General features: G+C 44.8%; 2 protein-coding genes across 2 annotated transcripts; both read right to left on the reverse strand.

The window, feature by feature from the left end:
• Positions 1–6779: 6779 nt before the first annotated feature.
• LOC115114315 (chromodomain-helicase-DNA-binding protein 7) lies at positions 6780–89523 on the reverse strand. The gene is given in 40 exon segments (XM_029642446.2): positions 6780–8908; positions 8911–9373; positions 9540–9644; positions 9789–9932; positions 10233–10448; positions 12878–13111; positions 14218–14385; positions 17401–17634; positions 22427–22578; positions 22978–23874; positions 24039–24247; positions 24581–24929; positions 25220–25338; positions 25668–25797; positions 27396–27499; positions 28152–28241; positions 30629–30791; positions 31432–31631; positions 33167–33375; positions 35265–35375; positions 35708–35887; positions 36106–36273; positions 36626–36821; positions 37086–37296; positions 37484–37670; positions 37846–38088; positions 38402–38578; positions 39481–39724; positions 41908–42029; positions 42191–42328; positions 42544–42627; positions 42862–42976; positions 43233–43288; positions 44372–44437; positions 44614–44742; positions 45637–45781; positions 51741–52228; positions 65673–66139; positions 66142–67678; positions 89275–89523. Coding segments are annotated over 39 exon segments (9633 nt in total). The 5' UTR covers positions 67502–67678; positions 89275–89523; the 3' UTR covers positions 6780–8348.
• Positions 89524–92671: 3148 nt separating this feature from the next.
• On the reverse strand, positions 92672–110813 carry LOC115114316 (ras-related protein Rab-2A-like). Its single transcript, XM_029642447.2, has 8 exons — positions 110627–110813; positions 103298–103369; positions 102683–102750; positions 98029–98111; positions 97481–97573; positions 96921–97032; positions 94466–94534; positions 92672–93283 (listed from the first exon to the last, which is right to left on the reverse strand). The coding sequence occupies exons 1-8, from the start codon at positions 110670–110672 to the stop codon at positions 93188–93190; spliced, it is 639 nt and encodes a 212-aa protein (XP_029498307.1). The 5' UTR covers positions 110673–110813; the 3' UTR covers positions 92672–93187.
• Between the last annotated feature and the right edge of the window lie 7541 nt (positions 110814–118354).

A 118354-nucleotide genomic window follows, 5' to 3' on the forward strand; every position in this document is an offset into this window, starting at 1 on the left:
TCGTGGCATATCTTAAACCATAGCTTCGATTAGACAGCAGTAGTAAATTGTGTTGTTGTCGGGGATTGTATCAAATCCCGAAGTGGGTTTGTACCCCTTGTGTATGATACTTTACCTAAACCTTCCCATAATGCTAGCTACATGAATGACACAGGAGAAGTCAAAGAGGGGTTTTCTATTGTGGTGTGAATACAGTATAGGAAAATATATACAGAGCATTCGGAAAGTATTCAGACCCCTTCACTTTTTCCAGATTTTGTTATTTTACAGCCTCATTTATAACGACAGAGCGTTATTTACATAACTATTCAGACCCTTTGCAATGAGACTCGAAACTGTGCTTAGGTGCATCCTGTTTCCATTGATCATCCTTGAGATGTTTCTACAACTTGATTGGAGTCCACCTGTGGTATATTCAATTGATTGGACATGATTTGGAAAGGCATACACCTGTCTATATAAGGTCCCACATTTCACAGTGCATGTCAGAGCAAAAACCAAGCCATGAGGTCGAAGAAATTGTCTGTAGAGCTCTGAGACAGGATTGTTTCGAGGCTCTGGGGAAGGGTACCAAAAACATGTCTGCAGGAATGAAGGTCCCCAAGAACACAGTGGCCTCCATCATTCTAACTGGAAGAAGTTTGGAACCACCAAGACACTTCCTAGAGCTGGTCTCCCGGCCAAACTGAGCAATCGGGGGAGAAGGGCCTTGGTCAGGGAGGTGACCAAGAACCCGATGGTCACTCTGACAGAGCTCCAGAGTTCCTCTGTGGAAATGGGAGAAACTTTCAGAAGGACAACCATCTCTGTAGCACTCCACCAATCAGGCCTTTATGGTAGAGTGGTCAGACAGAAGCCACTCCTCAGTAAAAGGCACATGACAGCATGCTTGGAGTTTGCCAAAAGGCACCGAAAGGACTCAGACAATGAGAAACAAGATTCTCTGGTCTGATGAAACCAAGATTGAACTCTTTGGCCTGAATGCCAAGCGTCACATCTGGGGGAAACCTGGCACCATCCCTACAGTGAAGCATGGGGTGGCAGCATCATGCTGTGGGAATGTTTTTCAGCAGCAAGGACTGGGAAACTAGTCAAGATCGAGGAAAACATGAATGGAGCAAAGTACAGAGAGATCCTTGATGAGAACCTGCTCCAGAGTGCTCAGGACCTCAGACTGGCGCGAAGGTTCACCTTCCAACAGGACAACGACCCTAAGCACACAACCAAGACAACGCAGGAACGGCTTCGGGACAAGTCTCTGAATGTCCTTGAGTGGCCCAGCCAGAGGCCAGACTTGAACCCGTTCTAACATCTCTGGAGACCTAAAAATAGCTGTACAGCAACACTCCCCATCCAACCTGAGAAACTCCCCAGATACAGGTTTTCCAAGCTTACTGTAGCATACCCAAGAAGACTCAAGGTTGTAATCGCTGCCAAAAGTGCTTCAACCAAGTACTGAGTAAAGGGTCTGAATACTTAGGTAAATGTGCTATTTCAACTGTTTATTTTTTCTACATTTGCAAGTAAAAAAAAACGTGTTTTTGCTTTGTGATTAAGGGTTTTGTTTGTAAATTGATGAGGGGGGAAAAACAATGTAATCCATTTTAGAATAAGGCTGTAAAATAACAAAATGTGGGAAAAGTCAAGAGGTCTGAATACTTTCTGAATGCACTGTAATGGTGGCTGTTGTGCTGTTGCTCTCTCAGCAGGACCCATATAGAGCAGCCAGGTCCTGATGGTTGGTTCTCTGAGTGAGAGAGAGTGTGTGTATTATTGTTAATGTGTAAGTGTAGGGGTGGTCTTATGTGTGTGAGTGTTTAACTGCACACAAGTGGTGTGTGTGTTTGCACATCAGTGGGTTTATGAATGTATGTGTGTGGTGTGAGTTTAAATTAGTCTATGTGTGTGTATCACTGCGTCTGAGTGTTAGTCCCAGAGTGTGTGTGCGAGTGTGTGTATTAGTGTGTCGCTGTGTGTGTGTGTGTGTGTGTGTGTGTGTGTGTGTGTGTGTGTGTGTGTGTGTGCAGTGACAGGAGCAGGGCTCTCTCTGTGACACTCATCATGCAGCCCGCGATTGATGCTCTGCCTCTCGCCCTCAATGTCACGCGCCACACATCCGTCTCCCGGGGAACCGGGTGGTGTGAGAGCATGTGACACTTTTAAATCCCCTCAGGTGGAGAGAAGGACATCTGCCCCCCCTCCATTCCCCTCCTCTTTTCTCTCCTTCCCCCCTACCAACCGGTGTCTCCAGCACAGGTTACCGCGATCAATCACACTGCCGTGACGGTCAGGCTCTGGGTCGTCACGGCGACCGCAGATGGCTCTTTATCTGCAAGGAGCAGAGCCCCCGCCACCATGGAGACCAAAGCAGGAAGTGACACATCCAGTGGGCTGAATGAGGGTTCATCCGGCAGGTCTGCACTGTCAACAAACAGCCGTCTGGACTGATTGGGACTGCAGCCTGCAGCAGTGTCTGGTGAGAGGTGGGCCTCTGGGCAGCTCTAGGCCTCGAATAGCTATTTAGCCTGCCAAAAGACTGGACTGAACAGATCAGTGTTGGGTAGTAGTGAACTACATGTATTTTAACTAGTGCTTTAACTACATTTTGAAGTAGCTTGGTGCTAGTTGAACTCAATTCAAATATTGGTAGTGTTTTCAGTAGTTAATTACTTGTTTGCCAAGTAGTGATGTAGCTAACTACTGGAATTAATGGAACACACTACTTTTTTGCTAAAATTAAGTATGGGTGAAGTAGGCAATAATTTATTTTTCACCATCCGACCTGCCTAATTCTCACTGCCTTTTTCTCACCCATTCTGACTCCAGAGTGATCTGTACTTGCAATTTTCCACAAAGTAGTTTTGATGTAGTGAATTACTTTTTCAAAGTAACTTTAGTTTAGTAAACTATATATTTTTAAAGTGTAGCTTAACTTCTTCCAGTGTGAAGTAATTGGTAGCTTGGTAAACTATATATTCAGAGTAGCTTCCCCAACAGTGGCAGATCTAGTCCTGGAGTATCTATTTTATTTTGTCTAGATGGGCTGGCTGGATCTAGTCCTGGAATGTCTACAGGTCTATCAGGCAGAAAGGTATATACAGTGTCTTCATGAAGTACATTTTGTTGTGTTACAGGTTGAATTTAAAATGGATAAAATTACATTGTGTGCCACTGATCTACATACAATTCCATACAATGTAAAAGTGGAATAATTGTTTTAGAAATGTTTACAAATGAATACAAACCAAAAAGTTGAAATGTCTTGAGTTTAAGTATTCAACCCTTTTGTTATGACCTAAATACGTTCAGGAGTGTAAATGTGCAAGTCACATAAAGTTGTATGGACTCACTCTGTGTACAATAATAGTGTTTAAAATTATTTATAAATGACTACCTCATCTCTGTACCCCACACATACAATTAACTGTAAGGTTCCTCAGTCAAGCAGTGCATTTCAAGCACAGATTCAACCACAAAGACCAGGGAGGTTTCCCAATGGTTCGCAAAGGGATGCAGCTGGGTAAAAATTAAAGAACCAGACATTGAATATCCCTTTGAGCGTGGTGCAGTTATTAATAACATTTTGGATGGTGTATCAATTCACCTAGTCACTAGAAAAATACAGGTGCCCTTCCTAACTCAGTTGTGGGAGAGGAAGGAAACCACTCAGGGATTTCACCATGAGGTCAATGGTGATTTTAAAGCAGTTACAGAGTTTCATGGCTGCGATAGGAGATACACTGTGTACAAAACATTAAGCACACCTTCCTAATATTGAGTTGCACCCTCCCCTTTTCCCCCAGAACAGCCTCAATTCATCGGGGCATGTACTCTACAAGGTGTCAAAAGTGTTCCACAGGGATGCTGGCCCATGTTGACTCCAACGCTTCCCACAGTTGTGTCAAGCTGGCTGGAGGTCCTTTGGGTGGTGGACCATTCTTGATACACACAGGAAATTGTTGAGCATGAAGAAGTTCTTGACACAAACCGGTGTGCTTACTACCATACCCTGTTCAAAGGCATTTACATCTTTTCTCTTGCCCATTCACCCTCTGACTGGCGCACACACACAATCCATGTCTCAATTGTTTCAATGCTTGAAAATCCTACTTTATTTAATTTTTTACCTCGTTTTCTCCACAATTTCGTGATATCCAATTGGTAGTTAGTCTTGTCCCATCACTGCAATGATGGGACAACTCCAAAACACAACCCTGCCAAGCCGCACTTCTTCTTGACACACTGCTCACTAAACCTGGAAGCCAGCCGCACAATTGTGTCGGAGGAAACAACATACAACTTGCAACCAAAGCCAGCTTGCAGGTGCCTGGCCCGCCACAAGGAGTCGCTAGAGGGTGATGGGACAAGGAAATCCCGGCCGACCAAACCCTCTCCTAACATGGGCGACGCTGGGCTAATTGTGCGCCGCCTTATGGGTCTCCCTGTCCGGCTGTGACACAGCCTGGGCTGTAGTGACGCCTCAAGCACTGCGGTGCAGTGCCTTAGACCACTGCACCACTCGGGAGGCTAAAAAGCCTACTTTAACCTGTCTTCTCCCCTTCATCTACACTGATTGAAGCGAATTTAACAAGAGACATCAATACGGGATCATAGCTTTCACCTGGTCAGTCTATCATGGAAAGAGCAAGTATTCTTTGTATACTGAGTATATTTACTCCACAATACTAACATAAAGGACAGAGTGAAAATAAGGAATTCTGCACAGAATAAAAAATATTCCAAAACATGCATCCTGTTTGCAATAAGGCAATAAGTAATACTGCATAAAATGTGACAAAAAAAAAACTTTTTGTCCTGCATAAAAAGCGTTATGTTTGGGGCAAATCCAACACATCACTGAGTACCACTCTTCATACACTGCTCAAAAAAATAAGGGAACACTAAAATAACACATCCTAGATCTGAATGAATGAAATATTCTTATTAAGAACAGCAAAAACTGGCTCTAACCAGAATAGAAAGAGCGGGAAGCCCAGATGCACAACTGAGCAAGAGGACAAGTCCATTAGTGTCTAGATTGAGAAACAGACACCTCACAAATCCTCAACTGGCAGCTTCATTAAATAGTACCTGCAAAACACCAGTCTCAACGTCAACAGTGAAGAGGTGACTCCGGGATGCTGGCCTTCTAAGCAGTGTTCCTCTGTCCAGTGTCTGTGTTTTTTGCCCATCTTCATCTTTTATTTTTATTGGTCAGTCTGAGATTTGGATTTGTTCTTAACTGACTTGCGTAGTTAAATTAAAAAAATGGAGGGTAATATTGAATAATATGAGAAGTACTGTATATACAGCTGTTATGAAATCAATCTCAATATCAAATAATTTCCAGGTAACAATTAGGTACCTTACTGTAATAGTTTTCCATAAAAAAGGACAAAAGTAACAAAAATGGCTTTTTAGCAAAATACTATCTCTCTCTGGGAGTGGTCTGAGTGGGATGGTAAGGGCACCAAAGCGATGGAGGGGCTAATGGGAAGGATATGTATTCTTACAACTAGCTGTTATTATTATTGGAACTCTTAGTTATTGGTCTATTAACATATCGCTTGGTGATGTCACCAGGCAAGCCAAAACTCCATACATCCGAAACCTGTTGAGGTCCTGTGTAGTTTGTATTTTCAACCAGCAACTATCAGGAAATAACCCTGATCACATTTTTTCACCCTTCTACAGTGCTAGTTTCATCAGCTGTAGTACAATATATTAAATACAGAGGAAACTTAATTTTGACAGCACTGGGCCTTAAAATGAAATAACATTAGATTTGATTTTACAACACTACCTGCACTAATTAATCTGTCATTATTTCTCAATATCTTTATATGAAAACATATAAGTACTGAATAATTACAATTTTTTTCCTGGTCAAGTGTCCCTGTCTAACACTGAATGCTTCCCCGACACAATACATGCTGGGAAATCACGGGAGACCTATGGATTTCACGACCCACTTCATCGAGAGCGCACGATTATGAGAGACGTCTATCAGGGGAAAACCAGTCACCCATCCATCCGCTTGAGTAAACACACAGGATCTCCAACTCCCCACCATACAGGCTGCTCTCCGCCACACACACACAGCTAGTCTTCCACAGCCACACACACACACACACACACACACACAGTCTGCCCCTCCTGTCAGTTTGGGTCACATCAGCAGGTCCATTGGGAGAGCTGCCATTTATGACTGCCCGAGTTAGCAGACCGACAGCCCCCAGTCTCTGGAAGCGCTGTAGTGTCTCCCACTAGCCCTACCCCTCTCTCCTGTGCCTCCACCCCACCAGCCCTAGACCCCACCAGCCAACATATGCTTCCAATGGCCCAGTTGGTTGGGGTAGTGTTTTGTGCACAAATCATAGATTTGATTCCTGCATGAACCACACATACGGAATAAATAGGTTGAAAGCATCATCGGAACGACCATTTTATATAAGGCATGAGTTCGAACACTCCAGTAAGAATCCAAGTTGGTTACCCTTAGGACTCTCAATGACTGGTCAAATTCTCAAATGGCCTAACCACATTCGTTGGCTTCTTCACGGCCATAAAGATACGCCTAATTAGGGTTGTATCAGATTGCTTTCACCTATAAATACCTTTCTGATCACAGTCAGAGGTGAGCTGGCATGCAGCCAAGGTAGACATCTCAGCAGGGGCCCCTCTTCTTCCCTCCAGTAGGGTAGGTTGATGGTGTGATTGCTCTAGTGTTCAGCCAAATTATTATGCTTATTGCGCAATGAAATATTTCTAAAATGTGATTAATTGTAGTGGATTTTATTGAATTGTTAGTAGATATCACATTTGGCAAAAATATGTCCATCTGCACTTAAAAAGCCTTTATTTTCCTATTCTGGGGGTAATAACTTCACCACCATGAATCAACCAAGGTCATTTAACACTCAAAATAGACATGTACATTTAACATCCAATAAAAAAAAACAAAAAAAAATTAAAAAAAACTGGTCAACAAGCACTCCGGGTTTGGTTTCCTAGGCGAATATCATGATTCACTTTTATTAAAAGCATCATAACTACAGTTCATCATACATGATGTAAAAAAGGAAAAAAAAAAAGAAACAAAAAAATGACAAAAAAGAAAACATTTACAACTTATGTCTGTAAACTTCAAGGCTAGTTAGAATTGAGGTAATGCATTTCAGCTTGGTGGCTAAAAGTAACAAAAAGCCCATTCAATAGTTCTAATAAAGGTACCTGATTATTTTACTCTTACACCAGTGCATCAACAGGGATAGTGTGAGACAAATTGATTGCAGTACTTTTTCATGTCATCGTTTATATGCGATTTCGTTTCTCTTTTTCACCGACACTTGTGGTTGTGTTTTAATGGGAGAGCGATGTTTGAGACATTCAAAAGCTGCCTTAGGTTATTGCTGTCTCCTTCCGCGTTGTGGAAGAGAGGTCTCTCCCCTGCTTGGCTTTGTCAGTGTGTCAGACTAAAAACAGTCAGGAGAGTCAGGGCCATCAGTGTGTGAGACTGGAAAACAGTTTCTATAACGAGTGTGACTTGGAAGAGTCAGACAATATGGGTGTTAGTAGTAGTAGTAGTACTAGGCGGCAGAAAACTGGAACTGGGAAGAATTTGACTGAGAAGGGTAACGGGGTCGTTTCATAGACTGGGAGAGGAACGGTGGGTGAGGGTAAGACCGTCCGATTGAGACGGGGAAGAGTCAGAGATTGGATTGTTAGTGAGTAAGATTACAGGAAGAAACAGTCAGGTGTGTGTAGACTTGTGTGGGAGATCATCAGTGTGAGAGACTGGGAACAGTCAGATTATTAGGCCATCTGATATGTGAGGACTTCATCCTGCTCTTCAAGGCAGAACAGTAAAACAGCAAAAAAAACAAGATCCTTTTCATCAGCAGCATATAGACGCTTAATGCCGTTAAATTGTACGCCAATGGAGAGTTACGAGATGCTACTTAATTTCACAATATCAAGAGAGTAAAAAAAAATAAAAAAAATACAGAAACAGAAAAGCAGCATAGCACTATTGGAACGATTCATTCCTATAATAATATTTCGGAGGAAATGTTCCATCTCATCTAGTATGCACTGTTCAGAGAGCACAAAGACCAAAAATAACACCCTTTTGACATCTGCAAAACTCTAGTTCAGTTTGCTTTTTCCCTGACTACGCTATTAACGCTACAGTGAGAGCCTTTTAGTTACGTATACTCTCCCTGATTTTTTTTTTTTACCTGTAAAAGAAACAAAGACAAATAAAACAAAAACTAATTTGGATATCAAGTTGGTGTGTAAACGTGTCATGAGAGCACTAGGGGGGGGGGTCAAAGGCCAGTTTAGTTTCAGTCACTCTTCTCAGGGGCATCCTCTCCTTCCTCCTCATCCTCAGCCGCTAGGTCTTGCGGCGAGTCAGCTTCCTCAGCCAATGCGGAGGCCTCGTCTTCTAGGGCAGACGACTCGGCAGTCTTCTCCAGGCTCTCTGCTGAGTCACTGTCGTCGGCTGTCTCTGGGTCTGCGGTAGATGCGGCAGGGCGGTCCGGGGCGGGGCCAGCCTGGCTGGGCTCCTTCTCCTGGCCCTGAGCTCCAGAAGCAGCCCCCATGGCTCCAGCCATGGCACTCTGCAGGTCAGCCAGGGTGGTGGGGGGAAAGCAAGGCATAGTGAGACCTCCCAGGCCAGGGGGCAGGAACATGTAGGGGGAAAAGAGCCCAGGGGCCATGGTGGACAGCAGGAAGGGGTTGAAGGCAAGGGAGCTGGCCGACATGCCGGAGGCGGCCATTGCGGCAGCGGCTGCGTTCAGAGCCGCGGCGTCCCTGTTAGCCTCACTCGACTCCGCCTCCAATCCAGTGTCCTTCTCCTTGTCCTCATCCCCCTCTTCTCCGCCCTCCCCGTCATCTCTCTTGACGTCTCGTCCGAATCACCCTCGTCATTGTTGCCGTTGGAGGCTGTAGCGGGCGTGGCAGCAGCCGAGGCAGCTGCGGCGGCCAGGTTATTTCCGAACAGGCCTCCCAGGCCAAACATGTTTGGCAGGCCGCCCATACCAGCCATACCAGGAAGCATGAGAGGCAGCATGGCTGAGGCGTGTTTAGAGTCAGCCCCCCCCATGCCGGGGAAGCCCATGAGCTGCAGCTGAAGACTCTGGAAGCTCTGTAGGCCCTGCAGGCTGGTGAGGTCCATGCCTCCAAACAGGCCATTCATCAGCAGAGGGTTTAGGCCCCCGGATGATGCAGCCTGGGCCTGAGCTGCCGCAGCAGCCGCTGTCGCTTTGGCGATCTCCGATTTGGGGCGTCTCCCCCGACGACGGACGCCCTCCTCGCGCACCACGGGCCCAGTCAGGAGACGGTCGAACATGGCCTCAGGGAGGAAGCCCTGTGGAATAGGGGAAGAGACCGTGGTTAGTTAGTCAAATGACAATTTTGCAATTTGGCATTCATTTCTCCTCAAACATCAGTTTCCAACCGATAAGGTTCAAATCTAAAACAAGTGCCGATTGGAATCATTTGAGGGCTAACCGGGAGAATGACAAGAGACTCACCGATTGCTTGACAATGTCGGTCCAGTCAGGAGCGATGGCAAACTCTGGGTTCTCCAGGAGCCATCGGGGCAGTTCCTTCATGGGCGGCGCCATGGCTCCACCCATCTGGAAAAAAAGAGGAACAAATTGTTTGACAAGATAGCAATACATTCAGTTTTGCTATGAAAGGCCAAATTGAAACTGTTGCCAAATGGCGACCAATGCATTTGTGACAAAGCTAATTTGTACTGTACTGAAAATAACCCATACCTTTCTGCCGTTTCTCCGGTTGACCACGGGAACCCTCTCTTCTCCGGTGAGAGTGTTGATGTCGATCTTGTTGGGGTTTCGGCAGCGGTGCCGCTTCTGCTTGGGTTTGGGGAACTGGGAGGAGAGGAGCAATTCCTCACTCTTCTACAGAGAGACAGACAGTAGTGTGGACAGGGATTAGGAATCACGACAGGACCAGACATGAAATTCTTGAATGCTTCACGACAGACACTATAACCGTTACGAATTAGAATAGCTAAATGTTATATTTTGTAAACATATTTTAAAATCACTGAAAGGGATGGTGTAAGATCTGATTTAGGAAAGGGAACAGGGGGTTGAAGGTAGGGGATATGCTCATATTCCACACTGATGGGATAGTTCTACTGTATAGGGACATCTGGTAAACAACTAGACTGTATTCCAGTTTATTGAAGTACATACTGGTGTGTATGCAGTAGGCATGTCCATTGTGTACGTGGGGTGCTGTCTGAGCCAGTCCCTCAGGTCCTTGTCAGAGGGGGTACCTGGGTCCCCGTCCTCCATAGCGCTGACAGAGGGGACGCGGGCGGAGGCGCTGGGACTGGGAATGTTGTGGCGGTAGGAACGCGGGGGCATCTGCACCCCCTCCGCTGACGCTTTGGTCCCCTCGGAATCCTCCTATAGAGGGGGACGGGGGGGATGAAGACCGGGAAAGGTTAACTCTTCATTCATTACCATGTAATGTTGAGCTACTCAAAATGTTTGATTTTGTATGAAATTTGATCAAAGTCCTGTCAAACTTGTACTTAAATGTACGTTAGTCTAATTGAGATATCCCAGGCATACCCGTGTTCATTTGACAATTTCTAAAACCAAAGTCAGACTTTTTCCTGTTGAACCTGTTTTCTATCAGGTTCTTTATAACCATTTATTAAAAGGTCCAATGCGGTCCGAAACATGATTTCCTGTGTTTTATATACATTTTCGCACTAAGGTTGGAATAATACTGAAATTGTTGAAAATTATAATAAGTGTAAGACAACATTTTCCAAACGTGGTCCTGGGGACCACAAAGGGTGCACATTTTGGTTTTTGCTCTAGCACTACACAACAGATTCAAAAGAATCAAAGCTTGATGATTAGTCGAGTCAGCTGTGTAGTTCTAGAAAAAAGGATCCCGAGAACAGAGTTTGGGAAGCTCGGTAAGAGCTGCTTGAGTGGAGCTGAAGGGAGGGACTAAAAATAAAATCACTAACATAAAATATACTGTGTATGTAAAATGTATAGAGGTTCAGAACGTTTGTGAAACAGTTGAAAATGTTTTGGCAAATAGAAATCAAAACTGGATGGTCTTCAGATAGATGGGAGGGGTTGAGGGTAACTGAAGGTGGTACTAAAAACAAACAAAAAGATGACCATTGTAAAATGTATATAAGCTGGAAGTAGAAGCCTAAGTGTTGCTGTCCATTAGTTTACTGCAATTAACACATATGGAATCATGCATTAACCAAAAACATGTTAAACAAATCAAACATTATATTTGAGATTCCTCTAAGTAAACCACCCTTTGACTTGATGACAGCTTTGCACACACTTGGCATTCTCTCAACCAGCTTCATGAGGTCGTCACCTGGAACACATTTCAATTAACAGGTGTGCCTTGTTAAAAGTTCATGTGGAATTTTTCCTTAATGCCTTGAGATAATCAGTTGTGTCGTGACAAGGTACGGGTGGTATACAGAAGATAACCCTATTTGGTAAAAGACCAATTCCATATTATGGCAAGAACAGCTCAAACAAGGAAACAGTCCATTACTTTAAGACATGACGGTCAGCCAATCAGGAATTTTTCAAGAACGATGAAAGTTTCTTCAAGTGAAGTCTCAAAAACCATCAAGTGCTATGATGAAACTGGCTCGCATGAGTACCGCCATAGGAAAGGAAGCCCCAGAGTAAACTGAGGAAATCAGCAATTAACTGCACTTCAGATAACTGCTTCACAGAGTTCAAGTAACAGACATTTCAACATCAAATTGGTCAAATTGCTGCAAAGAAACCACTAAAGGACACCAATAAGAAGACTTGCTTGGGCCAAGAAACACAAGCAATGGACATTAGACCGGTGGACATCTGTAATTTGGTCCAAATTTGAGATTATTGGTTCCAAACTCTGTGTCTTTGAGACCGTAGTTGAACAGATGATCATGTGTGGTTCCGACTTAAGCATGAGGTGGTGTGATGGTGCTTTGCTGGTGACACTTATTTAGAATTCAAGGCACACTTAACCAGCAAGGCTACCACAGCATTCTGCAGCAATATGCCATCTTATCTGGTTTGCACTATCATTTGTTTTTCAACAGGACAATGAACCAACAACGCCAGGCTGGGTAAGAGCTATTTGACCAAGAAGGAGAGTGATTGAGTGCTGCATCAGATGACCTGGCCTCCACAATCACCCAACCTCAAGCCAATTGAGATGGTTTGGGATGATTTGGACTGCAAAGTGAAGGAAAAGCAGCCAACAAGTGCTCAGCATACGTGGGAACTCCAAGACTGTTGGAAAAGCATTCCAGATGAAGCTGGTTGAGAGAATGCCAAGAGTGTGAAAAGCTGTCAAGGCAAAGGGTGACTACTTTAAAGAATCTCAAATATAATATACATTTTGATTTGTTTAACACTTTCTTGGTTACTACATGATTCTATGTGTTATTTTATAGTTTTGACATCTTCACTATTATTCCACAATGTAGAAATAGTCAAAATAAAGAAAAACCCTTGAATGAGTACTGCATATATACATACACATCTCCATTTAAAAAAAAGAGCTGTTTTGGCGGGTAAATTAGTAAGACCAATAACAGTTCAAAACCGCTCTGCCAATAAGAGCTAGTTTTCAGTTCCCCCTTCCAACTCAGAACTCTCTCAGACAGGTCTAGCAAAATTGCTCTTTGCTAAGAAGCGGTTTGTTTCTTTTTGACCATTTTAATTTAACACAATCACAGTAACTTAATTGTTACCCAGAACCCATTTGATATTGCAATTTTTAAATGCTGCATGGACCTTTAATAAATTAATAAAATGTGACTGTTAGTGACCATGCTGTGTACCGTGGCTCCTCTCTTGTTGTTGATAAACAGCAGCTCTAGCCCCTCCACATTTTTCCTGCGGCCTCGTCTCCTCCGGGTGGGCAGGTCAGCATCGGCCAATGAGCCATTGGCCCTATGTCTGGAAGGCGTGGCCGCCTGTAGCAGCTCCATCTGAGCCTTGAGGGTAGCAGAAGGCACCATGCTGCTGCTGGAGTAGCCCGCCAGGGACGACGCTGCCTTGTGGTGATGCATGCCCTGGAGCAGAATAAGTCCCAATGATAAGCAATATGAAAACTTAAAGTCAATGTATAGACTAAAATGCGATGCCTGTAACAAAGAGGTTAATTTACATGGCAACTAATATGACCATAGTGCTTTACATACTTGATTCCTTTATATAAATAGATGTGATAAATATTAAAATGCTTTATTTCAGTGGGATCAATTTTACTCATACATATCAGGGAGACCAGAGGGGTATTCTGCAAGCTAGATCTACGCAGGGTTTTCTAAAGCGAACCAGCTTCAGTTCCCTTCACATTCCAGCTCAGGCTTCATCCGTACTACAATGGTGGGTATTGCTTGTCCGCCTGCCGATAATTCGAGCAGTCTCGTAACTGTGACGCATTTAGAAATCATAATCAAGGAAAAGTTATCTTACGAATTCAGCAGGGTATGGTATGATGAGAAATAGGCTTTTTGAAATGACGCCTTTATTTTATTACGTATCATTAACACCCCTAACACCCTAACCCTAATTATCATTAATGCGCTTATCAATGAATGAGCAACCCCCACCACCCACTGCTATCAATAAAATAAGTTTACCAAAATAACACTTGTCATATAAAAGTTACTGTCCCTGTAAAATACCAAATTCCTTTTGTCATTACTAAATAATGTGATAAATACTTAATTTTTTTATTACATTTAATACCAACTAAACATTTGATAATTTAAAAAAAAAAAAATCAGTCTTCTTCCTCAAACGAAGAGGATGGCACAATCTTTGTGAGAGGGAGGGAATCCGTATTTAATTGGTCCTCAACTCACTGCTCAGACACTTCATTCAGGATAAATGAGTTAGTCATGAGTTACCCAGCCCTGGAATAGGTTAGTTCTGTAGGATTCATTGCCATAGAAATTTACCTGACTGAAAGGTGAGCCACATACATTGGTACGACTGGTTATCCTGAGTTGAACTCAAGAGTTGACCAGTGTTACCTCGCTAACTCGTCAAACCTGATTCATAGGACACCACTCTGACCAAAAAGTATAGTTTAAAAAAATACAATGCAGTTGTAAAAAGTGATAGATAATTCTAAATTTAGAATTAATTCATAAAATTCTAAAGACCCTACCTTGGTGAGGTCCATGGCCTGGCTCTGGGACTCAGGTTGGTGAGACTCTCTGAGCTGAGCCACCATATCCATCAGGTTCCTTCGTTTGGCGGCACGCTCCGCCTCAATCTCCACCTTCCTCCGCCTGCGGCGACGCTGCTTTGGCAACGACATGCTCAGAGCATCCTCCTTTACAGAGCGAGAGGGAAATACAGGGTCGAGAATTCAAGGTTTTACTGCTATCCTACAAAGCATCACATGGGTTTGCACCTTCCCATCTCTCCGATTTGGTCTTGCCGTACATACCTACACATACGGTCACAAAACGCAGGCCTCCTAATTGTCCCTAGAATTTCTAAGCAAACAGCAGGAGGCAGGGCTTTCTCCTATAGCGCTCCATTTTTATGGAATGGTCTGCCTATCCATGTGAGAGACGCAGACTCGGTCTCAACCTTTAAGTCTTTACTGAAGACTCATCTCTTCAGTAGGTCCTATGATTGAGTGTAGTCTGGCCCAGGGGTGACCAGGTGAAAGACAAGGCATTGGAGCGACGAACCGCCCTTGATGTCTCTACCTGACCGGCTTCCCCTCCACTGGGATTCTCTGCTTCAAACCCTATTACAGGGGCTGAGTCACTGGCTTACTAGTGCTCTTCCATGCCGTCCCTAGGAGGGGTGCGGCACTTGAGTGGGTTGAGTCACAGACGTGATTTTCCTGTCCGGTTTTGCGCCCCCTCGGGCTTATGTGGAGGAGATCTTTGTGGTTTATACTCAGCCTTGTCTCAGTGTAGTAAATGGGTAGTCTGTTGATATCCCTCTAGTGGTGTGGGGGCTGTGCTTTGGCAAAGTGGGTGGGGTTATATCTTGCCTGGTTGGCCCCGTCTCAGTCACCAGTAGCTATGCTGCATTAGTCTATGTGCCCGGCGGGGGGGCTAGGGTCAGTTTTATATCCGATGTAATTCTCCTGTCTTATCTGGTGTCCTGTGTTAATTTAAGTAGGGTCCCTCTAATTCTCTCTATCCCCTCCCGGAGAACCTGAGTCCTAAGATCATGCCTCCAGACAACCTTGTCTGATGACTCTTTGCTGTCCCCAGTCCACTTGGTCGTGCTGCTGCAACAGTTTCAACTGTTCTGCTGCGGCTAGGACCCCTGACCTGTTCACCGGCTATGAAAAGCCAACTGACATTTACTCCTGAGGTACTGACCTGTTGCACCCTCTACACCCACTGATTATTATTTGACCCCGCAGGTCATCTATGAACATCTTGAAGAACAACCTGGCCTTAATGGCCATGTACTCTTATAAATCTCCACCTGGCACAGCCAGAAGAGAAGAGGACTGGCCACCCCTTGGAACCTGGTTCATCTAGGTTCCTTCCTAGGGAGTTATTCCTAGCCACTGTGCTTCTACATCTGCATTGCTTGCTGTTTGGGGTTTTAGGCTGGGTTTCTGTTTAGCACTTTACATCTTCTGATGTAAAAAGGGCTTTATAAATACACTGCTCAAAAAAATAAAGGGAACACTTAAACAACACAATGTAACTCCAAGTCAATCACACTTCTGTGAAATCAAACTGTCCACTTAGGAAGCAGCACTGATTGACAATACATTTCACAGGTGGTGACCACAGACCACTTCTCAGTTCCTATGCTTCCTGGCTGATGTTTGTCACTTTTGAATGCCGGCGGTGCTTTCACTCTAGTGGTAGCATGAGACGGAGTCTACAACCCACACAAGTGGCTCAGGTACTGCAGCTCATCCAGGATGGCACATCAATGCGAGCTGTGGCAAGAAGGTTTGCGGTGTCTGTCAGCGTAGTGTCCAGAGCATGGAGGCGCTACCAGGAGACAGGCCAGTACATCAGGAGACGTGGAGGAGGCTGTAGGAGGGCAACAACCCAGCAGCAGGACCGCTACCTCCGCCTTTGTGCAATGAGGAGCACTGCCAGAGCCCTGCAAAATGACCTCCAGCAGGCCACAAATGTGCATGTGTCTGCTCAAACGGTCAGAAACAGACTCCATGAGGGTGGTATGAGGGCCCGACGTCCACAGGTGGGGGTTGTGCTTACAGCCCAGGACGTTTGGCATTTGCCAGAGAACACCAAGATTAGCAAATTCGCCACTGGCGCCCTGTGCTCTTCACAGATGAAAGCAGGTTCACACTGAGCACATGTGACAGACGTGACAGAGTCTGGAGACGCTGTGGAGAACGTTCTGCTGCCTGCAACATCCTCAAGCATGACCGGTTTGGCTGTGGGTCAGTCATGGTGTGGAGTGGCATTTCTTTGGGGGGGCTGCACAGCCCTCCATGTGCTCGCCAGAGGTAGCCTGACTGCCATTAGGTACCGATATGAGATCCTCAGACCCCTTGTGAGACCATATGCTGGTGTGGTTGGCCCTGGGTTCCTCCTACTGCAAGACAATGCTAGACCTCATGTGGCTGGAGTGTGTCAGCAGTTCCTGCAAGAGGAAGGCATTGATGCTATGGACTGGCCCACCCGTTCCCCAGACCTGAATACAATTGAGCACATCTGGGACATGTCTCGCTCCATCCACCAACGCCACGTTGCACCACAAACTGTCCAGGAGTTGGCGAATGCTTTAGTTCAGGTCTGGGAGGAGATCCCTCAGGAGATCCCTCAGGAGACCATCCGCCACCTCATCAGGAGCATGCCCAGGCGTTGTAGGGAGGTCATACAGGCACGTGGAGGCCACACACACTACTGAGCCTCATTTTGACTTGTTTTAAGGACATTACATCAAAGTTGGATCAGCCTGTAGTGTGGTTTTCCACTTTAATTTTGAGTGTGACTCCAAATCCAGATAAATTTGATTTCCATTGATAATTTGTGTGATTTTGTTGTCAGCACATTCAACTATGTAAAGAAAAAAGTATTTAATAAGAATATTTCATTCATTCAGATCTAGGATGTTTTATTTTAGTTCCCTTTATTTTTTTGAGCAGTGTACATTAGATTGAAAATCAATGTAGAAAATTGGGACACCGGTTTGAAAGTAAAATTAAGTTATTGAAGTAAATTATGTAGTAATAAGGGAATATTCATTTTCAGACCTCACCCTGTATGAATACATTTAATTTTCCAAGACCAATCATCTGAGATGCATGTTATGTTAACCGGTATGTACAAACTAAATCTGTTGAGTGGGCGCTTGATTTTTTAAATATTTTTGTTTTACTACTTACGTTAACCTGTGGCGAGAGGGTGAGGTCCTCGCTGCCGCTGAAGCTCGTCTGAGCAGCCGCCACCATTGACAGCTCGGCCAGGCCCCGCCTCTGCAGGGGGCTTTCTGACGCCACGGGGCCAGGGTATCCAGGCAACAGGCCCGGGATGTCGAAGAACTGACGACGGTTTGCGGGCCACTTGCCCTTGATGACCGCCTCGCAGATGTTGTCCATGCGGTTGATCATTACGCGATCCTGGAAAGTAAAAATGGCGCACAGAGGAATGGATTAATACAACTTAGAGAAGTACTTTGATGATAGAGTGGGGTCCAACTTGAACAGGGCTTATCGCTCCAGTTCTCCATTTTATTTCTTTACGTAAACTGATGTGTTATTTCTTTAATACTGAACTGTTCAAGTACCTTTTGTTTATAGTATGTGCCTAGCAAAAGTATTCACCCCACTCTGCGTTTTTCATATTTTGTTGCAACCTGTAATTTAAATGTATTTTCATGTAATGGACACACAAAATAGTCCAATTTGGTGAAGTGGAAAAAAATAACTTGTTTAAAAATATAAAATAAAAAAACAGAAAAGTGGTGCATACATATGTAATTCACCCCCTTTGCTATGAAGCCCCTAAATAAGATATGGTGCAACCAATTACCTTCAGAAGTCCCATAATTTGTTAAATATAGTCCACGTGTGCACATGATCTGAGTATGTATGTATGTATGCATGCGTGTATGTATGTATATACACACACACGTTCTGAAAGGCCCCAGAGTCTGCAACACCACTAAGCGAGGGGCACCACCAAGCAAGTGGCACCATGAAGACCAAGGAGCTCTCCAAACAAATCAGGGACAAAGTTGTGGAGAAGTACAGATCAGAGTTGGGTCATAGAAAAATATCTGAAACTGAACATCCCACAGAGCACTATTAAATCCATTATTTAAAAAATGGAAGGAATATGGCACCACAACAAACCTGCCAAAGGAGGGCCACCCACCAAAACTCACAGATCAGGCAAGGAGGGCATTAATCAGATGCCCCACAGATAACACTGAAAGAGCTGCAAAACTCCAGAGGAGATAGGAGTATCTGACCATAGGACCACTAAGCCGTACACTCCACAGAGCTGGGCTTTATGGAAGAGTGGTCAGAAAAAAGCTGTCTGGCACACAGCCAACACCTCACCCCAAGAGCACCATCCACACAGTGAAGCATGGTGGTGGCAGCATCATGCTGTGGGGATAATTTTCATCAGCAGGGACTGGGAAACTGCAGGAATGATGGATAGTGCTAAATACTTAGAAATTCTTAAAGGGTTAAACTATTTTAGTCTTCCAGAGATTTTAGACTGGGACAGAGGTTCACCTTTCAGCAAGGCAATGACCCTAAGCATACTGCTAAAGCAACACTTGAGTGGTTTAAGGTGAAACATTTAAATGTCTTGGAATGGCCTAGTCAAAGCCCAGACCTCAATCCAATTGAGAATCTGTGGTATGACTTAAAGATTATTGTACACCAGCAGAACCTATCCAACTTGAAGGAGCTGGAGCAGTTTTGCCCTGAAGAATGGGCAAAAATACCAGTGGCAAGATGTGCCAAGCTTATAGCGACATACCCCAAGAGACTCACAGCTGTAATTTCTGCATTTCTTATTTGTTTCACAATAAAAATATTTTGCATCTTCAAAGTGGTAGGCATGTTGTGTAAATCAAATGATTTAAACCCCCCCCCAAAAAAATCAATTTTAATTCCAGGGTGTAAGGCAATAAAATAGGAAAAATTCCAAGGGGGGGTGAATACTCACACAAACCACTGTATAGTGTGTGCCTATTATGGGGTATTGTGTGTCGATTGCGGAGAAAAAATATTTATTTAATCAATTTTAGAATAAGGCTGTAACGTAACAAAATGTGGAAAAAGGGGTCATTTTCAACATTTGAATGAAATAAGTTTTGTTTTCCTTATCTTCATAATTCTAATGTTATCCTTGAATAATATATGACTAGATTCAGAAGGCTTTCAATTCTCTTCGAAGATTGAATGTTACGGGTCTGAATAAAAGCAACAAAAAAAAGTCAAGCAAGTTATTCTAGATGAGCTTTTCCTGGGATTCCAAGAGCTAAGGAGTGTTTTTTTAAGTAGAGGCCAGTGGCGCACAGGTGCTTGCGTGTTGCGCAAGAAGATTCTTATGCATAACCCGACATTAATTAGCTAAGGCTAATACGGCATTGAATTTATTACCTGAAAGAGGTTGGCTACGACATCTAGATTGATATATAGCACAAATTTATATTTTGGATGCAATTTGAATGGAGTCAAAGCAACAATATTCGAGTGATAAACCGTTTTAACTGTTAAAATAAAATACAAAGTAATCTTTGCAATTAAAAAACAAGCCAGATGGAGATGGGTAACTTCGACGCACATTCAGTCTTTATATTACTGTGGCATAGGTCACAAGAAAAAAAGTTACCATGAGATGAAAGGTCTACATGCATTGTGAACTGCCGCTCCATACTGAGATGAGTCATCATGCAGAGGCTGTAGAGATGCCAGATTTGGACCACACAATTTAACAGTTCCAATTAATGCCATGCTGTTCATATAAATCATTTATTACAATTGACCAGTTTCACAGTTATTTATACCAGTGAAAGGGAGTGGTAACCTTGGTAACCGGTTCTTGTCATTCAACCCTAATCAGGCGTGACCGCCTGATGCAGAGCGGCATCTCCTTCGCATAGATAGAGTTGACCACTTCTCTTCAATGGCTGTGCGAAGCTGAATATTGGCGGGAAATGGAACAAGCTGTCGTACACTTTCATCCAGAGCATCCCATCCCAAACAGCTCAATGGGAGACATGTCTGGTGAGCATATGCAGGCCGTGACAGAAGTGGGACATTTTCAGCCTCCAGGAATTGTGTACAGATCCTTTTGTCATACATTACCATGCTGAAACATGAGGTGATGTGGCGGATGAATAGCACGACAACAGGGCCTCAAGATCTCATTAAGGTAAATCTGTGCATTCAAATTGCCATCGATAATATATTGTGTTCATTGTACGTAGCTTATGCCTGCCCATACCAAACCCCACCACCACCATTTGTTATTTACCCCTTATTTTTTGAAATTTTATTTAACTAGGCAAGTCAGTTAACACATTCTTATTTACAATTACAGCCTAACCTGGCCAAACCCAAACGACGCTGGGCCAATTGTGCGCCGCCCTATGGGACTCCCAATCACGGCTGGTTGTGAAACAGCCTGGAATTGAACCATGGTCTGTAGTGATGCCTCTAGGTTTTTTTATATTTTTTTATTTTACCTTTATTTAACTAGCCAAGTCAGTAAAGAACAAATTCTTATTTTCAATGACGGCCTAGGAACAGTGGGTTAACTGCCTGTTCCGGGGCAGAACGACAGATTTGTACCTTGTCAGCTCGGGGATTTGAACTTGCAACCTTTCTGTTACTAGTCCAACACTCTAACCACTAGGCTACCCTGCCGCCCCTGAGCAGCATCTGGTCTCCCATCCAGGGACCAACCCTGCTTTAACTTAAGTGGTAACTCAGCAGTGGGATGCTGGATGGTAAGAAGCAGGCTTCATGGGACACACTGTTCACAAAGTTGACATCAGCAAACCGCTAGCCCACACAACACCAAACTCAATGTCTGCCATCTGCCTGGCACAGTTCAAACGAGGATTAATATGTGAAGAGCACACCTTCCCAAGTTCTCTCACGTCACCCCGCTCCTCCGCTCTCTCCACTGGCTTCCAGTTGAAGCTCGCATCCGCTACAAGACCATGGTGCTTGCCTACGGAGCTGTGAGGGGAACGGCACCTCAGTACCTCCAGGCTCTGATCAGGCCCTACACCCAAACAAGGGCACTGCGTTCATCCACCTCTGGCCTGCTCGCCTCCCTACCACTGAGGAAGTACAGTTCCCGCTCAGCCCAGTCAAAACTGTTCGCTGCTCTGGCCCCCCAATGGTGGAACAAACTCCCTCACGACGCCAGGACAGCGGAGTCAATCACCACCTTCCGGAGACACCTGAAACCCCACCTCTTTAAGGAATACCTAGGATAGGATAAAGTAATCCTTCTCACCCCCCCCCTTAAAAGATTTAGATGCACTATTGTAAAGTGGCAGTTCCACTGGATGTCATAAGGTGAACGCACCAATTTGTAAGTCGCTCTGGATAAGAGCGTCTGCTAAATGACTTAAATGTAAATGTAATGTAAATGTACTAGCGTCCATCGAAGGTGAGAATTTGCCCACTGAATTAAGTTATGACGCCGAACTGGAGTCAAGTCAAGACACTGGTGAGGATGACAAGAACACAGATGAGATTCCCCGAGACTGTTTGACAGTTTGTGCAGAAATTCTTTGGTTGAGCAAACCCAGTTTCATCAGCTGTCAGGGTGGCTTGTCTCAGACGATCCCGCAAGTGAAGAAGCCGGATGTGGAAGTCCTGGGCTGGCATGGTTACACATGGTCTTGGGTTGAGAGGTCAGGTGTACGTACTGCCAAATTCTCTAAAATGACGTTGGAGGCAGCTTATGGTAATGAACATTAATTTCTCTGGCAACAGTGCTGGTTGAGATTCCTGCAGCCAGCAGGACAATTACACACTCCCTCAAAACTTGCGACATCTGTGACAGTGTGTTTTGTTACAAAACTGCACATTTTATAGTGGCCTTTTGTCCCCAGCACAAAGTGCACCTGTGAATTGATCATGCTGTTTAATCAGCTTTTTGATATGCTACACCTGTCAGGTGGATGGATTATCTTAGCAAAGGAGAAAATGATCACTAACAGGAATGTAAACAAATTTGTGCACAACATTTTAGAGGAATAAGCTTTTTGTGAGTATGGAACATTTCTGGGATATTTTATTTCAGCTCTTGAAACATGGGACCAACACTTTACATGTTGCATTTATATAATTATTTGTTCAGTATATATTTCACCACTAAATGAATATGAGCATGTATCTGTGAATTAATGTACATCTTTGTTCTACAAACCTTCGGCCAGAAAGAGAAGGAGAAGGTTCTCTGGATGGCTGAGGGTTCTCCATCCTCGGGGCAGAACCCATCGCGAGTCTCGTCTCTGGCCGTGGTGCTCAGTGAGGCATTGCTCTCCTCGTCAAAGTTCTTCTGCTCAGAGGTGGCACCAACTGAAAAATGACGACAACGCTTGGTCAATTGCAGCCACAAGAGAATCTAGAAATGGCTTCATGTAGTGCTTTCTCAAAATTAGCAACAGCAGTATACGAGAAGGGTCATACAGTGAATCTTCAATTCAACACTAAGCAGCAAGCTTAAATAGACTACATACAGACATATGGTAGTTTCTAAATGCCAGCTAAAGCAGACCAACTACACACAGCCACTTACTGTGTTGGGGCTGGCTTCAACAGAGTAGTTGAGTCATGCACTTGCATGACCCAACGGTCTATAGTATAGACCTCTACACAGACCCACGGTTGATAGTTTGCATGAATTCACACCCTAAAATTGAATTTATCCTTGAGAAAAGCTATATTTTTAGCAATGGAGTTGGGAGTAAGACATACCTTCAGCTTGAGACGACTTCTCAGACTTGTCGTCTTCATCCATCTTCTCCTCATCCTCCTCTTCGAGGCCTTTCTCAGCCACTGGATTGGGAGATTTGGGAGACTTGGCTGGACTCCCTTCTTTCTCCTTCTTGATTTCCTGGTCTTCCGATGCTTTGGAAGACTCCGTTTTCCCCTGGAATTCTGGATTCTTGTCCTGGTCCCCGACGTCCTCATTGGGAGTGTCTTCTTTCTCAGGTCCGGCCTCCTTGGAAGACTCTCCGTCAGAATCACCGTTGACCTCCATTTTCTCCTCCTTCAGTTCTTGGTCTTCCTCGTCTTTTAGGTCATCTCCCTCCTCCTTAGCTTTCTCGTCCTTCAACTCCTTCTTGGGAGACGCAGCCTTCTCTTCCTTCTCTCCCTCCATCTCGTCTTCCTTGCCTTCCTGCTCGTCTGGTTTCTCAGCTTTAGTACATGGAAGGTCGTTGTCACCTTCCTCTTTCACCTCCTTGCCTTCCACATCCTCCTCTTTGACATGAGAGGGTTTCTCAGCAACAGCATGCTCAGAGGCAGTAGAGGGAGCTCCATCGCGGGGCGGCTGAGGCGCCCCAGCCGATCCCCCCTTGGTGAACTTCCTGTGGGCCTCAAGGAAGCCCAAGGCTGGGTCGTTGAGGATGTGGTAGTCGGTGCGGCTCACGCCGTGCTTGGAGGCACCCAGGAGGAGGTCGCGGTCGTGCCTGCCGCAGTCCCACCACTCCGGCAGGTCAGAGCTGGGCTGGCAGAGGCGCAAGCGCTCGCCCAGCAGGGGGTGGGGCAACACCTGCTCGCGGATGCGGCGCAGCAGCTCGATGCGGTAAAGGGTGCGTGATGCCCGCTCCTCCGTGATGGGGTCAATGATCAGGGTGGGGTCTGGGAGCTCTGCCAGAGAGACAGAGGGAGGGGGGGGTGAGGAGAGAGGAAAATAGTTGTTAATCTAGTCAGTCTTTCTAGGGAATGATCCTTTGCTTTAGCTTAAGTAAATGTAGGTATGGCTGAAGTTGTGTTCAAGAGCTCTCTGTAATTAAATGTGTAAGGGCATTTACCTGTGTCGGTCTTGACCTGCATGCGACACACCCGTTTGCACATGGCCACGAAGGAGAAGTAGTATTTCTCTAGGCTCTCGTCAGTCTTCTTGTCCAGACGCGCGAAGGCCCTGAACTGGGTCCAGTCAAAGCGCTGACGAGCCGTGTCATAGATCACGCCAAACGTGGACACCACGCGGTAAAAGTCCGCTTCCTCACGCCTGGTCCACCTGACGACGAGACACGGAAGGGTTAATCCAACAATCAATGGGACGGAAAGCAATGTATGAGTAGTGTATTGATTAGGAGACTGGAGCATTATGGGTACTGTAGTACATGCATCATGTTACAAGTAGCACTTCTCAAACAAGCACCAAAGAATAATAAGTTGATCGAACTTCAAGAAACTCTTGACTGTACTGCCTTCCATACAGCCGGGTAACAAATTGAAATGTTTATTATATACATATTGTTTATGGTGTATAACATATCCTAAGAAATCTGAACGGAAGTGTGCCTCGAAAACATCTAATTAATCAATAAAACTATTCATGTTTCTATACCTTTGACGCCTCTCTTTGAAGAAGGCCCCTCCTTCCGCCAGGAGAGCCGTTGCCTCGGGAATGAACGCTCCGCCCTTGGCCATATAAGGACTGCCCTCTGCCATGAAGGCTCCGCCCTCATGCACGTAGGCCCCTCCACCATCTGTGACCATGGAGAGTAGCTGTTCTCGGGGCCGCCGGCGGCGGCGGCCGTCGGGCCGGGCCATGGCCTCCTGGCGGAGCTGCTCACGTTTGTGCGTCCGCTGGTAGGCAGTGATGAGGCGGCGGAGTCTAGCGGTGAGGGCCGAAGCTGCCGGCCAGTACAGACGACCCGCCCCTCTGCTGCCTGCTCCATTCTCACCTGGTTTAGCTGTGAGGGGGAGGAGAAAAGGGTGGAATATTAGGACTAGGACAAATACATTTGACTGCATACTGTTGAGATGGTTCTGAAAAGCAACTTTGGTTTCTTTGGGTGCCTACATTGGTGGTTTGACATAAAAATAAATATATATTTTGAACTAAGGATTGATGGATGGTGAATCATCGTCAGACAGACTGCTAGTAAATAACACACTGTCAAGCTTTTTATTGAATTTATCCTAAAATTGTGGTCAACATAGTGCTACATCATGTGAAAGCAGAGATGGCCACTCCACTTACATTCACCACTCTCAACGTCCATAGCTTCCTCTTTGTCATCAAGGGGAGAGTTAGTGAAGTCATCCATCTCATCTTTAAAGGGCATGCGGAGAGGCTTGTACTCTGGGTCCTCATCCTCTCTGAACACACAAAGAACCAGGGATGGAGGGATGAAGAGAGAGAAGAGAAATTAGTTTTAAACTTAAACAGAATCAAACAAAGGAGCAAGGGAAAAAGTGGGAGACAGCCAGGAAGAGAATATTGAGGGAAATTGGAGATGGGAGGTCAGGGAGGGAAAGGAAGATCGAGTGGAGAGAGGGAGACCAAGACAGGTCAAAAAACAAACAAATAGGAGGGAGAGACAGGAAGGAAGATGAGTTGGAGGGTGACGGGGACAGGAGGTTGATAAGAAAAAGAGGAGGAGGAAGAAGGGAAAGAGGTGGTGGTGAATTTTGGCTGAGTGTCTTACCCCTCCGGACCATCTGCCATCATGTCCGCCCCCCTCTGCTCTGCAGCGATGGCCTTGGCGTCAGGCATGCCCACCCGCTCCAAGAAACACAGTGCAGGGTCGGCGCGCACAGAGTTATACTTCTCATAGCCTGGGATGGAGAGAGGGAGCGCGATTGAGAAAGAAGGAGAGAGAGGTTGAATTACAGAGTTCTACTTTCCACATCCGGTGAAGAGAGAGGGAGTGGGTGAGAGATGATTGCATTGTGACTGGGAAACGACACGCACCAGGCCTAGAAAAAAGCAGACGTTGACTGACAATTTACAGTGGAAATACATATACACCTAGGCATTAATCATGATACAAAGTGGCATCAATCCTGAAAGACTGAACAAAAAGCAAGAGAAGCCAAATTGAGTTTAAAACAAAACCCATCATGAAGTTCAGAATCACATCCTAAAAACGAACTGCCATCCATATATAGAGATGCGAAAAACAAAAACAGAAGGACAGACCCCAGGGTCCAGATGCAGACAGGGGGCAGTGCCTGTTGGAGCTTGTGTGAGCGCACGTCTGACTGTGTGTGTTAATGTGTATAAGAAAATCTGTGTGTCTAAGTGTGTGTGTGCCTATGTCAGTATGTGTGTGTATTTGCCCAAGTGTGTGTAGCAGAGAGAGAAAAGTGCCCGTTGGAGCTTTCCAAGCAGAACAGATTAGAGCCTGCAGATCCCACTGAGCACGGCGGGTGGGAGGAGGGGGAGACAGAGGGGGGCGGGGGGGAAGAGGCACAGGCTGGAGCCCCCTCAACCGTGCCAGTTTGCAGACCAGACTATCCCCCCTTCTCCTCCACCCCTCAGCCTGCCCCCCCCACTCCCCAAAGCCCCCACCAGAACATCACATTTCAATTAGGATTTATGCGGTGACACATTGTTCCTAACCGCTGTTGCGCCCCGAGCCAAGCGCTAATCATGAGGGGGTTTATAGGCCATCACTCTTCCTTCTCACAGCCCTGGAGAGTGTGTGTGCCTGTAGTGTGTACAGTGTGTGTACGGTGTGTGTACCAGACATGTGTGATGGGTTTGGTGTGTGTGCGCATGCATGTGTGTGTGTGTGTGACAGAGGCAGAGAGTAGCTTCCTCCCCCGGCCTCCCAAGTGAATGAGGATTATGATAAACTATAGGCTAGCTCTATTGTTTCCATGTGTGTTTGAGAGAGCACCCGTGTGTGAGAGTGTGTGTGTGTGCGTGCGTGCGCGTCAGGGCTGAGGCACAGCTCGGATCCATAATTGAATCAGAGAGGGTGGCAATTATGGAGAATAATGACAATTATCCCAAATTAATATGAATATTTATCACCATCAATACAATTGACACTTAAAATCGTTACAATTCTGGCTTGTTACCTTGTTTTGCACTGTAACACTATAAAAAAAGGTGGTTAAATCTAAACCAGCTAGCCCATAGATAAAAAGAGAACTAACCTCATGATAAAGTGCATCAACCAACTGTGGTTGATAGAACACTGGATAACCAGGGACTAGATGGAAGCTGCAACAAGTCTGTGCTCACACACACGTACCTACACAGCCCATCTTCTCGGGCTGCTGGACATAGCCATCAATCAATCTCCTGACGTCTCACTGAGCCAGCTGTGCTCCGCGGTCGCTATGGGAACACCAATCAAGCCGAAGCAGCCAGAACTCGGGCGGTGTGCGTATGTGTGTGCGAGTACCGGACGGGTGGGGCTTACCGTGTTTGAAGACGCCGATGAGGAGCGATTTGTCCGACTCGCTGTCCCACCAATCGGCAGGGACCTCGGCGTGGAAAGGCTGAGGGATCCAGATATCCATTTCACTGTGGGCCCAGACCAAGGGGAGAGGAAGAGAGAACGAGGGGAAAATGAATTAACAGGGTCTAGAAATCAGCGCGTGTCCGTATTAGGCCCCATCTCCAGGCATCTGGGAGGAAATATGGTCATTAGCCACGCTGCTGGAACATCTCCACTGTGGCCCAAATGGAACCGTATTTCCTACATCGTGCCTCGACCAGAGCCAAAAGTAGTGCACTATATAGGAAATAGGGTGCCATTTAGAAAGCAGCCCTCATCACTAAGGAGACCTAGGCAGAGCAGGCCTAACCTTATCACCACTAGCAGCCTGCACTGATGCCTGCAACGCTATCACCACTAGCAGCCTGCCTGGCCTAATCCAATACAGGCACACACACAGGCAAGCTGGCACTTATACACAGGCACACACATACACAATAACTGGCACATATATGCACACACACACAATAACAGCATTGTAGCTATTCAGCGAAGAGCCTCAGACGCCATTGACATGGTGTGCACGTTTTCGGCATTATATATGCATGCACATCTGGGTGATGGGGTGAAACGAGGGGAGAGGGAGGGAGTGTGAAGATAAAGCAGGCAGGGGCTTGGGAGTGTTGGAGTGAGAGATAAAGGGATGGAGGGAGGAGACGGAAGGGAGTGGATGCCAACCTTGAGTCTGTTCCCTCTAGGATCCGGTCGGCTTGGTCACCGATGACTTCCTGTCGCAGATAGTAGAGCATACGGACCCTCAGGAGAACTCTGTGTGTGGAGGGAGACAGAAATAGGAAAGAAAGAAAAGGGAAGAGAGGGGGAGGGTAATAAAAGTGAAACTCTGGTCCCGTGCGCCAGCAGCAGTAGCTGGCTAGAGCGGCTAGCTGCGGCGGCGGATCTTTGGCACTGGCCGTTACCCATCCATCACGCTGCCAGGCCTGATTAGCCACGCCGCGCGCCAGCCCCTGCGCCTGACAGATGGCACCACATAATCGCCCCTGTGTGTGCCGCCTTTCACCCGCTTCCAACAGGTCTGCCTGGCACCTGGCCTGGCGCGGCGCCAGCCTCAACCCCAAAAAACCTGGCCGCCACAAAATCTCCCCGACAACAACAGAGTAGAAAGAAGAGTTGCGGCCAAGGAAGGAGGAGGGAAAGTAAATAGGACACTGGCTAGAACTAGACAAAAGGAGTGTGTGTGTGTGGGGCTAGTTGGAGTGGAGCTATGGAACTCATGTGAAATAGGATTACCAGGGACTAATGGGTGTTCGATTTTTGGGAATTATAAAGAAACCACCAACTATCAACGGTGTGTTATGACAATATGGTGGTGTGTGAGTAGGGGTTGTGTTTCCATTAGGGGTTAAAGGTCAGAGGTTAGGGTAGACCAGTGTGTTTGAGACCACGTGAAGTGAGACCGGTTCAAGACCGGAGCAAATCGAGTCCAAGTCAAGACCAAGACCGGAGGGGGGCAAGAGAGTCAAAACCAGTAAAATATGAGTCCAATTTAAGACCGTGACAAAAAAAATATATCTAAAAATTCAAGTATTTCTGTGCTCATATTAGAGAAGAACTAGGCAAGTCAGTTAAGAACAATTTTTTATTTACAATGACTGCCTACCCCGGCCAACGCTTGGCCAATTGTGTGCCGCCCTATGGAACTCCCAATCATAGCCAGATGTGATACAGCCTGGAATTGAACCAGGGACTGTTGCGACGCCTCTTGCACTGAGATGCAGCGTCTTAGACCGCAGCGCCACTCGGGAGCCTTCAGAAATTGAGACTGGTGAAAAATGCATGCCGAGGGAAAATAGTCACTCTACAAGTTGTTACTAACCCAAACACAGTAGGGAACAATGACAGCCTTCAGAGAATTTGTAAAATAATAAATGTTCTGATTTTATCTCTTCAGTTGTTGGAAAGGAAAGCATTAACACTGAAGATGAGAAAAAGATCCAATAAGGATTTTTCTTTGGTGGTTTTTGGGGAGATATATCTAGCTGGCTAAACTATTAGGGAATCATTTTGGAGTGACAGTGGACATTCAACCAATCACATGTTGATTTTTAATGGGTTGGACGTTTAACCAAAACTTACGGAAACGACTTCCTTCAAAGCTCGCAGCCATTTCTTTGAAAATAACTTCAGCGTGAAACGTTGTTGCATCTAAACTTAAGTTCACCGGTCACTTTGTTTGCTGTTTGTGAAAAAGTACATTTGCAACGGGAAGTAATAGTTAACGCTTAATGGTTGTGTGTTTGTATTCTTATGATTGGGACCTACTGGCGTATTATGTCAGTGAATGTGCGCCATATGTCCTTTAACATCATGCTGTGTGTGACTGCTGTCTATCGGCCCTATGTGTTTAACATAAACTGCACTCTCCTACATAGTGCGCTCTGGTATTACAGTCGCTGTCCATCCGGCATCACGAGCGTGTCTCGCACATCCTTTGACGTGTCACTGTTCTTGCTTTTGATGATGTGTGATCGTGATGGCGTAAGGCTAGGTTGTTTAAGCAGTGTGGTTGTGGGTAGCATTATCCGTGTGGGTGCTATCTGTGTGAGTGGCAGCCAGAAGCTCGACTCAGTTCTGCTTTATTCAGTTGGGTGCATTAAGTGATGGTATGATTTTTGAGTTCAGTACATGTTGGAAGTTGCCACATTTCACCACTGAGCAAACATGTCTATAATAGATATTAAGACTGTTACAATTCCTCCCCATCACTAATAGTGAGTGCGCAACTTGCAAATAATTTCCCTAACTCTTCCCTACTAGTGAATCAAGGAAATTCTGACGAGCGCAACAAGGTTTGAGGATATTTGTCAATGAAAGTAAAGAACAGTAATGTTATGGAGGCCCAGGTTTTAATAGGTGATAAGATCATTTAATGAAAGGTGGGTATGTATATTTCACCTGGCGAAGCAGTTTAACGCGCCGACTAAAAGGAAGCTGATAACTACTGAGTTTCTTACGCCACTAGTCTCGGGAAGAAATGACGAGTCCTCACTGTCCGACACAGTCAAAATGTATCAGACAAACATGGGTTCTCGAGACCGGACTCAAGCACAATGACACCGAGCGTGATCAATGGCTAATTTGTTATTTTGGTGTTTGAAAAATGACAGCGTTGAGGTTAGGATTTCGGGGTGACTTACTTATTACAGTGGTGTTTGAGGTGTCTTTTGTAGCTGTCCTCCTGCAGTAGCAGGTCAGGGTTACAGCTGGCCAGCCACTCTGCCCTGGGGAGCTGGGGAGGGGCAGGCGGGGCTGGTTTCCCTTTCTTGCCCTTACGACCCCGTGGTACTGGAGTAGACAGACCTGCAGGAGAGAGGGGGGATCACAACAACAGTCAGAGACATTACAATTTAGGGTAATAGATTCATTAGTTCTCATTGAGATCCCTTTATAAAGAGAGACCTGGGTTTGACAAGTCTAGTACCAGCAAGGATTTTGATCAATTATGACAATTATTTATTTCAAATGGCCATCTGCAAACTAATTGATAACATTGAAAACATTGAAATAGCAAGGAATTGGGCTAACTCTATGGTTTGTGTAACCAAATCAGATTCCAGTTTGCTTAGGCGAGAAACCAATGAGGATCAAGGTCAGATAAGTTATGTAAAGTCAGACTGAACCAGTTTGAGCCGGTCCTAGTCCAGCGCTAAACCAGACAGAGCATAAGGTTAAAGCAAGGTCATGTCAGGAGTTGTTGTGGAGGGAATAAGTGGGGGAGGGGTTGCGTGAGCGAGCGAGAGACGTTGGTGGTGGTACTGTGAAAAATCCTATGGAATTTAACGCATGTTTATTCACTACTCCTACTGGGGGCTATTGGGCAGGTCTTAAAGAGCAGCTGGTGAGGTTGCTATTGTGAGACAGTGGAAAGGTGGTGGTGTGTTCGTTACGTTTTTGGTTAAGCTACGGTAATGCTGCAGTAAGGGTGCGTAGGGATGCGTACCGGAATGGTTAGTGAGCGTGCGGCTCTGTCCGTCCTCGGTGGGCGTGATGAGGTCCCAGATGAAGCTCTTGATGTTCTCGTCGCCACGGTAGTGCAGCAGGCAGTAGGCCAGCAGGGCGCGGCAGATGGTCTCCACATCTTGCTCCCGCAGGGGCCGCTTGAAACGCCCGTGGGACAGGATGTCTCCCCAGCGACCCCACCTAGCAGGGAGGGGGAGATCATCACAGAGAGAGGGGAAGAAAAAGGGAGGGGAGAGACGGAGGGATAGAAAGTGATAACGGAGAGGGGGGGAAAGAAAAAAGGAGAGCGGGAAAGAGAAAACAAGATGAAGGAAATGATAAGAAAAGAAGAATAGACGAACGAAGCAAGGAGAGAGAGAGGAGAAAGAGATGAGAATTATTTAGTCAGTGTCTCAAGTATTATCATTTATCCCGATGACTCACATTTACAATCTAGAGCTGGAAGGTTTTTTATTTCCATATTCCTCCCCCCACCCAAACTACTACAGTAAGGTTGAGGGGCGGGTATGAATGGGGCGGTGTTATGTCTGGCTCTCTGCCTTTCAACCAGGTTCCAATGTCACACCACGATCTGATTCCGTGACCCCGTTCGCTCATGACCGCACATGCAACCGACAGCACATCTCATTACCGCGGGTGACCCAGAGTAGATTTCTACTTGTGACAACCGAGCGAAGACTCTAGTCTCGCCCTAAAAAGTTTCTACATGGCAGTGAGATAACCCCACTGACACCCAGACGATAGGAGTGCGTTTGTGGGTCGAGGGAGGCTGGGGCTGGTCTATGGAGGGAGATAGAGAGGGAGGGAGTCAATGGCAGCAGCGTCAGTTGAAATGAGTCCTCTCAGACGTGATGGCTCTAATTTGCCCTACAGCCCTGGGGTCTAGACAGTACAGTTGACTCGGTCGCATGTGAAAAACAAACCCCACTGCTGGTCAGACGTGGTGAGTGCATGCAGCCAGCCGTGATCTCTCCCAGCGGAGGGCAGCCGGGCACGGCGACTAATGAGTGTGTGTGTTTATACGTAAGTGCTGGGTCATTGTGTGTGATGTAGGTGCTGGTTGGTTGGTTCACTGTGTGGTTGTGTGTTGGGTCATTATAGGAGTGCACGCAAGATCGATCTGGGCTCGTGTGTGTGTAAGTATACAGGCATGTTTAATGGCCCCTTGCGTGTGGGAGCCTCAGATGGCTAAGTGTTAAATTACTCTACATGGGAGTGTGCAAGCAATAGCGCTCCGTGGGCGTCATTTCCCCCCAGACCACCGCAGCATGACCAGACCAGTCGCTTGTGACTGGTGTTTAGGCAAGCACACATCCTCAACCTCCTGAGCCTACAAAGGAGGGAAAGGAAAGATGAGATCGGTACCCTGGAAGCCAGACAAGATATGACATCTCTCAGGAATCAGGTGGACTTCCTGACCGAGAAGATGTAGAGGTGAAAGGATTGGATGAGTGATAATTAAGGGCTGTGGTAATATCCCTCTGGTGTGTTTGATTAATTTCTTACATCCATCTAACAGTCTGTAGTGTAGTGTCTAGCTGTAGATATTGACCACTATGGTGAAAATCCTTCACAGAATTCCCCCCAGGAAAAAAAACTAAAACAGATGACATTCTTTCAAATCTATCAGGGTTAGCCTTCCAAAGGGACTTGGGGCTTGTAGAACAGTCATCCCTTCCCTAACAAATGTCTATGTCTTTCAGATGTCCACTCACCCATAAACCAGGAGGTTCTTCTCCACCCTAAAGCACTCGCTGCGGGGGTACCCTTGGGCTCGGTCCTGTGGCCGCCTGGGTTTAGTCAAGGGCTTCTCGTTCTCGCCGTCACTCTCCAGCTCGGAGAACTCTGCCAACTCGTCCTCCTTCATTGAGCTGTAGTGGCGTGTCTGCTTCCGTACCCTCGGCGTGTCAATCACCAGGGTGTTCTAAGAAAATTGTTATTTAAAATCACACAAAATTAAATTGTGTCAAACCCCCTAACCACATTTCCCTCCTTGTTAAAATGCTCAAAACAGGTAGCATGTTATTATTGACCTTATTACCAGTTTCCCTGCGGATAGAGATCGATATATTAGGTACAGTACACGTCAAAGGTTTGGACACCTACTCATTCAATGGGTTTTCCTTATTCTTACTATAATAACAGAATACATCAAAACTATGAAACACATGGAATCATGCATTATCCCCCATTTTTATTTTTTTTAAATTATTTTTTAAAAATCTAAATATATTTGAGATTCTTCATAGTAGCCACTCTTTGCCCTGACAGCTTTGAACACTCTTGGCATTCTCTCAACCAGCTTCACCTGGAATGCTTTTCCAACAGTCTTGAAGGAGTTTCCACATATGCTGAGCACTTGTTAGCTAAACTCCAAGCGGGCTGTCGTGCCTTTTACTGAGGAGTGGCTTCCGTCTGGACACACTACCATAAAGGCCTGATTGGTGGAGTGCTGCAGAGATGGTTGTCCTACTGGAAGGTTCTCCCATCTCCACAGAGGAACTCTGTCAAAGTGACCATCACCTCCCTGACCAAGGCCCATCTCCCCCGATTCCGCAGTTTGGCCGGGGGGCCAGCTCTAGAAAGAGTCTTGGTGGTTCCAAATTTCTTTATTTGAGAATAATGGAGGCCACTGTGTCTTGGGGACAGTTTCCCCGCCGCAGATTTGTGCCTCGACACAATCCTGTCTCGGAGCTCTACAGACAATTCCTTCGACCTCATGGCTTGGATTTTGCTCTGACATGATTGGATTTTGCTCTGACATGCCCGGTCAACTGTGGGACATTATAGACAGGTGTGCGCCTTTCCAAATCATGTCCAATTAATTGAATTTACCACAGGTGGACTCTAATCAATCATCTCACGGATGATACATGGAAATGGGATGCACCTGAGCTCCATTTGGAGTCTCATAGCAACGCATCTGAATACTTAAGTAAATAAGGTATGCTTGAATTTTTTTAAATAAATTTGCAACAATTTCTAAAAACCTGTTTTCGCTTTGTCATTATGGGGTATTGCGTGTAGATTGATGAGGATTTTTATTTATTTAATCCATTCAAGAACAAGGCTGTAATGTAACAACATTTGGAGTCAAGGGGTCTGAATAGTTTCCGAAAGCATTGTACACACACACACACACACGTATATAAAAACTCATCCAGGGTGACTTGCAGAGATGACACGTCTGTTTATGCGGCTGGATTAAGTGCTATACTCTAGGGCCCTTGAGAGGGAGAAAGCAAGAGCGGTGTGGGGTAGAGACGAAGAGGAGAGGAAAAGGACTTGCTCTCTAGACTGACTAAGTGATGTCTCTGTTCCCCTCCGGCAGCAGCATAAGCTGCTTACTGCCTCTGGGTCCACCGAAGAGGGGAATGCGGGGTAATTAAGGAATAGAAAGAGATTCCCACAGCCACCGTTTTAAATGAGCTAGACTTAGCCCAGTTATGACTGGGGTGCCACGCATGGCTAGCCTGGGGGTAATAAGCCATATTAATTAACGCTTTAGATTAGTGTATGTATGAGGGAGATAATACTATTGAGCGCCGATACTTTAGCATGGTGTCTAAAGGGAGGGGAAACGCTGGTGTGACCACCCCGGGCTGGGTTTCTCCCATTCCCATAGTAAATACTGCAACTGAGAATTCAGCCCCAGAAGCCAAACTGTCAACACAAATCGGTAGCCTCACTGTCCTCAAGTAGCCAGTTACTGTACAGTCCTTGAGACTGAAATACTGACCAAGCCAAGTCTCTGCCCTCCTAGGTCACCCCTGTCACACTACATTTCCCACAATTCAATGTCCTGAGGCTCACCCGTCCATTGATAGCATCCATGTCGAGCTCCGCCTTCTTGGCCCACTTCTGCCAGAAGTCTGGGTCCTCCAGGGAAATGTCCGTCCTGTTCCCAGCGGCCACGAAGCTCGCCTGGGGAGAAAGGGAGAAGGAGAAACGGTACCAACGGCGAATCTCCTGAATGCGTTTTCTCCACCTTCTTTTAATCAAATGACACTTTTGATCTCAAAGAAGTGCTGCTGGGTTAGCTCCCACTGACACTGCACAGCTTGGTTCTGAACGAGCCTGGCTCTCTAGTGTTAATGACCATAGAAATAGAATTACTAATAGAATGGGGCGATGGTCCACCCAGGCCCATAGACTTGAAAGGGTAAATCTGTTCTAGTAATTCAATTCCTATGGTAATGACTACTGGATTGAATGAGGGAGCTAAGAATACATAGGAAACAGCGTATTGAAGCTACCTTGGCGAAGGTGGAACCCTTGCCCTCAGACTCAATGGTGATGGTCTGGGTTCGTCTCTGGAGGATCTGGTCAATGTCTTCCTCGCAAAACTTCGAGCCCTCGTCCTCCTCGTCCATCAGAGCTCCGTAAGCTCCTTTGCGGAGGAGGTCCTCCACTTCCTTCTTAGACAGCTGCTGCACCTGAGGTGGTAGAGTACATTTAAGGGTTTAGATCACGGAGCTCGGCACATCAACAGAAGTTTACCTTTATTAAGGTAATGAAGTACGGTTGAGAAGACCATCTTTCCAAAAAGACATGAGCAACCTTCTATTGCTGCATATATAACTTGGACTATAACAAGATGTCCTCAAGCCTGGTCATGCTATTTGACTGTGTGAGAACTGTGTGTGTGTCGTACCCCGTTGGCTGCGTTCTCTCGGCCACTCATGGATTGCAGCACAGCCTTGTCAAGGCCCAGCTTGAGGCTGGCCTTGTCAAACATCTCCCTCTCATAGGAGTTCCTAGTGATCAGTCTGTAGATCTTCACCGCCTTGCTCTGGCCAATCCTGTGGCATCTGGCTTGGGCCTGAGAGAGGAAAAGAGAAAGAGGTATGAAAAAAAAAAACACGCTTAGATTCCAAAAAGAATAGATCAACTGATAATAAACGAAGTCATGGAGCTGTGTACCAGTGTGATAACATCTTGTCTGCCCTGTTTTGGAATGTTCACTCGTCTGTGCCCTGTGTTTTGTTTAATTTGCAAACCTGTGTACTGCATTTTGACTAGTGTCTGTCTACTGTATTTAACAGCACTGTATTGACCTGTGCAGTTATTTGAGTTGTGACCACAGTATTCTCAAAAAAAAAAAAAAAAAATGGCATCTTCAACTATCAAATTTACTAGTGAGACTATTTCCAAGTCCAGCCCAGTCTTCATACCTGTAAGTCATTCTGGGGGTTCCAGTCCGAGTCAAAGATGATGCAGGTGTCTGCAGCAGTCAGGTTGATGCCCAGGCCCCCGGCCCGGGTACACAGCAGGAAGACAAAGCGGTCGGAGTCCGGTCGAGAGAAGCGGTCGATCGCAGCCTGCCGGAGGTTACCCCTTACGCGGCCATCGATACGCTCGTACGGGTACCTAGTCGGATGGAGACGGTCATGGTCAGCATCAACAACAGTCATACTAAAACAACCCACGTTTCTGACTGTCATCGATGTGCTCCTACAGACTACTAGTAATGTGTGTGTACACAGCATGAATTATGTTGTTCAAATGCATCAACTATTCAAAGATAAAACACGGCCAACATTTAAAAAAAATAAAAGCGGGCTGCATCTGGCACATGGGTAACCAGTTTCAGACCCCTGGGTTAGGGGACTGAAGAGAACATCTAAAACGCACCGTTTCTGGATGAGGTAGTCCTCCAAGATGTCCAGGCAGCGCACCATCTGGGAGAAGACGAGGACCCTGTGTCCTCCGGCCTTCAGCTTGGGCAGCAGCTTGTCGATCAGCACCAGCTTGCCCGCCGCCTGGATCATGGCCTGCAGGTGGAACTGGGCCATCTCGGCGTGGTGGTTCTCGCGGAAGTCCTCCAGGATCTTCTCCTCTGCACCTAGAACATAAGAGGAATCAGAATCATTCAAAGCAGCATGACTAAACCCCGTCAGTTCACAAACAAACCCAAGCCAAGTAGGTGGGGCACAGGACACCAAATCAACATCCAGAGGGTCCAAAATAAACACATTCTAAGCTAAACGATTTTAGAATGAGTGTGATCTGCGTTAGTGTGTGTTCAGTACCATTGATGAGGTAGGGGTGGTTGCAGCACTTCCTCAGCTCCATCATGGTGTTGAGCAGGTTGGGGACCTGAGCCCCTCCGCCTCCCCATGCACCACCACCACCTCCCGGTCCTCCTTTAGACAGAAAGGAGAAGTTCTTCTCCAGGATGGCCCGGTAGTACTTTTTCTGGATGTTGGTCAGCTCCACCTGAGAACAGGGGATAGGAACGAAATCAGTCAGCAAGACCTCATAATACGGCAGTAGTAATCTAACAGAGAAGGTAAAATGGCTTGCACGTTGAAAGAATTGACGTTAAGATAATTCCATTCAAGTACAAGGAAATCTCACTATTTGACCATGAGAAAAACACTCAAACACACACCTCGATGATAGTCTCCTCCTTGGGGGCCAGGTTCTTCTCCACATCCTCCTTGAGACGTCGCAGCATCATGGGCTTCAGGATGGCCTGCAGCTTCTGGACCTGCTCCTCAGTCTTGAGGTCGCCAAACTCCTGCATGAAGGTGTTCTCTGAGGGGAAGCGTTCAGGCTCCAGGAAGTTGAGCAGACTGAAGAGCTCCTCCACAGTGTTCTGCAAGGGCGTTCCGGTCAGCAGCACCTTGTGCTCCTTCCCAGGGGGAGAGAGGGGGGAGGGGGGGGAGTATTTAGTCATTACTGTACTTAGTTCCTTCCAGTAGGTCTTTATATGTTTGTTTGTTTTATTACTCCTGTGATAGGAGAGGAGGAAAGCGGAAACATAGTCCCATTAATGTCCATGAAATATTAGCATTTCATCAATAAGTTGCTTATTTTCCAACAGGTCCAATGGCAAGTAGTCTTTGTATCCACATGTGGTTGTATTGTGCATTTATTATTACATTTTTTAAATTGTCAAATAAATCATACATCTCAACTAGACATTTCTCTCCGTTACAACTCACCATGTCCATCATCTTGAGTCCCTCGAGCAGTTTGCAGTTCCTGTTTTTGAGGCGGTGAGCTTCGTCGATGACCACACAGCGCCACGGGACGCTGCGCAGCTCCGGGCAGTCCGTCAGGATCATCTCAAACGTGGTGATGACTGCATGAAATTTGTACGCTCCCTTTATCACACGACCCTGAGGACGGAGGGAGAAGAGAGCGAGGGAGAGGAAGGAGTGTTATGGTGAACATTAGATTTTCCTGCCCACGCGACTCAATCAGGGAAAACGCAGGACCCTGGTTATAGGATTACATGGTCTGCTGAGGTACTGGTGGTCTGGAGGTACTGGTGGTCTGTGGCGGTACTGCAGATGGTCCGCAAATTGTATTATGATTTTCTTTTTTGTTGCCAAAAATGAAAGTTGGGAGTATTATTGGTAAAGTATTGTAATTAATTTTACATTACTTTTCACAATGCTAATTGTAATAATAATAATAGGCCTTTAATCTGTTACATTTACAGATAAAATTGACTCAATTTGGCCGGCAAGATATTTTGGTACAAATTCCATACCTCTGCGAACTTTCGACAGTGATGTGGTGTTCACCGGATCAGAAAAGACGGTGAACCGCTGGGTTAACACATTTAAAATAGTTATTGGAGTAGGTTACGGTCACATTTCGGTCACTGTAGTCTTTATTCGGTCTGGTAAGGTCAGTGTGGCTCTCTGGTTAATGAGGTTAAGTACCTGACCGTCTATCTAAAAGTGCTTACTGCGGGATTATTCTTAGATTAGGGTGAAGAACCTAGTGTACCGTACTATAGTCTCACTTAGGGCTAAGCGTGTTGTGAGGTCATGTTTGTTACGCAATGCTAAAGTTGTGATAGAATAAGGTCATGGTGTGCTTGGGATTATCGTTACATTAAGTTCTCGTTACCTGTGCGTCTGGCCTTGATGGTCATGTTACGGTCAGGTTAAATTAAGGTATGGTCACGCATATGCGCCGCAGGAGTTCATCTCGTAGGCCTGGATGGTCTTATAGTTGTTCTGTGGTTAGGTCATGGTTAAAGTACGGCCACGTTATGGTCAAAACGTACCTGCGCGTCACGGTAGTTCATCTCGTAGGCCTGGATGGTCTTGCGGCTGGCCTGGCTGCCATGGTAGACGATCACGTTTAGTTCGGTCCAGGTGCGGAACTCCCTCTCCCAGTTTGGAATGGTGGAGAGGGGGGCGATGACCAGGAAGGGCCCGTGGATCCCCTTCAGGTAGATCTCATAGAGGAATGTGATTGACTGGATGGTCTTGCCCAGGCCCATTTCATCTGCTAGGATGCAGTTCCGTCTGGGAGGGGGAGAAACATATTATGAACATGATGAAAGGGGGTCCTCAGTGACTATTAGCGGCCGTGAGTCCTCAGTGACTATTAGCGGCAGTGAGTCCTCAGTGACTATTAGCGGCAGTGAGTCCTCAGTGACTATTAGCGGCAGTGAGTCCTCAGTGACTATTAGCGGCAGTGAGTCCTCAGTGACTATTAGCGGCAGTGAGTCCTCAGTGACCATTAGCGGCAGTGAGTCCTCAGTGACCATTAGCGGCAGTGAGTCCTCAGTGACCATTAGCGGCAGTGAGTCCTCAGTGACTATTAGCGGTAGTGAGTTATCCAAATGTGCAGTTAGGAGGAAAGAAAGGAGAGAAAACAATGCAATGAATGAGATGTAACCGGGATAGCGTCTCAAATGACACGCTATTGACTATATAGTGCCTTGCCTTTGGCCAAGTAGTCCACTATATGGGCAATAGTGTGTCCTTCACTCTGTTCACTCCATTAGTGAGTAATCTAATGAACAGTTAAGCTAACCCGGTTATGGCAGATCAATGACATTCAAATTAAGAAGTGAGTGTGTGTGGAAGCTTTTCTATAGTGTTATACTGATATATTGGGGTAGGCAGGCTACACTGGTGACGGGTTTGTGTGTATGTGTGGTGAAGGGGTGTCAGTGTGTGCGTGCAGTAGTGTGTCGTGTGCAGCAGCGGTAGATCACACATTAATGATTAGTGTGAGAAAAGCACAGCTTGGGTACACACATGTCCCTATAACACATGGGTTGGAGGACACCCTATGGGGAATGGATGTGTTGATTGTATTCACGCATGTTCGGTGACATGTTTAAGTATTTTCCATGTGAATGTGTTGGATAAACATAGCATCTACACTACATGACCAAAAGTATGTGGACACCTGTTCATCGAAAATCTCATTCCAATATGGAGTTGATCCCCCCTTTGCTGCTATAACAGCCTTCACTCTTCTGGGAAGGCTTTCCACTAGATGTTGGAACATTGCTGTGGGGACTTGCTTCCATTCAGCCACAAGAGCATTAGTGAGGTCGGGCACTGATGTTGAGCACTGATGTTGAGCGATAAGGCCCTTGCACGCAGTCAGCATTTTAATTCATCCCAAAGGCATTTGATGGGGTTGAGGTCAGGGGTCTGTGCAGGCCAGTCAAGATCTTCCACACCGATTTTGACAAACTATTTCTGTATGGACCTTGCTTTGTGCACGGGGGCATTGTCATGCTGAAACAGGAAAGGGCCTTCCCCAAACTGTTGCCACAAAGTTGGAAGCATAGAATTGTCTAGAAACTCATTAAATGCTGTAGTGTAGAACTGCAACTAAGGGGCCTAGCCTGAACCATGAAAAACAGCCCCAGACCATTATACCACCTCCACCAAACTTTCCAGCTGGCACTATGCATTGCGGCAGGTAGTGTTCACCTGGCATCCACCAAACCCAGATTAATCCGTCGAATTGCCAAGATGGAGAAGCGTGATTCATCATTCCAGAGAATGCATGTCTGGTGCTCCAGAATCCAATGGCAGCGAGCTTTACACCACTCCAGCTGACGTTTGGCATTTCGCATGGTGATCTTAGGCTTGTGTGAGGCTGCTGAGCCATGGAAACTCTGTAGCGAGTTTTGCAACCAAGGACAGATAATTTTTACGTTCTACGCGCTTCAGCACTCGGCAGTTCCATTCTGTGAGCTTATGTGGCCTACCACTTCACGGCTGAGCCGATGTTGCTCCTAGATGTTTCCACTTCACAATAACAGCACTTACAGTTGACTGGGGCAGCTCTAGCAGGGCAGAAATTTGACGAACTGCATTGTTGTAAAAGTGGCATCCTATGACGATACCACATTGAAAGTCACTGAGCTCTTCAGTAAGGTAATTCTATTGCCAATGTTTATCTATGGAGATTGCATGGCTGCGTCCTCGATTTTATACACCTGTGAGCAACGGGTGTCGGTGAAATAGCAAAATCCACTAATTTGAAGGGATGTCCACATACTCAATTACATACAAAGTATTTGTTATTGAGTACCTGTGGGGTTTTTTAAATCACATTTTAGACTCGATATCATGTATATTATACTACTGTTAAATAATAAACGTTGTATAATAGGCAGTCATACAGATACATCGTACAGCTTAGCACACACAGAGAGCGTTATAGTACTTCTCCTTACGTATTGTACCAGTTGAAGAGCAGCCAGTTCACTCCCTCCAGCTGGTATTCCCTGAGTGCGTTGTCGTTTTTATAATCCCTGGAACTCTCGGATTTCTGCCAGCCGTCAGTGGGAGGTCGCTCCTGTTTCAAATAAAAGCCTGCCGTTAGTGGTTTCCGTGCGACTGCAGGAGCGTGGCCTTGCTGGCTCCGAGTTAAAGGGCCGGGACCATAAAAAAATGTAAGAAAAAGGTAGCAGGAGAGTCTGTAGAGTGGAAGTGTGTGTGGAGGTTTTTAATACTCACCACGCGCTTTGTCTCGGGCTGGCGGGCCGAGACGGCCTCGTACTCCTCGATCTTGGCCAGGTCGATGTCGGCCTTCAGCTCCCACGTGCTGTCCTCATAGGGCAGGGAGCACCACTTCACCAGGTACAGGTTGACAGGCTGGGGAAAGAGGAGAGTTAGAGAGAGAGTTAGTGTCTTTCTGTGACTCCAACATGAAAGGAAAGGGCAACCAACGTTTGGTCTGAACTTAAAAGGAATGTTCAGCCAATGAACTTCAAAACAAGGATAAGTCAAGGACATAACCAAACCTATCCAACTTTGGAGGCCATTTAAAGGCCATAGAGACAGATAGAAAAGAAAGAGAAGGAACAAACCTCGCCGTTCTCATCTGTGCTCTCCGACTCGTCCAGGACCCGGTCCACCTCAACATAGTCCGGGTTGAAAGGCTCGTCATCCATCTGCAGGAGGGAGGGAATGAGAGAAGGTTAGCTTCTGACCATTATGATGGCAGATGAAGATGGCAGGAAGAGTGAAGAGCAGAGAAAGTCTAACATTCACCCAACCAAATAACCGTATGTTATTGAATCCTCTGAAGTTGAAAGTAGGAGGAAAGAAACCGATTGTACAACGCGTGTTAAAACGGACACAAAATGGCAGCCAAACAGTGGGGAAGATAAAGGTGCGGGACTGACCTCTGTTACGAAGGTGGCGAGGGCCTGCTTGGCCCTGAACCGCTTGACCTTCTGGTGGATCCTTTTGTCCTTCTCCAGCTCCTCCAGATCTGCCCAGCGACAGTGCAGGTAGGAGCTACACAGAGAGGGAGAAATACACAGTTACACACATGCCATAAACCATGACACAAACACCATAACAGACATGCCATGATACACACACACTACCAAAAATGAGCTCAGTAGTCCTGTGGTTTACAGAGCGTGTATTAGATATGTTTTATTACGATGCCATTTATCCTCCATTTCCTCCCCCAAAAGCTTGAGGTAATCAAATGACACGGTGAACTAAGGCCCCTGTATCGTAGTGTGTCGGTACTTTGGTCACTCACAAACTCTTGAACTTCACATAGAATTCTTCCACTTCCATTTCCTCTGCCAATTCCACCTGTGAAAAAACAAACAAGACGTAAATATCTGTGTAAACTGTTGTGGATTACAGTAGGGAGATAAGAGTGTGAGTTTTGGGTTAAGATGCCATGTTTGTACTTGAGCGTGAATCGCTGATTTAAAAATAAAAAAAAATATCCAGGCCCCCATTTTCTCTAACATATTAGTAAAGTCAAACAATTGTATCTCGGTACAGAGTTCTCTGTACTGTAATGGAGAAGAGAACTGACAATAGCCCACCACCCCCATTAAAGACCAACCATTTCTACTGTGTGGTGCTGAAGATGACTCATGAATCACTTCTATGCACACACAGCCACGGTTCCATTCACAGAGAGCTGACCCGAGGCCTGGCTTCCTGCCAAAACCACAGCGCTACGACAGACGCCAAACTAGCATTTCCTCAGGCAGAGTGTGTGCGTGCTTGCAAGGTGGGGGGGTAACCCATTCGCAGCTGCCTTACTTCGAGTCCCAGCCGCCAGCCAGCCTGCACGAGTGTTCGTATTGTTTTTGGCAGAGGTGAACTAAGCTTTGTTTTGGAGCAGCTTTTGAAATGGAATGAAGAAACACACACCCCGAAGACAGAGACACACACAACTCCCTCACACACACACCCTGTCTGGAGTGTAATGTACCACATAAAACCAGCCGGTCTTGGGGGAACACAAAGCGCTAGACAGCCTTATACTTCAATTCCCTACACTGCCACTACTGCAGGAGTACAGCATAGCCCCTTCACTGCCAACAAGGGATAGTCACAATGGAAGTATCTAGACTTTAATGCAAAAGAGACAAGGCTCATGTCAACTCCAGGGTTGCGAACGTCTGGTCTAATCAAATTACTAGTCCAACCCACAAGTCCAGAGACCCAAGTCCACACAACTCTAACCGGCTTCATTCCACACCCCCGCTAGACTGGTCTATGAAGCGGCTGTCTAGGAGGGAGGATGAGCGCGAGTATAATCTGTTTAGAGCTGGTCGAGCAGCGGTTGTTAAGATGACGCCAGGGCAGGGGTGCCGGTACCCATTTTCTCTCCAGAGACGCAGCTGTGAGTGTTGTGTGCGCGCGCACGAGCCTCACCTCTTTCTTCCCCATGCGCATGGCCATGATCTTCTCCACCACAGGCCCCTCTGTCTCCACCACCTCCTACAGTCACACAGATGGAACAACATTAGCAGGCCTAAGTAATGGAGGGCAGGGAGCACAAATCTATCCACAGACGAAACAGAGAGATGATCTGACACACTTTGGCTCTCAGTCTGACAAGCTCCTTCTGACACACACGCCAGAGCACCTCGCTCTGCCTCTCCTTTGGTGCTGACCTGTTGTTCAGAGTTGTTGGAGGGGGACTTGGGAGCCGGGGAGTCTCCATCATGGTCCTCATCCGAGATCCTGAATTCGAGTTCCTCGGTGTAGCGCTTTCTCTTCACCTGACGACTGGAGCGCCGCTTCTATAGAGACGGGAGAGGACAGAGAGAAGGACGAGGGAGAGAGGAAGGTGATAAGTGAACAATTGTACTTTACAGTACCGCGCTAGCCCGTCAATCCCAAAAACAGAATAACCATAACAGAAACGAGATTGACAAAATAAAACCAGGGTGGAAATTGAGGTGAATGAGTGTTTTTTAAAAACATTTGCATTCTATTGCGGATATGATCAATCAAGTAAAAAAATATATTAAAAAAAATTCTAGCTTCCACAATCCGCAAGCCCAGTCGAACCGAGGTACCCAGCCACACTCTAGCGCAGGGCAGACCCTCTCTTCTGCGCTCCTAATGGGCTAAATCGTGCCTGCTGCAATCATGGTATTACATCTGTCAGGCCGTGCCTACTGTTTAAGAGTGGTGGAAATTGGACAATGCCTCAGTGTCAGACGGCTGGGTCACCTGGATGTTTGGGTTGGTGAAGTCCTTTGCAGCTAACAGCTCCCATTTGCCTGGCTCAGAGCAGGGTAGTGTGTTTGTATGTTTGAGTGAGCATCTCGCATTAAGATATTTTTTATTGTATTCACTCCTGAAAAACACCGGGACCAGATGAAGTTAATAATTTAACACCAGGGCCTGTGGCTGAACACCCGGTAGATCAGGGCCCATCTAGGAAATAGGGTCCCACTTGGGATGCATACATAAGACTTCATCTGGCCCCTTTAGTTCAGCCATCATCCATACGGCTGTATTATTAAATCCATATTAAGACCAGAATGAAGTCAATAAATTAGCATGGGGGTTATTTGGTAGCTTCTAGCAGGGTTGAAATTGTTGGAAAGTGTGCGTTTGTCTGTCTGTACTATACCACTGATGTTACTCTGTATGAACAACTGACATTACTGTGTGTGTGTGTGTACCTGGACACCGTCGTCATCCTCCTCATCAGAGGGAGGTGGGGGTGACTTCTCCACATCTGAGTTGACCGACACTGAGGGTTCTCTCTTCCTCTTGGTCTCCTTCACACTGCTGCCACAGCCCTCTGCTGCCTCCACCTTCTTAGTGCTGGAGGAAGAAGGGATGAAGAGGGATGAGGAGAAGGGTGAAAGAGAGCGACAGGAGAGGAAGGGGGGATAATGATGAGTGATGATAAATGAAGAGATGTGTGAGAGGAGATGGATAATAAAGAGAAAGATGAGTGAGTCTGAACACCATCTCCTATCACCACCACTGTGTATTGCACATAAAAATACATTGCCGCCAGCTTTCGGTCATCGGGGTCTCTGATAGTCTAAAGTCAACAATGGCAAAAGTATAATTACCTTCACAACATGAGGGACAACCTCTTATCATAATCTGCTCCCAATATCAAGGCTGTTACCATAGCATAAGAACATTAGGAGACCATTTTCATGACCGTTGGAACAATCAACAAATCACCCTGTACACAACGAGAACTCAGCAGATGAACCGGTGGTTTCAAAGTTGATGTACGATACACAAGAAGATGGATGTCATCTGGGATTTCTAGTAAGTAACCATCTTGGAGAGGCCATGTTTTGAATTAACAGTTTGAGGTCCTTTCCTCGAGGCTGGAGGACAGAGGGTTAAAAAATGAAAGAGAAGAGGGGGAGAGAAGGGAGGGAGGGAGAGAAGGGGTGTTGTCTCCTCTCTTTCCACTGTGTGTACTACACACACACACACAAACATACACACAGCTCCGCGGCTGCCACAGATTACACAAAGCCCAGGGGGTGGGCAGTCAACCCCCCTCTTGCCTTTCTCTCTCCCCCTCCCTCCCTCCCCTCTAGGGCCCCCCTCTCCTTTCATTTGCACGCCAAGAGCAATCACATCGCCCTGGTAACCGGCGGTCACATGACCCGCACCTGTTCCTTTGGCTGGACGCCACCGGCTGGAGCCATCTGCTCTACTCAGTCAGTCTCCTCTCTCTTCTCCTTTTCTTCTTTCCCTCGATCACGCCTCTCCTCTAAAGCTTCTCCTTGCTTTCTCTTCCCCTCCCGGCCTCTCCATCTCCTACCTTGGCCTCCCCTCCTCCGTGGCCTCCCCTCCCTTGCTTCTCCCCCTTTCTCTCATCTTGTTTAGAAGGGTAATTGTTTAGAAGGGTAATTATACTGAGACTCCAATTTTTCTATTTAAAATGTATGCCAAACAAAACCATTTGATTTCAAAGTTGAACAAACCATCCAACTCTATGACGAAATACAACTTAAGAATTTACACAGAAAATGTAGCAAGAACACATTTACTTGACCGGCACAGATGCAAAATTTGTTAACAGAATGCCGTCATTCTGTTACCAAATTTTGCATCTGCACTGTTCAAGTAAATGTGTTCCTGTGTAAATTGTTTAAGTAGTCCTTGTGCATAGAGTTGTATGCTTCGTTAAACTACATTTTAAAAGTGAAAAATCTGAGTGTCATATGTCCATAACTGTTGAATTGCCCATAAGCTTCCCCATCTCTTTCCCCCTCGTCCACAGATTTACTATATTTTCCCCCTGTCCATTCTCCACTCATTCTTCTGGGCCAGCTCCTCCAATGTCCATCATTTACCCTCAGACGCCATCTTCCTTTCTCATTCTACCGGGCCATCTTAGTGACCAGTTTCATCATCCCTTCTTTCAATCTCTTTTCCCCTTCCCTTCCCTCTCCTTCTCTTCTCCCTTTGGTCGGCCTTTCAATCTCTTCTCCGTCTTTCTACCCCTCTATCAAGTCTCCATTCCTTCCCTCACCACTCATCGTCTCATTCACTTAATTTTCAGGAACATCTCCCCATCTTCTTCACCCCCCCATCAGTCTCCTATGCCATCTCATCCTCCAGTCACAAGGTATTGTGGGCAGGGTTCAAGGAAGGGCTCTGGGGCTGTGTGTGTATGCACCCAGGGGAGGAGGGAGGTAGTGAGGCAGAAACACAGAGGGCTAACACCGCTAACCAACGCTGTTAAAGATACAGCACAAGGGCAACAAAACATGACGTTTCATAAGATGGCGTGTGTAGTACCAAAATACCAGTCGGCCATGATGGTGTTGTAACTGCATTAACAAGCAGGATTTGTTCCAACTGCACCACTGAAATGAATCTGGTCTCTGGGGTGTACTGAATGGCATTTAGGCATGTGGTCCTCCAGCAGTGGTGTGTGTGTGACTTTGCTCAGTGTGTGTGCGTGTGATGGTCCATGCTGACAGCGAGGAGACGGGAGGAGGAGAGGGAATAGAGTGAGGAGAAGGTCGGAGGAGGGAGGGAGAGTTATAGGACACCTGCCGTCCGCTGGTGAGATGAGTCATACACAGCTGGACCCCCTGACAATTTCTCCCCGGGCCCACACACACACTTGCAAAGGCCAATGAATGCACACAGGAGTACCCACACACACGGATTCAGCAGAGTGCCGGCAATAACTCTATGGAGACAATAAGGGAAGGTTCTCAGTCATGTGACTGGCTTGGAAGGGGAGGTGCCTCGATGCAGAGCGAGTAGGCAGCAGATTAAGATAAATGGTCCGGTGTGTTGAGAGTGAGGAAGGCCCTTCTGTCCTTTCAGTATGAAGGAGACGTTGTGGTATCACACATTTCGAGGGTTAACACAGTCTGTTTGTATTAAGGGAGAGCCACAAACACGCTCAATGTGATGTGCTGCACGTGTGCTTCCCTCTTCCTGACGGCTGTGTGTACAGCAAACAAATCTGCCAGCACACACCCCATGTTGCACACACACGGGTGTGGCAGCAAGAGGAGCAACGATGCAGGAGAGGGTGTAGCTATTAATAGCGCCACTCTCTCCCAGGATGACCGAGCACAGAAACACAAGGTCAAAAGACAGCCTTCTGCCTGCCAGCCACTGGCTCACTCTCTCCTGAAGCCCCTCACTCCATCCATGTCAGTGATGCTGGCTAGGGAAGCAGGGGACAGAAAATGAGCACATGGACTCGAGCCAAACTGAGTATCTCTACACAGTGCAAAAGGAGAGGTCTGCTCCGTTTCAGCTGTACTCATGACTTATTCAGATATGGCTTCCACCATATTGCTTTCGCCTATCCTATCATGAAAGGTACTTTAACCTAACCAGTGTATCAAAACACAGAAATTTTTAGGGTTTTTATCTAAAATCAAAAAGTGTAACAAAAGGAGACCGGGTTGAGAAAGCCACTTTAGACCAGAGAAATTCAGACACGGAGGTTCCCTCTGTGTGCTCAGAGAGCAACCCTCTGTGGACAGATGAAATGGCCATTGGCCAAGACCAAGTTAGACAGTGTAGGTCTGGGCAGGCAGATCTAGGATCAGTTCTATTGCTCCCACCTCATGGTTGAGGCCAGGGTTGGGGTGGAGGACGTCTAATCTCTGATCTGGACAGAGTAGAAAACTTCTGCCTGAAGACTGGGAGAATGTTTAGTCCACCATTACAGGGTGGAAGTTGAGTGAATGAGCTGCCACCATTATCATGCTAAATTAACCCATTGGCCTAGCCACCACAAAATGGAGGAAGGTTATGAAGAATGGTGCTCTCACAATACCAGACTGACTGATACAAGGTTTAGTATCAAGATGGTCAATAATAAATTGATAACACCAAAACCATACCACAGCAAAAAAAACTAATGAGTATTAGCTAAAGTTACTGAATAACCACTAGGCTTTATTTTATTTATTTTTTAACAATGTTGATAACTAGTATAACAAAAATAACAAAGAACATTTCTATTCTATTTTCAATAGAAACTTAACATACCATATGAGAATAATTGTACAATTACATCTAAAGTGTTTTAAAATGTCATTTGATACATCGCGGGGTTCATTTGCTCATCTATGACCATAATATTAGGTCAAATGACATTCATTACACTTAAGATAACATTATTTGTGACAGCTAAATCATTTAATGTATGTATTTCCAAAACGACAAACACTTAAGTTAATTTCTGAAGCATCTCTATTGTTGTAGTCTAGACGTCACACAAATACAATGGACTTTACATGGCACACTACGATTCCCAGGGTGTATTTCAACTCCCAGGGTGCAATGCCCCACCCAGTGCAGTTGGCTGTCTAATGGTAGAAAGCCCAGACAAACACGAAGTCGGACTAACGTTAACTATGACAGCAATATATGTAAGGTGTAAGTGCATTTCACATGACTTTTGGGATATAATCATTGTAATTTTTGTGTCGTTTTGCAACTAAACCTCCCTTTGCACTGCACTGCTTTTAACACCTTTCGCAGTTGTTTCGGGAGGCTTGCCCTCATCGGTTGTGTAAGCAAAGTATTCCCGTAGTTCACTTTTGGAGCCAGTTTTGTCAACAAGCTGCGGGTGTGGAGGTATGTTCGTTAGAAGCCAATGCGGTCGGCATTTGCCCTCTCCTCTCGTTTGCTTCTCAAAAGTGGCTTGCACTGTGTCGGCTGCATGCGCAAGTAGCCTGGCTAGCTTGCTACTAGCCCCGTGAGAAGTTCGACAAATTACTAGACATATGGCTTGAGTCTATGACGTGAGACATTTGAAAGTACTACCTTTGAAAGAACAAATTCTAGTACCAACCTGTTTTTCATGTTCTAGTATCGAAAACATCTGTACATTTAGGTATACCGTGCAACACTAGTGGAGAAGGGAGTTGGCCCCAATTGATTGGAGCTCATTTAGCTCCCAGAGACAAGAGCCTTTTTGCAGGGCTTCCTTCCGGTGCTGGAGTCAGGCTTGGTGGCTAAATGAGGCCGCATGGCCTTGATTACCATTAGCGGCCATTTTACGCCACAAGATTACCTCCTCCCCCTCCAGGCGCACACACACACACACAAACAGAAACACACTCACTTCCCTCTACCACACAGCCAGACATGAATCTTTTTTCCTTCCCCCCACCGCTCGCTTCCTCTCACACACACACCTCCCCCTCTGCTGACCCCTGCTCCGGTGCTGGGCCGCAGATGCGGGGGCTGACTGGCGTCTCTAGCCCCTCCCTCTTCCTCTGGATGAAAGGGGCCAAGCGGCAGGAGGAGTGACAGTACTGCGGAGTAGGGGAAGAGAGGGGGATGAGGGCAGCGGGATAGAGGAAGGAGGGGTGGGGGCTCTGCTGACACATTCCTCAGGCAGCTCATGTTACTACCTCCACAATGAAAAGGCCAGATCGCTCACTGGCTCTGCCCACCTGCTTTGCATTTCCACCCAAGGAGGCAGAGAGCGAGAGGAGAGAGAGAGGAGGTAGACCGAGACATGGGGTCTTTAGCATGCTAAGAGCTCCTGAAGCCGTGTGATAGACAGAGAAAAGAGAGGGAGAGAGAAGCCAACAGCGTCTGAGACATGGTGTTGAGATGGACAGACCAGGTAACATGAAGGAACTCCTCCATCCATCTCCAGCCCTAGATGAATCACTCAGGTTCACGCAATTTCTACCTCATAGGTTAAGTTGACTGGAGATTTTGTTAGGTCATGACTGAATGCTAAAGGCCAACCAACATGTTCCCACTAAAGCATGAGGATGGAAGGTTCCCATCGCTGTGTAAGCCAACGCTCCAAAGCTCTCAGCTTGGTTTGGCAGCAACTTGGTGTGCTACTACTGCTGCCGCTAACGTCAATAGATGGCTGCTTCACAATTCACAATGTACACTCACAAACCCATGGACACTCCACCACACCAGCGGCATAGCTAGTTCACCGAGTTGAATGATCACCTAACCAACCAGTGCCCCTGCCGACATGTGCCAAGACACGTCACTCCTCGTCCACCTGGGTGTTCACAAAGTCAGGGTCGTGACCTGTGTTTCCCACTGACTGGTCACGTGATTGAAGAGCAAGGTTTATCCAACTAAGTACTAAAATCATAAATACTGACCTGAACACAGACAAATCAGCAAGGCATTCAATAACAGTAGTTAGAGAGCAGCTTATGTAGAGGTATGTGCCTTGCCTAGATGTAGCCTATCATCTAAATGTAGTGCTGCTATTAATAGTTAAGCCTCTACTAGAGTGATGTAGCCTACATTCAGGTCAAGTAATGCAGATGTAACCTACCTGTGCTTCTTGGGCATCTTGGCCTTAGGGGTGGTGCTCCTGGCCTTCTTCTCCTTGGGCTCTTTGGGGGTCTTGGGCATTTTCGGTGTCTTGGGTGGCTTGGGTTCTTTAGGCTCCTTGTCCTTTGGTTTCTTCTTGGTCTTCTTATCCGGCGCCGGCGATTCCTCCAGGGCGCCTGTCAGAGGGTCAACCTCAGCCCCGCAGCTGTCCCCGACGTCTGGCTTCCTCTCCTCATCACCTTCCTCCATAACTCCTTTCTTCTTCTTCTTCTTCTTCTTCTGCTTCTTCTCCCCCTCTCCGCCCTTCTCCCCCTCTCCACCCTTCTCCCCACCCTTCTCAATCACATTGGCTTTCTTCTTCTTCTTCTTTTTTGGCTTCTGCTCTGTGTCCGTGGGCTGCTGGTCACGGTAGGCTGTCTGGAGGCTCGCCCCCGAGGCGGATGTCCTGTCGGAAGCTGTCGTCACGGATGATGGATCTGAAGGGGAATGCTGCCAGGAGAAGAGACGGAATAAGATCAGTAAATATTTTCAGCAGCAGCGGAAAACAAAAATGCTGATCACATAACGACTCTAGGGTTAAAACAGTTTTCGTAAAAGATGTGAACAAAAATATGTTTTCCACAAGTTGCCCCAACCATTACACCTGCCGTTCCCCACCGTAGTCATTATCTCTATTCCAGTACGGCTATTGCTAGCTTAATACTTTTCTTAAAGCTTCTACCCCCAAGCCATAAGACTGCTAAATAGTTAGCCCAACAGCTAGCTACCTCTTTGTATACTAACATATGCTGCTGCTACTATTTATTATTGTTTAGTCACTTGATCCCCACTAGTGCTGAGCGATTAGCTTTTTGAGGTTGGTTCAGTTAGATTATTTGGGTTGAATGCATTAACAGAATAAAACATGAATAAAAGTCTCATGATGCTAGTGACTGCTTACCAATTATTAATTCACATGACTTTAATAAAATATTCCAGTTGTGTATATTACATGTTTTATTTGATGACTATTATTTAATTCCAAGACAACTCATCGAGCTGCTGCCTATGTGGCCTGACAACATCACTACTTTCTAGTTCTTCAAAGGCAGGCAGGCATACTTTGACAGCGTAATACAAATCGATCGCAGTACCCTCATGATCATGCATTCTTCTCTCTTCCGTACAACAGACCGGACAAGTAGATGCGCAATGGATTATGGTCATTGTAGTTAATTACCACATTCAATGAACTAAACTAGGTAGAAAATTGGCTTGTTGGAAACTACGTCGCACAGTTCAGGCGGGATGCATCTCAAAAGAAATTGTGCAATGTGCACATTGAGATCATAGAAAATAAAAATATATATACTGAACAAAAATATAAATGCAACAATTTCAAGGATTTGACTGAGTTAGTTCATTTAAGGAAGCAGTCATTTGAAATAAGTTCATTAGGCCCTAATCAATGGATTTCATGACTGGGTATACAGATATACATCTGTTGGTCACCGATACTTAAAAAGGTAGTGCGACATCTGCATATAAGGCTGTTGATTGTGGACTGTTGAATGCTATCCCACCCATCTTCAATGGCGGTGCGAAGTTGTTGGATATTGGCAAGAACTGGAACACGCTGTCGTACATGTTGATCCAGAGCATACCAAACATGCACAATGGGCGACATTTCTGGTGAGTATTAAGGCTATGAAAACAATTGGGACAATTTCAGCTTCCTGGAACTGTACAGATCCATGCGACATGGGGCTGTGCATTATGCTGAAACATGAGGTGATGGCGACGGATGAATGGCATGACAATGGGCCTCAGGATCCCGTCACGGTATCTAAGTGCATTCAAATTGCCATTGATAAAACGCAATTGCATTTGTTCATAGTTTATGCCTGCCCATACCATAACCGCACCATGGGGCCCTCTCTTCACAACGTTGACATCAGCAAATCGCTCGTCCACACGACACCATACAAGTGGTCTGCGGGTGTGAGGCCGGTTGGACATACAGCCAAATTCCCTAAAATTACTTGAGGCAGCTTATGGAACATTCAATTCTCTGGCAACAGCTCTGGTGGACATTCCTGTAGTCAGAATGCCAATTGCACGCTCCCTCAAAACTTGAGACATCTGTGGCATTGTGTTGTATGACAAAACTGCACATGTTAGAGTGGCCTTTTATTGTCCACAGCACAAGGTGCACAAGGTGTATAATGATCATGCTGTTTAATCAGCTTCTTGATATAGGTGGATGGATTATCTTGGCAAAGGAGAAATGCTCATTAATTAACAGGGATGTGAACAAATTTGTCCACAACATTTGAAAGAAACAAGCTATTTGTGCTTATGGAACATTTCTGGGAACTTTTTTCCAGCAACACTTTACATGTTACGTTTATGCCTTTGTTCAGTGTAATTGAACCGACGTTGACCAATTAGTTTAATTTCGGCTAAATCGCTCAGCACTAACCCACACTATATGTACACATCTATTTCAATTACCTCAAACCCTAGCACATCAACTCCGTACTGGTACCCTGTGTATGTATATAGCCTAGTTATCGTTACTCATTGTGTAATTATTCTTTGTCTTATTTTCCCATTTTTACCCCTCTGCATTTTGGGAAGGGCCCGTAATAAAGAGTTGCACTGTTAGTTTACACCTGTTGCTTACGAACCATGTGACAAATACAAATTGTATTTATTCTTTAGTTCAGCATGGAGACAATCGGGGCGGCAGCGTAGCCTAGTGGTTAGAGCGTTGGACTAGTAACCGGAAGGTTGCGAGTTCAAACCCCCGAGCTGACATGGTACAAATCTGTCGTTCTGCCCCTGAACAGGCAGTTAACCCACTGTTCCCAGGCCGTCATTGAAAATAAGAATGTGGTCTTAACTGACTTGCCTGGTTAAATAAAAAGTTATTATTATATATTTTTTTAAATCGACTAAATCTAAACCTATAGGTCTATAGAGAAAGAGCGCACATCTACAACTTAGCCTTAGAGACAATATATGCAATTTATCCAGGCTGGTGGCTCTAATCTGAATTCTATTGCTAAAGAGTCTGGGGCTAGATCTAATCTAGCCTCTATTCCTAAAGAGAGAGGGACTTGGTAATTCTAGTCTAGCCTCTATTCCTGTAGAGACAGAAGTAGCTCTCCTCTCCCCTGCTCTCTATCCCCAGTAGAGCTGGGCTGACAGGAAACACGTTGGCAGCTGTTTGGGGCTTCCAGCTGCCCGCAGTCCCAGTAGCAGATGGGGCGAAGGCATTATGACACGAATAAATTATATCCATACTTCTAAAAAATGGGGGGGAAGAGTGCATTTATGGACATAAGCAAATTTACTGCAATATGCCACAGCTCTTGCCGAAGGAGTCTTCGAAAACATCCCCCTTGTCTGAGCTGGTTGGAGTGTGCGCAAGTATTTTCACTAAAGAGAGTAGAGAAAGAAAGAAGGAAATTCAGACGAATGAAAAGATGAGATGAGGTCCCATTTGTACCGTGCTCGTTTTATCTGGGAGGCCTGCAGATCGCTTAGAGACCAAAAAAAAAAAAAAAAAACTTTCGGAAACCACAACTGCGGCAGTCAAATGCAAATTTCCTGTAAACAAGCGAAGAGACAGATTGGGTGCATGGTGCATGCCAAACATCACCAAGGTCACAGAGAATGCGTTTATGCCCATCCCCAAACAGAGGTGTGCAGAAGACAGGCTGGCCATAGAAATAGAGAAAGGCGAGAGAGGGCTTGGACTGCTGCTTTAATGGATAAACGTCTCCTCTTGCCCAGCTTCCCCGATAATCAATCACATGAATGACAATGGGCCTGGTGCACGCACACACTCACTGCATTGCTAATGTGACAGCAGCAGTGCAGAATACGATACGGACGGTATTGGGTTTCATCTCTCGGAGGGGAAGAGTGATGTGCCGGTTATTCTGGCAGCCAAAGTGCTCGCTCTCTGAGCTAAATACTCCCTGAAGGAGCAGAGCAGAGGGCGGCCACTGCTGCCGAGTGGCTGTGGTCCTTCACCACAACACCTCCAGGGTGAACGACGCCATCGCGATGCTACAAATATGGTCCTTCATTTTTCATATTCAGTATTCTTTGAAGGAAGCATAAAATATGGACAACGATGGCATTAGAAACAGTCAACTGTATCGTCACAGGTGATGGAGAACCACTGGTTTGACCATCTGGGGTTTGTCAATTCCTTGCAACTAGCAGACCACTGCTCACAGGCTACGGTTAGAAACCCCTGGGACCACCTGTCTTTCAGCCCTGTGCAAATCAGTGTTAGGGTCAGTTTCATTTCAATCCAGAATATTTCTTTACCATGTCGGTTGTTCAATTCATTTTGCGGAATTGAAATTGTTCCCGACTGATGCCAATTTGACACTTAAAACAAAAATGGCAGACATGTGGCCTAAGGGTGTAAAAGACCCTAGATGCCAATCAACCAATGTTTTGTTGTGGTTTCGAGAGAGGGTGGGGGTAGATTGAGTCTTTTGGAGTTCAAGCACTTGAGGGACTGGATGGCTGGATATCCTAAAATGGGCCTTACCATCACTGGAGGATAAGTTGGTGATCCAACAGCCCCAAAGAATAAGGCCTTTGACTAAGTTATCATTATTTTTATTTTTTTACTGTTTGTTGATGCCAACCAAAAATAACATCCACTGTGTTAGCCAGGAGGTAACCAGGTGCAGAATTCCTACGACAGCTGAAATTGAAAAGGCAGAATGACTCCAAGGACACCTTTTCTTATTCAAAAGTACTTTTGAATTCGTCTTTCAGTCTATCCCCTTGAAAACAAAATGGACTAGAGGGAGCTGAAGTGAAGTGATAAACGTGCCAGCTCCAGCAGTCATGGGAGAAGCCCACATTTGTAAACATTAACTCTGTCAAATGGGTCCAGTTAGCTAGCATCTGCTGATTAAATCTATGGGCTTTTTAAACGTGTCCATTCTCCGAATGGGATCATAATGGACGAAATGCTACTGAAGAATTGAATCCATACTTGTAGCCTTCAACACGTGCAGGTGCAGCTTATGGCCTTCCTAATGCACTTTTATAACAAAATAAACATATCCGGCACCGCCAAAATGCAAAGCAATATTTTCCAACTCTGTAGGCACAAGGCAGGCAGATACATTCATAATATTCCAGGTAGCTTGGTATTCCAATGTTTCCCACATCATTGCTTTGGCAGATGGGGAAATGATGAATCAGAGTCGTCTACACAGACTTGCTCAGCTGCCTCCTTGACTGATGAAAAAAAAAAAAAAGGCATTGTGTCGTTCGGTTGGAAAAGTTGATGCCGCCTGCTCTGGATGTCGCTAGGAGCGGGAGACACAGAACACCGATACCGTCAGACCAAGCAGCAATAGTTTTTGCTCAGGCCTATAGTGATATTTACGTGGGTGACTCTTTCTTTAGAGCATGATTGGTTCTGCTTGCTATATAGAAGAAAGTTCATGGAGCCCGTATCCATGAGCTCAGCAACCGTAGTAGACTTAAAGAATTGGTAACCCGCGTGGACTAGACATGGATTGGGCCGATATACGATTAAATCAAATAGTGATATTTGACAGTGACAATATATTGTGCATGACTATCAATTTGAACTTTACAAATCCAAACTGCAGTTTTAGCAGTTAGGCTGTATCAATATGTTGAAAATGACTTTAAATTAATCAACTAATACCCTGACTACACCGCTCGCAACGTTGCGAGCGTCGCAAAATAAATGTAGGAATACATGTTATTCAATTATTGTACCCACGCTGCTGGCGCGCCCCAACGAGCATCTGAGATCGCGCTGGAAGTCCTGCCTCTCCCATCTCCTTGTTGGTTTACAGAAGCAGGTACCATCTCCTCATTGGTTATACCCAAATGGGTGATTGAAAGCCTAACTTTTGCCGGTTGTTGTGGCAATACTATGAAAGTGTAGATGCCAATCACCATATAAGTTCAAAGATGAAAAAGCCTGAGAGGAGAGATGACTAGAAACGAGTCGGTTGACATTTTTATGTGTGGATTAATTGTCGGAGTAGAGGACCTTGTGCATTTCAGATCAAATAACAACTCAATGTTTACATCCCAGGACAAATTAGCTAGCAACAGCAAGCTAGCTAAATTAGGACAAATTAGCTAGCAAGTGCAAGCTAACTAGCTAAATTGCCATACGGGTTTAATGCTTTGACCTGTCCCCAAATTATTATTATATATATATATATATTTTTTTTTTACCTTTATTTAACCAGGCAAGTCAGTTAAGAACAAATTCTTATTTTCAATGACGGCCTAGGAACAGTGGGTTAACTGCCTGTTCAGGGGCAGAACGACAGATTTGTACCTTGTCAGCTCAGGGGTTTGAACTTGTAACCTTCCGGTTACTAGTCCAACGCTCTAACCACTAGGCTACCCTGCCGCCCCATGTCATTGGTTCAGTTTGTTTTGATATTTTAAACCTGCGTATCATGATTGCGTTTGATGTAGGGGGACAAAATAAACTTATGCACGATAGCGCAGCCGGTTTGGGTTCCGTATAAGCCTTATTTTTTCAACATACTAAGATTTCATGAGAATGCAACTATTTTAAATTAGGACAGCAATTTTAGTCTGGAATTACCTAGTTATTAACAGTACAAAATAATTATCAGATTGAGGTCTCCCCAAATATCTCCCACCCCTACTAGTGACCCATAAAAGGGTTCTACACTAACTTTTTCCCACTGGTGTTTTGAGTTGAACAGGGAGAAAACAGCACAACAATCCCAACCCATTATTACTCCACCCACCAAGGCATCATACAGAGATATCACAGAAAAGTAGACAAAAAAAAATTAAAATGGAGAAGAAAAAAACCTGTATCACAATATGGCCACTAGATCAGACATGACTTTTGTAGGGCGCCCAAGCAAAGTGCACCAAACCTTTTCTAGCGGCAGAGATGACATCACCTCCTTAACCCACTGCATAAAGGAAGTTGGCATTTCAGACTACCAGAAAAAGACGACAAGGCAGAGAGCTAGCAGTGAGGCAACTGCTGTTGCATTTGCCTGATGCGTAGTAACATTCTGATCTAGGGGAAGTACTCCAAAATTAGTTGAACAGGTTGGGGTTAATAGTTACACATACAGTAGCAGTCAAACGTTTGGACACCTACACAAGGGTTTCTCCTTATTTTTACTATGTTGTAGAATAGTGAAGACATCAAAACCATGAAATAACCCATGGAATAACCAAAAAAGGGTTCAACAAATCAAAATATATTTTATATTTGAGATTCGAAGTAGCCACCCTTGGCCTTGATGGAAGCTTTGCACATTCTTGGCATTCTCTCAACCAGCTTTATGAGGAATACTTTTCCAACAGTCTTGAAGTTCCCACATATGCTGAGCACTGGTTGGCTGCTTTTCCCCCACATATGCTGAGCACTGGTTGGCTGCTTTTCCCCACATATGCTGAGCACTGGTTGGCTGCTTTTCCCCACATATGATGAGCACTGGTTGGCTTTTCCTTCACTCTGCGGTCCAAATCATCCCAAACCATCTTAACTCACTCTCCTTGGTCAAATAGCCCTTACACAGCATGGTGTATTTTGGTTCATTGTCTTGTTGAAAAACAAAATGATTGTCCAACTAAGCCCAAACCAGATGGGATGGCGTATCACTGCAGAATTCCGTGGTAACTATGCTGGTAAAGTGTGGCTTGAATTCTAAATCAATCAATCACAGACAGAGTCACCAGCAAAGCACCCCCACACTACCCCACCTCCTCCTCCATGCTTCATGGTGAGAACCACACATGAGATCATCCATTCACATACTCTGCATCTCACAAAAGACACGTTGGAACCCAAAATCGCAAATGTGGACTTCTACCGATCTCATGTCCATTGCTCATGTTTCTTGGACCAAGCAAGTGTCTTCTTAGTGTCCTTTAGTAGTGGTTTCTTTGCAGCAATTCGACCTGATTCACGCAGTCTCCTTTGACCAGTTGATGTTGAGATGTGTCTGTTACTTGAACTCTGAAGCATTTTTTGGGGCTGTAATTTCTGAGAAAGATAACGCTAATGAACATATCCTCTGCAGCAGAGGTAACTCTGGGTCTTCCATTCCTGTGGCGGTCCTCATGAGAGCCAGTTTCATCATAGCACTTGATGGTTTTTGCGACTGTACTTGAAGTTCTTGAAATTTTCCGTATTGACTGACCTTCATGTCTTAAAGTAATGGACTGTCGTTTCTCTTTGCTTATTTGAGTGGTTCTTGCCATAATATGGACTTGTGGTTTAACAAATAGGGCTACCTTCGGTATACCACCACTACCTTTTCACAACTGAATGCCTCAAACACTAAGGAAAGAAATTCCACAAATGAACAAGGCACACCTGTTAATTGAAATGCATTCCAGATGACTACCTCATTAAGCTGGTTGAGAGAATGCCAAGAGTGTGCAAACCTGTCATCAAGGCAAAGGGTGGCTATTTGAAGAAAATATAAAATATGTATTTTTAATTGTTTAACCTTTTTGGGATAGGGGGCAGCATTTTCACTTTTGGATGAATAGCGTGCCCAGAGTGAACTGCCTCCTACTCTGTCCCAGATGCTAATATATGCATATTATTATTAGTATTGGATAGAAAACACTGAAGTTTCTAAAACTGTTTGAATGATGTCTGTGCGTACAACAGAACTCATATGGCAGGCGAAACTCTGAGAAAAATCCAACCAGGAAGTGGGAAATCTGAGGTTTGCAGTTTTTCCAATTCAGCCCCCATTGAAGAAACAGGGTGATATTAGTTATGTTTCACTTCCCAAGGCTTCCACTAGATGTCAACAGCATTTAGAACCTGTTTTGAGGATTCTACTCTAAAGGAGGGGCTCATAAGAGCTCTTTGAGTGAGTGGTCTGGCACGCTCACGTGAAAGTTTGCTACTTTCCACTTCATTTGTACAGACAAAAGGAATTGTCTGTTTGGAACATTAATGAAGTTATGTTAAATAGATCCTAAAGATTGATTACATACTTAGGTTGGCATGTTTCTACGGGCTGTAACGGAAGTTTTTGAACGTTTTGTCTGACGTTCGGCGCGACCTGGGATTTGTTTACCAAATGCCCTAACAAAAGAAGATATTTGGACATAACTGATGGACATTATCGAACATTTATGGTGGAACTGGGATTCCTGGGAGTGCATTCTGATGAAGATCAAAGGTAAGTGAATATTTCAAATGCTATTTCGGAGTAATGTTGACTACCCAATATGGCGGGTATCTATTGGGATGCTTTGTTGTCTAAAGGCTGTACTCAGATTATTGCACGGTTTGATTTGTTCGATTTCGCAGCAAAGTGTTTTTGAAATCTGACAGCGGTTGCATTAACTTCTTATGGCTGGGGGGCAGTATTGAGTAGCTTGGATGAATACGGTGCCTAAAGTAAACGGCCTGCTCCTCAGTCTCAGTTGCTAATATATGCATTTTATTATTAGTATTGGATAGAAAACACTAAAGTTTCTAAAACTATTTGAATGATTTTTGAGTACAACAGAACTCATATGGCAGGCAAAATCCTGAGTTGAAATCAAAACAGGAAGTCAGAAATCTGAGCTTTGTGTGTATTCACCAGAGTCCCCAATGAAATCCCTTTGAGGTATTAATGATGTTGCACAATCTAAATTATAATGAGACTATGGTGTTGTGGGAGTGAATGATAGCAGAATCAGTCAGGTGTCTGGCAGTCAGCCATTTTCTGATCATGCTTATTCCTCATGGTAGTCACTTACGTTCCATTGCTCACGAAGACGAGTACTCCGGTTGGAACTTTATTGAAGCTACATGTTAAAATCATCCTAATGATTGATTCTGTAATCAGTTTGAAATGTTTCTTCGACCGGTAATATAACTTTTTGTCCGATATAACGCTGACCAGAGAATGAGAGTTTGGATATGTATACCAAACGCGCTAACATAAATAACAGACATTTTCAAACAAAAAGCTCGCCACCCATGTCTTGCTCCCATGGATATTTTGTATTTGCCCAGGAAGGCAGATAAATGTTCTGTATTATGTCCTATAATCTGGAAATTGTGCCCTTCAGATACATGTTAAGATCTGAGCACCTCTCAACTGGACAATTAGAGGGCTCGAGTGGAAATGAAGGGAAATTCTTTAGCAAAGTAGAAAGTAGTGGGAACATTATGGTCAACCCTCAGAATATCAAATGAGACAAATGTGTTATCAACAAATAGGTCACTAATAAACACCAGACCATTCCTATGCCAGAACTGAAAAACGGTGTAAATCTGCGATGATGAACAGACAATTAGAGTATTAAATGGGGAGAAGCAAATTGCATGTTTTAGGCTAAAGTGATTTCGGAATTGGGACGAGATTTTAAGGGAGTTCTTGACAAAAGGATTTAAAATATGGGGTGCCGAGGTTCATTGGCATTGGGGAGCACAGCAACAAGACAGGAGAAGTTGGAAGGCTTGACTATCTCCATGGTAGCCCAAGTTGGACCATCCTCGTTTTCAAATGTAGAAACCCAACAAACATTTAGACAGTTCATTCAGAAAATATTCAGACCCCTTGACTGTTTCCATATTTTGTAATGTTACAGCCTCATTCTAAAATATTATTAAGTATTAGTATTAGTATTATTAGTATTAGTATTAAATAGCTTTTCCACACATCTACATACAATTCCACATAATGACAAAGCAAAAAGAGGTTTAGAAATATTTGCTAATATACACATAAAACTGAAATCTCACACTTACATAAGTATTTCAGACCCTTTACTCAATGCTTTGTTGAAGCAACTTTGGCAGCGATTACATCCTAGAGTCTTCTTGGGTATGACGCTACAAGCTTGAAATACCTGTATTTGAAGAGTTTCTCCCATTCTTCTCTGCAGATCCTCTCAAGCTCTGTTGGATGGGGAGCGTCGCTGCACAGGGTTCAAGTCCGGGCTCTGGCTTGGCTACACAAGGACATTCAGAGACATCCCGAAGCAACTCCTACGTTGTCTTGGCTGTGTGCTTAGGGTCGTTGTCCTGTTCTGCCTGCGGCTATGGAACCCTGACCTGTTCGCCGGACGTGCTACCTGTCCCAGACCTGCTGTTTTCAACTCTCTAGAGACAGCAGGAGCGGTAGAGATACTCTTAATGATCGGCTATGAAAAGCCAACTGACATTTACTCCTGAGGTGCTGACTTGCTGCACCCTCGAGAACTACTGTGATTATTATTATTTGACCATGCTGGTCATTTATGAACATTTGAACATCTTGGCCATGTTCTGTTATAATCTCCACCCGGCACAGCCAGAAGAGGACAGGCCATCCCTCATAGCCTGGTTCCTCTCTAGGTTTCTTCCTAGGTTTTGGCCTTTCTAGGGAGTTTTTCCTAGCCACCGTGCTTCTACACCTGCATTGCTTGCTGTTTGGGGTTTTGGGCTGGGTTTCTGTACAGCACTTTGAGATATCAGCTGATGTAAGAAAGGCTATATAAATACATTTGATTTGTTGGAAGGTGAACCTTCACCACATCCTGAGGTCCTGAGCGCTCTGGAGTAGGGTTTTAATCTAGGATCTCTGTACTTTGCAACATTCATCTTTCCCTTGATTCTGACGAGTCCCCCAGTCCCTGCCGCTGAAAAACATTCTAACCATGATGATGCCACCACGCTTCACCTTAGGGATGGTGCCAGGTTCCCCCCAGACATGACGCTTGGCATTCAGGCCAAAGAGTTCAAACTTGGTTTCATCAGACCAGAGAATCTTGATTATCGCCACTACCATAAAGGCCTGATTGGTGGAGTGCTGCAGAGAAGGTTGTCCTTCTAGAAGTTTCTCCAATCTCGACAGAGGAACTCTGGAGCTCTGTTAGAGTAACCATCGGGTTCTTGATCACCTCCCTGACCACGGCCCTTCTCCCCCGATTGCCCAGTTTGGCCAGGTCTAGGAAGAGTCTTGGTGGTTCCAAATCATGTCCAATCAATTAAATTTACCACAGGTGGAGTCCAATCAAGTTGTAGAAACATCTCAAGGATGATCAATGGAAAGAGGATGCACCCGAGCTCAATTTCAAGTCTCACAGAAAAGGGTCTGAATAATTAAGTATTTTTTTTATTAGCCAAAATGATCAAAAAACAATTATCGTTGTGTCATTATGGTGTAGTGTGTAGTATGAAGATCCATTTAATAATAAGACTAACGTAAGACAAGAGGCAGAAAAGGGTATGAATACTTTCTGAATTAACTGTATACGAGTAGGCTAATTAGGCTATATCATTTTGACAATTTAATTACATTTACTTTAGGGGAACCTTAGCTTATGACGCACCGCCTTTGTCTGTAGCGCACTTGTGATTGAGTTTAAAACAAAATGGTCACTGGATTGCTACTTTAAAAAAGTTTGTTTTAAATTGCATTTCCATCCACACAAAGACTGTCAGCAATGCTAACGAATGCCTAACGGCTACACAAAGTGTTAGACCTACAGGACCATATGCGCACTTCAGAAAGTTGGTTTATGTTTGGTCAATTGCACATTACTGTTTGAATAAATCATAATAAAAAAATCATGAAGGTACAAAAATATATTTAAAAAACACCCTTTATGACAAATTAAAAATGTGTGTCGCACTGCCAAGTCAAAACGGCCGCAAACACGACTGTTCTGGTCGCGATATCGGACCCTGCATAACCATATTACAGCAGCCAGGGCAGACACGGCTGGGAGCTAAAGGAGCTGCTGACTGTCAGGAACCCTATTACCATATTAGAGTAGTGATGCAGAGTTGAGAGCTGAAGCGCCAGACATTGCTACTGCGTCCGGGGGAGGGGGGGAAAATCAGATCCACCACAGGAACAATAACGCCATCATGGTCTTGACGTCCTCGGGCGCATTTCCCTCAGCCAGCCTAACATAACGGGGTTACGTTCTTGTAGCCAGGGACTGAAGCAATGCTATGAGGCTTAACTGTGTGCCTAACATCTAGGTCATTCGCGTTGGGCAAATTAACTCTGACATCTTAAATGTCAGCCACAAAACTCCCTAATAGGAGTCCCTGGTACCAGGGGGATGGGGCGAGGGGGCCACTGCTGGTAAAGGGGAAGAGGAGGAGTGGAGAGTGGTAATGGTGTGAATGAGGAAGAGGACTAATAGAGATGCTAAGTGTTGGATGTGTGTGCTGCCACAGGGCAGCCATTGTATGTGAATGGGTTAGCAGGGAAAGAGGCTTTGAGCACAAAACAAGCTAATGGAAGCCAGGACACACACATAGCAAACTATTGAGCGCTGGTAACCTCCACTCCCCACTGACTCCCCCCTATCCTCCCCTGCCCCCCTCTCCCCTCTTCTCTCTCTCCCGACAGGGCACATCCTGCTGTACACCATTAACTCACGCATGAGTCCTTCGAGACAGACAAGGCAAACACACACAGAGAGCAGAGAGAGAAAAGAGCGAGACATGGAAAACAACAGGATAGGGTGCAGGGATAGAGGGGGAAAGAGTAAAAGATAGAGGGGCAGACAACGAGAGAGAGAATTAAACAAACAAGAGAGGGAAGTGAGGATGGAATAGAGAGCAGAGCGGGCGGAAAGAGAGCAGACGGGGAGGAGAGAGATGCTTAGAGAGCAGGAAGGGAGTATTCCCCCTCAGAGAGAGGGGGTGGAGATGGGAGGGGGTTAGGAGATTAGTACTGTGGCGCCTGGGTCTTGGGGAGGGCCAGGATATGCAGTGGAGAGGAAACAAACCGCTGTAAAAATCCATTTCCCACACACACCTCAAAACTCCCATTCAACCTCCACCCAGAGCACCACTGAGTTTTTAAATGTCACAGGACCCCCCCCCCCCCCCCCCACGCACACACAAATACCCCACGCACATGAAAACAAACCCACAAAAAAAACCACATCAAAGGGAACTCACCTGAATGTGAGGCACTTTCTGGGGGGTTGGAGGCGACTGGTGTGGCGGTGGCGCCCAGGGTGGCTGGTTGGGTGGAGAGTTCTGGTGGTGGGGGCCGGCCAGGTGCGTCTGGGCCTGCGACGGGGGCAAAGCAGCCTGGGCGGGGTGCACCTGCTGCAGCTGCTGGAAGGCCATGGGAGGAGGCTGCAGCTGCTGCCCAGGTCTGGGAGCCTGTTGCTGGATAGGGAGCAGCCGCTGATCCTGGGGTCCGGTCGGCTCACCGTGGGCCATGGGACCTGGAGGTCTCACCTGGCCGAGTGGGAGTCGCTGGTTAGGGGGCATGCCGGGGTAGAGCTGCTGGCCCGGGGGCATGTGGGGGTGCTGCTGCGGGTGGGAAGGGTGCTGAGTGTGGTGTTGCAGGTGGGGGTGTGGCTGCTGAGCACCCATGGGAGTGGGGTTTCTCTGAGGGGGGGCCATGGGGTTAGGGGCTGGAGTGGGACTCCAGGGTAGCCCCCTACCTCTGGAGCCAGGCCGACACTCGGGGGGCGGCCCTGTTGAGGCGGAGGTGTGCCCCCAGGGGTTCCCATGCCCCTCATTGGGGACATGGAGGGGGGAGAGCCGTAGGATCCCTGAGGCGGTGTGGGGAGGTGGGGCTGCTGTTGGGGGGTGGCCTGGGCCTGAGAGGGGTGCATGGGCTGGGAAGGGTGCATGGGCTGTCCGGTGATTTGGTTGGGGTGGACAGGCTGCTGGTGTACCTGGGGGCCCGTGTAGCGCTGTGGGGGTCCACCTACATTGGGGTAGCGCTGGACCTGGGCTGGCCCCATGGCGTTACTGTTGTTGCTGGTGCTGCTGAGGCTCATGACGGGACTCATCCCTGCACTGCCGGCTAATCCCTGATTAAGGTTGCCGTACTGGGAGTAGGGGGGGTATTGCCCTGAGCTGGTTACAGCACCAGGGGGGGCTGCCTGGCCGTGCATGTTGAACCCCATGTTCTGGTGGGGCCTCCCGGCAAGGACCTGCTGCTGGCGAGAGGGGCTGTGGGGGAAGCGAGGGGTGTGGGAGGCCATGGGTTCCTGGCTGGGCCGGTGGAGGAACTGCTGGGTAGGCGGTTGCGGGTGCTGCTGTGGAGGCTGCTGTTGCTGGGCTGGGTGGCGCATGGGGGGACCTGTCATGCTAGGGTTCTGCTGGAGCCCCACGTGGCCCATGTAGTGGCTGGGCTCCTGGCCCATACCTTGGGGAAAGTGGTTGATCCTAGGGGGCGTCTGGGTCTGACCAGAGTGGCCCTGCATGGTCGCATAGTCGGCTCGGCCCATGTAGGGGCCCATCTGGTGGCCGTGGCCCTGGGGCCCTGAGGGGCCGTGTTGTTGGTGGGAGGGGGCCTGGGTGGCGGCCTGTTGCTGCTGGAATGGAGGCAGTCCCTGCCCGGGGCCAGCCTGGGGGCCCCACACGGCTCCTCCGTCAGGGAATGGCTGGCCGCGCCCGTCACCCTGCGCCCCGGAATAGACATGGTGCCCCCCTCCAGGTTGTTGGGGATTGTTGTGGTAGCGCGAATGTGGGGACGCCATGCCGTTGACGGCGGGCCCGTTGCCCAACATCCGGCCCTGCTGCTGCTCGTATCCCGCGAAGGGGTCGTATGGGTGGCCCATCTTGGGCTGTCCGGGAACGGCCTGCGAGGGGTGGTGGAGGGAGTTGGAGGAGAGCGAACCGTAGCCCTGGTGCTCGTGGGGCATCTGCTGCCCCATGGGGTTGGGCTGGCCCTGGGGGAAGCCACAGTCCCCCAGGCCCTCCAGCCCGTCCGAGAACAGGTTGGCATCGTCCCCGAACAGGCTCAACATCCCTGGGTCGGCCATGGCTGCTGGGGACCTGGCGGCTGGGGGGAGCGGAGCTCCAGGGAATCTGCGCTCACACAGAGGTGGATGTCCTCAAAGCCGCTAATCCGCTAACTAATCTGCAGCATGTCACTCCATATTTCCCTAATTCTCTCAGAGAATGAGAACGCAGTGTCAGGCAAAGCCAGGTTATGGGACCTGGAGGGAGGGAGAGGTAGGAAGAGGACAGAAGGGGAAGAGAGAGATAGGAACATTAGAATCAGCTATATCAGGTCAATTGTGCAACGCCACTCCTGTTCTTAAACCTCCTAACTGAAATAGATTTCTTAAGTGGCACATGTTTAGCAGTTTAATCAGTTGTAAACGCCCCCCCCCCCCCACCCTTTCATCCCCATCCCCCACCCCACCTCTGCTTCCATTTACTTTCAAACAAAAGATTTTCTTCCAACACACACACACACAAGCCTAAACTCATTCATTCTTTAGAATGGGTTGTTGGTTGGAAAAGAACAAAGGCCTGGGCAGAAGCAGGGGTGTTTAAACAGCAGCAGCTGCCAGATCAGCCCAGCAGATGTGAGAATACAAGGAGGGGAGCCACCTGCTCAAGCGTGTGTGTGTTTTGTTGGGCAGAGGAGAGAGAGGCAGAGCTCAAGTGAGTGTGTAAGAGTGAGTGTATATTTTGTGTGTGTTTCTGGGTGCATCGCGAGTGAGTGGGGCTGCACAAAAATTTTTAATAGTTTAATACAAATCGCAATACTGACATGTGCAACATCCATACCGCCAGAAGCAGCGACATTTTGAAATTCCACAGCCGTCTCACGCCTTTTCTAAACTTTAGATTTATTGCTCAAGTTGACGGAGTTCTCGCTCAAAACTGCCCAATCTCACACACACAAGACCCGCCCCCGTCACTCCAGCAGGCAGTTCCTGGTGCTCGAGCTGCACTCTGCATGCACTGACTAAACAGTGAGCAGTCAACTGATTTTGAAACAATAACTCAGTTCACTTTGCTTCTTTCTTTATATAAATCCACGTTTCTATTTTATACTATTAGTTTGTAACTGTCTCTGCAAATCTCTAGTTGGTTGGTCTTAGCAAGCTGCAAATGTGCCTAGAAAACATGTTAGACCCTTAAGGTAATCACTAGCTAGCTGGCTAGCTAAATCCACTTATCTTGCTGGCAAACCTTTGCTCTTATACAGGCTGGTACCAGTGGTGAAATACATCAGCACTGCTTGTGCAGCTTGTTCTTAAATGAGAGGGGAAAAGGCATAACATTTTTTTTTTTTACATCTTTGAATGTACCCATCTATTTAATCCAAATTAGGGTCCCCTGGGAAACAATTTGGTTCCCTACTCCGTCACAACCATCTCCCTTACTTCCATTGTCATGCCAAACAAAACTATTCCCACTGTATTCTAACCATAAAACTAGAATGATCATTCTAATTTTATGGTTCCAAAAGTTTAGCCAAGTATAAAATAGCAATATTTGGTCATTATTATTATTATTATTTTTAAACGCAATTAGATTTTACGCCTATATCGTGTATCCCCTAATCATGCGTATCCTCAACCTGCGCGTGCGTCCGCTGCGCTCTGTAAATCAGATGAGCTGGCGGTATTACGGAGGTGTGAGATAAACCAGGCTGAAAGGAGAGCTAGCAAAGGGATTGGGTGTCCAACTCAACACGTGACGTGTGTTTATGTGTGGGTTAGGCTTGAGGCGGAGTAGGGCCCTATGAAAGAAGCGTTACGGAGCCCAGATGTTAAAACGGAATTCAACAATATTACATTTATTGATTTTAGGAAATAAACTGAATCTATTGGACTTATTAGAAAAAACATTAATTTACCCAAGTAAATCACAAGAAAATGAGTCTGTGATTCGTATTTTCATGCAACTTTCTGAAAAGTTTGTGATGATGCTAATGATAACCGTCTTCTGGTAGAGATGGAAAAGGCTTTCCCGAAAACCTCACTTAAATGTTAACGCCAAAGTAGCCTATGCCTACCTGGCAGAATGCCATCATGATTTGCGTCAATCCAGTGGCCATTTGTTTTGCAAACTCTGCAATCACATGAGCGTTACAGCAACACCGCTTAACCAAACAATGGCTCTTCCTGGTGTGCACTTGCATTAAATTTCCCAGACCTCTGAAATAGTCTCCTGATGTGGTTAAAAAAAAAAAAAACATTAACCTTGAATGTTCTATTTATTTATTTTTTTGTGATTTTGAGCCCTAAGAAAAAAAGTGGAAAACGGACACCTGGAAAAATTAAACAGAACTAAATCAGGCAAAAAAATTGGGTCCTAGTGTAAGCTTGAGTATGTGAAGAGGATAGTGGAGGCTTGAGTATGTGAAGAGGATAGTGGAGGCTTGAGTATGTGAAGAGGATAGTGGAGGCTTGAGTATGTGAAGAGGATAGTGGAGGCTTGAGTATGTGAAGCGGATAGTGTAAGCTTGAGTATGTGAAGAGGATAGTGGAGGCTTGAGTATGTGAAGAGGATAGTGGAGGCTTGAGTATGTGAAGCGGATAGTGTAAGCTTGAGTATGTGAAGAGGATAGTGGAGGCTTGAGTATGTGAAGAGGATAGTGGAGGCTTGAGTATGTGAAGCGGATAGTGTAAGCTTGAGTATGTGAAGAGGATAGTGGAGGCTTGAGTATGTGAAGAGGATAGTGGAGGCTTGAGTATGTGAAGAGGATAGTGTAAGCTTGAGTATGTGAAGAGGATAGTGTAAGCTTGAGTATGTGAAGAGGATAGTGGAGGCTTGAGTATGTGAAGAGGATAGTGGAGGCTTGAGTATGTGAAGAGGATAGTGGAGGCTTGAGTATGTGAAGAGGATAGTGGAGGCTTGAGTATGTGAAGAGGATAGTGGAGGCTTGAGTATGTGAAGAGGATAGTGTAAGCTTGAGTATGTGAAGAGGATAGTGGAGGCTTGAGTATGTGAAGAGGATAGTGGAGGCTTGAGTATGTGAAGAGGATAGTGGAGGCTTGAGTATGTGAAGAGGATAGTGGAGGCTTGAGTATGTGAAGAGGATAGTGGAGGCTTGAGTATGTGAAGAGGATAGTGTAAGCTTGAGTATGTGAAGAGGATAGTGGAGGCTTGAGTATGTGAAGAGGATAGTGGAGGCTTGAGTATGTGAAGAGGATAGTGGAGGCTTGAGTATGTGAAGAGGATAGCGGAGGCTTGAGTGTGTGAAGAGGATAGCGGAGGCTTGAGTGTGTGAAGAGGATAGTGGAGGCTTGAGTGTGTGAAGAGGATAGCGGAGGCTTGAGTGTGTGAAGAGGATAGTGGAGGCTTGAGTGTGTGAAGAGGATAGTGGAGGCTTGAGTGTGTGAAGAGGATAGTGGAGGCTTGAGTGTGTGAAGAGGATAGTGGAGGCTTGAGTGTGTGAAGAGGATAGTGGAGGCTTGAGTGTGTGAAGAGGATAGTGGAGGCTTGAGTGTGTGAAGAGGATAGTGGAGGCTTGAGTGTGTGAAGAGGATAGTGGAGGCTTGAGTGTGTGAAGAGGATAGTGGAGGCTTGAGTGTGTGAAGAGGATAGTGGAGGCTTGAGTGTGTGAAGAGGATAGTGGAGGCTTGAGTATGTGAAGAGGATAGTGGAGGCTTGAGTATGTGAAGAGGATAGTGTAAGCTTGAGTGTGTGAAGAGGATAGTGGAGGCTTGAGTGTGTGAAGAGGATAGTGGAGGCTTGAGTGTGTGAAGAGGATAGTGGAGGCTTGAGTGTGTGAAGAGGATAGTGGAGGCTTGAGTGTGTGAAGAGGATAGTGGAGGCTTGAGTATGTGAAGAGGATAGTGTAAGCTTGAGTGTGTGAAGAGGATAGTGGAGGCTTGAGTGTGTGAAGAGGATAGAGGAGGCTTGAGTGTGTGAAGAGGATAGCGGAGGCTTGAGTGTGTGAAGAGGATAGCGGAGGCTTGAGTGTGTGAAGAGGATAGTGGAGGCTTGAGTGTGTGAAGAGGATAGTGGAGGCTTGAGTGTGTGAAGAGGATAGAGGAGGCTTGAGTGTGTGAAGAGGATAGCGGAGGCTTGAGTGTGTGAAGAGGATAGCGGAGGCTTGAGTGTGTGAAGAGGATAGCGGAGGCTTGAGTGTGTGAAGAGGATAGCGGAGGCTTGAGTGTGTGAAGAGGATAGCGGAGGCTTGAGTGTGTGAAGAGGATAGCGGAGGCTTGAGTATGTGAAGAGGATAGCGGAGGCTTGAGTATGTGAAGAGGATAGTGGAGGCTTGAGTATGTGAAGAGGATAGTGGAGGCTTGAGTATGTGAAGAGGATAGTGGAGGCTTGAGTGTGTGCAGAGGATAGTGGAGGCTTGAGTGTGTGAAGAGGATAGTGTAAGCTTGAGTATGTGAAGAGGATAGTGGAGGCTTGAGTATGTGAAGAGGATAGTGTAAGCTTGAGTATGTGAAGAGGATAGTGGAGGCTTGAGTATGTGAAGAGGATAGTGGAGGCTTGAGTATGTGAAGAGGATAGTGGAGGCTTGAGTATGTGAAGAGGATAGTGGAGGCTTGAGTATGTGAAGAGGATAGTGGAGGCTTGAGTATGTGAAGAGGATAGTGGAGGCTTGAGTATGTGAAGAGGATAGTGTAAGCTTGAGTATGTGAAGAGGATAGTGTAAGCTTGAGTATGTGAAGAGGATAGTGTAAGCTTGAGTATGTGAAGAGGATAGTGTAAGCTTGAGTATGTGAAGAGGATAGTGGAGGCTTGAGTATGTGAAGAGGATAGTGTAAGCTTGAGTGTGTGAAGAGGATAGTGTAAGCTTGAGTGTGTGAAGAGGATAGTGGAGGCTTGAGTATGTGAAGAGGATAGTGGAGGCTTGAGTATGGGAAGAGGATAGTGGAGGCTTGAGTATGTGAAGAGGATAGTGGAGGCTTGAGTATGTGAAGAGGATAGTGGAGGCTTGAGTATGTGAAGAGGATAGTGGAGGCTTGAGTATGTGAAGAGGATAGTGGAGGCTTGAGTATGTGAAGAGGATAGTGGAGGCTTGAGTATGTGAAGAGGATAGTGGAGGCTTGAGTATGGGAAGAGGATAGTGGAGGCTTGAGTATGTGAAGAGGATAGTGGAGGCTTGAGTATGTGAAGAGGATAGTGGAGGCTTGAGTATGTGAAGAGGATAGTGGAGGCTTGAGTATGTGAAGAGGATAGTGGAGGCTTGAGTATGTGAAGAGGATAGTGTAAGCTTGAGTATGTGAAGAGGATAGTGTAAGCTTGAGTATGTGAAGAGGATAGTGGAGGCTTGAGTATGTGAAGAGGATAGTGGAGGCTTGAGTATGTGAAGAGGATAGTGGAGGCTTGAGTATGTGAAGCGGATAGTGTAAGCTTGAGTATGTGAAGAGGATAGTGTAAGCTTGAGTATGTGAAGAGGATAGTGTAAGCTTGAGTATGTGAAGAGGATAGTGGAGGCTTGTGTATGTGAAGAGGATAGTGGAGGCTTGTGTGTGTGAAGTGGATAGTGTAAGCTTGAGTATGTGAAGTGGATAGTGTAAGCTTGAGTATGTGAAGAGGATAGTGTAAGCTTGAGTATGTGAAGAGGATAGTGGAGGCTTGAGTATGTGAAGAGGATAGTAGAGGCTTGAGTATGTGAAGAGGATAGTGGAGGCTTGTGTGTGTGAAGAGGATAGTGGAGGCTTGTGTGTGTGTGTGTGTGTGTGTGTGTCACAGTACTTATTATGTAGCTTGGGTGCACGAGTGGGGAGGAGGAATGTGTCCCCGAAACTTCAACACTTCACTTCCCCCACTAGAGAATCCCCTTCTCCCTCTGCCCCACCCCCAACTTTCCTCTTTCTTTCAAGCCTCTCCACATGGTTGCTAGCATCAGCCCCACGCACTACTACCACTGACCTTTCTAGTCAATGAGCAGAGGGGAAGCAATTTCCTGCTAAACAGCAACTCTTCAAAAAGGCTACATTAGCATACTGGTAAGCCTTCGCAAAACAATTCAGAAACTGAATTTCACCTTCTCAAACTCAAAAAGGAAAGACATCGCAAAGGGAAGGAAGAGAATGATGCTCGCAAGTTGCAACAGAACAAACTTGCTTTAGCAACAACCGCAAAGGGAATTCAAATAAAAACTTGCTGGGCGACTCACTAGATGAAGAAAGAACAAACTGTAACAGATCTCTAAAGACAAACCACAACACAGCGGGGAGTGTTGACACAGAGAGCGCGTGCACACGCGAAAGAGAGAGAAAAAGAGTGAGTGACGAAACATGATTGAGTAGGAAGCGTGCGTAATGTCACATCCGTAGTTAGCCACCAATGTGGCGGAGAGTGGAGTGGCGTGACATGCCTGGAGCTGTCAGACTTCCTGTTTATTGTGGTGAATAGACTCACACTCCACGGCCGCCATGTAGGCCTGTGCAGTAACAAAGATATAGTAACAGATATTAGGGCTGTGACGGTCATGGAATTTGGATAACGATAATTGAGCAGACAAAATTACGGCAGGCACCATAATAACCGTCATTTATTTTTTATTACGCATCGTTTCTCATCTCCTGACTGCACGTGCTACCACAGTAGTAGAATGAATCAAACGGGAGTCCCATTTCAAGTCAATGATGGCATATTGAGAGTGTACCATAGGAGCAAAGCAGGAAGTAACATTTTTTTTAAACGTGTTGTGATATACTGATTCAACTCAACTGACGTTACAAAAAACACATTACAGTGAATGAGCTATATCAGTTAACATAACCTGAATGACAAGTCTACATTACCATAGACATTGCTTCACAATAACAGGCAGCCATTGCGGGTGTCCTAAGCATGTGACAAATGGACAATGTTTCTTTATAACGCCATTTTGTTATTGGTTCTCTGTTAAAACGATAAAATGCACAAAATTCCATGTGAATTCACAATTCAGCTGCCAGCAACTGTTAGGTTGTCACATTGCGTCCCTTTCAGATGGTCAAGCATTGCACCTATACTACCATTACGGTACCTCAATTCCACCTCGCAAAGTTTGCATTTCTTTCTCATTTAACTTCTCATAGTAATGCCATAAAGGACTTCGCTGCTGTTGCTCGTCTTGCTCTGCCATTTTTCCAACTGGTGGAGAGAAGACTCCAAAATAATTGATTACCCGACTCACATTTCTGAGTCTCTAGAAATCAACTCCTAAGATTCAGTATTTTTGGGAACGGAGGAGACTGATCAGTTGCCATACTTCCGAGAACACAAACGCTTGCATCTTTCATAGACGAGGGACGAGAGAAAGAGGGGAGAAGCACAGTATAGGCAGGTCGGCTACTAGGCAGACAGAGTCGGAACCATGAACAAGGCCCATTTAACCTGTTTGGGGTAGGGGGCAGTATTTTCACGTCCGGATGAAAAGTGCGCCCAAAGTAAACTGCCTGCTACTCAGGCCCAGAAGATAGGATATGCATATAATTTGGATCGAAAACTCTAAAGTTTCTAAAACTGTTAAAATGTATGTCTGAGTATAACAGAACATAATTGGCAGGCGAAACACAGAGGACAAACCATCCAGGATTTATTTTTTTGAGGTGACCATGTTTTCAATTGGTTTTCCATGGGAATCTAGATTTCTGAGGCATCTGGTTGCAGTTCCTAGGGCTTCCACTAGATGTCAACATTGGTTGATGTTTTTCTTTTGAGTAATGAAGAAGTATGCCTATTCAGAACTAGGGTCGAGTGTAGTGTACTGTTGTGTTTGGGGAGCGCGACCTAGCGCCACTCATTTTATCCGCTATTGAACACATTTAATTCCGTCTGAAATTTTATCGATAATTTACGATATAAAATACCTAAAGTTGTATTAGGAAAGTTGTTTGAAATGTTTGGACCAAGATTGCAGGTAACTTATTAGATAATGTTTAGTCATGTTGGGCGAGTTGGAACCGTTGTTTTTCTGAATCAAACGCGCCAAATAAATGGACATTCTGTAGATTTAACGACAGAAATAATCGAACAAAAGGAGCATTTGTGATGTTTATGGGACATATTGGAGTGCCAACAGAAGAAGATCTTCAAAGGCATGAATTATATCGTTATTTCTGAGTTTTGTGTCGCGCCTGGTGGGTTGAAATATGATTGTCATGTATTTGATGGGGCGTTGCCCTCAGATAATAGCATGGTTTGCTTTCGCAGTAAAGCCTTTTTGAAATCTGACACGGTGGCTGGATTAACAAGAAGTTAAGCTTTAATTTGGTGTATCGCACTTGTGATTGTATGAAAGAATAAAGAATTGTGCTCTGCAATTTCACTGGATGTTCTCGAAACGTTCCGCTAGCGGAACCCCCAGCCGTAACAGGCTAACAGCAATCAAGAGATGTATATCACAATGAAATGCTGTATCTTGCAATGGTTCACAACATCAGTAAGGCAGGGCCTATCATCAATGAATTGGCTACGATATTCTACACACAACAGACTTAACGCACACCCGCATCATTAACCAAAAGAAAGAGCAGGCGAGGCAGTGTGAGGGACAGCAAGGAGGGGGGCAAGTAGTAAAAATGTGCACATAGGTCTGGGTAATCTGTATCTCGCAAGGTCTTGTATGCCTCGCAGATTCACCAAAGTAGCCTAAAGTTAAGACATTTTTATTTAAATAATAGAGAGGAATAGGCTATCTAGTTAGGTTACAACACAGAAAATAATCTGTTTTGTGATAACTGCACTGTGATCTAAGCTGATATATATTTACGGTTATTTTCCAGTCTTCATGCATATAAGGTACTTGAGCCAGCCCTATGAGCTAAAATACAACAGACTAGTAATCTTACAACATTTGAATTATAGGCTACCCATAGTTTTTTCTTAAATCTACGCAAGTGATTGAACATTGCTTCTAAACCGTCATATAGGCCTACAGCAGACAACAACATATTACACCAGTCTTCATCTACAGAGTCAACTACAATTATACTCCCACCATCATGCTCTTTAACTTGCCCTGTGTTGTTTATTTCAGCGACACAGTAGAAGCACAGCGAAAATGATGCCGTAGGTAAATGGCCATAGCAATCAACTACACTCACAAATTCATTTAAAAAGTCACTTGGGCCCGCGAGGGAAACACTTAAAAACGAGAGAAAGAGGACGTTCTTCAAAATAAAATGATTGGGAAACTATTCCGTGCTTTGGCCTACATTTCACCAGATTGAGCCTTGTTATGATTTAAACGTCCCAGAATGAGAGCTGAGGGATCCAGTGTGGCGGGCCTGTGGGCCCTGTGTCGCCGTGACAGCACTAGCCACTTTTATCACCTCACAGCTACGGCTAAGAGCAGGAAGAGGAGTTGCCCTGCTTCCTCTCCTCCTGGCCCATAAATCACCTCTCCTCCTCCAGCACAGAGAGAGCTCCCACAGCCTCCCTATGACATTGCACCATGGGGGAGGAGATGACAGTGTGTGTGCATGGGGAGGAGTGTGTGCATCCATGTGCGTGTGTGCAGGGTGGTGAGAAGGGTTGGTGTGCGAGTGTGTAGGGAAGTAGGATAGTGGGGGGAGCGAGATGCGCAGCGGGCCATGCCAAAAGCTGCACATTTGAATCCCTGTGATCAGATTTGGCGTCTAAGCCGGAGGGCTGACCGTTCACCTAATTCCCTCTAGAGTGACAGATGTGGCTCGGTGCCAGGGCCTTCTCTACGTCTCTCCCTCTCGGGTAGGAGGGCTACGCCCGGGTGTGTGCGTGTCAGAGGGAGGGGCTTAGGTGTGTTAGTGAGCGGGAGAGAGAATAAGCTATTGGAAGAGTAGAAGACAGAGCAAGCGAGAGGTGGAGTGGGAGAGAGTTCAATCCGCAGGCTGGGTGCCGACCAATGTGTGTTTGGTGACGTGCGAGTGTGCGGTCAGGCATGCCCTGATGCAGGAGAGACGACGAGTTACCTGCCCGTACAAACACAGAGCCAGACCACCAAAGCCATCCTTCAATATCAGACCTGCACATTCCCACCACCACTTGCTCTCTCTTGGGGTTAGACTACGTGTTGTCGACTCATCAATAGGGATGTGTTTTTTGCGGTTTTCTGTTAAACGATAAGAAAAATGCATAGAATTCCACGTGAATTCACAATGCAGCTGCGCTAATGCCAGTGACAATTTGGGCCTCACAGTGTCCCTTTCAGATGGTTAACATGCAGACTAGACCGGGCACGCGCCTGCATGTTGATTTTGTCCATCCATACCAGACGCGATCAGCACACATTGGTTGAAATATCAAAACAAACTATTACAGTTGGGGACAGGTATATATATATATATATATATATATATATTTTTTAAATACATTTTCATATACATTAAGCTAGCCTGCTTTCGCTAGCTAATTTGTCCTGGGATATAAACATTGGGTTGTTTTACCTGAAATGCTAAATGTTATTTTCTCTGAATCTTTGTAGAATTTTGACCCATTTTGAGTCACAAAATCAGGTGTACTCTAATCCAACAATTAATACACAGATAAAAAGGGAAACCTAGTTAGTTTCAAGTAATCTCTCCTCCATAGAAAAATAGTAAAAAATAAAGAAAAGCCCTGGAATGAGTAGGTGTCCAAACTTTTGATTGGTACTCTCATTTTTGGTTTGGACATTCACAAGCAAATCTGAACGAGACACATTGTGCAAATGTACAAAGTTAAAACGCATGCTTGTCTGAAGGCAGAACAGTACAGGCTTTGGAGCAGCATGTGTACACGCTGTGTCTGTGTGGAGTCGGTAGGGCAACGGTCTGCATGCACTGCGCGGAGAAGATGGGGAAGGAGCAGACGGGTCAAGAACTGAGAGGAGAAAAAACACAAGGAAATCAAAAGATCGCAATGGCAGCTGTACAGAAAACTCATCCAAAGGGGCTATGACTTTTCAAACAAAGCAGGAAAAATAAAAAACCTCAACGAAGACCTAAAATGCTTCTTATTGTAATTTCTGCTCAGCTTCAGACGAATTCTGTGCTTCAGTTGCACTTCACTTGGAGGACAATTGACAAACGGGCATTCTATCAGCAGTCACTCGAACTGGTGTGTACCTACTTTTTTCCCCCGGTACTTCTCCTCGGAGTAGCCAGTACACTTTTCTCCAGTATGATGCAAGATTAAACTTCAAGCAAAACATAAGGAAATGTAGCCAGTTACATTCTTTCTATGAAAAACATTACAAATGATGTCCATGCATCGTTATGCAAAAATACCTTGCTTTTTCATTGTAAGCTCTTTTACTTGTGTGGCTGCCAGACAAATAGCGTTGCAACTTCTGTTGTCACCTGATGAAAATGAATCAATTTTCTGCACTAATGTATTGTCTGTGAATGGAAACTATTGTTGCATGTCCCCGATTACTACTGGAAAAAATACTTGACATTCAATAAACTGCACACCCCTTCTCAATACACATCTGGAATCACCTGCTCCCGCTTCGTCCTATTGTTTTAATTACAAACACAACTGGTTAACTTTTTGGGGGATCTACAGTAAGCTTCATAATGTAAAATAACGTGACAGGTGAAATGAAGAATGCAATCTGCTTTATCTTCTAACGTATTTCACAAGTTGACTGCTGGTATTTACTTAAGTAGCTACAAATACTTTTTTTAAAAACGAGTTACCGGTATTGAAAAAACAACCTGTGGCTATTTCCAAATACCCCCGTATACGGTATACCACGCAAGCCTTCAACAAAACACTTGCATCTTTCATAGCGAGCTAGTGAGAAACGAAAGGGATGGGCACAGTATAGGCGGTTGACCACAAAGACATAAGCCTAGTGCACGGTCCTATCGACAATCAAAAGCATTCTTTCGCAATGGAATGATGCATCAACGAATAGGCTAAGATAGAGATGAGCAAGATTTAACCCTTTGCTCTCACACAGTGCAAGTGGACAAGTTCACTTCACGCTGTCCACAGCGTGGTGGTAGCCAGGGCACCAAAACAGTGGAGAATTTTTGCCTCGAGCTTCACTCTTAGGGTCTTTACAGTTAAACTTTTTTGTAAAAATAGCCTCGGCTACACATATACTTTAATGTAAACGTGTCGCATTTCGACCGCACACACTTGCCCGACAGTTGCTAGCCTCTAAGCAGGGCAGTGTAAACAGAATGGTCTTATTTAACCACAAAGAAAAGTTTATGAAAAAGATAGAGTTGAGTACCTTGAAATAGTAACCTCCTGTTACATCCTGAAAATGTTGCCATACTTTTAAATCTCAAGTCAGGTTTTTTGCTTGACTGCACTGAGCACCAATTTTATTTTACCTCATAATGACTTTGTTGATATAGATCAAACTAATCCTGTTTTTTTCTAAGGTAACTTTAATGCGGTAGCCTTAGAGCGCTTATCTAGCTATGGTTCAACTAAAGATTAGAATTTGGCTAAAGCCAGCACATATTTGATGCAGAAATTAAATTTTGTTTAGCTAGCTAGTTAGCTTGCTAACGTTAAATAGCTGTGTAGCCTATATTATAATAATAACACTGATAACATTACTGTACTTTTACATTTGTATATCATTATTGATATGCTAACATTACTTGATCATGAAGCATGTTCGTTAGCTAGCTGGAGTTAGCTGTGTATTGTCAGCTCATTTAATTTGTACAGATGAAAAAATAAACTAATTGACTGCACATGGTTGTGGATTGTTGCATTATTGAAGAGTGTAATATGGTTTGGTTGCATTACTCCATATTGTAAGGTTGTAAGGAAGAAAGGTTGCTCAGATTGTTAAATAATTTGTGCTTACTTGCTAGTGTCTACTCAATTTGAGCGGTGGACAAAGAATTTAGTGTTACCCGCCGCAACGAAAGGTAAGGCAATGACATAATGTGAATTGAAAAGTAGAAATCTCTTTGGCCACTCTGCTCCTCAGACGCTATCTCTCGTAGTGGGAATATGGAGGAAATTGACTTTCGATTTTCCCTTGTGGTTAAGATCCCAATTTCATTTAAATGCTCACATCCATACTCAGGCCTACTTTTTTTTTTTTTTTTTTTTTTTAACACTAGAACATCCAAACCATAACTGCTAGTCGACAGCTCTGTGTCAGTAACTACCATTACACGCGAAACTAGTTACAAAATGGACTGTTGCAAGCTTAAAATGCAAAAGAATAGAGGGACTGGTTATTTCTCCCTCTACTCTCTTGATGGTTGGAAATTACACTTTTTTTCCAGGAAATCCCCAAAACGTAAACAGGACGCATTTCCTGTGGGCCACATACTAGGCCTGGTTGGGAGGCCATGTCACATACAACAACAATACCATTTTTACTTTATCACCAACAGTCAATGCATCATAATAATAGCCTTTCATTAGAAATACTATCAGAACATGGCCTGGCACGTGGATGGTAGGCAGACCGTGCGGGGGAGGGAAGTTGTAAAGTTGATTGCGTGACCATAGGTCTTTCATAAGAAGTACTCTACTGTTCTGGTTTGAAGGCTGGCTCTCCCAACTGCTCTGCTGCTATTGACAAGAGCACCAGAGTGAAACACACAGACAAGCTTATAGGGGGAGGACTTCAATTCAAATCAGAAAAAAAACACCACAAGTATCAATCTGCACCGTGTCATGGTTGTAAACTTCCTGTATTATTGTTTGTTTCATATGCAAAAGGTCTGATTAAAGTCGTCACATATTAGTGAAGACAGAAGTTTCCAAAAATGATCTTGTCCACGCCTTTCAACCAAGCCAAAATAAACTATCGGAGCACTCTCGAGAAATTATCTTTCGACACTTAAATGTAAAAATGTAAATGACACGGGAGCAAATTTCTGCCACTTAATTTCACAAGACTACAGAAGCACAGGAATACTTCAAACATCCTAAGTTAATAACGGCTTATGTTCTTTATCTTTAATGATAACACAAATTAGGTCAAATGTGAGAGTAGTTAGCAAGCTTAACTAAGAGAATAGTTTCACTTCAGGGTGTCTGAACTAGTTGTTAGAGGGGCTGTGTCCTCAAGAAATCACCATGCTACAAGAAGAACGCCTGGTCCAAGTTTGTTGGCTACTGGCTGGACCTCTGCTTGGCTAGACGTATGCTTATCGAATATGACACTAAGTCATTTTCACTTGACACTTGGCATGTTGAAAAGATAACCTGCAAAAACAATTTGAAGACAAGTGTAAGCTCACGGATCAGTTAGAAGACAAATTACTTCTGAAGTGTCCTAACCAAACTGTAAACATTTCTACATGAATTGTCGTAATCAACCGGCTGCGCTTTTCTTTGTAGATTCAAAGCAGAGTGAAGTTCAATTGAATAAACACTGCCAGTCAAACCACACTTACTCCAAAACCAAAAGTTATGGTCACAGAGGTCTTATAATATGAATAAAAGGCCCTACAGAGCTCTTAATTTCTGGGTCCCACTAATCCAAGGCTATGTGATTCAGCAGTGGAATTAAGAGCCCCGTGGACTGCCATGGTATGGTAGAACCACCTGTGGTGTCTCCCTCCCTGAACCCTTGCCCCAGAGTACAGGCAGTGCATCAGGTCCCTGCAAGGGGCTAGCTCTCCAGAGGCACACCGCCAGCATTCCTTTTATCTACCCCACCCCCTCCCAGGGCCCCCTCCTTAACTAACCCACTGCAAACTCCCTCCCACCACCTACCCCACAAGAGGCATGCGCCTGAGCATAATTTATACTTCTGCTCCACTGGGGGAGAGGGGGGGGGTGAGCATGCTGATGTGCAGATGGGGAAGAGGGTATGGGATGTGTCTGTTGTGGGTAGCTAACTGCACAAAGAGTGTTTGAATGTGACTGGATGTGAGCAGTGGGGCGATCGAGTAGGGAGGCAGGGGGGGCCTGAGGGGCGAGCAATATGCTTGGGCTGGGATTTGAGTGAGGGGGCAGGAGGGGCTACGGGAATCTGGTTGTTTTACGCACGGCTGCCTTGTTAATGGACTTTATTTTTTCTTTACAGTAGGGAGGAGGAAACAGGAAGGAGTTATGTTTATGCAATCTACTCTCTGCTTTAAATACGTGGGCTTAATATCCCCCCCCCCAAAAAAATATCACTGTCCAAATCAGGGGCCTTTTGTGGTCAAACATGGGGCAAAGGAGGAGTAAGTGCGGTTGTATGCGTGTACACGTGAAAGGTAGAAACAGTCGGCATGGGGAATAGAAGAGGCTGTCAGTGATATATTCAGCAGAACTTTGACCTTGACTCAAAGGAAACAGCACCACAACGCCTTCCTCTTTGGCACTCCTCGTCTGACTGGCTACCCAACAGCTGAGGTACCTGCTGCAGGGTCAGCCGGGGTAAAAGCCCCTTTGTGTCAGCCTGTTGCAGGCCTGGGGCAGGAGGGGAGGAAGGAGTTTTAACTTCCTATCAAGGATGTCTGGCCCAGGAGAAGAAAAACATAGAAAGATGGGGAAGAAGAGAAAAGTAGGGTTGGGCGGAGTGCAGGTTCATATACAGTCATACCATTTCTGTCCCTTATAAAAATGAATTTGTTGCAGCCATCTGCCTGCAAATTTGCTTCCAACTAAATAGTGTGCCAAAAAATGTTGCCAGAAGTGTGCAAATGTTTGCCACTAGTGGTGAAACTGTGGCAACAATATTTATTGCCACTAGAGGCAAACCGTTTACCAGAAGTTGTTTCTGGTGAACACATGACTTCCAAGACCAATCGGGGGAATTAGAAAAATCTGTTGGGAAATGGAAACCAAGCCATCTAGTTAGCTTCCTATCAAAGTTGTTGGGTGAGTGTCTAACTTATTAAATCTTCCTAATAAAAACTGTATAAATGTGTTTGCTAACTAGGCATCAATTAACTCATGTTATAGAGTGAACAATTTTGTTGATATCAGTTTCAATCTGTCAGCTCCACTGACTGACTAGGCCTTGCTAACGCCTAGCTATCTGACGTTAGCCATCATATTTTTGCACAACTGTGATGGCAAATCATTAGCTAGCTTAAACACATTTTTAGCTGAATATGTTTCTGTCTTTTAATACCAATATGCTGGTGTCACTGTTCACCAGCATGTTAGCTAGAACAACCGCCAAGGTAGCAACATGAGCTAACTTGACATCAAAACGTAACTTCTGCAGATGATATCCTTCTCCTACCCGTGGTGTTGGAAGAGGCTGTACTGGGGGGAGGATGCATCAACACCCTGGAAAGATGGTGGTGCACTCCCTCATAACACTTTGAGTGATAAATAGCTGTACTTTAGCTGAGTTGTGTTTGCAAACCTAGGATCATGTGCAATTACAGGTTATTCGTATCTAACAAAATAGGCCAGATCATACTAAGTTTGTTCCAATAAAAATGTTATAGTTATGTTGAGATGACATTTGAGCAATTAACTGCTGCCACAAATAACATGTGCAATGCTAGTCTTAATATGGTACATTTGACAAACCGTTAAAAAACCCAGAACCTCCATTTATCCCTCCGTTTTCCAAGAATCAATTGCAGGAATCCCGGGGCCTCCCAGAGGATCGAAATCATTTCCCATGCTGAAAAGTATTCAGACAGTCAGCGGCTGGGTGGGAGGTGGTGGGCTAGACTTACCCATGCGCAGGAGAAGGCTGGAAGGCCGGAGCCTCCAGCCAGGGTTACTGGCTGGAGACACTCCCTCGGGGCAGATGATTTCTGTCAGTGTCTGTCCTGATGCATTTCTGACTGAACGAAGGCCTACACATTGTTCCCAACACCCTGATCAACAGTCAGGTATTTTCATAATGTAAAATGGTTACAGTTGGGATCAGGGTTCAAGGTAAACTGACCCCAGATCTTCTGGTTAAGGGTGTGAGGGACAGGAAGAGGATTACCCTGGGTCAGGATGGGAGGGGGGCGGGGGACTGTGTGCCTCACTTCCTCTTCTACTCTGTGTACACTGTAGAGGCTGCATTCACTTCCCACTCCAGTGGTGGGACTCAATTGTCATGAACTGTGCATCCTTTTCTGCTGCTGCACTGATATCACTGGACAGGTGAAAGCGATCCCTTGTTGGTCTTCTGCCGTATTGCTTTCACCCATCATTTCAAATTGATGAAGGAAGGACCTACTTAGACTAAGTGTATAAAAGGTCTGTAAATCTCCTCTAGGCTATATTGAGATTCATTATCTCTCAGATCTTAACACTTAACCACTATACTGAATCTCGGCTGTGACTGTGCAGTTGTTTGAATGAGGGGATAGTATTGTTGCCTGGCTACCCAAGCGCCTTGCTCCGGCCAAATGCCATGCTACGTTACACGTTACTTTTATCCACAATTGGTCTGGATCCGAGTCCCTTCGACAATTTCTAGAACACAAGTGCATTCTAACCATTCTGATTGGTCCCAGAGCCAGAACACAGGTGGGTAAAGCTGCGTTTGGAAAATGGGTCATTGGCTTTGATACACTGGTTAGAGATGATCCAATCACATATGACTTTGTTTTGTACAACACCCCTAATTTTAACATCACCACACAGATGACAACGATGGCAGTCTCTGACTGAAGTATGTTGTGAACAGAGCAGCGGAAGATTAGTCAGGCAAATAGCACTGAGGGAAATGGCAATTCAATGAATGAATGGGATAGACAGAGGGGAAAAAGACTACTTCAGCCATAATAACTAGATGGAGCGACTGCTGTATGAAAATGAGCCATCTAGAAATACATGGTCGACAAAGCTTCCTCGCATGAGCCATACAATGATGATTAGAGTGAATAACAATGCATCTTATCAGCTGTGGCCAATCTATAATATGTTCTGTTTAGAAGAAAGGAACTGTGACACACAAACAAGGCTTAGAGGCTGGCTAGTCTACACTTCAGATAGAAGCAGCATCTCAAATATTCCCTTCAAGAAGAGTGGTCCATAAGGCCCGGACTATGGGAGGTAGAAAGGTAGTGCAAGAGAGAGGGGGGACAGCGGGGGCTGCTTTTACAGGCACAACGGGCTACCACAACACTTCTGCAAACCCCGGACCTGGAGAGGAGTGGCAGAGAGGAGCAGAGCGGCGGGGCATGACAGAACTATGCTCAACTTCTTCCACTGAGAGGAGCAACTGCCGCCACATAACTTAACAAAATGGCAGCCATAACAATAAGTGGTCAGATCAGATCCACACAGAGAGTGCCCATTGTATTCATACAAGGGCTCAGTTGGGATTGAGAGTACCGAGACATGATTAGGACTGCAGTTCCAGGTCAAGGTGTTAGCCAATAGGAGCAAGGCAGGAAAGAAAGATGGGCCTACACAGCAGGTGTGTTTCTGACACATTACTGTAACTCAATAAATCCTGGTTTGAATTCGAATTAAACTACATTAGGTCTACATTTAGAGATTTGTGTGCCACTCAAACTGCTGTGGCAACAATCAGACTGATTTAGTGGATATGGAGGAGAATGAAGTACCTTTCCTTTTACACATGGGCTTATATATGAAATGATAACCATTTATTTCCCCACAAATCTGCCAAAATATCATTATTGACTCCTTTCAAGTGAGAACTTTTCTAAGGATAGCGTGCCAGCTAACTGCCTCTTCAAACGGTGCTTCTGAGCAACTTAAATTGTCATAACAGTAGTTTACCAATTAAGTCCCGGTAGTAGTTTGAATAATATATAATAACATATGCCAGGGATCATCAACTAGATTTAGCAGTGGGTCCTTTTTTTCTTGAGCGGATGGTCGGAACATAATTACAAATCATTTGTTGACAGCAAACTAACCGCAAGAAGCTCAAACAGATATATTTGACTAAAACCATTTCTAACCTTGATTACATTTGTATAAGATCACATGAAGATATTATGCACTGGAAAACTTGGGAACAGATTTCCAAAATTAAAATCACTTGGAGCTGATTTTATGGTGTTTACAGTCCAACAATGAAATTTAAAAACAAACGTGTTTTTTGGGGGCTCAGAAAACTTTGGCCCACGTGCCACCAGTTGAGGAACCCTGATCTATGCCATTTAACAAACTTTTATACAAAGTGAGTTACAGTGCATACATCGATTCCCAGGTGGTTCTGGGAATCGAACCTACTAAAGTGGCTTTACCAGCACCATGCTCTACCAACTGAGCAACAAAGTGACCACTGTGCAACTGAAACCAGAAGTTAATGTAACAGTATTGCTTCCATCACTCTCCTTGTCCCCACCTGGGCTCAAACCAGTTACCCTCTGAACACAACTGCCTCCCAATTAAGCATTGTTACCCATACCTCCACAACTGCCACGGCCCTAGATTGAAAAAGCAACCAGTGCGCAACGCTAATTAGCTAGCCTTTTCACACCGGTTACATAAAGACGCCTTGGACGGGCCACAGCTTCCCAGCATGCATTGCCATACTCATCAAAGCAGGTTGACAGAAACTAAGCTAATTTTTACAGCAGAAAAAAATAGGTCACTGTACACAAGGCCATCCCAGTGTTCATTGTCAATGGGGCAACTGTCTTAAATGGTCAAAATGGCTACATCGAATTTGTCTTTTTCTCAACTATCTCCCACCTTACATTTTAAGTTTAGTTTCTCGGGGCTGGTCTTTAGGGATCCACAGTGTATGCTGGTTAGGGTCCTGTAGTTACATATGCGGCTAAGATCGGTGACTGGGTTTTGCATCTTAAAATAACAAAAACATGATTGGGATTTAAGAGCATTGCTTATATGCAATGCACGACACTTCTAAGCGTCAAATCTGATCTCGAATACTTCTGGTCAAACCACAGGTTCCAGACAAAAGATAGAGATGAACCTGCATAATATCATTCAAATGTTCTCACGGGGAGAAGGGATACCTTTCGAAGTACACTTGTGGCAGGATGGAGCAGAAATTCCAAGATCATCATCCTACAAATGAGCTTGAACTAATACATGGCTCTGAAAGAAAATTAACCATCTTGTTTTCGGTATACAGTTAAAATAAATGTTTAGAGCTAATAAACTGCTTTATGATAAAGATTAGTCAAAAACAGTTAACTAGTAGTGGGGTATAAAGAACTCCATAGCACTGGTGCCACTGCAAAAAACTTTTGCTCAACAGAACCCCACCGCACTTACACCCGGCCCCTTCATAAAGTCAACGCAGCTATATAAGTCCGCCGGAAAGCAGTACCTCAACAACCCCAAGAAAATGCAGACTATGGGAGAAGCCACAATACTGAATAACATCTGTCCCGCCCGCCATACCCGGGGCCTCTTATCTGTTGGCGGAGTGGGCCGACATACATTAGAAGCTGCCATCTTAGGTTAGAGACTCCGCAAAAGGTGGGGGTAGTACTTCGGTGATATTTCATGGGATTCTCGATTATCAATTAACGTAGCTTGTTCGTTCAACAAAACATCGTTATTTACTATGCGAATAGTTTTCGTTAAATATATATTCGTCCTTGTTCTATTATAAAGGGTTGAAAGTAGACACTGGCAACACGCATTATGCGAACTCTCCATTATGTTGTAATCAGTCAGAGGGAGAGCAACAAGGTCGGGAAAATGTTGGAAAATAATGCCAGCTTGTATTTAGAAATTCAGCCACCCACAATACAGCAGCAGGTGTTTTAAAATCGAAAAACGCTGGATGAACAGAGGTAACAAGTTAAGTAAGTTCTCCATAATACTGTAGCTACACATCTCTTGATAAACAAGCCCTCTTATCAAACTTTAAAACGCGGAAACGCATGAAACAAACTGCAACCGGTTTACTTGCTGTTGAACAAAGTGGCATTCGCCATCAAAGTAGCCCATTAGCACATGATTAGCCTCTGGGCTAGCAGCAAGACAATGAGGGCTATGATACAGTGGTCAAATGTTGGCTACAAGCACAACTTCACTATAAGCAATGGGCAACCTCCAACTAGCTAGCAGCAGGCTAATTAAGCTACATTATTAAGCACGTTTTGGACGGAAACGCACCGCTAACCTCGGGTTATTCCCTTCAAAATACGAAATTTTCTCTAACCATCGAAGCCGAAACTCAGTGTTTTGATTAAAGCCCATGTACTTTAACAATTATATGGATATATCAGGGCGAAAATATAGAAGGCTAACTAAACAGGGATGACCGTCTGGCCTCAAGCAACCCCCTGTCCATCGTCCTATAAAACACTGCGGACAGGCTACTTTTCACCCCGTCGTTATCAAGTTAAATCCCATGTGAATACTCAATTTATGAAGTACAAGTTTAACTAGTCAAAATCGGATTGTGTGGTTTGCAATAACAAATAGCCTGTTTGTCACAGTGCATCCAGGGAATCTCCCCCGCGCTAGCAATCTATACTAAGGTTACTCACTCATTCATCTCGGCCACTGACTCACCTCTACGTTCGAGCCACCTCGTGTCTCACTAGCTAGCGCAACACACAATTAGCTAACCCAAGCTAACGAACACTCACTCTTGTCTATTGTATTACAAAGGAAAAAGTCACAATTCAACATTTCTAAACTCAAGTTGTTCACATTTGTCTGTGCTTACTGAGAGAGCCCACCGTGTTGGCTAATATTCTTCACTTGGTGAAAAAACTCAGGACTCACTCCGCTCAGTGCAGCGGGTTACGAGCTAAACTTGCTAACTGTAGTTAGCATTTTAACATGGTAATTTACGGACGTTCAATGACTTGTTCTAAATGAGAGAGGGGGAACACAATTCCCTTTTCAGAATAAGTTTTTCACAAAGTTGTTTACTAAATAGACGTCCCAACTACCAAACCAACTTCCATGGTAGATTAAAAGTCGATTGTAAGTGGGATCTAGTTTTCAAACATTACTATAAAATGGTTATTTACAGGTAAGTGTAACACACAACTAGCTCATTTACCATGTGAACAAACTGAACTGAGGGAGTACGGAATCCAACCATTTAAAAAGAGTATTGCTCGCTTACCCAACTAGCTTGGTCAGTTCAGGGTTTCGCAAATTAACTCCCGTAGTAGCTATCTCCAGTAAATTCCTTTCTGGTCCGTTTATAAATAAATTCAAGTTATTTTATAAATGTTCGGCGTGTCGTTATCCCTTCCTCACCGACTCTGCCTCTCTCCTTTGTGTTAATTTCCCTCAAATCGAGTTTAATCCGATCGATCCCGGCGGTCGCGTTCTCGAGTCCTCTCCTCCAGACATTCGCTCACCTTCTACGGGTAGGGGGCGCGTTCATGGCTCCAATGGATAAACATGCGTGCGCGTGATGACCCTACTGGGCTGTGACGAATGTGCACTTTATTATTCATTTATTGTAGACGCTATTAAATATATACCTTTTCATTTCTTATTTCGGCGTAGGGTTGTAGGAGTTATTCATACATTTAGTGGTCATTTTGTAAATCATTTCCCGTGTACAGATGCTAATAAAAGCGTGGCAAAGCAGAGTTGTGTAACGGAGTAAGAAAACATGTGTCGTGGATTCAAGTTGCTTCTCAAATGATAAACCCTATCACTTTTCAGGGGATAATAAAATATATATATTTTAAATCTGTTTCAACCTGAAATGATGGACCTGTAAAAGCTCAACACGAGTTTAAGACAAGCGTTCTCAGATGAAATGGATCTGTACCACCTGCAATGAGTGTTTTTTTTGTGCATGGTGCATAAGTTCGACCCCCGATAATTGAGTTTCCTTATTCCATGTCAACTGCAGATTAATAATTATGATAATTAGAGATGGACATCATACACATTTACGATTCATATTTACTCTTCTACCGAGGGAGCATATTATTCTTCTTGGTCCCTTGGGCACGCGCAAGGCCAACCCGAGGCCCTGTGGTTTTCAGAGTAGTTTCAGACCTTTTACCACAGTAAAAAGCTAAACATGTGCAACCAATTGCGATAGAAATATATCAAGGTGAAGAAATACGCCTTTCACACAATCACACTTTTGTGAAGGTCTCTTCCTTGATGCATTGCACACTACCTTACATACGAATCATCAGGCAAGTAACCCGGATGTCCCTTGTGCGGCCATTCATTTGCTTATCATAACAATCTGCCCCACAAGACTTGTGTATTTGAAGGCGCACGCACTCCCTTTCTGTATGCCCAATGTCCTCTCAAAACCAGTTTATTTTACTTACGCTTATAAATATTCCAATGGATTAGTTAAACTAAGTTTTTTTGCACAGCATTTAGTTTGTCTTTAAAAATACATGTAGTTTGTGGGTATAATTTGCCTGTGAGAAGGCCATCTTGATTTCACATCTACTGTGAAGGTCACTACTCAAATTGCATTCACTAAAATCAAACTTTCATTTTCGAAGTGGTTCATAAAATTAAATGCAGGCATACTACCTCTACAATTTCAGACAGTTTACTAATCTGTTCAACACAAGCTTTTCACATTTCATTCCTTTACTGCTTTGAAAAGTAGGTCATGAGATGTGTTCACCTTTAACATAAACTGTCGCTGTGCATGACCAACAAAAGCCTATTTCAAGTTACATCCAAATGTTGGACGATATAATGGGGATGAATAAAACAAATCTCATGAACTGTCTCTATTACTGACTGCAATCCATTTCCACCTGAAACTAATTCGCTGTATTGTAAGCCTATTTGAGAAACGGCAGGGTAGCCTAGTGGTTATAGCATTGGACTAGTAACCGGAAGGTTGCAAGTTCAAATCCCTGAGCTGACAAGGTACAAATCTGTTGTTCTGCCCCTGAACAGGCATTTAACACTGTTCCTAGGCCATCATGGAAAATAATAATTTGTTCTTAACTGACCTGCCTAGTTAAATTAAGGTAAAAAAAAAAAAAAAACGGCGCAGTGTTACTTTCAGATTGGTGTTGAAATCATTTGTATTTTCAGTAAATGTTTAAATATTCAGTAATAACCACATAGGAGGGCAAGAAATTAAATCACACATTTGATGTGAAAATATTCGAATTGCACCCGATTGGTTGCCTATACCTGAGAAGCATGCAGAGAAGTGTGTTGTAAAACCAGTTGAATTGGTACTGGCTGCATGTGGCCCCCCTTTAGTTCATATTGATATTAGGAAGAGGGCGCGGTGATCATTTGGGAACGAAGCCTGTAATTCCAAAACTGCACACAGCTCTGAGGACATGCATTCGTTGTGTTTCACTTTATATATTGAGAAATCAAAGCTACAATACAGTATAGATCCATATATAATTGTTTCATTCATATACCAACACAGACACAGAAAATAACTATAGGATCAGAGGCAAAATATCAATTCTAAAAAGGAAATTAAAAAATGTACATTTTAAACATAGCAATTTTTTCCCCCACATGACAATCAAATATTTAAGCTTAGAATTTTTTATTATAGTTTATTGTGATAGCATTTTTTAATTTTTAAGAAGAACCAAGACCGCAAATAAATGTCGAGGGGGTCACATAGATACTCCAGGTTTGGGTTTTCCCGCGCCCCTCTGACGACAGACGAGATGTTCACCATAATATCTACTAACAGAACGCACAGCCAAAGAAAGCAAGGCTGTACACAGCCACTCACACACACCTACAGGAAAACGCTGCTCTGCACCGACGCTCCACAGCGGACTGCATGAAAAACAAATTCCAGAAGAGAAAAAAATATATGCAAGCTTGTATGTATAGACATACGCAGGTTGTTTGTGTGTAAGGACACATGTATGCATTTAAGCATGTACTGTCTAAATCTGTGTATGTATACATTTAGAGTATGCAATGTGTGTTTTAATGTAAGAATGTGTCTATGAGCATGTATAAGAATACGCAAAATGAAGTTACTGGAATGATTCCGCCGCAACCTGGTTGTTTTTCTCATTTTCTTCTGCTTTCCCAATCTTTCCGTTAAGGCAAACAGCTGAGATCTCTTATCCGAGCAGATGTGATCAAATTCTGGTATTTGTGGTTATTGAACACAGGTAAAAAACACAAAATGTTGGCATTAAAATAGATGCAGAATATTGAGCCAAAGTTTCTATACACAGTCATAGCAGATCTAGGGCACAGAGATAGAGGGGAGGGGCAAGGCAGGTGGCAGGACAAAAAGTAAATTAAGTAAAATATGATCTTAAAATGGTGTCAAAGCAGGTTTTTTTTTTTTTTTTTTTTTTTTTTTTTTGCAATACTGTTGCAGTTTCAAGCTCTATTCGTACAGTATAGATGTTCCCAGCAAATTCATCAAAGAATTCTAGCTTGGTCAACATACACTAAAGCAAGAAAGGATAACTAACTATATATACACACAGAATGTGACTGATAAATAGAGATTTAAAAAGAGTCCTGCTTTTTTTTCCTTTTCTTCTTTTAAACTTCACTTTAGACATGGCCCCTACTTCCGACACAGCTGTTTCTTTTATTTCAAACTTCGAGTTCACCCCACTTCCCCAAAGCTTTCTTTCTCCCACATGAAACCGATTAAAATACTATCGATGACCAACATTGTAGTGTTAAATACAAATTAAGCTTTTAAGTCAAAAGGGCACAAAAAAAATCCTTACTTGGGAGTGAAAAAAAAGAGACATTATCCACAACTGATGTACAGATAGATATGATGAGTCCCAATCCTAAAGCACCCTGCCTGTTTCAACACAACAGTAACAACCTATCAATCTACAACCAAGACAGGCTCCAATGCTCTTATACAGGGGCATGTTTTGCACCAGGACCAGGGTACTTTAATGTGTTTTGCTTGGTATTTTTGACTGACAGACACCTAGTACACGATTAGACTCTCCATTGGCAAGGCTGTGGGGAGGGGTTAAGAAAATGTTAGTGAGCCCGACCAGTCCAGTAGAAACACAAGGGGCGGGGCAAGGTGGGGTGGTATGGGACAGAGGGGCGAGGGGTGTTCAGCAGCATCCCCCTCCGGCCTGTTGACCCCCCTGGCTACCGGAGAGAGTGGAGTTGGTGGTAGCGTGCTGGGGCCCGATCTTAATACCGTTAGCCTGCCGAGACAAAACCACAACACAATGCAACCGGTTAGTGGATTCAGGCAGTCAGGAAAATGGATCGTGATGGTCAGGTGTGATTTGATGATTCAAGTTTGAGTGTTGTTTGTGTTTTTATGGGGTGGATGAATTGGACATCATAACAAGCAATATCAATGGTGACAAATTCTCTTTGGCTCACAGTCACAGTCCTTTGTGTGGGAGAGGTGTACGCGCACACTCAGCAGCAGCCAGCGGCACTTTCATCCATCGCACTGCTTTCATCTCCCCAGCCCTTCAGTGGCTGAAGAGAGCGCAGAGCAGCGGAAAGGCAGCACTCCACTGTGAGCCTGGGCTGCTGTGGTTTTCAGAAGTAGTAGTAGCTCTTAAGGAAACTCTGCATCGCTCTAAATCAGATTTATAGTGTTAAGGGAGGAGGAGGTGGAGGGGTTTTCTCACTACGTTTGCCAGTGAGCGTCAGGGATTCTAGCCAGGGCTTCCCCCTTCGTCAGTCAGCTGATGCGGTTTGGACCGTGTGCCTGGCCTCGTTTTTTCTCTCTCCCCCTCTTTCTTTTTTTACTCTTTCCTACTACTCTAATAAAAAGCATACCCAATGGCTGCTCAGGGGCTCACCTCCTTCAGGCTGGCTGTAACCTTGTGGGATGTGAGGAATTTATGCACTGGCCAGTAGCCAGGGCTAGCGGAGTGAGGCAAGGAGGGAGAGGAGGAGGGAGAAACGGAAGAACACACGGTGGAAGTTTTGCTTGGCAGACTGGAACCTGCTCTGCTTTATCTTTCTCTGAAGGAGGGAGAGAAGGAGTGTGGACTGCTGCAAATAAGCCTCTGCCTCGAAAATATGAAGTGCAGAGAAGGACACATCGTCTCGCAGAACTATGTGGCTACGTAATAGGTTTAGCTAGCTAACACAATGGCTTTCTGGCCTTCAAAATGACCTTTGTTAGATAGGACAATATCCAACGGCTGTTCTGTAAAGGTGTTCTCCTTATTTACGGCCTCTTCACTTGGTTTACGACGTGGACTTATGGCACTACAAAAGGAGCAAGGGTATTTGACCACTTGCCCATACCTCAGTTGATAGCTTATCTTTTCCATTATAAGTCATGTCAAGAAGATGGTATTTGTCAAAGTAGCAGTGTACAAAATGGACACTAAATGCATTTCTCAATCATGTCAAATTACCTCATTGTTGATGTCGAAGACACCCTCCTGAATCTTCTCGTATATCTCCTTCGCTGTGTTGATGAATGCCTGAAAAGGAGACATAGCCAAATTAGTACAGGATCAGAGCTTACATCCACACAACAAAATAGACGTGACACTTAGATTAAAGAAACCAAGCCTCGCCCCAATCAAACCATATAAACTCAGCAAAAAAAGAAACTGCCCTTTTTCAGGACAGTCTTTGAAAGATTAATACAAATCCAAATAACTACACAGATCTTCATTGTAAAGGGTTTAAACACAGTTTCCCATGCTTGTTCAATGACTCAAACAATTAATGAACATGCACCTGTGGAACGGTCATTAAGACACTAACAGCTTACAGACGGTAGGCAATTAAGGTCACAGTTATGGAAACTTAAGAGGCCTTTCTACTGACCCTGAAAAACACCAAAAGAAAGATGCCCAGGGTCCCTTGCTCATCTGCGTGAACGTGCCTTAGGCATGCTGCAAGGAGGCATGAGGACTACATGTGTGGCCAGGGAAATAAATTGCAATGTCCGTACTGTGAGACGCCAAAAGACAGCTTGTAGGCCTGTTGCAAGGCAAATCCTCACCAGACATCACCGGCAACAACGTCGCCTACGGGCACAAACCCACCGTTGCTGGACCAGATAGGACTGGCAAAAAGTGCTCTTCACTGACGAGTTGCGGTTTTGTCTCACCAGGGGTGATGGTCGAATTCACATTTATCGTCGAAGGAATGAGCGTTAAACAGAGGCCTGTACTCTGGAGCGGGATCGATTTGGAGGTGGAGGGTCCGTCATGGTCTGGGGCGGTGTGTCACAGCATCATCGGACTGAGCTTGTTGTCATTGCAGGCAATCTCAACGCTGTGCGTTACAGGGAAGACATCCTCCTCCCTCATGTGGTACCCTTCCTGCAGGCTCACCCTGACATGACCCTCCAGCATAACAATGCCACCAGCCATACTGCTTGTTCTGTGTGTGATTTCCTGCAAGACAGGAATGTCAGCTTTCTGCCATGTCCAGAGAAGAGCCTGGATCTCAATCCCATTGGGCATGTCTGGGACCTGTTGGATCGGAGGGTGAGGGCTAGGGCCATTCCCCCCAGAAATGTCTGCGAACTTGCAGGTGCCTTGGTGGAAGAGCGGGGTGACATCTCTGGCAAATCTGGTGGTCCATGAGGAGGAGATGCACTGCAGTACTTAATACAGCTGGTGGCCACACCAGATTGACTGTTACCTTTGTTCAGGGACACATTACTCAATTTCTGTTAGTCACATGTCTGTGGAACTTGTTCAGTTTATGTCTCAGTTGTTGAATCTTATGTTCATATAAAACGCAGTTGACAGTGAGAGGACCTTTTTTTTTTGCTGAGATATATGGGTCTCGTTGACTGAATAAGCTCTAAAGAGTGGGATATACAGGAGTTTAGGATGAGAGGCATTAGCACGAGGCTCTGGCTTGTTGCCACAGAAAATCAATCTACAGCACTCCACTGTAAGAACAACGCGAGCAGACATATAAACAGAAAAAAATCATCAACTGTAATGACGGATTGGGCCTGTACGATCGGTTTCTTTCAGTTGTACAGTACTAACATTCAAAGACCATTGAATTGGGAGTTCTAGCCTGAATTTACACCCTAGTTTAGGCCGTATAATCATAACATTACGTACACATCAAAAACGAGCCTAGGGCAGGGCCCCCCTCTACAGTAAATACTGACTGAAATTCATATTTTTAGCACGGAGTGTCCACCTCAGCTCAGGAGGCCCGGCCTGGTCCTGTCTCTACCCTCCCTGCCTCTTCATGCATTAACATATTAAACAGCAACAGATGTTTCCCTCCGCCTGAGGCAGAGCGCCCCCACCTGGCCATAGAGACCCAGGGCATAACCCAGGGACCCAGCATTAGCCTCAGCACAGGCAGAGAGCACATCTCTCTTCACATAGTGCTTACCGTAGGGTCAATGGAATATAAAAGAACATCCACCCACCCACCATGCCTTCTAAAAGATGAGGCATGATTGGCTTTCAGCTGTCGCGGTGGACAGGGGAGCGGAGGAGGGGGGAGGGGAGGTTATGAATATGGATGAGCTATAAGTGGGCGATGTACACGTCACGGAGAGGGAGATGGAGGAGGAGAGGTATCAGGAGGATTCAGGGGACACTAATGAGACAAATTAATCATACCAGGGGTTTCTGCAGCAGGGTAGGGGGAAAGGCGGCAGAGGGGGAGGGTTCTATAAACCAGTCTCTCCATTCCTTAACTCCTCAGAAAGAGAGTCTGGCTACCCAGCACACTGGAGAACAGACGTGCATGTGTGCGTTGGTGTGTGTGTGTATTTGTCTGAGCAAGAAAGGGGGGGTATATTAATGGGCAAATGTGTGAGTGTGAGAAAATGTTGACAACACACACAATAAATAGCACAGTGTGAGCAGGAGGTACCTCTTCTACGTTGGATGCAGTCTTGGCGGAGGTCTCCATGAAAATGAGGCCGTGCTCTCTGGCGAAGGCCTCTCCCTCCTCCTTCTTCACCTCTCTCCTGGACTCCAGGTCACTATGGGGACAACAAACACTTGATATATACAGTACCATAGACCTGCGTTACGCTAGTACGGTCTTGTGTTTTGCACCAAATGATCTGCTAATTCATTCTGTCACTTTTGCCAGTTAGGAGATATGTCATCTAACTAGAGGAGACAAGAGCACACAGGGAGCAGGGGCTGTGAAACTGGGTGGGCGCATTTCAATTGTCAGAAACGACTACTTCTCCCTTTTTCCTTTCCTTCATCAGCAATTGTATCATAAAATTGACCCGGTGAAAGCAAATTACACAGTCAAGCATCCACCATTTTGATTTGACATCGTCAATAGATCTGAAAGTGTAGGTTAAGAAGAGGAAATTAGGAAAGGGTGACATTTCAGACTTTTGAGGCGCACCCAGTTTAGCCATGACAACCATGACAGGGTTGTTCGGTAACCAGTGTCAGGGAGATGAATCTGACCTCTTGTTCCCAATGAGCATGATGACCATGTTGGAGTTGGAATGTTGGCGAGCATCCTCTAACCAGGTTGTTAAGTGGTTGAAGGTGTCCCTTCTGTAATAAAAGGAACATTGGAGCAACACTGAGCATAAGAACACAATACATGGTCCTTTTCTAGTAAACTAATACATACAAATGCAATTCATTAGGTGAATGTAGGTCCCTTTTGGAGCGACAAAAGTGGATCTACATGAGCAAAATAAAAGGACATTGGCGGGAGAAAATGCATTCAATTAAACCCCCAATGTATTATACAAACATCAATCTCAGTCGCTCTAACTACGGTTAAACTGAATTAGCTGGATAAGATATTACTTTTCCTTTCCTCCTAAACAAATGCATAAAAAATACATAATTCTCCTTATTTTTTTTTATCGGTCAAGAGCAACAGTCATGACCTGAATCTTAAGGGAGGACCCTGGGTGAGAAAAGTTGACTTAATTACCACAGTGGTCCTAGTGTTTATATAGAATGATAAGGCCTGGGGAGAAAATGGCCGCAAGACTGACCTTGTGATGTCGTACACTAGCAGGGCGCCGGCTGCCCCTCTGTAGTAGGACCGAGTGATTGAGCGGAAGGATTCTTGGCCGGCCTGAGAAAAACATTTATTTTAATTTTATTTTTAAACATGCACACAAACAGATATAGTACACACACAGAGACGCTCAGTTAACCTGTTGCTCCTACCCTCTACTTCTTTGAACATTTTGTTAAAAATCGCGCAACATTTCAGCGCCCTGCTACTCATGCCAGGAATATAGTACGTTCATATGGTTAGAATGTGTGGATAGGAAACCCTCGGACGTTTTTAAAACTGGTTAAATCACGACTGTGGCTATTACATAACGTGCGTTACATCGGAAAGCGCAGGAAAACCTGATCACAGAAAATGGAAATAAATATCCTTGCGCCACTTCAAGCAATTGTTAACAGTGAGCCTAATTAGATAAGACCGAACATTCAACTCCCACAGCATCCCCATGTTGTCTAGAGTCTTGTGAATTGAATCCTCTTTGATTCTTGGTTGAACCGAAAGAGGGGCACGACTTACCTCCGGTCTCCGCCCAGATCATTCCGGAAGAGCTCTCTCCTGAAATTTTTCCAAGACGACAGCTAATGATATTTACATCGCCTACGGATGATTTTTATCGCTTATTAACGTTTACTAATACCTAAAGTAGCATTACAAACGTATTTCGAAGTGTTTTGTGAAAGTTTATCGTCTACTTTTTTGAATTTTAAAAAATGACGTTACGTTGTGAAATCGCTGTTTTTTTCGTTTATCACACAGTCTACATATAACGATATCTTGGCTTTATATGGCCCGATTTAATCGAAATAAAGACCCAATAGTGTTTATGGGACATCTAGGAGTGCCAACAAAGAAGATGGTGAAAGGTAATGACTGTTTTCTATTTTATTGTGCGGTTTGTGTAACGCCGAAATGCTAATTATTTTGTTTACGTCCCCTGCTGTGCTTTTCTGTTGTAGTGTATTGGTGCATGCTATCAGATAATAGCTTCTCATGCTGTCGCCGAAAAGCATTTTAAAAATCTGACTTGTTGCCTGGATTCACAACGAGTGTAGCTTTAATTTGATACCCTGCATGTCTATTTTAATGAACTTTTGAGTTTTAACTAATACTATTAGCATTTAGCGTAGCACATTTGCATTTCCAGAGCTCTAGTTGGGACGCAATCGTCCCAACTAGAGGCAAGAGGTTAAAGTAAAGACAGAGCTCAGCACTGAAGCATAGTAACCTATAGTTAAAAGGGTACAAAGAAGAGCCAGCAGTAGCACCAAACAGTGGAAGCAGTAGTAGCAGGGTTAGGCTATTTTACGTTTGCGTTGTCTAGCGACGATTGTTTGACAGCCATTGTCAATGGTGATAACATCGTGATGTCACAAACGATGGTTTAGCATATTTGAATTTGACTGCATCTCTGGAGTCCGCCAGTGCACAACAGCGCAGTGAACACACAGCAGGACAAAACAGCAGTAGTAAGTATAAATATGAATATAGTATCAACTCTTAAAAGGAGTCTTACTCCAAGTGCTCAAGGCTGTGTTAGGACAGACAAAATGCTACGGTGTCTGGTACCCTGTATTACTAGGGTCAGGGGCTCTTCTGAGCCAAGGTTCTGAAAAACTCCTAGCTCTAGCAATGTTTTACTCCTCCACTCCAGGCTGCCTAGTCCCTACCCCACTCCAGGCTGCCTAGTCCCTACCCCACTCCAGGCTGCCTAGTCCCTACCCCACTCCAGGCTGCCTAGTCCCTACCCCACTCCTCCAGTCCAGGCTTCCTAGTCCCTACCCTACTCCTCCAGTCCAGGCTTCCTAGTCCCTACCCTACTCCTCCAGTCCAGGCTTCCTAGTCCCTACCCAACTCTTCCGGTTCAGGCTTCCCAGTGTCTTTCCCTAATCCATACACATTCCTAACACAATAGAAATTCTCAACTAGAGCACCATTATTCCAAAACCAAGCTTCCTGGTTTCCCCTCTACAGCTAGGCAGAGCACAGGCAAGCCCCTGTCACAGTGTACAAAAGGCTCCTGTCTTTCTCTACGTCCCATCCCTGACTGACTGACTCCTCACAAACAAGGGGCCCACTGTGTTCCACACAGCCCATAACATAACATGCTACCACTTCGGCCAATCACAACTCCCCATTCTCTCGCTCTCCAGTCAGTGGTTGGTTTGTACAGCAGGCAGGCAGACAAGACATGTCTGTAGATACCATTGTCAGTGTTTGATAAGGTGGCTTCCCTTTTCCCTGGATAGCTACTGATGACTATTGAGTCTGGATCTTCTCTACCTCTTCTGTTCTGTTTTCTTCTGGCCTGGCAGCAGGTGAGTGCGAGCCAGGCAGCCAATGCCCCAGCACATTTGAATTCAATAAGGCCCAGTCAGTCCCTCCGTTAGTCCGTGGCAACAGTCCCCCGAGGCAGCTGCAAACATTGGAGCTAATGGAGGCCATTGTGAATAAATGATGAATGACACTTTCATGCCTGCCATCTGCCAGAGCTCAAAGGTTACAGGAAGGCCAGAAATGCAGATTTTGTCTATTACATCACCCCCAGGGCAGGCAGTGCCTCCCGGCTCCTCCTCCTGTGCGCACACACACAGGGACACCCACACACTGATAAGGCTACACGGCCAGTACACACACCCTGTGTTTGATTGTGACTCTGTCTTGGCAGGGTGGACATGTGGTGGTCTGGGATGTAGGCTAAACCACAGAGAATTCTAATGGAAGGGATAGTCATAGTGGTGTGTTGAAAATACCCATAAGCCTTTGTTATGTTCGAACCCGGGTCTCCAGATATTACATTTACGTTATTTAGCAGAAACTCTTATCCTGTGCAACTTACAAGAGCAATTAGGGTTCCGTGCTTTGCTCAAGGGCACATCGACAGATTTTTCACCTGGTCGGCTCGGGGATTCGAACCAGCGACCTTTTGGTTAGTGACTGGTCCAACGCTCTTGAATTTCTGCTGAATTACAGCCTTACCCTTTTCATCAACCAAAACATTACCATGTGGCCTAGAAAGTACACAGCAGCAGCAGGCACTACATCGGTGGCCCAGAAGGCCTCTCTAGGGCCTAGGACTCTACTACCACCACCCCCAACATCCATCAGCATTACTGCTGTGGGATTCTATTATTATTAGTAGGGCTGTGTCTCCCCCTACAGACCAACATACATACTACACCAGATCATCTCCTGCAGTGTTCATATTTTCTCAGCACTGCACAGGGACTCACCAGAAGGGCACAATGAGAAACCTTAATTATCACTTCACACGCCAACCTTCACGTCTAAAACACCATTCAAAAACTCTAAATAGTAAACGTCACAAGGACATAGCTGAGAGAGTCTATTTGAAAAGAGGGTGAAACGTGTCAACAGCCAACTGACATAACGCTGTTGTGTAGGCGCAGTCATTCTTTCCTTTGCAACATGTCCATGCTGACACATGCATATCAGAGGGGGCAGGGGGGGAAAGAGCTAGTCCTGCTGTACAAGTGTCCATTAGGGAGATACCCTATACTGGATCTAATATTTAAGACTATTTTAATGCTGTATGTGTTGAAGAGTTCAGAGAAAAAACAACATATTAGACTTGTCTTGTTAGACTTGGTGGGTTATATTGGGTGAATTACACACTGAGTGGGTGCCACTCATCATACGACATGGACGTGATCGTCACTAGGTGGAAAACCTTCACTTTGATAAGATACCTTAGCACAAAAACAGTATTCATACAGTTTACTCCATAAGTTAAAGTTCAAATTCCATTTAATTGAAACGGGACAGTATAATACTGGCTACATTTAGGGAGTTAAATAATAATAAAACACTAACCAATTTGTAAAATACTAATAACCCTTAACATTTTTTTTCAACAGGGTGACAACAGGAAAATAGCGTTGCGTCATCTAGGCTGAACGCGGTGCGAGAATTAAGGCTAACTGACAGGCTCACCGCTGAACTCGCCATCGTTCTTCTCAAACACGGAGGACATAAAACAATAGAGTTAAGACTGATATCGATTGAGACATTACATATTTTACTATACGCTTATCATTAATGCGAAATTCCTGTTATTTTTCGAAAATGTCTCAAAAACAAGAGTATGTCTGAAATGTCAACGGAACACTGAGCGTAGCACAAGTTTTTCTATTTTCAAAGCCTTTTACAATTAATTCCACTCATGTCATGTTATTTTTGCAACCCGCGGAAACAACTTTGCAGACGACCACCACATGTAAAAATCCTCAAAAGTTGCTGGGAGAAAGCGGCACCGCTCTGTCAACAGACCTTGTACTTATTATCGGACGCATTAGGTTACAAAATCCGACTTTTTGGATATAATGTTAATGAATCATATTTGTCTTGGTAAATGTGTTTATAACATATGTGAAATGACCAAAGTGTTTGTTAAGCCACTCTGGGAAGACATCAATCAATACATTCTTCTTCATCGTTCCTGACAACTGGATGCTATCACAAACAGTCCCAAGGCGTTACATAACGTCAATTTCAGTTGCACAACGTTTTGAAATATAGTGCTACACTGTGCCCTAATGAATACCACTAAGGAGTCAACTGTATTCAGGTACAATCACATCTGTTAATGTGGTACGGGGCAGGTATCTTACCGTGTCCCAGATCTGCAGCTTGATCTGTTTACCGTCTATAGTGATCATCCGCGCCCCAAACTCCACACCTGGGAAAGACAACCACCAGGTTACACAGTCAGTCTACAACTCTGTTGGTCCAGGAGTTTTTCCACGGCCACGTGATCGGAGCAGAAAAAAATTAATGAACAGGCCCCTAGTTCTAGGCTATTATTTCATGGTCAGAAAAAAGTCCTGGTCTTAACCATAAGCTAGATATCAGCTTCCACCACAAATACACCCTGGCTAAAAGCCTATGGTACATTGAGGTTACAGCAGATATTGTCTGATCTACTATACTAGCAGACACTGGTCAAACTAGTACACATTAAATCATATTAAAATGCTTATACATCTCGCTCTCTCCTAATGCCAACACATCTCCCTCATCTTTACAGGTTAGACCAGAGGCGAGGGATGAAAATCCTTAAGAAATGAATTAATACGCTGAGGGGATCTGAGCGGAATGCTGAGATGATTTAATTGAGGTCCCTCCAGCGCATCTAGGCAGTGCAGAAGCAGGATACATTTTAAAATGGCAGTCGGTCATTAAACGTTATAATGAATAATGACATGTGTGATATAAAGGAGTCTTACCGATAGTGAGGTCATGCACCGGCTGAAACCGCTTGTCTGTGAACTGTAATAATAGGCATGATTTCCCAACACCTGCAAAACAAACATGCACGGTTAAACAGAGGCACACATACATGAACAAATGTCTGTCTGCATAGAGGAAATTCTACAGTAAGGAAATTACGCAGACACTCATGTTTTTCACTTAAAAATGTCAAAGTTTAACAAAAACCATACAACTCTAAGCACAATTATATATTTTTTGCACTTAACCCCTATTTCTCCTTAATATCCAACTGGTAGTTACCATCTTGTCCCATCGCTGCAACTCCCCTACTGACTCGGGAAAGGCGAAGGTCGAGAGCCTTGCGTCCTCAGAAACACGACCCAGCCATGCACCACTGCTTCCTGACACACTGCTTGCTCAATCCGGGAGCCAGCCTCACCAATGTGTCGGAGGAAACACCATAGAACTGGAGACCGGATGTGCGTGCACGCGCCCGGGCCGCTACAAGGAGTCGCTAGAACGCGATGGGACAAGGACATCCTGGCCAGCCAAACCCCTCCCCCCTAACGACGCTTGGCCAATTGTGCCTTATGGGTCTCCCGGTTGCGGCCGGCTGCAACAGCCCGGGATCGAACCCGGGTCTGTAGTGATGCAGTGCCTTAGACCGCTACGCCACTCGGGAGGCTGCACAAGGACGACTTTTAACAATTAAGACAGAAAATTTGACAAAAACATTCCCTGGAAGAACAGTGAAGGTGCAAAGTTTGGTAACAAAATTAGTTTATTTTACCAAACTCTGTATCTGCACTGTTCTTCCAAGTAAATGTGTGTCAATTGTTAAAAGTTGTCCTTGTACATAGAGTTTTATGGTTTGTTAACCTTAGAAATAAATGGATTTTGTTTGGCATATTTTAAAGTGAAAAATCGGAGTCGCATGGTAATTCCTTTACTGTGGAATTTCCCCACGACTAACATTAGCTAGTCACACACACACACTCTGTAAAACCAGCCACTCTAGTCAGCTGTACCTGTGCAGAAAAGTGTCATTTTTAAATAGTGAACCAACATGTTTTCAGCACTTTTATTTCCACGAATGATCAAAACTCATTTTCTCATGCTCTCTCATCCCTCTGCAGCAGACACAGTGAGCATTATCTTTGGAACATCAAATTGCAAAACATAGCAGTGTGAGAAATTTTATTTTACCTTTATTTAACCAGGTAGGCCAGTGAAAGAGGTGTTGGCTTTGGGGATGACCAGTGAAATATACCTGCTGGAGCACGTGCTACTGTTGGGTGTTGCTATGTTGACCGGTGAGATGAGATAAGGCGGAGATTTACCTAACAAAGACTTAGATGACCTGAAGCCAGTGGGTTTGGTGACAAATATGTAGCGAGGACCAGCCAACGAGAGCATACTGGTCGCAGTGGTGGGTAGTATATGGGGCTTTAGTGACAAAACGGATAGCACTGATTGACTGCATCCAATTTGCTGAGTAGAGAGTTGGAGGCTAATGTGTAAATGCCATCGCCGAAGTCAAGGATCGGTAGGATAGTCAGTTTTACGAGGGTATGTTTGGCAGCATGAGTGAAGGAGGCTTTGTTGCGAAATAGAAAGCCGATTCTAGATTTAATGTTGGATTGGAGATGCTTAATGCGAGTCTGGAAGGAGAGTTTATAGTCTAGCCAGACACCTAGGTATTTATAGTTATCTACATATTCTAAGTCAGAACTGCGAGCAGCGATCGGTTGAAGAGCACGCATTTCTTTTTACTAGCATTTAAGAGCAGTAGGAGGCCACAGGAGTGTTGTATGGTGTTTATGTTCTTTTGGAAGTTTGTTAGCACAGTGTCCAAAGAAGGGCCAGATGTATACGGAATGGTGTCGTCTGCGTAGGCAGGGTAGGATGGATATAGGTCTAACAGTTTGGTCTAGAGTGTCAACCCCTTTGAAGAGGGGGATGACCGCGGACGCTTTCCAATCAATTGCAATACATATCGTATCGGCACCTAAGTATCGTGATTTCGTATTGTGAAGTCCCTGAATCTCTTTAATTTGACGTTAGACATCAGAGTAACAGAAAGAGAGTAAATGCCCTACAGCCCTCTGACTACACCCACACAACAGTAGAGAAGCTCAGTCAGTCCGGCTGGAGCCTCGCTCTAGTTAGCATATCAAGAGGCTTCTGGCACGTGGCTGGTCAAACAAGTAGAATTCTGTCATGCGTTTCTGGAGTTGATAGTGGATGCTTTAAACCACTGATTCAGGGTCAGATATTATTTCATGCCCTCAATGGTTCAGTTTGGGAGTGGGATAGTGTTATCTAATCTTAGATCTGGGGTTAAAAAGAGCGATCTATTCCAAGATTTCTTCAGAAGGATCTATATCAGAGGCCATGTCAACATGATGAGGACGCTCTTGATATGGGTAAAATGGCCGGCCCTAATGTCAACCCAGAAAATGTCAAATGCCACGACTCATGAGGTTGTTTGGTGTGACGAAACCAAGATATTCCTAGGTAGCAATGACCATAATGAATAAAAAAATGTGGCTAAAATAAACTTTTCACAAATTAGACTCAAGGCCTAAATATAACGTGTGACGTGCTCCTGTGAGAGAAAATAATCAAACGTGACCGTGAAACACTGCCACACAGTGGAGGGGGGACCTGTGAAAACCTGTGTGCTGCACCACATGGTTACAACGCAAACAGGTAGGGCCGGGACGATACCAGCATCGTGATACTCGTTAGTATTGTGGATTTAACTTCTTTAGGAAAACATACCTAATGTTTGAAACAAACGTCATTATGTTGTCATCCAGAGTCACATTAATTTATTTTCCAAGCTATAGCACATAATATTTTACATACAGCAGGTTTGAGACCAAAGAGTTGTCTGGTACGTATTTTCATTTTTTGCAATGGAAAACATGTTACGATGATACTGGACACCAGAGAAGGCTTTCATTAGTGTTTCTATGGGTTACCACTGCCATTGCTAAGCAAGGGAGCCAGGGTGATGGAAGACACCATGAGAATGATGTACAGAAACAACAAAGCAAAGTCACCACAACATTACCATGCACCTGCTAGCCAATCAGCCTCTAGCTCTGAATAGATGTGTGCATGTGGTTCTTTAGAGGTCATTAAAAACAAACAGTGGTACTGCAAGTTCAATTAGACCGGCGTGCCAAATCAAAGATTAGCCTAAGCAAGCTGTAGGCTAATTGCTATGTTGGAAATAATGAGATGAGCGTATCATACTTTGAGGTGTGATTCTATCTAGTGTTCTGTGGTGCATATGGTTCTTTGAAAACAGCCGTTGCTTTTTCATGATAGGCCTATATTTTATTTAAACTTTAACTAGTCATTGTAAACTAATTATTATTTACAATGACGGCCTACCCTGGCCAAACCCTAACGACGCTGGACCAATTGTGCACCGCCCTATGGGACTCCGAATCACGGCTGGTTGTGATACAGCCTGGAATCGAACCAGGGTGTATAGTGACACCTCTAGCACTGAGATGCAGTGCCTTATACCGCTGCGCCACTTGGGAGCCCCCTATACGCTAAGAAGCATTTAATTGTACTGTGTACCATGTGTATTCTGTACATATGACAAATAAAATGTCACTCATTGAAATACAGCAATTGATTTGGCACTGATGTGAAAATAAACCGTTTCCATTTCATCCAGGAGAAAATACTAGGTTATGCAGGCTGAGAAAAACATTCATCTTTTTGGACAGAAGGGGATTCTCCACCGTCACCTCATCTAGCCTAGTAAACAACGGTATATATCCAACAGCTGGGATAGCCATCCCTAAACTGCAGTCATGTAGAATGGGAATGAGCAATATGATAGCTTGGGTTGCAGGTGCTCACATGATGGCCCACAGTGAAGCTAGCGGATGACAGGTCTGTGGTGTTGCAACTGGACTGTTTACTGCTAGGCTTAGTATCAGAGGCAGAGAGGACAGCAGGAGCAATATCTGCTCCCAGCATGCTCGGTCTTTCAGAGAGTGAAAACTCCCATTTATAGATGCTTAATGATTGAGCGGTGTAATTTGGAGTTTCTGACTGGGAAAAAAGTTAGGTCTAAGGTCTAGGCATAAAATGACTTTTGCACAGAAAGAGACATGGGCCTAGGCTACTTAAAACGTGGACAGAACATAAAGCTGGGAGAAAAAAAAAATTGGCACCATCCATAACCAACACTTACCGCTGACATTTTAGACATTTTCATACTAGAGAAATGTGAAGTTTGAAATTAAATAAGTTCGCTAATATGGATGATGGTTAATGGGACAATTGACAGCTACAACCATCAAACCAACAGTAATAGTTTAAAGGATGTGGTGCACATTGTTATAAAAGTATCGTTCTATTTATCGTTATCGTATTAATCCAGGCAATTTACACATGACCAAAAGTAAGTGGACACCTGATCGTTAAACATCTCATTCCAAAATCATGGGCATTAATATGGAGTTGGTCCCCCCTTTGCTGGTATAACAGCCTCCACTCTTCTGGAAAGGCTTTCCACTAGATGTTGGAACATTGCTGCGCGCGACTTGCTTCCATTCAGCCACAAGCATTATTGAGGTCAGGCACTGATGTTGGGTGATTAGGCCTGGCTTGCAGTCGACGTTCCAATTCATCTCAAAGGTGTTTGATGGGGTTTATAGTCAGGGGTCTGTGCAGGCAAGTTCTTCCACACCGACTGTGTGGACCTCGCTTTGTTCACAGGGGCATTGTTGGAAGCACAGAATAATCTAGAATGTCATTGTAGGCTGTGGCGTTAAGATTTCCCTTTACTGGAATTATGCGGCCAAGCACGAACCATGAAAAACAGCCCCAGACGATTATTCCTCCTCCACCAAACTTTACAGCTGCACTATGCAATCGGGCAGGTAGCGTTCTCCTGGCATCCAGCAAACCCAGATTCATCCGTTGTACTGCCAGATGGTGAAGCATGATTCTTCACTCCAGAGAGCAATGGCGCCAAGCTTTACACCACTCCAGCTGATGGCATTACGCATGGCAATCTTAAGCTTGAGTGTGACTGCTCGGCCATGGAAATCCATTTCACTAAGCTCCCGACGAACAGTTACTGTCCTGCCGTTGCTTCCAGGGGTAGTTTGGAATCCTGTAGTAAGTGTTGCAACCGAGGACATACAATTTTTACGTCCTACGGGCTTCAGTACTCGGCGGGCCAATTCTGTGAGCTTGTGAGGCCTACCACTTTGCGGCTGAACTGTTGTTGCTCCTAGATATTTCCACTTCACAATAACACTTACAGTTGACTGGGCAGCTCTAGCAGGGTAGACATTTGACAACGCGATTTGTTGGAAAGGTGGCATCCTATGACATTACCACGTTGAAAGTCACTGTGCTCTTCAGTAAGGCCATTCTACTGCCAATGTTTGTCTACGGAAATTGCATGGCTGTGTGCTATATTTTATACACCTGTCAGCATAAGGTGTGGCTGAAACAGAAGAACCCACGAATTTGAAGGTGTGTCCACATACTTTTGTATATATAGCATATCGCAATATGGATTTTTGTCCATATGGCCCAGCTCTTACAGAACATTCTTATATAGTCTTCCCCAATAGTAACACACGTGCCTAAATGATAACTATACCACCCAACTAATCTCACGTTACATGACAGGCATTACTGATTCTGATCAACTTCTTCATTACACAAATGGGGAATGTGAATTCTTAGTCCATGACCGCAATAGTATTTCAAAGTTGGGCTTGGAGTTTTTTTCTGTGAACTAAAAACTCATGGCCCTAGTTTCTGGTCAGGAAACTCTAGTAATGAGTATTTACACTAATAAACGTAAGGAGTTGGCCTAACTCTCCTAGATGTAGTCGAGTCTGGAAAATAATAAACGGAAAGATTTGTACTACCCCTAAATGCTAACCGCTGAGTTGTGTGTTGGTAATCGCATCTCATGTTTTGAAACAACCATCATATGATATGCTGTCAGCAAATACTTCCAAGTCAAATTCTACCCTTTCATCTTAGAGAAATGCAGGGGCTCAAGCTGGTAAATCTGTTATTGGCTTCCCTGGGTGCAGGATACACTTCCCTGATACTTTTAAACAGAGTAAAACAGTAGGATGTTACTTTTAAAGACCTTATACACCCTTGAATGTACAGGCCTTAGTGATCAATCAGTAAAGAGATGGAAGTCATAGCATCACTCCCCGTGGACTTGAGACACCAAAATGGTTACAGGTACACTTAACGTGGGTTTATTTCTCAGCATCATCGACTGACATTCTCTCTAGCCAGAGGTTACCAGGTTACCTTCTGCCCTGGGCAAAATGCTGAGCTATTAGGCTATTTCAGCAAGGATCGGGGTTGAGCTGTTAAGCAACATATTCAAAATAACACTGATCTAACCAAATAAGACGAAGAAGCACATAGCGAAAGTTAGTAGCACGGTTATTGATAAACAAGTACCTACGTTGCCTGCTAAATCAACCTACGGGAAGATTATATATGCTTGCTTTGGCAGCTTCCACGATATTCCTTCGGTTACCTTTCTAGACATCGTCTAGCAACAACAAATGACAAACTGCGTAACATTATAATGACAACAAACTGCGTAACATTGACACAATACCCGTGTAGGAGTACATTATGTCAGTTAAACACGACCATGAAAGCCTAGACCGCTACTGTAAAACCCTAGCCATGGAGGCAGCCGTAGGAAACCGTACCAAAACTCTGTAAAACGCCATTTCGAGGGAGAGAGGACTTGTGGCCTTGTTTTGTGGCTCAGAGATATACGTTACAAGCTCGCAACAAAAAAAAAACCAGAAAGCCCAAACCATTGATGTGAATGAGTCCAAAGGGGCTGACATGGTCTGTGCAAGCACCCATGTCGTTTAAGTGCTGTCAAATTAGATAACGTTAACTGTTGTTGATGTCACTGTAAACAGCTAACGTTAGATACAGCTAGCTAACCAACGACATTAGCCTAGGCTAGTTAGCATTGCTAGCTTAGCACCCCACTCTCACAATGCACAGCGGAAAGACAATAGGCCGTCAGCTTGTTGGTGTTTTCAACAGTTGCTAAATTAGCACACTAGCTGACCACAAATTGTGCGATGTGGTGGAAAATAATGTTTTCTATTTCACGTTAAAGACAAGTTAATGACATACTATTAACGCTGTTAGCAAGCGAGAAATAGATATGTCATCCCACCCCTTGCGTCTCCGCTTTTACCACGTCACTGGACTCTCCACCACTGCGGAAATAAAAGATAGCGGTTAACGTTAGCTGTCATTAGCAATCTTTGCTGCCAGTGAATACTTACCCGTGTCTCCGATAATGATGTATTTGAAGAGGTACGCATACGCCATGGCCACTGGGTCCTGTGTCAACCTGCCTCGGCCGTTTACTGTGGCTTCGCTACTTGAAACTATGAAAATTGTCTATGTAACCGTCTCGATAATCGTTATTGCTTTGCCTTGCTAGCCTTCTTTCTCTCTTCAAAGGGAAGGAACAATAAACATTTCCAAGCTTCTGCTGACGACGTCATATGTTCCGCCCTCGCCACGCACGCAAGAAAAGAAAAAAAGATTATTTTGCCCCCGGAAGTCCGTCATCTTGCCCTCGCCACCCAGTTCTTCTTTTTCTTCTTCTTCTTTGGTATAATGGCGTTACCATAACCATTTGCCACTAACATTTTTTATTAAATATTATGTCACTTAGAAGACTCTTATTTTTATCACATTTTAAAATGTGTATCTTCAAAGTGGTGGGCATGTTGTGTAAATCAAATGATACAAACCCCCCAAAAATCTATTTTAATTCCAGGTTGTAAGGCAATAAAATAGGAAAAATGCCAAGTGGGGTGAATACTTTCGCAAGCCACTGTATTACCTCAATTACCTAGATTAACGCACATTGACTCTGTACCGGTACCCCCTGTATAAAGCCTTGTAACTTAATTTTATTGCTGCTCTTTAGTTATTTGCTATTTCTTTTTTTTAATGTTTATTTATTATTTATTTATTGTTTACTTCAGTTTATTTAGTAAATACTTTCTGAACACTTATTTTGATGATGATGAAGTCCAGGTGTGCGTAATGATGGGCAGCAGGTGTGCGTAATGATGGGGAGCTGGTGTGCGTAATGAAGATTGCCAGAGCCGGTGGTTAGTAGACTGGTGACGTCGAGCGCCGCAGCGGGAGTAGGCGTGACAATGGGAAGTTGATGGAATATTCTCCTAACCCACAGAAAACTGGACAAATGAATGTTCTTGCAACGTTCTCATTTAACGTGACTTGAACATGGCAACCACGTTCTGTGTATTTTTGGTGGATGTTGATGGAATCTTCTTCTAACCCACAGAAAACTGGACAGAGTCAGAACGTCACCTGATGGTCCCAAAGAAACGGTCTCCCCCAAAAAACTATTGTTTCATCATTACACATCACCCCTTGTTACTCTGGCCGAGCCAATCAAGGCTCTAATTGGTGAACCATGGATCCATTCACAGTTCTTTATTTGTTGGCAAGGTTGTGGACACTCGTACACACAAACAATGCTTTAACATACAATGTTTTCAACGTACATATTTGACACACATGATTACCTTGTGCATGTTCATTTTTACAGTAATTATTATTCAACATGTCCTCTTCTGGGACTTTAACTCACAACCTCTTGGCATTCCGATCTTCCTGCTATGCCACATAGTACATCAAGGACAGTTTAAATCACAGAGTAAAATATTTTTGGGGCTAAATTGACTCTACTGAGAGTTGTCTTATCCCTAAAGAGAGTGATACGCTACCTGGAGTTAGCGTTGATAACTGGAGTTCATTGGGACTGTAAAAAAGGCATTTCTGCTCCCCTCCTCTCTACACTTTCAAAATCCTAAAATTGCTGAGCCTTTCACATTAAACAACCATCATTCCTGTAGTTTTTTTTGTCTTGCCAAACGTAGTGCTGCTCACACTGAACGATGTGGCACAGACAGTGGTCACACTGCAAGATTCTTCACTTGGTCGTGAGGATTGTCAATACCAGTCTCGCAAAAAAAAACAGGATGTGATGATGTGATTACATTTAATGTAGCTAGAACAAGCTGTGGCTCAAAGTAGCCTCGTAAAAGTTTTCAGTCAGACATGCGCATTTTCCATACAGAGTTGAAATATCTAGACAACATTTTGAATTGAAAATCATTGCTTGTGAATGTCAGAGCTGTAATGATTTCACGCTTTGGCTTAGGCAGGTAGAAACACAAAGTAGTAGTTGTCATCCCTCCTGTTGGAGTCTACACATTCTGGGTGATGCAAAATCACTTAATCATCTCACTGGCTTCTGTTCTGGTGATCTAGCTCTCATTGGCTATTGCTGATCACAGTTCTCAAAACGTGTCGTTGCACATCTCACACCTCAAGAGCATTGCAGATTTTGTGCCGATAAAATAAAAAATGTGAAATTATCGGGACGCAAGGGACTGCTCAAAGAAGGGTAGGCAACGACATTGGGATATTGTCTCCGATCTCAAAAAACGTGTCGGGGACAGCTAAATCGGGGCAAAATCGTGTAGTGTACAACTGACTTTGCTGAGAGAACTTTTCTCATACAGGAGAATTAAAGGCGCAGTGCACACATTTTGTGTAATACATTTTTAAAAATAATAATAAAGACCTGATATATCAGGGGGTGCTGCAACACCCTCAGCACCCCTACTTCCCATGTCTATACTAAGTGCCATTATTGTATTGGTTGCACAAGTGCTTATGCAGAAGGCTTATGCAGAAGTTGTTATTTGCTCGTATTTATAAACAGTCTGTTGTATGAACACGCTAGAGTGTCTTTTTGCGCTTGTATAGTATAGTATAATGCTTGTATGGATGTCAACCCCAATACGTTTACAGTGCATTCGGAAAGTATTCAGACCCCTTGACTTTTTCCACATTTTGTTACTTTACAGCCTTATTCTACAATGGATTAAAAATCATCAATCTACACACAATACCCCATAATGACAAAGGGAAAAATAGTTTTTTAGAAATGTGGGTAAAAAAAAAAAAATTAATTAAAAAACAGAAATACCTTATTTATATAACTATTCAGACCCTTTGCTATGAGACTCGAAATTGAGCTCAGGTGCATCCTGTTTCCATTGGTCATCCTTGAGATGTTTCTACAACCTGATTGGACTCCACCGGTGGTAAATTCAATTGATTGAACATGATTTGGAAAGGCACACACCTGTCTATATAAGGTCCCACAGTTGACAGTGCATGTCAGAGAAAAAGAAAAGACATGACGTCGAAGGAATTGTCCGTAGACCTCCGAGGCAGGATTGTGTCGAGGCACAGATCTGGCGAAGGGTACCAAAACATTTCTGCAGCAATGAAGGTCCCCAAGAACACAGTGGCCTCCAACATTCTTAAATGGAAGAAGTTTGGAACCACCAAGACGCTTCCTAGAGCTGGCCGCCTGGCCAAACTGAGCAATAGGGGAAGAAGGGCCTTGGTCAGGGAGGTGACCAAGAACCCGATGTTCACTCTGACAGAGCTCCAGAGTTTCTCTGTGGAGATGGGAGAACCTTCCAGAAGGACAACCATCTCTGGAGCACTTCACCTATCAGGCCTTTATCGTAAAGTGGCCAGACAGAAGCCACTCCTCAGTAAAAGGCACATGACAGGTTCAGCTTTCAAAAGGATAACGACCCTAAGCCAATACAACGCAGGAGTATTCTTCGCAGGATTGGCTTCGGGACAAGTGGCCCAGCCAGAGCCCGGACTTGAACCCGATCAAACATCTATTGATGTGCCGCTCTCCATCCAACTTGACAGAGCTTGAGAGGATCTGCAGAGAAGAATAGGAGAAACTCCCCAAATACAGGTATGTCAAGTTGTAGTGTCATACCCAAGAAGACTAGAGGCTGTAATTGCTGCCAAAGGTGCTTCAACAAAGTACTGACTAAATGGGTCTGAGTACTTATGTAAATATGATATTTAAGTTTAGTTTTAATACATATGCAAAATAATTTAAAAACCAGTGTTTGATTTGTCATTATGTGGTATTGTGTGTTGATTGATGAGAATTTTAAAAAACAATACATTTTAGAATAAGGCTGTAATGTAACAAAATGTGGAAAAAGTCAAGGGGTTTAAATACTTTCCCGAATGTACTGTATGTCATCATTACCAATCAACTGAATTACAGTAAAAAATCACTTTGGCTACCACTACCGATTTCTGTGTGCTAGCTATGCTTGCCAGCTTATAATAAAATAGTTTTTCATGTGTACTTTTAACAGACCTTAGATTTATTTAAAAGTGCATTCACCCTATCGCTTAGACCTATCCAGTTGTTTTAGGGGTTGCTTCTCGACAGAGCCTATATAGTATGATAACATTCTGTAACGTTTTGGTGTTCGGCTGTTCGACATTGCACCTTGCATCATAAATAACTTCTCATGATTATTTGTAAGTCAGTCAGCCACCCATAAGTCAATCAGTCACCCAGTTACGCAAAATACATCATGGATTTGATGCTCTGGAACACAGCCTTTTTCTTGAGGCAAGCCAAAGTTCGGTAGCCGAAGTCCACGTCACTTCATTGGTGATTGGTCAACAGTAGGGATTCTACAACAAAGTGTTTGTCATTCAACGATAGACGACTAATCTTCACTGAAATACTGCTCCAAACATCTTAGCGAGATGCAAAATTGTGCAACTAAGACCTCGGCAAAAACATTCAAATTAATAACACATTTCTTCAGTTATCTTAGATTAATTCTCACTATTCTGAGGAAGTGTACTGGCTACGGCATCTCAAGAGGAACAAACAGTAATATTGTCAATTTTTTCTTGTTTTTCAATCAAAGGTCTTTGCATATTTTAAGGGAGTATGCAAGCACAGACTTTCACTTTGCCTAGCCGAGTTCTGGTAGGAGCAAACCAAGCCTATGTATGTGTACAGCTTTAATGGGCAGGGTGGATTGGCCATCTGGCAATTCAGGCAAATGCCAGATTGGCTGTACCATTTTATTTGTTGGGTGGGGTGGTTGAAAATTTACATTTAAAAAAAAATTTAAACATAAAAAAATAAAACTATGAAAACTATGACATAGCCGGCATCCCATGAGCCTGTTAATATAGTGGCCCAGTTTTCTGATTGGCTGAGCTAAGGTCATGCAAACTCACATTCATCCTCTGTTATCAGTTAGACAGCCAAGATCGTGGATTGTAAAAAATAAATAAATAAATGCCTATAAACTTAGAAAGAGCACATTCTACGTTGTCACCTCACTCAACTTCCTATGATTCGGTCAAACAGTAAAGTGCATTATCCTCATAATTCCTGTAAATAAAGTGTCTTCCCTGCCGTTGTTCATGTGCCCTCGCTGAGGCCTGTTACTGTGATGAATGAATTTTATGAATGAATTTTAATAAAGCCCTATGAAATACTCCAAAATGATAACTCGTGATTTGGGTCTGACCAAATCACAGGCTGCTGCCACCACGGGAAACTGTTAGCCTGCAGCCCTGTTAAAAGTAATTAACACTTAGGCTAAGTGTTGATTCAGGGGAACACATATGACAGGCATTCATTTGCAATATAGCCTAAGTAGTTATCTTGGTGTTTATAACGCAGACAGACAGAACAAGAAGAAGCACCGAGTGACCGCAGAGAAGATGCGGAGACAGATAGACAGCACAACAGGTCGGTAAACAAAATGACTAGAGCAGAAGCACCATTATAGTGGTGAGTTTTATCTCCAGTGGTGTTTTTACGTATTGTATTTGTTTTAAACAGCTGGTTAAAAGGAGGACCATGTTTTGCCAGTCACTAGTATAGAACTGGTTGAGAAACGCTGTACCGACAATGTTATGTGTCAGCATTATTGCATGTGTATAAGTATGGTGTGTAGGGTCAGGGTGTGTGTTTGGGAATGGGGTGTGTGTGTGTGTGTATGACTGGGGGTGAGTTGGTGGCGGGTGCAGTGATGTGGGATGGTGTGGATAAAATGCTAGGGCCGAATTATTGTCCCAGTCCACCCCTGTTAATGGGACAGTGGTTAGGGCATTTGTAATCGGTGCTGGTGGCCTACGTTCGAGACCCACTATGGGAGTGTGATGAAGAGGCTTTGCGCCGACATCGCACTGTGACTAGTTCCCTGTTTTGTTAAAGTTTATAGCCAAAGTATTTCCGTATAACAAACACCTGCACTTACACTTCTGGGTAGCCTCCACTGCGAATAGTTTCTGCGCTCAAAACAACTGGGAACTCTGAAAAATACGAGCTCAGACTTGGATAATCGATTTGAACTGTCATCCAACTAGGAATTTCAACTCAGGAACTCTGACCTCTTTCTAGAGCTCCGACCTGAAGATCACTGATGTCATGATTTTACCTTGTATATTTCAGAGCTCTCAGTTGTTTTGAACGCGGCAAGTAAACAGACGACTGCCGGTCAAATGCAGTGGTTATAGGAAAGGTGAAGTCAGCACGTTCTGTGTAAACATCATCACGTTTACACGTCTTACTCTGATATTTAAGAAGTCTGTTGCAGACCTTGAGGAGGAAGGGGCAGTCCCAACAATGGCTGTTTTGAGCTAGAGTTGTACATACTGAGTGACCTTTGAAATAATAATGTTTTTTTTTGTGGAGATTTTCACTGTAAATAGTTGTTATTGGAGATGGACTCCTTCGCTTGGTGCAAAAAAATTTAAATATAAAACTAATGTGATGGAAAATGTTATGTTGTAGCTTTTCTTCTTACCGATTTCTGTGTTCTATGTTTGTGCTTTTCTGATAACCATTTTCTGTGTTCATGCAAGTGACTGATTGAACGAACCCTCACTATCAGTATCTGCAATTTGGCCAGACCCTTGTTTTGAGAATGAAAGATATCTCAGTTTCAAGGTCTCAGCTTAGAGAGAAGATGCCTCATGAGGTGTTGGTCTGGCACATGCATGACCCAGTATTGGGTGAAGCAAACGTTAATGATGAATTAATTATGAATGAATAAGCTAAATAATGCAAACATAAGTTGTCTGTATATAAGGGATCTAACGGGACTGCCCCGGGGGGAGCTCATGACAGACGTTCACTATGGTGCATCAGGTTTGTTGGAACCTCTCCAGTTTACTATGAATAAATTGTGATTAATTTTAGATTGACTTTGAGTGTCCCATGCGTGGAATTTCCATGACACTAAGAACTCTGTTGTCTTGCGCTTCCCTGACATCTCCCCAGGCCCTCAACATTCTACTTGTCTACATTTGGTGGCAGCAGTGGTCCCAGGCCAGCAGGGGGCCACCTAGAATGAGAAGAAGGTTAGCACCAGGAGCACGCTGACGAAGTTGGCTGAATTAGGAGAACAGCAGGAGTTCCGTGAGGATGAAGAAGAGTATGGGAATCCAGAGGGAGAAAATTAGAATGATGGTGGCGCCAGGAACGGGGCAGTGCCAGGCACAGAGCCTAGGCCACCAGAAATTGCTGATCTGGGTCAGTCTCTACGGGCCTTCATGTGGAACCAGTATGAGAGGAAGCACCAAGTGAAGGAGTCCATTTCCAAAAACAACTATTTACAGTTGTTTGTAACTTTTTTTGTACATATTGTTTCTGCCACCATGTCTTATGACAGAAAATAGCTTTTTGACAGCAGAACAGCGAATGCTCACCTCCGACTGGACAAAGATTTTTTTCTTTAATGATTCGGAGGGGAAAGATTTACACCTCCTCCCGGACCAGGCCCAAATCCCCATCATTCTCATGAAGAGGAGATGCCGAAACAGAGGCTGCAGGTTTGGGTGCTTGGTGAGAATTTGTTGGTGAGTGGATAATCCGCCGTTACCATCCGTCCTACTAGTGAACGTGCGATCATTGGAGAATAAACTGGATGAGCTCCATTCGAGACTATCCTGCCAATGGGACATTAAAACTGTAATATCTTATGTTTCACCGAGTTGTGGCTGAACGAGGACTTGGAAAATATAGAGTTGGCTGAGTTTCCGTGCATCAGCAAGACAGAACAGCAACCACCGGTAAGATGGGGGGTGGTGGT

This window comes from Oncorhynchus nerka, linkage group LG9b, assembly GCF_034236695.1.
Source record: "Oncorhynchus nerka isolate Pitt River linkage group LG9b, Oner_Uvic_2.0, whole genome shotgun sequence".
Classification (NCBI taxonomy): Eukaryota; Metazoa; Chordata; class Actinopteri; order Salmoniformes; family Salmonidae; genus Oncorhynchus; species Oncorhynchus nerka.

What these genes read in the sequence shown, in the direction of transcription:
- LOC115114316 (XM_029642447.2), bottom strand. Translation starts at nt 110,672, where the DNA reads ATGGCGTATGCGTACCTCTTCAAATACATCATTATCGGAGACACGG. An exon ending in AGCTGCAGATCTGGGACACG is followed by an intron (nt 98,112 to 102,682) that starts GTAAGATACCTG and finishes TGTTTTTCTCAG; the next exon opens with GCCGGCCAAGAATCCTTCCG. An exon ending in CTAGTGTACGACATCACAAG is followed by an intron (nt 97,574 to 98,028) that starts GTCAGTCTTGCG and finishes CTTTTATTACAG; the next exon opens with AAGGGACACCTTCAACCACT.